Raw genomic sequence first — 144,179 nt, 5'->3', positions numbered from 1 at the left:
ACTTTTGTGAGCCTTTTCCTCCACGTGTGTCACTAACCTTGTGAAATCCTTTCTGACGTTCTGCATGTCCTGATAGCTCAATATTATCCCTGTGTGCAAGCTCGAGTTCAAGTGCGATATCACAGGCTTTCTTGAAAGTCAGGTCCTTCTCTGACAGAAGCCTTCTGTGATATGCTTCACTTGTGAGACCACATAGAAACTTGTCTCGGGGAGCGTCATCAAGAAATTGTGCAAACTCACATGTACTTGCCAGTCTTTTCAAAGCAAGGATGTAGTCAGCCACGGTTTCCCCTTGACTCTGGTGACGTTGGTAGAATCTGAAACGTTCTGCAATGAGAATTGGCTTAGGCTTGAAATGCCTTGAAAGAGTTTCAGTCAGTTCTGCATAGGTCAACTCCACTGCTTTTTTGGTTCAATGAGGCCTTTCGGCAATCCATACTCAGTTGGACCCAAAACACTGAGAAATACATCTGCTTTCTTTTCATCATAAGATTTAATTTGAGACAATGCTCAAAACTCTCTAAATAGGAATCAAAATCCTCTTTTGTAGCCTCAAACTCTGGTACTCGACCAATGGTTGCCATTTTCACAGTTAATTTTTCAGTTTCCTCATTCCTTGTATTGCTTCATTTTCAAAAATGTTCATCTAATTCTTCACTTTCTCCATTTCAGAGTTTCTGCAATTTCTTTATTATCTGCACGTTTCTTCTTTTTTTATATATATTTTTACAATATTTCTCAAATGAGATGCCTATTTTCGATGGGTTCAACGTCAGTTCTTAATTTAACCACCAGAGGGCAGTGTCGCTGTTCTCAACTCCAATAGGCTACTTGGCAGCTCCCGAACACCGTACCTGTTGCAGTGCTTAGAATAAACCGTTTTCTACTGGCGGAAAAGAAGCTTAATCACCTTATCTCCACTGCAATATTTGTGTTGTGGAGAAAAGTACCAGGCAGGATACGGGAGTACAGTTAGTGTAGTTTAGTAAGAACATCTCGTGTCCTACAGCCCAATAGTGCGCATGTGCACTGTCTATTAGGTGTCGTAACATAACACTGCCGTAATACATTACTGCTTAGTAACAGCATAGTAACTAATATAGCGGATATAGATCACGATACTACATTAGGTAAGGTTGGTTCAGACAGAACACAGAAAAGTAACACTGACAGAGCAAGTGTGCAAAGTGTATAAACCATCCAGACATTTGTGTTGGCCTAAAAAGTATTTGTGTATTCAAGAGTAGGCCTTTCCTGCGCTATAGGTTTTACATTGTTTTTCATAGTCTACGCGTCAAATTCCAGCACGCTAGGTGGCGGTAATGCTGCCAGCTTCTATGCCGCACAAAAACTTCCAGTTGGATGTTAAGATTACTTTCTTGTTCTTGGCAGCAACACTAACTGAATCACTGAGGTATAATAAGAACTGGGGACTGTGTCCAAGATTGTTGTTTTCAAGGTAATCTACTCACGTTCACATACAACGCTTCATGGACTGTCTGTTACGGTTGCATCCTGTTTATATGGACCAACCACAGGAGTTTTGTGGCACCTTAATTGGGGAGGATGGGAGGGGGGGCTCGTGGTAATGGCTGAAGCAGAATTGGTGGAATGGTGTCATTCCATTCACACCGTTCCAGACATTATTATGTCCATGTAACGCTTTGCAGGTTAGCAGTAAAACCTTGAAATCAGCCCTAGTCTTAACAGGAAGCCAGTGTAGAGAGGCTAGCACTGGAGCAATATGTTAAAATGTTGGGTTCTGGTCAAGATTCTAGCAGCCGTATTTAGCACTAACTGAAGTTTATTTAGTGCTTTATCTGGGTAGCCGGAGAGTAGAGCATTGCAGCAGTCTAATCTAGAAGTGACAAAAGCATGGATTAGCTTCTCTGTATAATTTTTGGACAAACGTTTCTGATTTTTGCAATGTTACAAATATGGAAAAAAGCTGCCCTTGAAATATTCTTGATATGTTTGTCGAAAGAGAGTTTAGGTCCAGAGTAACGCAGAGGTCCTTCACAGTTTTATTTGAGATGATTGTACAACCATCAAGATTAATTGTCAGATCAAACAGCGTATATCTTTGTTTCTTGGGACCTAGAACTAGCATCTCTATTTTATCCAAGTTTAAAAGTAAACCATTTGCCGCCAACCACTTCCTTAAGTTTGAAACACAGACTTCCAGGGTAGGCAATTAAATGTACAGCTGTGTGTGGTCCGCATAGCATTGAAAGTTGACATTGTGTTTCCGAATGACATCACCAAGAGGTCAAATATATAGTGAAAACAATAGTGGTCCTAAAACGGAACCTCGAAGAACACAGAAACGTACAATTGATTTGTCAGAGAAAAACCATCCACAGAGAAAAACTGATATCTTTCTGACAGATATGATCTAAACCAGGCAAGAACTTGTCCATGTAGACCAATTAGGGTTTCCAATCTCTCCAAAAGAATGTGGTGATCGATGGTGTCAAAAGCGGCACCAAGGTCTAGGAGCACAAGAACAGATGCAGAGCCTTGGTCTGACGCCATTCAAAAGTAATTTACACCTTCACAAGTGCAGTTTCAGTACAATGATGGGGTCTAAAAACCAGACTGGAGCGTTTCCTGTACATGATTTGTCTTTTGACCTCACCCTTTCCCAGTCCCCTGCCACTCACAAAGCAGGCAATACGCTTGACCTCATCTTTATGGGAGGCTGTTCACCTACTAATCTCACTGCAAACCCCTCCAGGTCTATACTTTGTTCCCTTTTCTGTCTCCCTTTCCTCCAATTCTAGGAGGCTCTGCACTGCCAAAGCTGAATCTCTCTCCTCTGTTCTCATCCTCCTAGATCATTGGTTCCCAAACTTTTTATAGTACCGTACCCTTTCAAACATTCAACCTCCAGCTGCGTACCCCCTCTAGTACCAGGGTCACCGCACTCTCAAATGTTTTTTTGCCATCATTGTAAGCCTGCCACACACACACACACTATACGATACATTTATTAAACATAAGAATGTGTGTGAGTTTTTGTCACAACCCGGTTCGTGGGAAGTGACAAAGAGCTCTTATAAGATCAGGGCACAAATAATAATATTAGAATAATCAATCATTTTGCTCTTTATTTAACCATCTTACATATAAAACCTTATTTGTTAATTGAAAATTGTGAATAACTCAACACAGGTTAATGAGAAGGGTGTGCTTGAAAGGATGCACATATCTCTGCAATTTTGGGTTGTATTGGAGAGATTCTCAATCATTTTCCTAACACAGTCTGTGCCTGTATTTAGTTTTCATGCTAGTGAGGGCCGAGAATCCACTCTCACATAGGTACGTGGTTGCAAAGGGCATCAGTGTCTTAACAGCGTGATTTGCCAAGGCAGTATACTCATTAAATTCAATTTTCACAGAACTGCTTGTTGCAATTTCGATGAGGCTCTCTTGTTCAGATATCGGTAAGTGGACTGGAGGCAAGGCATGAAAGCGATAACATATCCAGTTGTTTGTGTCATACGTTTCGGGAAAGTACCTGAGAAATTGCGCACCCAACTCACTCAGATGCCTCGCTATATCACATTTGACATTGTCCGTAAGCTTGAGTTCATTTGCACACAACAAATCATACAATGATGGAAATACCTGTGTGTTGTCCTTGTTAATGCAGACAGAGAAGAGCTCCAACTTCTTAATCATAGCCTCAATTTTGTCCCTGAATATAGTTGCGGAGTGTCCCTGTAATCCTAGATTCAGATCATTTAGGCAAGAAAAAACATCACCCAGATAGGCCAGTCGTGTGAGAAACTCGTCATCATGCAAGCAGTCAGACAAGTGAAAATGATGGTCAGTAAAGAAAACCTGAAGCTCGTCTCTCAATTTAAAAAAACGTGTCAATACTTTGCCCCTTGATAACCAGTGCACTTCTGTATGTTGTAAAAGCGTTACATGGTCGCTGCACATATCATTGCATAGTGCAGAAAATACACGAGAGTTCAGGGGCCTTGCTTTAACAAAGTTAACCGAACTGAGAACTGGGCATCTCAGGCTCTGTACACTCTTGGATTCCATCCTACCTGGCAGGCCGCTCCTACCAGGTGACATGCAGACGATCTTTGTCTGCACCACATACTCTCACTACCGATGTCCACCAGGGCTTGGTTCTGGGCCGTCTTCTATCTATACACCAAGTCACTCGGCTCTGTCATATCCTTACATGGTCTCTCATTTCATTGCTATGCGGATGACACTCAACTACCTTTCTCCTCCACCCCTTCTGACACCCAGGTGGCGACACGCATCTGCCCCTCCCTACCTTCAGGCTATGCTCAAACCCTACACCCCAACCCGAGCACTCCATTCTGCCACTTCTGGTCTCTTTGCCCATCCACCCCTACGGGAGAGCAGCTCCCTCACTGTATTCTGCCACTTCTGGTCTCTTTGCCCATCCACCCCTACGGGAGAGCAGCTCCCTCACAGCTCCCTCACCCCCCCCTCACTGTATGCTGTTAGATTTTGTTGTTTATTATCTATACATACATTTGATAACAACTTTTCCATCATGGACAAACGAGTCAAAGCTACTGTCAGTACGGGTAGGGCAGGGGTTGTTTCTAAACTGTCTATTAACCCTGGCTAACGTTAATGTTAGCTAGAGTAGCTTAAATTCAACTTACAGGCAGCCCTAAGTGAACTGTAAAGTAATTTACTTGTATAGTTAACTACATTCATTTCATGTTAATGTCATGTTGGCTTCCTTTCTAAATGTAGCTATCTATTGCTGCTAAATATAGTAAAGCCAAAGATTATAACGCCCATCTGTGGTATAGTCTTATCATAATATTTTGTATAGGCTTGATGTTGTAGACAAAAAAAATTTTTGGGTTCTCTCTTCTTTCCATAGGTCCCCCTCTTCCTCTCTCCTCTTTGCGACTCTTGATTTCTCCCTTGCGGCTGATGTATTCATTTGTGTGGCATGTGGTGAATCAACGCAATGTGATGCACTATGGGAAGGTCGGGGAGTTTGTAACTGTGGTGACTGAAGCCGTTCCAAAGTTGCTGAGTTACAAACAGAGGGCTCAACTCATCCTGGGCCTGAGAGCAAGGGTGAGTGACATGTTGTGTGGTCATGGGAGGGGTGGTTTATTATGCTTTGATTGACACATTTGTATCAATGCCAGTAGACACTAGATGTGTGTAAGGTGGGCGGGGAAGATGCAAGTTTACTCAATATCGCCATGATTCCCATTATTTAGATGATCTTGGAGATGTTCCGCAAGGATTGTGTCCACCTAACCCTCAGGCCATCCAACGTCTCCTGGGAAAGATGAACATCAGTGCATCCTCAGGGGTAAGTACATTTTTCTCTCTCCTGCATACATTCAAAGGGTGTAACAGCTACTCATTTTACTAGCTTAATTCAGATAACCAGAAAAGTTATACTTGTATCAAATTATTCACATTCTGTGTTACAGCAGCAAGATGCAGAAGTGGAGGAGTCGCAGGCTAACTTCGTGGCGCTGGTCCAAACCCTGCTGAAAAACCCTTATGAGAGGAAGCACTTCTTCCAGGTTTGACATACTTTCTCTCTCTTCATTTCTTCTGACTTGCATTTAGCGGCTCGTCATTCAGGTAGGTTCTCTCATAGACACTGTCACTCTTTCCTTCCCTGTAGGAGGAGTTCCATACACAGTATGGCTCCAAGTATGACACAGCACTGCAGGCCCTTGTGGGAGGCTTGGTCCTCAGACTGGAACAACTGCTATCTGTGCCAGATCTCTCCCAGGTATTGAACTGGTAAATGACAAGTCTATAACTAGCAGTTCACTGATCATACCAACATTTTGTCATTATTAGATAACAATTTATGTCAACACATGCCATATTATTGTCTTTACCTCACATGCTAAGCCACCTCCCTTTTGCTGATCTTTGGTTCTTCCTCTCCTTCTCAGATAGCATCTATGATCAGTGCTGCCCCCTCTGACCTGGAGGAGTGTGGACAGTCTGTGTCTGACCCTGAGCAGCTGAAGATCCTCCTCCAGCACCAGAAATTGCTAAATAAAACCCAGTTCAACAAAAATGGTAGGCTTGAAAACAGTCCATAGGAAGCTTTGGAGTCTCTACTTCAATCATTATCTGTTATCCTCCCTGTTTATGTACAGTAGATTTATAAACAGCTAAACAAAGAACATTACAAGTTTACAAAACCTTAAATAAAAAGATGCAAAAGCTAAACTTAAGGACGGAAGGCATAGAAATAGCACGCATAGAACCGATATACCACTTTTCAGACTTGCTTACAATGAGAAAGACAGATCTATAACTGACATTTCTATGTACATTTGGTTGGGTCGCGCACAAAGCTACATACGGGACCTTTCACTTCATTATGAACCATTTAATGATTTTTTTAACAGGAATATATATAAAAAGCCTAGTCTTTTTAATTTGCACAATATCCTTAAATGTAATGTACTTAAATATTTTTCATATTGAATTTTTTCTCAGTACCTCTCACTTCTTCTGTGGGTGACTGTGTGCTGTCCTCGCTGTCCTTCCGCCTCGCCTGTGGAATGCCATCAATGGAGCCAGATTTTGACGAGCCATCAAAATCATTAGAAGCCGCTCTAAGTGTCATGAACCCTGCCTCCTTCAGTGACCTGGAGGATCTGGGAATGATGTCAGATGACTCGCCCCATGCTGGAGAAGATAGTACTGTGGAGAGAGAAGAGGGTGCCAGGGATAACGGAAGTGGGGCGAAAAATGCAGTGTGTGACAGTGAAGAAGATAATGCACTGCCAGAGAGCGCGTCTAGTCCTCAAGGTGTTAGCGGACTAGTGGGAGGGTCACCATCAAAAGGGGCACCAACAGTAAGGAGTATGCTGCCAACAGAGAGACACCAACCGCTTGTATCACTGATGAGTAGTTCCTTCACCAAATCCTCTCCTTCACAGATAGTCAAATTAGTCATCCTTGCCACGGTCACCATTGGGAACCAACCGGGTAACCCACCGGTCAAAGTAGCGAGTTTCCACCAGTGGGTCTCCCACATTGCAAGTAACACTATCTCGCTCCCTTCCTTGCCACCCCTTCCAGAAAACAATGATGTAGACAAGGAGATCCGGTCAGGTGACACGTGTCTTGGAAGCAGTGTGGTAATTGGGGGTCAGGAAACAGAAGCCAATCTCTTTGAGAGGGCTGTTATCCGAAGGAGACGGCCGCCCAAGCCACAAAGAATAACTGTACCCTCGAAGAGGAAAATCCCTGAGGCAACCATAATTTGCCAGGAGTGTGGGAAGAGTTTTGTCTATCCGTCTCAGCTGGAAAATCACCTACGCATTCACACAGGAGAGAAACCTTTCAAGTGCACGGAGTGTGGCAGGGCCTTCAGGTCCTTAGGATACATGACCACTCATATGAAAAATCACTCTGAAGCGCGGCCATTTAAGTGTGATGAGTGTGACAAGGGCTTTCGGAAAAAGGCTGACCTGAAGAAGCATCAGCTCATCCACATGGGTGCAAAACCACACAAATGCACCATCTGCGGAAAGGGCTTCAGCCAAGCATTTTATTGCAGAATACACATCCAGTCTCATGCAAGTGAAAATAACTTTCCCTGCACTCATTGTCAGAAGAGATTCCCAACTCAATACAAGCTGTCTGTCCACGAGCGCTGGCACACCATGGAGCGCCCGTTCATCTGTGAGCAGTGTGGGATGCGCTTCTTTCATCCCAGTGGGCTGAAGAGGCACATGGGCTATCACATTGGGAACTGCCCATTCCTCTGTGCCCAGTGTGGAAAGACTTTTGTTTATGAGTTTGACCTGAAGAAACACCAAAGGGACCATGGCAACAAACCCAAGATCCCATGCCCTGTCTGCCAGAAGGTGTTTGGCAGCAACGGACTCATTAAGGCCCACATGTTTACGCACACCTCTGTAAAACCTTACAGATGTGACATATGTGACAAGACCTTTAAACAGAGCAGCAGCTTGAGTAGTCACAAACGTCTGCACACGGGCGAACGCCCTTACCACTGCGACATGTGTGGGAAGACGTACAAGCTGAATCAGCACCTGAAGGAGCACATAATTATCCACCACACAGCGGAGAGGCACCCCTGTGACCAGTGTGGAAAGGTCTTCAAGTTACCACATCTTCTGAAGCCGCATGAGCGGTTGCACTCAGGAGAGCGATCTGAGCAGACAAGGAAATACAGTCACACCAGCTGTCGCAGGAGACATTCCTCCAAAATGAGTTGATTTTCTGCAGTGGCTATCCTCCACACACACAATGACTGGAATGCTAGTTTTATTGTTCTGACACAAGTTTAACTTTGTCAAAAAATCCAGTGCCATTGGCTGTAATTATGTCCAGATTTTTTTCGTAAATTTGACCATTTTGGACCATAATCCAGGATTCCCTCGACTGAACATTGACAAATAGTAGAATGTCTGGCTTAATTCACACAGAAACAAACATATGTCCTGTTAGATAACAATTAATGATTGCGTCATTAAAACATATTTGTTTGTGATGCTTTTTTTTTTGGATAGGTTATTGAAATTCCAATGACATAAGATGTACATTGACAGCCACTCACGTATTTCTCTTTTTGAGAGTAGTCAATGGTTGCCGGAAGCCTTTACAAAAAATATGCACAACATTTGGTGTTGGATGAAGGCAAAATTGTGTACCACTACTCAATTGTTTTGCTGTTTTAGTTGAAAACATTCACAGCAAGGGAAACCTAGTATTTGCTAGAATGGTCCTGTGCGATTACTTTTTATAATACATTTAAAGTGTATTAAGCCACAAAAGTTAATTAATAAAGATTCATATTTATCCAGATATATATGATGAAATTCATGTTTTTACCTAAAAATGTAATTTCAAGAAACGAGAAGATTCAGTTGCGGCTCTTATTCCAGCACGGTAGGTGGCGGTAATGTTGTTATGCTGCCAATCTTGGTTTTAATTGGTCAAAACTTTGTTCTGGCTTTGGTTCCGTTTCCCGTTGTCGCCAATTTCACCCAAAAAAATCGTCAGTGACTTGGTGATAGCTGTCCAGTATGCTAGTTACCTTTACTGTTAGATTTCTGCCTATCGTACATATTTGGTAACATTCCGGCATGGACAAACGAGTCAAGAAGAGTACAGCCAGTACGGGTAGGATACATTATACGACACTTGCTAACCATGTATTGGCAATCTATTCAATTTTACAAATGTGAACCTGGCTATAGACCCGATTTTTATCTTCAATGGATAGCTTAGTGTAAAACTAATGTCTATTTTGGCATCCCTTCTAAATTTAAGTTTGCTAGGTAGTTAGCCATGTTGCTGGAGGTATTTGTTGCTAAAAAGCCTAGAGGATGAAGCCACACACCCTAACATGTTGTTCTATCGTCTTGCTATAGCTCCCCCACTTCCTCTCTCCTCTTTGCGACTATTGGTTTCCCCGCTGCGGCTGATGTATTCATTTGTATGGCATGTGGTGAATCAACGCAATGTGATGCACTATGGGAAGGTCGAGGAGTTTGTAACTGTGGTGACTGAAGCAGTTCCAAAGTTGCTGAGTTACAAACAGAGGGCTCAACTCATCCTGGGCCTGAGAGCAAGGGTGAGTGACATGATATGTGGTCATGGGAGGGGTGGTTTTGACACATTGTGTATTAGAAAAATCATATACAATTTTGTCCCATTATTTTAGATGATCTTGGAGTTGTTCCGCAAGGACCCACCCAACCTTCAGGACATCCAACGTCTCCTGGAAAAGATGAACATCTTGGGGGTAAGAATATTTCTCTCTCCTGTGTGACAGTGTGGAAATTCTGACCCATACCAGTGAACAACTCACACCTGTAAAACAACATATTCAAGAATGACTGTCAATATCATTAACCCACAAAAACCAAGGCTGGAGCGACATACACTTAAAAGAGGGTAAAATATGCGCTGTACTCTGGTTTGAAAATAGCCTTTAGCTCTGCAGTGTATAGATCTGAGGGGACTGCATAAGTTTAAACGACATACAAGTGTTAACACCTTCCAGTGGGGTTGCAGGAGCTTTCTGCCATCTGTCTTGCTTTGCTGTCACTCATCTGATTCTTTAGATCTGCAAAGTGAAAACACGGATGGGGTAAGAGATAAAAGTTGTTTTCAGGCTAGACTTATGACTTCTACAAGCCCTGTCACCCATACTCAATACCCCTCTTTTTAAGTAACACATGTAATTCTGATGACCGAAGTGGCTGTACTTTGTATCAAATGATTCCCAATTTGTGTTACAGCAGCCAGATGCAGAAGTGGAGGAGTCACAGGCTAACTTCGTGGCGCTGGTCCAAACCCTGCTGAAAAACCCTTATGAGAGGAAGCACTTCTTCCAGGTTCGGCACACTTTCTCCCTTTCCTCTCACACTGTCCACTTTGTCATTTCAAAGACACTGACCTAAATTATTTTCTTTCCTTCCCTGTAGGAGGAGTTCCATACACAGTATGGCTCCAAGTATGACACAGCACTGCAGGCCCTTGTGGGAGGCTTGGTCCTCAGACTGGAACGACTGCTATCTGTGCCAGATCTCTCCCAGGTAATGAACTGTTACACAACAAGTCTATAACTAACACTTCACCAATCATATCTAATGTTGACATTGTTAGACGACTATATACACTACTGTTCAAAAGTTTGGGGTCACTTAGAAATGTCTTTGTTTTCCATGAAAACATACATGAAATTAGTTGCAAAATGAATAGGAAATATAGTTAAGACGTTGACAAGGTTATAAATAATGATTTTTAATTGAAATAATAATTGTGTCCTTCAAACTTTGCTTTCTTCAAAGAATCCTCCATTTGCAGCAATTACAGCCTTGCAGACCTTTGGCATTCTAGTTGTCAATTTGTTGAGGTAATCTGAAGAGATTTCACCCCATGCTTCCTGAAGCACCTCCCTCAAGTTGGATTGGCTTGATGGTCACTTCTTACGTACCCTACGGTCAAACTGCTCCCACAACAGCTCAATAGGGTTGAGATCCGGTGACTGTGCTGGCCACTCCATTATAGACAGACTACCAGCTGACTGCTTCTTCCCTATATAGTTCTTGCATAGTTTGGAGCTGTGCTTTGGGTCGTTGTCCTGTTGTAGGAGGAAATTGGCTCCAATTAAGCCACAGGGTATGGTATGGCGTTGCAAAATGGAGTGATGGCCTTCCTTCTTCAAGATTGCTTTTACCCTGTAAAAAGCTCCCACTTTACCACCACCAAAGCACCCCCAGACCATCACATTTCCTCCACCATGCTTGACAGATGGCGTCAAGCACTCCTCCAGCATCTTTTCATTTTTTCCTTCTTCCATGAATGTTCGTCTTTGTGAACGGAACACCTCAAACTTAGATTCGTCTGTCCATAACACTTCTTTCCAATCTTCCTCTGTCCAGTGTCTGTGTTCTTTTACCCATCTTATCTTTCATTTTTATTGGCCAGTCTGAGATATGTCTTTTTCTTTGCAACTCTGCCTAGAAGGCCAGCATCCCGGAGTCACCTCTTCACTGTTGACGTTGAGACTGGTGTTTTGCGGGTACTATTTAATGAAGCTGCCAGTTGAGGACTTGTGAGGCATCTGTTTCTCAAACTAGACACTCCAATGTACTTGTCCTCTCGCTCAGTTGTGCACCAGGGCCTCCCACTCCTCTTTCTATTCTGGTTAGAGACAGTTTGCGCTGTTCTGTGAAGGGAGTAGTACACAGCGTTGTACGAGATCTTCAGTTTCTTGGCAATTTCTCGCATGGAATAGCCTTCAGTTCTCAGAACAAGAATAGACTGACGAGTTTCAGAAGAAAGTTATTTGTTTCTGGCCATTTTGAGCCTGTAATCGAACCCACAAATTCTGACGCTCCAGATACTCAACTAGTCTAAAGAAGGCCTGTTTTATTGCTTCTTTAATCAGCACCACAGTTTTCAGCTGTGCTAACATAATTGCAAAATGGTTTTCTAATGATCAATTAGCCTTTTAAAATGATCAACTTGGATTAGCTAACACAACATGCCATTGGAACACAGGAGTGATGGTTGCTGATAATGGGCCTCTGTACATCTATGTATATATTCAGTTTCCAGCTTCCAGCTATATCAGTTTCCAGCTACAATAGTCATTTACAACATTAACAATGTCTACACTGTATTTCTGATTAATTTGATGTAATTTTAATGGACAACAAATGTGCTTTTCTTTCAAAAACAAGGGCATTTCTAAGTGACCACAAACTTTTGAACAGTAGTGTACGTGTCAACACATGCCATAATATTGTTTATCCTGCGCATTCTAAGAAACCCCCTGGTTGCTGATCTTAGCTTCTAACTCTTCTCAGATAGCGTCCATTATCAGTGCTGCCCCCTCTGACCTGGAGGAGTGTGGAAAGTCTGTGTCTGACCCTGAGCACCTGAAGATTCTCCTCCAGCACCAGAACCTGCTAAATAAGATTCAGTTTGGTAGGCTTACTTCAATCATATCTTCTCCTTCCTGTTAATGTTAAGTAGAATTATCAACAGATAAACAAAGAACAATGTAGTTTTCCCTTTTTGTCAAACTGCCATGGTTCACTCTATTGATAACTTTGAACCAGCTGTATTTACAGGAATTTGAATTACTTTGAAATGGTATTAATCTAAACATGCCCAATACTTTCAAGTTCAAACAAACAGAATGTGGTGTAATATATTTTTTTAAATCTGTATTTGTCCCTTTTTCTCAGTACCTGTCACGTCCTCTGTAGGGGACTGTGTGCTGTCCTCGCTGTCCTTCCGCTTAACCTGTGGAATGCAGTCCATGCAGACAGATTTTGACGAGCCAGCGGAATCATTAGAAGCCGCTCTAAGCATCATGAACCCTGCCTCTTTCAGGGACTTGGAGGATCTGGGAATGATGTCAGATGAATCGGACCACACTGGAGCAGTAACTACTGTGGAGAGAGAAGAGCAGAATGCCAGAGATAACGCATGTGGGGCGAAGAATGCAGTACTCCACAGTGAAGAAGACAATGCACTGTCAAAGAACGACATAGTCTCACCTACTCCTGAAAGTATAAGCAGGCCAGTGGGGGGGGCACCAACAGTAGAGAGCATGCTGCCGACAGAGGGCGACAAACAGCTTGTAACACTGATGAATACTTTCATCACCGAAGACTCTCCTTCACATATTGTCATCCCTGAAACGGTCACCAATGGGAACCAACCAGATAACCAGCTAGTCAAGCTAGCGAGTGTCCACCAGTGGGTCTCCCACATTGCAAGTAACACTATCTCGCTCCCTTCCTTGCCACCCCTTCCACAAAACGATGAAGACAAGGAGATCCGGTCAGGTGACACGTGTCTTGGAAGCAGTGTGGAAATTGGGGGTCAGGAAACAGAAGCCAATCTCTTCGAGAGGGCTGTTATCCGAAGGAGACGGCCGCCCAAGCCACAAAGAATAACTGTACCCTCGAAGAGGAAAATCCCTGAGGCAACCATAATTTGCCAGGAGTGTGGGAAGAGTTTTGTCTATCCGTCTCAGCTGGAAAATCACCTACGCATTCACACAGGAGAGAAACCTTTCAAGTGCACGGAGTGTGGCAGGGCCTTCAGGTCCTTAGGATACATGACCACTCATATGAAAAATCACTCTGAAGCGCGGCCATTTAAGTGTGATGAGTGTGACAAGGGCTTTCGGAAAAAGGCTGACCTGAAGAAGCATCAGCTCATCCACATGGGTGCAAAACCACACAAATGCACCATCTGCGGAAAGGGCTTCAGCCAAGCATTTTATTGCAGAATACACATCCAGTCTCATGCAAGTGAAAATAACTTTCCCTGCACTCATTGTCAGAAGAGATTCCCAACCCAATACAAGCTGTCTGTCCACGAGCGCTGGCACACCATGGAGCGCCCGTTCATCTGTGAGCAGTGTGGGATGCGCTTCTTTCATCCCAGTGGGCTGAAGAGGCACATGGGCTATCACATTGGGAACCGCCCGTTCCTCTGTGCCCAGTGTGGAAAGACTTTTGTTTATGAGTTTGACCTGAAGAAACACCAAAGGGACCATGGCCCCAAGCCCAAGATCCCATGCCCTGTCTGCCAGAAGGTGTTTGGCAGCAACGGACTCATTAAGGCCCACATGTTTACGCACACCTCTATAAAACCTTACAGATGTGACATATGCGACAAGACCTTTAAACAGAGCAGCAGCTTGAGCAGTCACAAACGTCTGCACACGGGCGAACGCCCTTACCACTGCGACATGTGTGGGAAGACGTACAAGCTGAATCAGCACCTGAAGGAGCACATAATTATCCACCACACGGCGGAGGGGCACCCTTGTGACCAGTGTGGAAAGGTCTTCAAGTTACCACGTCTTCTGAAGGCGCATGAACGGTTGCACTCAGGAGAGCGATCTGAGCAGACAAGGAAATACAGTCACACCAGCCGTCGCAGGAGAAATTCCTCCAAAATGAGTTGATTTACTGCACAGTGGCTGCCTTCCACACTGTCGGGGATGCTATTTTTAATGTCCTGACAAATTGCCAATAGCTGTAATAATATTTCTCATTTTTTGTTGTAGACTTTAGATTTTTGATCATTTTGGACCATAATTCAGGATTCCCTAAATAGACTGAACACTGAAAAATAATATAATGTCTGGCTTAATTAATGCAGCAACAAACATATCTCCTGTTAGATAACAATGAATGATTGTGTCATTAAAACATATTTGTTTGTGATGATTATTTTTTGGATAGGTTGAAATTCCAATGACATAAGATGTACATTGACAGCCACTCACGTATTTCTCTTTTTGAGAGTAGTCAATGATTGCCGGAAGCCTTTGCAAAAAATATGCACATTTGGTGTTGGATAAAGGCAAATAAAGTCACAATTGTGTGCCACTACTCACTTGTTTTGCTATTTTATTCACAGCAAAGGTAACCAAATGTATGCTAGAACGGTACTGTGTGATGACTTTTTATAATACATTTAAGGTGTTTATTAAGCCACAAAATAAAGATTCATACTCAACCAAATATATACAGAAAAATTATGAAATTCGTGTTTTAACCTAAAAATGTAATTTCAAGAAAAGAGAGCAGTAGGATTCAATTGCGGCTCTTATTCCAGCACGATAGGTGGCAGTAATGATGTTATGCTGCCAATCTTATTGTTAATAGTCTGGTCAAAACTCTGTTCTGGTTTTGGTTCCGTTTCCCGTTGTCGCCAATTTCACCCAAAAAAATCGTCAGTGACTTGGTGATAGCTGTCCAGTATGCTAGTTACCTTTACTGTTAGATTTCTGCCTATCGTACATATTTGGTAACATTCCGGCATGGACAAACGAGTCAAGAAGAGTACAGCCAGTACGGGTAGGATACATTATACGACACTTGCTAACCATGTATTGGCAATCTATTCAATTTTACAAATGTGAACCTGGCTATAGACCCGATTTTTATCTTCAATGGATAGCTTAGTGTAAAACTAATGTCTATTTTGGCATCCCTTCTAAATTTAAGTTTGCTAGGTAGTTAGCCATGTTGCTGGAGGTATTTGTTGCTAAAAAGCCTAGAGGATGAAGCCACACACCCTAACATGTTGTTCTATCGTCTTGCTATAGCTCCCCCACTTCCTCTCTCCTCTTTGCGACTATTGGTTTCCCCGCTGCGGCTGATGTATTCATTTGTATGGCATGTGGTGAATCAACGCAATGTGATGCACTATGGGAAGGTCGAGGAGTTTGTAACTGTGGTGACTGAAGCAGTTCCAAAGTTGCTGAGTTACAAACAGAGGGCTCAACTCATCCTGGGCCTGAGAGCAAGGGTGAGTGACATGATATGTGGTCATGGGAGGGGTGGTTTTGACACATTGTGTATTAGAAAAATCATATACAATTTTGTCCCATTATTTTAGATGATCTTGGAGTTGTTCCGCAAGGACCCACCCAACCTTCAGGACATCCAACGTCTCCTGGAAAAGATGAACATCTTGGGGGTAAGAATATTTCTCTCTCCTGTGTGACAGTGTGGAAATTCTGACCCATACCAGTGAACAACTCACACCTGTAAAACAACATATTCAAGAATGACTGTCAATATCATTAACCCACAAAAACCAAGGCTGGAGCGACATACACTTAAAAGAGGGTAAAATATGCGCTGTACTCTGGTTTGAAAATAGCCTTTAGCTCTGCAGTGTATAGATCTGAGGGGACTGCATAAGTTTAAACGACATACAAGTGTTAACACCTTCCAGTGGGGTTGCAGGAGCTTTCTGCCATCTGTCTTGCTTTGCTGTCACTCATCTGATTCTTTAGATCTGCAAAGTGAAAACACGGATGGGGTAAGAGATAAAAGTTGTTTTCAGGCTAGACTTATGACTTCTACAAGCCCTGTCACCCATACTCAATACCCCTCTTTTTAAGTAACACATGTAATTCTGATGACCGAAGTGGCTGTACTTTGTATCAAATGATTCCCAATTTGTGTTACAGCAGCCAGATGCAGAAGTGGAGGAGTCACAGGCTAACTTCGTGGCGCTGGTCCAAACCCTGCTGAAAAACCCTTATGAGAGGAAGCACTTCTTCCAGGTTCGGCACACTTTCTCCCTTTCCTCTCACACTGTCCACTTTGTCATTTCAAAGACACTGACCTAAATTATTTTCTTTCCTTCCCTGTAGGAGGAGTTTCATACACAGTATGGCTCCAAGTATGACACAGCACTGCAGGCCCTTGTGGGAGGCTTGGTCCTCAGACTGGAACGACTGCTATCTGTGCCAGATCTCTCCCAGGTAATGAACTGTTACACAACAAGTCTATAACTAACAATTCGCCAATCATATCTAATGTTGACATTGTTAGACAGCTGTATACTTGCCAACACAAGCCATAATGTTGTTTATCCTGCGCATTCTAAGAAACCCCCTGGTTGCTGATCTTAGCTTCTAACTCTTCTCAGATAGCGTCCATTATCAGTGCTGCCCCCTCTGACCTGGAGGAGTGTGGAAAGTCTGTGTCTGACCCTGAGCACCTGAAGATTCTCCTCCAGCACCAGAACCTGCTAAATAAGATTCAGTTTGGTAGGCTTACTTTAATCATATCTTCTCCTTCCTGTTAATGTTAAGTAGAATTATCAACAGATAAACAAAGAACAATGTAGTTTTCCCCAAACTGTCATGGATCACTTTGAACTAGCTGTATTTACAGGAATGTGAAATAGTTTTTCAATGGTATTAATGTCAACATGCTTATTCCTAGGCTTTCACATTCAACCAATCAGAATGTCATTTTTCTATATTTGTCCCTTTCTCTCAGTACCTGTCACTTCTTCTGTGGGTGACTGTGTGCTGTCCTCGCTGTCCTTCCGCCTCGCGTGTGGAATGCCATCAATGGAGCCAGATTTTGACGAGCCATCAGAATCATTAGATGCCGCTCTAAGCGTCATGAACCCTGCCTCCTTCAGTAACTTGGAGGATCTGGGAATGATGTCAGAAGACTCTGACCATGCTGGAGAAGATAGTACTGTGGAGAGAGAAGACGATGTACTGCCAGAGAGCGCCGTGGTCTGTTCTAGTCCTCAAGGTGTTAGCGGGCTGGTGGGAGGGGCACCATCAAAAGGGGCACCAACAGTAAGGAGTATGTTGCAAACAATGAGACAGCAACAGCTTGTATCACTAATGAGTACTTCCAACACTGAAGCCTCTCCTTCACAGATAGTCCTCCCTGCCACGGATAACCAGCCGGTCGAGCTAACGAGTGTCGACCAGTGGGTCTCCCATATAGCCAGTTACACTTTATCACTCCATTCCTTGCCACCCCTTCCACAAAACGATCATTTGGACAAGGAGATGGAGTCGGCCGACACAGGTCTCGGAAGCAGTGTGGTGATCGGGGGTCAGGAAACAGAGGTCGATCTCTTTGAGAGTTCCATTATCCAAAGGAAGAGGGTGCAAAAGCCACTACGAGTAGCGTGCTCGAAAAAGAGAAACCCTGCAACCAACTCCTGCCAAGAGTGTGGGAAGCGTTTTCTGTCTCGGGGACGGCTGGAGGATCACCTCCGCATACACACCGGGGAGAAACCTTTCAAGTGCAGCGATTGTAGCAGGTTCTTCAGGACGTTGGCACTCCTGACCAACCATATGAAAATTCACTCTGACGTGCGGCCCTTTAGCTGCGACGAGTGCGGCAAGTGCTTTCGGAGAAAGGTTGGCCTTCAGAATCACCATCGTGTCCACACGGATGCTAGACCATACAAATGCACCATATGTGGCAAGGGTTTCACGCAGGTACAGTACTGCAAACGACACATGGATTGTCATACAAGTGAGAATACCTATTTCTGCACTCATTGTCCGAAGAGTTTCCCAACCCAATTCCAGCTGTCTGCCCACCAGCGCTGGCACACCATGGACCGCCCGTACGCCTGTGAGCAGTGTGGGTTGCGTTTCTTTATGCCAAGCTTGTTAAAGAGACACATGGGCTACCACATTGGGAACCGCCAGTTCCTGTGTGCCCAGTGCGGAAGGACCTTTGTTTATGAGTTTGACCTAAAGAGACACCAAAAAGACCATGACCCCAGTCCCAAGCTCCCCTGCCCCGTCTGCCAGAAGATGTTTGGCAACAACAGCCTACTCCAGGCCCACATACGCAGGCACTCTTCAGAGAAACCTTACAGATGCGACATATGCGACAAGACCTTTAAAGACAGCGGGGGCCTCCGCATACACAAGCGGGGGCTGCACTCGAACGAACGCCCTTACAGCTGCGACGAGTGTGGGAAGACCTACAAACTACACACGCACCTGAGGGAGCACAAGTTTAAACACACAGGCGAGGGCCACAGCTGTGGCCAGTGTGGAAAAGCCTTCAGATACCTGCGTCTCCTGAAGGCGCACGAGCGGTCGCACTCCGAGCCATCTGAGCTCACGCGACGAAACAGTCACACCAGCCGTCGCAGAAGACATTCCTCCAAAAGGAGTTGATTTTCTCACATTTTCACACCTTTCACTGTGGCTACAGTAATATACAACAGTATTCAACTTTGTCACAATTCCATGTCATTGGCTGTACGGTCGTTATGTAGGGCAGCACAGGGTTCCTCTGTGTTGTCTGAAGAATGCTGCATTATCCCACCATTCTGTCATATCTCTGTGGTGCAGAGGGGCGACATGATGGGGGATGGTGAGATAATTGACTTGAACGGAGAAGAGGGTCTCTGCTGTTCAGGACTGCTGCTCACTGAGTTTACCTTCCTCCCTCTATGATCCTCCCTTCCTCTGATCAGACATACTGGGACTATACAAACACTTATTACATGATACACAGCATATCAAGTACAGGGTCTAAAGTCTTTTCAAATCATGGAATGTCATACATGGTCTATTTTGGGAGGTACCAGCATTGCAGTCCTAACAGCCATGCATACAAGCCGGTTGTGTGACTGAAGGCTCCCAGAAAATCTGTGGACCGGAAATTCATAAAGTGAATCTGTGGAACTATGTTCAGTGAGGTGTGTTAGGTAAACCAGTGAAACATCCTCCACTGTCAGGTACAGTATGCTCTCAAGAGAACATGGTTTTAATCTGTTGACTTGGATCAGGATTGGGGGTCAATTACTTTTTAATTCAGGATCTTCCTAATAGAAAATAATTTCAGTTACTCCAACCCTGATTTGGATAGTCTCATGGCTTCTCCCGCAGTATAATCACCAGAGTGATTCAGTATTTAATAGTCACATGTACAGGGTTGCAGGTATAATTGCGGATACAGTGAAAATCTTAGGGTCCAAACTCCAACAGTGTAGTTCTTCAATTTGTGCTTCTTGTTCTATCGCAATGTTCTTGTTGAATTAAAAAGCTTATAGGCTACATTAATTTGTGTTGTTTATTTTGGACTTAAAACGGTCTCTGAAGAAGTATGTGCCACACATTTCCTGTTCTGCAACATTTATTTCCTGTAGCTGCCTTTTAAACCTTACATTTTTTCCCAGATGCAGCATTACCCTTCTTGGAGGCACATCAGAAATTTGTGAACATAGGTGTTATGTCTATGCTGGAGTTGTCATTGATATATTTTTTTAATGAATCATGGCATTTTATCAGGTGAATGTCAGTTTGCCTCATCAGTCTTTTGATATCAACAACATTTTGTGGTAAGCAATACACTAAGTTAATATTGTTTTAATAATAATAGCTAACAAGATTGCAACAGATGTCACATTTTTCTGTGTGAAATGTTGGATCACTCCAAATGATGAACTACTGACATCTGTTTTTGAATGTATTTCACACATTTCTCTGGCAAACAAAAGTCAACAAAACTACACTTGCAGTCAACAAAACTAAGAACCTGTGCACACACAAATGTGTTATTCTGGAAACTGTAAGCATCTACCTGTGAGGGAAATCTAATAGGCTAGGTCATACATTCTTTAGTTGTGCATGGCGAAAAAGAGCTACAGTACCCTACTGTTCTGCAATGCAGGTCCGACTGAATTCCAGCCGTCTTTTGTGTCATTCCTCATGCCTTGTGGTCCTAAGAGGAAGAGCAGTGAGTCTGATAGTCATTTATTTTGAAATCATAAAAAAGTATGAATTAGTAATAAATAACACTTACACGTGACTTAAATGGTTATAACAACTATGAATGCATTCCTCATACGAACAAAAGGTCAGGATAGAAATTAAATCGACAGTAGGCTTAAGCCATGTTCGCCAACAAACGCACAGCCTTTCTTTGCTTTTATTTAGGCTGTGTCAGAGTTGGAAGAGCTGGCGTAGGTGAGCGGCTGCTCTTGTGGTCATTGTCAGTAAACCACACCTGCGCTTATCCCACCAATGTTAGACTTTCTCAACAAGAAAGTGAAGGCTATATAAAAAAGAATGACACTCAAATTTAAAATCTATATTTTAAATGATAGGGATTTATATCAACTTAATCAAGGTGTATATTGTGCCCAACATCACACATTCCAGTGATTAAGCCAAGTTTAGATCTGTAACCTATTGTAAACTAGTTTTTTTCTTCATTTGTTTGTTTACTCTTACGGCTGACAAAACAGAAGTCCTCAAGACCAGGTTGAACTTCATTCCACAAAGGCACCTCAAACATGTACCAGACCATGTCCCAGTTCTAAAAAAAAAAAAAAAAAAAAAAAAAAAAAAAAACATATCAGCCTTGAAAATACAGTATTAATTAAAAAGTAAATCAGAAACTGTATGTGAAAAATATGTTTGTCATGTTAACTGTGGTTCATATCGATCTCAGAGCTCCATTCTATAATAGTCTCAGAGTCTGGTGATCGACCACAGTTTGAGCAGACAACTGGGTTTGATGGAGTCGTCATATCGCGCGGTGACAGTGTGACTAGGAAGGAAAAGCTCAGACAGAACTGGGTCAATCAGAGCCCACAATGGAGGTAGAGGACCTTCGATTGTTCAGAGCCACACAGAACATGAAGTGGTTCTCTGGCAGATACGTCATATGATCAGCAATAGTACAGTTGGTGAGTACTCTCTGTCTTTGTGTGGATGATCTTGTATGCAGTATTTACAATTATTGCATATTTAATATCAAAATGGGTTTAAGCATGAGGGTAGTCAGCAATTATATGCTCACTGAAAACAATTTTCGGTGATATTGTAAGATGATCAAAAATGGAAACGAACTTGATGAGCAACACTTTTTTTTTTTGCAAAATACAACCTTGTGTTCAAAGTGTATTCAGTTCATTCCTGAAATATCTGATATCCAGTTTAGTTACGTTTCATATTACATGTATGTTTGTTTTTAAGCATCTTTGAGATTATGTGTATAATTAAAGGCACTATATAAAATATGATTATTATACTCACAAAACAATGTTTACTGAGTGAAACAAAAATGTAACTGTTGTTCAGCAGTTATCAAGCTGTTTTGGGATTTTCATATAACCTGAAATCCGGATTTGATTGAACAAGTCCAGTCAACTCAGTCTTTCTTACACCATCTTTTCTAGATGTTCTTCAGTGGCGGCGTGGCTGCACTTACATCACGAATGAATCTTCCACTGGGTTTGACCAATGGGGTCTCAATGGTGAGAACTTCCTGACCTTTGACCCTACCTCTCATACATGGATGTCAGAGTCTCCACAGGCAAACCCCATAGAACCGAGTTGGAACTCAAACAAAGTGAGGAGTCACGTGTTTAAGGAGTTTCTCCAGCATGACTGTTGCTCTTCACTCACCAATATCATGAAGACGAGAGGGAGCTGGCGCAGTAGAACAGAAGACGGGTGAGATGAACAGATACAGTCGAGCGACTATGCAATAACAAAGACCTGCGAATGAATGTGCACAATAACAGGATTTGGGGTTGTGAAGTTAAGAGTGCATGTGAATCAATTTGCCTTCCCTGTTTGTTACAACTGTGGTATTTACATCAGTCAACATTGTTTAATTCTATGATTTTCATATTTGCCAAGCCCATACCTCACAAAGAGGATGTGTCCTTAAGATGTCATGGGACAAGCACTGACCTATCAGGACTTAAGGTCCACTTGACCCGAGATAGGGTTGTGATGACAGATCGGGTCAGAGTCATTGGGCCTCTACCCAATGTTGACGGATCAGTCCTGCTGAGACTGTGTTGAGATCCCCACGGGCCACACGAAAACATAGCGTTACCGCTGTAAAGTACAAACAAGCACAAGCAACACCACTGCTTTGTGGAGTGAGACATTTTCAGATAGATAGCTAAATTAATTTATGCATGTGGTTTGGATGAAAAAAAGTATTCATACTCCTTGGAATTTGTCACATTTTATTCTGTGACAAAGTGGGATTAAAATGGATTTAATTGCAATTGTCAACAATCTACACAAAACACTGTAATGTCAACGTGGAAGAGCATTTTAATAAAAATATTAAATATTAAAGAAATTAAATAACTAAAATATAGTTGTTGCATAAGTATTCAGCTCCCTGAGTCAACACATGTCAGAATCACCGTTGGCAGCGATTACAGCTGCCAAAGGTCTTCTTGGGTAAGTCTATAAGAGCACCTGGATTGTCAAATAATTAGCCCATTATTCTTTTCATAATTCTTCAAGCTCTTTCAAGATGGTTGGGTTGATAACTATTTTCAAGACTTGCCATAGATTTTCAAGCAGATTTAAATCAAAACTGGGACTTGGCCACTAAGGAACATTTACTGTCTTTTTGGTAAGCAAATCCAGTGTAGATATCATCACCATGTTTGAAAATAAGGAGGCAGTTACTCAGCTTTGCATTTAGACCAAAAAATGTATTCCTTTGCCATGTTTTTCTTTTGCAGTATTACTTTAGTGCCATGTTGCATAAAATAGGCATGTTTTGGAATGTTTTTACTCTGTATTTTATTCTTCTTTTCACTCATCTGGGTCATTATTGTAGTCACTACAATGTTGTTAATCCATCCTCAGTTTCTCCCATCACAGCCATTAAACTCTGTATTATAATCACCAATGGCATCATGGGAACATCCCTGAGCACTTTCCTTTCTGTCCTGCAGCTCAGTTCAGAAGGATGACTGTACCTTTGATGTTTCTGGGTGGTTTAATACATAATCAACAGCATAATTATGAACCTGACCATGCTTAAAGAGATACTCAATGTCTGATTTGATATTGTTACCCATCTACCAATCACTGCCCTTCTATGAGGCTTTCAAAAAGCTCCCTAGTCTTTGAAGTTTAATTTGTGCTTGAAATCCAACGCTTGACTGAGGGACCTAGATATTGTATGCATGGGGGACAGACATTAAAAAAAAACATGTCCATTTTTATTTTTTCACACAGTGATTCCATTTAATTTATGTGATTTGTTAAGCCAAATTTTACTTCTGAACTAATTTAGGCTTGCCTGAACAAAGGGGCTTCATACATATGCAGCGACTGTATTTTAGTTATATAACTTGTATTGATCTTTAATGTTTAGAATGTGGCATTACAGAGTATTTTGAGTAGATTGTTGACAAAAAAATGACAATTAAATATATATTTTTTGTACCTTTGTAACAATAAAATGTGAAGAAATCCAAGGGGTATGAATACTTTTGGAAGGTATTGAAGATGTTTAACTGATTAAATTCTTGATTGCTGTTTCTCATGTAGCTCTTTTTACAGATGGCTTCACAGTTGATGGAAAGGACATACACTCATCAACAAATACATTGTGGCAGAACCCTTCAAAATATTCAACATTGATGATCCCTTTTGTTATTTTGGGGAGTTTAGTTACCATAACATTTGATGACTATAATGAATGTAAGATTTTAAATACGTTTTTAACTCAATCAAAACGTCTATAGAAAAAAAATTCTAGAGTATTTTGAGCAAGCATGACTTAATTAAAAAAAAAAAATTTAAATCACCAGAGGTTTGAACTTACTCGAAAACAAATCAGAGCAAAGCAATCCTAGCTAAAATAAATCAGAGCTTAGATCAAAATGCTTTATTGTGGAGTTGTTACCATGAAAATAGCTATACCGTACCTATCTAAAAATGCAGACCTTACAGACCAGAAAAAGCCAAAACATGCAGTTGTGGATCCCAAAGTAAAAGGCTGTTTTTTTCAAGTCATTAAGGAAACAATGCATCCTGTTTTGAGGATCGTTCTTTGAACCATGGCATTTGGTACAGACTTTCCAGAGGACTACAGAAACATCTGTGAGGAGTGGGTGGAGGCCGGGACAAGGACATTGGATGATGAGTATGACATGGATTACTGTGTCCCATCTGGGAAATATGCAAAGTTAAAGATTCTAGTGTAGATGACACATACTATTGAGACATCATTTTTACTAACGTGGTTTAAAGGGATAATTCAAGATTTTGGCTACTAAACCCTTTAAAAGTTAAAAGTTGAAGGTAGCGCGCTACCTGCTCCCTGTAGACTTTCAGTAATTGCGCTAACGCTAGTTAGCAATGGCTCCAGAAACTAATGGACTTTTAACTTCCTTCAAACTGCACACAGATGTAAAAATTGTATCCATGAGTTCCCCTGACTCTGGGTAAGTAGACAAAAGGGCTTAAATGCAACAATCCAAAACTATCCCTTTAAAAGTTATGCAAGTCTTTGAGCTACAATACAGACACGATCGGTTGCTCATGCCAGAACCAACAGGTGGACTGTCTTGATATCTAGGCCTTCTGCCTAGAAGGCCAGCATCCCGGAGTCGCCTCTTCACTGTTGACGTTGAGACTGGTGTTTTGCGGGTACTATTTAATAAAGCTGCCAGTTGAGGACTTGAGGCATCTGTTTCTCAAACTATGTACTTGTCCTCTTGTTCAGTTGTTCACCGGGGCCTCCCACTCCTCATTCTATTCTGGTTAGAGCCAGTTTGCGCTGTTCTGTGAAGGGAGTAGTACACAGAGTTGTATGAGATCTTCAGTTTCTTGGCAATTTCATGCATGGAATAGCCTTCGTTTCTCAGAACAAGAATAGACTGACGAGTTTCAGAAGAAAGGTCTTTGTTTCTGGCCATTTTGAGCCTGTAATCGAACCCACAAATGCTGATGCTCCAGATACTCAACTAGTCTAAAGAAGGCCAGTTTTATGCTTCTTTAATCAGAATCACAGTTTTCAGCTGTGCTAGCATAATTGCAAAAGAGTTTTCTAATGATCAATTAGCCTTTTAAAATGATCAACTTGGATTAGCTAACACAACGTGCCTTTGGAACACAGGAGTGATGGTTGCTAATAATGGGCCTATGTTGATATTCCATAAAAAATCAGCCGTTTCCCACTTGTCATTTACAACCTTAATAACAATGTCTACACTGTATTTCTGATCAATTTTATGTTATTTGAATGGGCAAAAAAAATAGCTTTTCTTTCAAAAACAAGGACATTTCTAAGTGACCCCAAACTTTTGAACAGTAGTGTACGTTGCTGCTTTTAGGCTTAATCTCATTTGCCTTTCTGTTTCTCACAAAATGCCCTCTAAACTTTTCTATTCTATGGGATGCATTACATTTTCCAATTTGAAAAAAATAATTATTTTCAGGCAATTGCTGATTTGTCCATGTGCATGTTGAGCTTCATTTATTTGTATTGCTCCAGTTGCAATGCAAGGTTTGTGGCAATTGAGTTTGCGATTTGGATTATGGAAGAGTGGTCATCACAGACAGAAAGTGTGTCTATGACTGGAATGTACTGCTGCGGTCTTCTATACGTACGCGTCAAGTTTCAACATTGTGCAGACATTGTATTAGCCTACTGTAATGTTTATTTTTTCAGTGTGTCTGTCCTTAGTTCCCCGTAACCCATTTGATGACAGTGCAAAGAGAGCAGTCCAATTCATTGTGGGAGAAATCAGGTCAGAACTCCACAGACACCAGGGGAAATTAGCTGCTTCCAAAAGTGAGTTGATGAAAGGCAGTCGTGCGTCCCAGACAGAGGCGTGTGAAGGGAGTCCTTATTATCCAATGTCCTGCATCAATGCTTCGTTGAGAAACATTATTATACATCTCCCTTTGCCTGGCCACTAGATTATGTCTTAAACACTTTTTAAATACTCTATTTTCATAGAATTAGGAAGTAGCCCTTTACCAACTAGGTAGCCCCCCACCCACACATACGTATAAACACACACTGCTGCGTAGTACCAGTGAGAAAAGCCCAGAAAGAAAATCTGAAGGAGTAATGTTGCATAAGGAAATGACTCTTAGTCATTGAACAGAGATGTTAATGTGTAATGAAAAACAGCCACAACATCTATTTATTTGGGATGTTGACGCACATACCTTGTTGATCTGATACAGGGCATCCTGTCAAATCTGAGCAATACAGATGAGGCACACTAAACGTTGACGCACAAGTCAAAATAAACAAAGAGAAAGACAACTTGCTTGGGTTAGAACAGTGTAAATCTTTTTGAACCATGGTCGTATCAGTGTCTATTTTTCAAATGCACTGATAACGTCAAGTCTCAAACGATAAAATGATTCACCTCATCCACTGCTCTAAAGCTCTGCTCAACAGCATCCTCAGGTGGAATATAAAGGTAAAAACACAATTAAGCAGCGACGTCAACGTTCAGACTGACAATTGACAAAGATGAAAATGATCAACCAATTAGCATCTAAAATCGTACTTTTATAATGAGAGAAAAACACCTCTAAATCGCAAACTCAGTGCAGTTACACAAAGTGATGTGTTCCCAAGCAGCTGTTGCAAGCAGGTGAATTTGGCCTGAAGGTCAGTGGCGTGTCTTTGGCATCATTAAAAGTGAAGACTGTTATTTTATCAAATCAATTCTCTGTAATTATTATTACGTGATTAAACTAATCATGTAAATGCAAATAACTAGGAAGTCGGGGCACCAAGGAAAATCTTCAGATTACAAAGTTATAATTTTCCAAATATAACTCTTCAGATATTTTAATATCTGATCAATTAGTCTTCTTATTAATGAATTATTTACCTCACGTCAGTCTCATTCCAAACATCGTAAATTGTTGGTTATCTACACGAACCCAGCCTTTACTATGACTCATCCATACACCAATTGGCTTAATCATTTATTTACCAATTAACTAAATAATCGAAGAAATGCAAGAACAAGCAAACAGTAGATATGGTTACAAGGAAATTATAGTGGAGGTTCCCTAGTGGGCTAAGCCGATATGACTGCTTGGTGGACAAAGGGAAGTGGGTGTGGACTGAGAACAGGCGGGAATTATAAAAGAGTCACTACACAGTTGATAATTATATTAATTGAAATTCTAATCCTTTGCACATGAACGCTCACTCATTCAGGAATAATTGCAATTAATAGATATTTACGCCCAGTGTGTCGTCGGGATCTCAGTTGGACTTGTCAGTCCGTCTGTTGGAAAGTTCACCCGAGTCTCTCTCTCTGCTTCCCTGAAGATCAAAGTCTTTCGTGGTTAGAATGTATACTTCAGAGTACCATTCAGAAATGTTCTCATAGAATAGATGTTTTGGTGGTGGTTGGTATTCACAATCCCAGGTTTACATAATTTCTAGCTGCAGACTAGTAATTAGTATCTAAGATTTGTTCTTATTCTTTAGGGATCGATAGTCTCAGAGTTGAACCATTTCCAGCTGTGTAGCCAATGCTCCACGTGGTATGGTTAGGAATTCAATAACTATTCGTAATCCCAGCTCACACTGTGGGTTTGCTTAGTCTAAACTCAAACCTGTGCCCCCTCAGTCTCCACCAAGGTACGCGTGGTCTGACGAGGATTTCCTCAGGAGGGTTTTTTATTCGAAACAATAGAAAAGGTGGTTCTATGATGCCAGATTATGTCTGTGCTCACGGGGGCAGGCCAATGACTTAGTTAAACTTTAAAGGGAAACCTTACATCATTTCACAAATAGTTTCATCTTTACTCATTAATGTTATACAAGAATTATATGCAAACCTCATAATTGAGAAATGTACACATTCAGAGATATAGTTATGTGTTTCCTGTCCTCTCTGAGGTCACCAAATGAAACACACTCGTCATACCCATCCCTTAAGTGTCCACGGACCATTCCCACCTTCTCACAAGTGGACATTTTGTTTCAAATTCCCATTTTGGGTATTTAGGAGTTTGTCACGTGAAATCCTTTGTTCTCTCTGTGTCTCTCTTTCTGCATGGCCAGGGGGAGAGAGTCTCTGCCAGGAATTTACGACCTGAGATAACAGAACCTGGGTGTAGGAGAGAGTGGGAAGCTATAGTCTAGTCTATACCCAGAAAGGGCCACGTCATGACATCAGTGCTGACCACAGAGAGCCACATGACTCAGTGGTGCCGAGGATCTTTGGGCCTGGGGTCTGATGGGAATGGGCCAGCTGTTCACATGGGATAGAGGAAGTGGGGAGCCTCTTTGACATCAAGCATCCGACCGTCCGACCTGCAGTGTATTGGTTGAGTCTGTGGTTGTTTGCTTTCCCATGATTTATCGTGGCATTGTAGTTGACAGAGCAGCATGTCAATGGAAATAAACAGTCAGAGTGGTTTTATAGGATTTGTTCATCTGTGTTCTCTGCTACTGACACCAGAAGCATTTATTGTGTGAAGACTCACAGCCTGCGTTTACACAGGCAGCCCAATAAATAAAAACAAACCCCAATAATTGATCTGTTGACTAATCACATCAGCTCTGAAAAAAATATCTGATATGATTGGTCAAATGACCAATTAGTGGAAAAAGATATCAGAAATGGGCTGCCCAGGGCCTCCCGGGTGGCGCAGTGGTCTAGGGCACTGCATCGCAGTGCTAGCTGCGCCACCAGAGTCTCTGGGTTTGCGCCCAGGCTCTGTCGCAGCCGGCCGCGACCGGGAGGTCCGTGGGGCGACGCACAATTGGCATAGCGTCGTCCGGGTTAGGGAGGGTTTGGCCGGTAGGGATATCCTTGTCTCATCGCGCTCCAGCGACTCCTGTGGCGGGCCGGGCGCAGTGCGCGCTAACCAAGGGGGGCGGGTACACGGTGTTTCCTCCGACACATTGGTGCGGCTGGCTTCCGGGTTGGAGGCGCGCTGTGTTAAAGAAGCAGTGCGGCTTGGTTGGGTTGTGCTTCGGAGGACGCATGGCTTTCGACCTTCGTCTCTCCCGAGCCCGTACGGGAGTTGTAGCGATGAGACAAGATAGTAATTACTAGCGATTGGATACCACGAAAAAAAAAAATTTGGGGAGAAAATGGGATAAAAATAATAATAATAATAATAAAAAAAGAAATGGGCTGCCCGTGTAAACGCAGTGACTTTGGGCCTGGGCACTTTGTTTACCACGCTGTTGTATGCATTAGAACAGAGCACATGACAAGGCAGAATGGAAGGTTACAATACACAGAGCAGTGGAACAGCCTATATGAATGACAACTCTGTCTGTCTGGAACCAGAGAGAAGAGAGGAAAGTAGAGTCTGCGTCTTGTCATACTCTTACCCTTAAAGGAGGGAAGCGGTCAGGCCATACCCGGGGCAGGGGAGGGCTGAAGATAAATAGCATCTTGGGAATCTGTATACAGTGGCATGAGTCATGCGAGCACCGTGCAGCGCCTATCTATGCCTGACATTTACAGCAGGGAGAGTGGTGTTTACAATGCCGGGCGCGGGTGAACAGGCACCTGGCTTCTTTTATTGTCAGGGAGAAGTCCCACTTCTCCGCTCCAATGACCCAGTGCAGTGTGGATGTGTAGTGATGGTAATGATGGTCTCTGATGTTCCCCTCACTTCTCCTAGACTGACCTCCACTTCGGGTCCTCTTCAACCTGGCTTTGGCTACCCTACTGAAAATTTTACACAAGATGAATAAATTATATTTGTTAATATATTTGTAATATACAGTGGGGAGAACAAGTATTTGATACACTGCCGATTTTGCAGGTTTTCCTACTTACAAAGCATGTAGAGGTCTGTAATGTTTATCATAGGTACACTTCAACTGTGAGAGACGGAATCTAAAACAAAAATCCAGAAAATCACATTGTATGATTTTTAAGTAATTAATTTGCATTTTATTGCATGACATAAGTATTTGATCACCTACCAACCAGTAAGAATTCCGGCTCTCACAGACCTGTTAGTTTTTCTTTAAGAAGCCCTCCTGTTCTCCACTCATTACCTGTATTAACTGCACCTGTTTGAACTCATTACCTGTATAAAAGACACCTGTCCACACACTCAATCAAACAGACTTCAACCTCTCCACAATGGCCAAGACCAGAGAGCTGTGTAAGGACATCAGGGGTAAAATTGTAGACCTGCACAAGGCTAGGATGGGCTACAGAACAATAGGCAAGCAGCTTGGTGAGAAGGCAACAACTGTTGGCGCAATTATTAGAAAATGGAAGAGGTTAAAGATGACAGTCAATCACCCTTGGTCTGGGGCTCCACGCAAGATCTCACCTCGTGGGGCATCAATGATCATGAGGAAGGTGAGGGATCAGCCCAGAACTACACGGCAGGACCTGGTCAATGACCTGAAGAGAGCTGGGACCACAGTCTCAAAGAAAACCATTAGTAACACACTACGCCGTCATGGATTAAAATCCTGCAGCGCACGCAAGGTCCCCCTGCTCAAGCCAGCGCATGTCCAGGCCCGTCTGAAGTTTGCCAATGACCATCTGGATGATCCAGAGGAGGAATGGGAGAAGGTCATGTGGTCTGATGAGACAAAAATAGAGCTTTTTGGTCTAAACTCCACTCGCCGTGTTTGGAGGAAGAAGAAGGATGAGTACAACCCCAAGAACACCATCCCAACTGTGAAGCATGGAGGTGGAAACATCATTCTTTGGGGATGCTTTTCTGCAAAGGGGACAGGACGACTGCACCGTATTGAGGGGAGGATGGATGGGGCCATGTATCGCGAGATCTTGGCCAACAACCTCCTTCCCTCAGTAAGAGCATTGAAGATGGGTCGTGGCTGGGTCTTCCAGCATGACAACGACCCGAAACACACAGCCAGGGCAACTAAGGAGTAGCTCCGTAAGAAGCATGTCAAGGTCTTGGAGTGGCTTAGCCAGTCTCCAGACCTGAACCCAATAGAAAATCTTTGGAGGGAGCTGAAAGTCCGTATTGCCCAGCGACAGCCCCGAAACCTGAAGGATCTGGAGAAGGTCTGTATGGAGGAGTAGGCCAAAATCCCTGCTGCAGTGTGTGCAAACCTGGTCAAGAACTACAGGAAACGTATGATCTCTGTAATTGCAAACAAAGGTTTCTGTACCAAATATTAAGTTCTGCTTTTCTGATGTATCAAATACTTATGTCATGCAATAAAATGCAAATTAATTACTTAAAAATCATACAATGTGATTTTCTGGATTTTTGTTTTAGATTCCGTCTCTCACAGTTGAAGTGTACCTATGATCAAAATTACAGACCTCTACATGCTTTGTAAGTAGGAAAACCTGCAGAATCGGCAGTGTATCAAATACTTGTTCTCCCCACTGTATGTGGTGAAAAACATACAAACTAAAAATGCATTTCAAACCATATTTGTTTGTGTTTGCTTACAATAAATACATTTTCAACACATTTCGATGGGTACATTTCCTGTAGGGTTGGCATAGCTGTGCCAGGCATGCCAGCCAATGCCCTCACCAGTTTCCAGTCTAATCATAGCACCACCACCACCCTCCCATTCAGGCACACAGGCCAAGGGGGCACATATGCAGACATTTTGAAATGGCGTTTTTTTTCTCCTCTGAGTTGGGATACGGTCCACTTTTAAATCCAGGGGCCTGCTATTCTCATGCAGTGTGTTGGAGTTGGATGAGAGGATTGAAAAGAGGCCCTCTGTGTTTTAGAGTGACAGTTAAAGGGAATGAGGACGTACAGTATGTGTTTGACTTCTGGGTTATTATGTGATGGACTCAGTTTCACAGTCAACACTGTATGTGGTATGTGAGATGTCTTAAGCAGGTAGGTCTGATTCAGAACCCCGCTCACTGCGGCTCACTGTGCTCTTTCCATCAGGGCTGCAGCCATGGTTCATGCGTGACAAACCCATAGAGTAATCAGCCTACAGATAACTCGGAGGGATGTTCCTCCACCATGTAAGCGTGCCAATGTCTACACCCCAGTGTCAGACAGAGGAAATGCTGTGCGAGGGGAGGACCCAGGCTGGACATCAAGCAGGACAGATAGACCTGTGTGGTCATGTTGAGGGTTGCTGGGGCCCCCCTCGCGGTCTGCATAGGAAACACGTTAGGGCCACAGAATCGTCCTCGATTTCCTGCTTCGCTCAGCGGCCCGCTAAAGCCCACAATCCCTTTGTGTTCACAACTGTCAAGTTCTCCTTACATTGTCCAGGCCACTCCGCGATCTCAAGTTAAACGCTCTCAGATTACTGCTTTGGGTATGGTATTTCAAGCACAGTATTTGTAGGGTACCGGGGGCCTGCACAATCACCTCAGCACTGCTTCATAACAGGTTAAAGAATGGCATTTTTCATACGTAAAGAGTGTTGGAGTTGGTTAACTAAAACCTGCATTGTTAAAAGAGTTAGCTGAGTCTCTACTGTACTGTGTCAGAACAGAAGTGCAGGACTCTGGGAGAGAAGAGTCTGTAGCCAGTCACCCAGTAAAGCCAGGGAACAGGCATTAAATGAAGACAATACCATATATGTGCATTCCCTCTCCACAGCCTTATGGAAACACATCACCTGGAGGCGCGACCCCGTGACCTTATCTTGTCACAGCACCCCGAGCATGAGACAATGGCTCGCAGATTTACAGCAAAGGAGCAGGGTTTTCGGGTCGATGTTATACTCTCATTTGACCATAATAGGTTGAGGCGAGGTAGAAAAAGTGTTTCTGGCAATTGAAGTTTCCCTGAGCAGAGGGAGAGAGGGCTGCCAAGCCCTGGGGGCGGGGGGTGAGGGGGCGAGAGGGATGCTTTGGAGTTTTGTGAGGAATACAGTAGTACGGTTGCCATGGAGACATGGAAGCACTCTTCAGGGCTTGCTTATGAAGAAGAAAAGCGACGTCGCAGCGAGGGCAGTGAATACAGCGCCTGCCTGCCTGCCTGTCTGCCTGCCTGCCTGTCTGCCAAGGGAAATAACGATTAGAGCCACAGGTCTTACCTTTCATATCTCTGTCTGTGGGTCCATGAATAGGCCCTGTCGTTCCCACTCTTCACCCTACATCCTGCTCTTTAAAGAAGTCACAGGCATCAACTTTCCCAGTTTCATCATAATGACTTGATCCACTGCGTAAGGGCAGGCCATCCAAGGTTAGGTTGTGGTTAGTCAGACAAAAGAGGATAATGACATTTGATGTATTAGCGACATGACCAGGCCACCCTCCTCTAGCTGTGGGCATGTTGGCTTGTTTAGTTGACGCACACAGCTATCCAAACCATATATATACCCATAATGCCTAACCTTAAAACTTTACTCCAATGCCCTTAACCCCGTTAGGTCTAAGCCCTTAGAGCACAATACCTACTAAGCTAATATATGGAATTGTTTTAAGGACCCCTGTAGGTATAAACAAAATATACCTCTATTTGATAAAACATTGAATTTGGCCTTTACTGCTATAGCCCATAGAAACGCATTGAATAACACATTTGTACTTGGCAAAATAGACAGTGTCTGTCCTATTTTTGAGAAATATAAGAACTTTGTGAGTCTCCCCTTTCTATATTGGTGACATATTATTTTGTAGCTCCAATGGTTCAGTCTGGACAATTGGTTCTGTGAGAAGATCTCTTCGAAAAGAGGATGTCCGCGACAGAGAGTTCAGATGTAAAGCTTGTGGATGTGTTATTTTTCGATGGTGGTGACATTCATTTGTAACTCAAACGGTTCGGGTTTTGCACATGATTTTGTGATGAGTTTCTTGTCTGAATTCTCTCATGCATAGATAAAGACCGCTTTCACAAACCCATGTTATAGAATAGGCTCAAACTCTATATCGGTGGAAAGAAGGGATTGAGCTGCAGCCACAACAAGAGTAAGTCTTTAGCATAAACACACAGGGAGCAATTCAATATTCAAAATGACATCACTGTGTGAAGCACAGGTGTGTCAATGTAGTTAATGTAGTTACAATGTAGTCAATAGTAGTTACTTATAGGCTACTGTATGCATCCACATTTTTTAAGTGGAATCATATTGCTACATAATCTAAACATTTTTCCTGCTTGTCCATATGTAACAGTACAGCTTCCGTCCCTCTCCTCGCCCCAACCTGGGCTCGAACCAGGGACCCTCTGCACACATCAACCACAGTCACTCACGAAGCATCGTTACCCATCGCGCCACAAAAGCCACGGCCCTTGCAGAGCAAGGGGAACAACTACTTCTAGGTCTCAGAGCGAGTGACGTCACCGATTGAAACACTATTAGCGCGCACCACCGCTAACTAGCTAGCCATTTCACATCGGCCACACTCACCCCCCTTTTGACCTCCTCCTTTTCCGCAGCAACCAGTGATCCGGGTCAACACCATCAATGTAACAGTATAGCTTCCGTCCCTCTCCTCGCCCCAAACTGGGCTCGAACCAGGGATCCTCTGCCCACATCAACAACTGCCTCCCACGAAGCATCGTTACCCATCGCTCCACAAAAGCCACGGCCCTTGCAGAGCAAGGGGAACAACTACTTCAAGGCCTCAGAGCGAGTGATGTCACCGATTGAAACACTATTAACGCGCACCACCGCTAACTAGTTAGCCATTTCACATCGGTTACTCATAGAAACATTGTTTGAGCTTCTCAGTGTCAGTTGTGTACATGCTGATAGGCTATCACATGTTACACAACATCCCAGGGACTAACACATCTCTGAATGTCAGTTATTTACAGTATGTTTGGCAGCCTCCAGCCTCTTTCTTAGAAGCACCAGCCCCAGGGGTGCATAGCGGTGGGCCGTTGAAGGGGGGATTTCCTCAGCCTTTACCACAGCATAAAGGTACCCTGGAGGGCCACCAAAATGGCCACCACTCCATCTCCACCTCTTACCGTTGTGCCATGGCAGCGGTAAATATTGATGTCTGCTGCTGTGTGTGACAGCTCAGAACGGTAAAATCTGTCCTGGTATTAAACCCTCATTTGGACTTGAGCCTCTTCCATTAATTTGGCTATTTTAGCAGGCATCGGCTGCATAGTGGCGGGCCTTGCAGACAGCTGTCCTCTGGCCCACTGGGGTGGGAGGCATTGTCCCCTGGCCTGTACACGGGACCTGATGCTCATCATTAGACACAGCATTAGGTTCCAGGAAGAGGCAGAGACTCACACACACTGCTTTCACACACTGCTTTTTAAGCAGAGAGAGAGAGTGTGTATGTGTGTGTATGCGTGGTTAATGTCACCACTGTCGTTCACTGCCTGTGAATCGGATGGGCTTTTTAGCTTTCTAATTTCTGGAAATTGCATCCGAGACCAAAAACTTAAAGAGGATGTTATGGTTATTTAACAGAGTAATGTTTAACTGCCATTTGTCAACATCTAGATGTTTGAGAAAAGGCACGTAGGGGAGAGTGGGGTAAGTTGTGCCAAAGAGGTAAGTTGAGACACACTTGTTTCTAGGAAACCATACACAAAATGAATAATTTGACCAAATAGTTAGGAAGTCATCATTCCATGGAGTCTGTGAAGGAAGAAACCACAAGGAAAAAGTGGCAAGCAAGTTATGTAAAAAAAAAACGTCAAACAAATGTATTGTGTTAGAGGTTTCATGATGCTTGTATCTAAACCAAAGTAGATACTTTGAAGATTGTTCTATACATCAGTTGAAGTCTCTATAAGCTTCAATATGAGGTCCTAAACCTAGCATGAAAGTACATCCTTGTAGCTCTGTGGGCTAATATAGTCAAAATGTTTGCCTTGGGGTAAGGTGAGACAATGGCCACCATACCCCATACAAATGTTTAATTTATTTTTAATTTCACCTTTATTTAACCAGGTAGGCTTGTTGAGAACAAGTTCTCATTTACAACTGCGACCTGGCCAAGATAAAGCAAAGCAGTGCGACACAAACAACAACACATGGAATAAACAAACATACAGTCAATAATACAGTAGAAAAAGTCTATATACAGTGTGTGCAAATGAGGTAGGATAAGGGAGGTAAGGTAATAAATAGGCCATAGTGGCGAAATAATTACAGTATAGCAATTAAACACTGGAGTGATAGATATGCAGAAGATGAGTGTGGAAGTAGAGATACTGGGGTGCAAAGGAGCAAAATAAATAACAGTCTGGGGATGAGGTAGTTGGATGGGCTATTTACAGATGGGCTATGTACAGGTGCAGTGATCTGTGAGCTGCTCTGACAGCTGGTGCTTAAAGTTAGTGAGGGAGATATGAGTCTCCAGCTTCAGTGATTTTTGCAGTTATTATACCATTTTGTCAGTTTAATGCATAATATGCATAAAATTTTGCAATGTGTCATGCATATGAACTCAAGATAGTACATTTTCATTGTTGAGCAAATTGAAACGTTTTCTTCCCAGGCGTAATATAAGGCATTATCGCTGTAATATGAGATAACAACGTGGTCTGTAATATTGAGTTAAAAGCTAGCGAGATGTAACGGCCATGACATTAAGGTGATATCCAATGTGTTCTGTTCACATAAACTACATTTCTTTATCACACTTTCTCGTAAAGCGTCATTATGTATTTTAGAGTGGGTTATTGTTTATAGAGTGGCTGAATCATTCAAAGGTTCTGTCTAAAGCTATACTTGAAACATTGAGAACATTGAGTTGACCTGGCAATAGAGCAAAGCATGATGGGAAAGTAACTAAACTTGCCAACGCAGTAGTCATTCCCTCACTGTCTCCCTCACATTCACACTCTTTCTCCTCCTCTCTCTCAGCCTTTCACTTTCTTTTTTCCATCTCTCTCTCTCTCTCTCTCTCTCTCTCTCTCTCTCTCTCTCTCTCTCTCTCTCTCTCTCTCTCTCTCTCTCTCTCTCTCTCTCTCTCTCTCTCTCTCTCTCTCTCTCTCTCTCTCTCTCTCTCTGTCAAATATTCACACATACACTTCTCCTCCCACACTCTCTCTCTCTCCCTCGCTCTCTCTCTCTCCCTCCCACTCCTTTGTCCTCCTTTTGTGGTTCTGGTATGGGTTCATGCAAGAGGCAGAGTGTGGAGGGTGAGTGGGGGCCATGCAGGGTCTGGCTGACATCAGCAGCGCTCGGTTCAGGGCAGGGAGGGCCACCACAGCACAGTCCCTCTCCAGTCCGTCTCTGTCTATCTGATGGGCTCTGGGACAGTGGCTGCAGCCTGGACAACATCTGCTGGGCCTGGGAGGAAATACAATGATGAATACTGCTGCCAGAACTATGGAGGTTCTTTCCCCCACCACCACCACACTCTGAACATGGCCTTGCTGATGAACACCAGTTTGCCAGACTCTGAATCACACAGTGATAGCGGTAGTGTTATTGCTCTACCTCAGTTACATAATGGACCACCATTATAAATCAATTATTGAATGAGATGTGTTTTGATTGAATAGATGCATGGAAATACATTTTGGTCTATGTCAAATTTTTTGGGGTCTTTGAGTTTTTCTGTTAGTGTCTGTCTGTGTAGTATGGCTGCATGTATATGCACAGTGTGATTTACTTGTGTTTATAGTGAGGTGCATGTCTGCGTGTCTATAGGATAGGTGACTGATCCACGAGGCCTGCAATGTATGCCATTTTCTGTCCTCACCATAGCTAATCAATGACATCAATGACATCATCAACGATATAGTTCCCAAACCAAAAAGAACTCCAGCAGGACTGAGGCCCTTTAGGACTGGGGTTGTACACCCCTGACATAAGCAGCCTGACGGAGTGCCTCTGTGTAACCATACAGCATGTCTTTGTATCGTCACTGTGTGTGTCTGTGTCTCAGTATAGTCAGTGGCTGTGCTCCTGGCTCCCCAGGAGAAGAGAGGACGGGGCTGGGAAGCTGTGTGCTGCTGCTGCTGGGAAAGTGGGCCAGCACAGCGCTCACAAGGCCTCCGCAGGAGCACTCCTTAAAAGGCCAGGATGAATGATGTCGTCGTGGACTCTCTTCTTTTCATTTTTTTTCTTTCCTTCTTAAAGAGGAGAGAAGCCTAGCAGCAGGCTTTGTGGCTTTGTGAAACTCGTCGTGCACATCAGATACACACAACATCGATGACTTCAGAGGCCTCATGTCCATCAGATTCTGACTGGTGCACACAGAGGCCATGGGTTTATTGGACAGATTGCTGCAGCATGTGTAGTCGTTCAATGGGGCAATGATTATATTTGTCTCTATTAGATATTGGAAAAGTAGAATAAATTCCTGAACAGTATAAAACTGTTAATTCCAGCAATGCAATCTAATTGTCTCCTCCTTTTCCTCACAGTCAAAGTTACGTGGTTCTCCATGATAGGGCTTGTTTAAAGGAGAGAGTGAAGAAGAGAGAGGAAGAGAGGGCTGTCCACTTTGATAGAATGTGACATGACCATGGTTGACAACACGATGCGCCGAGGCAGGGTTCTCAAGCGTTCCGGACCATTTACAGTCTGCTGAAGCCTCTGGAGAAGGGTGTCATTAATTAAACTGTCATCTGTGTGACACCCCTGTTAATGTGCGTGGTTCAGTCTTGAGGCCACTGAAGATGGAGAGAAAAACAAGATCATGGAGTGCGCCAATAAATATATGGGAACCATAGCTGGTTCCCCTTCTACGAAACTACCATTTATGTGTTCATCTAGGTCTACAATACAAATATCAGCAAGATGTATCAAGTGATAATTTCCATGCTATGAAATTCTCATGCAGTTACCAGGAAGGCTTTTTAGCTACATCTTGACCCTAACAACTAATTTAAAAACACAGAGCATGTTCAGTAGCGGATGTCTTCTTCAGACAACAGCTGTTGGCCTCTCAGTTTCAGGGAGTCCAACTTTTTCCACCAGGACCTCACTGATAGGGGTCAAGGACTTCTTCATGTACACAATGCTACAGCATGGCCGAACCCAGTGTCCCTCTTAAACCCCTGTTTGCCTCCACACAGGACAATTTGGGAGCCCCGTCTCCACTCTTTGCTTTCTCCGCGGTGAACCGCCGCACCAAAGGGCCTGCGATGCCTTGTTTGAAGCGTGTGTGGGCTGTTCGTCCTCTTACCGCGACGCCCAAATCTGTGAGCCATCTGCTGTTATCTGAAGAATGTGCTGCACACTTTATGGACATATATGTACCAGCGCTTTGACGTCTTCCCTATTTTTAGACACCGGCCCCGCTGCTGGAGGTTGTTATTATGATGTCACACAGGCTCTGAAAATTAATCAGTTTGTTTGTCTTAGGTTGCACCTCCCGCCTGCTTTCCATGTCAAGTCTGTTTGTATTTACATGTCCGTTAAACTGCATTTTTTGATGGCTACCATGCAGGCTGGTCACAGTTCCAAGGACATTTCCTTGAACGATTTCCAAATGCGGAGTTGATCGGAGGATAATGTGGTGTGTGGATTGGAACCATTTTCAGAGCTGAGAACCTGAAAATGGTTCCTTTTGCTGTGTCTTTTCCAATGAAAATGTGGAAGTCTAGCTCCAGGATAGCGTAGATCTCGATTGGAGTCAGCTGATATTCAGTTCCCTGGAGGTGATGCATGAAATTCATATGTAAAACTGTAACCAGAAAATATGCCAAGCATTAATGGGCTGGATGATTTCCATGTCATATGAATTGGATGATAATTACTTCCCTGCTTTAGTTTAATTGTCACTTTCTCCATCGGTAGATATGTCATATTATTGTACCCCTATTTTGAATAGATAACAAGTCCATTATTTAATGATCACATCCTGAAAACAGCATGCCATGAGAGATGTATATGCTCTCCTGTGAGTGAGTGTGAGATTACATGCACACGTGTGTGTGTGTGTGTGTGTGTGTGTGTGTGTGTGTGTGTGTGTGTGTGTGTGTGTGTGTGTGTGTGTGTGTGTGTGTGTGTGTGTGTGTGTGTGTGTGTGTGTGTGTGTGTGTGTGTGTGTGTGTGTGTGTGTGTGTGGAGAGGCATCGAACCTTGCAGGGTGAGTTGATCTGGGGTGACAGGTAAATGTGTTTGACTAAGTCTGATTTAGGGAAGCTCTGACATGAGGAACCCCCAGGGGTGTCTGGGAGGTACACAGACTGGCTACACAAGCTGCATGTCACCCCTCCCTCTCCCTCTCCGACACATACACACAAACATACCTTATATCCTCCACCCTCCATCCTCCACCACACCCTTAGTAAGGGTGGAGAGGAAGAGGTGAAGCGAGAGATTTTACTCTGCCCAAAATCTGTCCACGAAAATAATCCCACAACGTGAGGAATTTTAGCATGGAGGTCAATGAGAGACTGTCGAATAGCTTATTTGCTATGTGAGGTTTATTTGATTGAATAGAAGTTTCGTAATAGTTAGGTTGTTACGAATGCACTGATGTAAGTGAACGCACGTGGTACTTCGGCAACTTTATATCGAAGCTGTGCCTGTTGTCATAGAGATAGATAAAGGACGCATCATGGATTTAACCCGTTTTAGCATGGACATTGCCATTGAGAGCTTCCACCACCTTAAAGTAGTCAACTGGGTGGGATTCCTATGAGTTAGGAGATATCAGCCAATGAAGAAAAAGAAAATGGACTATGTTAAAATGGAGATAGCCTCAAAGGCGTTGCCCATGCTGTCACAGATGCTATAATGGCACAGATACAAAGATGAGTCATCTTTCTATCTCTATCACCTGTCTTCCACCTAAGTATCTGCCCTCTTATGGGCTAGAATGGTCTAACATAATCTCGCCTCCTCCCGCCTGCCTTCCATCTTTGAGGACATGTATTACCATTGTTAGAGCGGTCACTTGACTATCTTGTCAATATATTAGACAGTCTTTGGTACATGTAATGCATGAGCACGGATCAGGACTTGTCACGGGGCTGTTGTCAATTTCCACGTGATGAACAGTGTCAGTCGTCGGCTTGTCTTCTCTGACACTGCACACCTCGCCGTCCGGCCCAATAGCTCAGATATAACACTGACATTACCTTATCATCAGGTGAGAATACCCATTCAGACTGGCTTGTTTTATTCTACACTATACAACTCAACACTTTGTAATGTATACCTGCAAAATACGCTATACCTTTTCCATTTTACCTCAACAGATTGTATATTGGCAGCCATTTTGTTTTTATCTCGATCTATCTATCTCTGGGCCTAGGATGGAGATGGTGGGCTGCAGTGGGACCAGGGTTGGAGGCTGTTATTGTGACTTTGGACAGTCAGTCGACCTTGACCTAATTTGTTACTCTAAATTTAAAGCGCATCCCAGAAAGCTGTAGTGGTAGCTCGCCGCTCGGTGACATAACCACCATAGTCTAGTTCCATGGTCAAAATCATTGGCCATTAGCAGCTATGCTGAAACGGTTACTGTGGGGTGTAGATTGGCCTTGGAGTCTGTCAGAGGGCAGACGTACGACACAGTTGTCTGGTCATGAAGGGCAAGGCAAGAGAGGGACACTGGCTGTGTTTGGAATAGGATTACAACGAGCTTGATGAGCTATTTCACTTGTTTAATGAGAGAACGTCTGTCTGTGATAAGTCAACACAGCTGAGTCATTCTACTCCTGTTAGAAATGCAGGTCTCAGCAAAGATTCCCTGGATGCTGAATATTCATATTCACACCTGTGACACCACGCCCTCATCTCACTGAAGCAGAATCACGGTCATTGTATTATTATTGCATTTGATGATAATACTGTAATGCATTAATCCTGCTATGTTAATGCATATGCCATCTCCTTCTACGTGTGTATATTGTATACTTCAGGTCACCTCTGTTAACTGATAAACCAACTGTATTGTGTGCTAAAATAATAATTTTGATTCAGCTCAGGAGCATGATTCTTACCTCCTCCACTGGTCTTCTGATTCGGGTGAGAGGAGAGCTACAACATAAACGCTAATAATGAGTGTCTCCAGTGTAAAGAGAGGGGGAAGAGCTGAATCTAAGTAAGCAGAAGAACATAGCTCTATTTATAACTCTGGTTGGAAGGTCTGTTCTGTTTGCTTCATCTTGCAGACACTCACCACTGCTGCTCCAGGGCTTCCTGTGTAAAATGGAGGGTCTCTCACTGTACATGTGCAAACTCTCCACAGTGGCAACGATGGTGGACTAGGTTTAAGGAAGATTATGTCTACCTCATTTTTGGACAGGGCTCTTATTCACTCTGTAGTTTGTCAACTAACACTGGCTACAATGTTGTGGATGGATAATACTAATTTCCTGTAACTAGTTGTTTTGCTCTGGAACTCTGGGGTCATGGGAGATATGAGGCTGATGGGAAACAAGATATATGACACCTGTTAATTGAAACGTGAACCTGTCTGCATGCGGATTTGACTGCCTTGAAGTTCTGTCCATGACAAATGGGCTGGTCTGGTGAACTTTGAACCCTGAGAGAGAGATGTCTCCACTGGGCTCCGATCCACTGATCATCAAAAGGTTGGGGTTCAGTTCCAACTGAGGGTTGAAGACCCGACAGCCCTCAGGTTGAGTGATCGATCACGTGGCTGCCCTTTTTATCACATGGTTGTCATGAAGGTAGGCTAAATGGAAACAGTCTGGATAGGAAATATAACCAATAGTAACTCTAAAGGGGAAAGCCCCAGTGGCTTTGTCCCAGAGATATATTTAACTCTTTGAAGTCAAGAGGTTTTCTGATATATTCTCCATTATCAGCCACTCATTAATGTTAACCACTGATATGTCTACTGTCATGGAGAAATGGAGGAAATTAGAGACAGACAGACAGACAGACAGACAGACAGACAGACAGACAGACAGACAGACAGACAGACAGACAGACAGACAGACAGACAATGAGGAAGTGACAAGAAAAATAAGGAACAGCAAATCCTCCCGTTGCCGATAAGCCAATAGACACAAATGGAGAGTAGACAGCTGAGAGTGCCTCTCATCCACTGGGCTCTTGATGAAGCTGCCAGTGCCAACATTGCCATGGTAATAATTAGGAGCCCATAGGAGTGGACAGGTCAGCTGTTTGGTAGAGAGACGAAACACACTCCATCACCTTAATGCACTGCCTCACCAATGGCATGTATGTTGTTAACCTTTTATGACAATAAACGATGGATAGGCAGGCGTCTTTTTCCATGGTTTGCTCTGTCGGAGTGACTCATTTGAGCTTTTAGCTCTAACCCATTACCGGTTGCTGCACAGCTCCAGATTCATACTATTATTAGACTCTTGATATGAAACAAGGTCAGTCCAATAGCCTTGTCTTATTAGGCTGTCACTACTAATTTTGCCTTAAAGAGACATGTATCCCTGCACCAGTAGAGTAATGTGCATAGTATACATCCATTCATTACAGTAAACCATAGCCATACCATAGGAAGTATAACCCCACACTGAGGGGTATCTTAATAGTTGAACGTTCCTTTGATGGACTACAGTATCTGTGAATGTGAAGCCTTTAGACTCATAGAGAGAATGGAGTGACGCTACAGTAGTAAGAGCTGCTAAGTGAGGGACCTGCCCTGTATCTGGCTGAGGCAGGAGCTCAGCTGTTGTCCATGAGAAGATCAGCTCATAATCACTCCTCCTCGGGGGTGGATTTTGGCGAGGGACGCTATCGCTGAGATATATCACGTGTTGAACACAGGGGCGCACCAGCAATATTTGCCAGGTGGCATGCATTTGACAGACTGGCTGGTATTCTCAAAGAACTGCCTGCCTGCTTACAATGGAGCAATACTGCTCCTTAAGTCGAAGAAGCCACATGCTCAGTGGTGTAAATATCCTAAGAGTGTGAATTCAAAGTGACAAGCTCCCCGAGACTACAGAGAAAAGCTTTTCCAGACACCCCCCATAAGGAGGCTCAGAGCAGCACAGTGAAAAAGGGGGCCCTGGGACAGCTGCGAGGAGGGGGGGGGGGGGGGGGCAGCTCCATCACAGATCTGTCTGACCTCTGACCCCTGGCTGCAAGAGTCAAATCCCTGAGTCTCTCTACCTCAGTGTCTCTGCTATGCTGCTGTTTGCTGGGCGCCACAATTATACCGTGCACTGAGAGTTTAGCCACAGCTTGTTCTTTCCTCTATTGCATTTCTGCTATCTATTTAGAGAAGATGTGTTACCATAGTTAGGTTGTTGATTGTTTTGGGTCTTCTGTGAACCTCAAATTGATTGGACTCATCAACATCTGACATGGGCAATGAACTTCACTTCAACACTTGAGAAGCTTTTCTCACAGAAGCATGAAGTGTGTCACCCGCAATGACAAACCTAAAACCACAGTCTTACATACCATTCCTGCCAACAAGACCTGACAGGCTGTGTGCGCATACAGTCATTTTATTCATTTACTTGGGGAAACTGCTCAACTGATTTCTATAGAAATTATACAAACATGTGTACAGATATGCACACACCCACGCCCACACACACACATACACACATACACACATACACACATACACACAACAACATCAACAGACTTCACAGCATGTGACTGGCTGCTGCGGAGATCAGCTTGCTACTATTACTCTACTCAATGAGGAGGGTTTGACAGAATCTAACCACTCTGCCTCAGCCAACTCAGCTCAACTCATGGTGGTTCAAAGTTCCACACGTATCATACTTTGAATATATAGAGGCGTAGACCTATTTGTCAATGACAGGCGTGGATGAGCACAGATGTATAGGAAGGGTTGCATTGGCCCTGCTGCCCATTTAAGCGTCACGCTGTGCATATGTGATGATATGTACTTTGCCCATTGCAAAACAGCAGGCCCGAGAGCGACACTGTCTGCAGACCTGCTAACTCTCACCTGATACCAGGGGCTGGAGGAGAGCTTTAAAATCTGACATTGACTAATTGAAGAGGCTAAGGTCTGAGCCGGCACTATCTATGCATTTCTTGCCATCGCCTTTTGCATCGCAGATAACATCAAAGCAGGACTATTTCTATCAGTGTGATGATAGCACTGCAGTCTGGGGTTTCTGCTCTGGGAGGAGTTGAGTGTATGTCACAGGCGCCAACGTCGCCGCGGCAGCAGGCAGTGGGCGACAGGAAGTGGGCGTCTGGCTTCACTCAGATGGTGCTCACTCGTCAACACTCACGAGTCACCCAGCTCTGAGTGGCTGCTGCCTCAGTTACCTTCAGGGACATGTTACTGTAGTTAGTGAATATGTCTGAAGAGACCGTTTTACTGTCAATGGTAGTCAGTTATTTATTGGAAGGATTCTAACTAAACGGTATTTCATCTTCAGTGCAATATCTGATCATTTAACCCTGTCCAATATATTAACAGTAGCAATCATCCCACTCACAACAGTCCACAATATTGTATAGTCCTCCACCCTGGGCCTCAGTCAGCTGTCTCTTCTGCATGCTCTTAGACTGCACACCTCATCTGGTTTTATAAACCACATCAGGGAACAGTTGCTTCAGAAAACACTAAATTACAATAGTAAACACCAGCTTCCCCTGAGGAATCAGTCATAGGTGTAACCGTTCTGACACGAGATCACACAGCAGCACACACACAAGACAAGCCCCTGGGATAAGTCTTTATGACTTGTTTTTAATAAGCCTCAGTCACTAACATGTCAATGGACAATGCCAAAAAGAGAGTGTTGGTGGTTTGTGGTATTGATACACTTAATTTGTCTTCCTCCCAAACTTTTGTTTGATCTCTGCGAGGAACAGGAACAACAGCAAACAGTCCTCTGGCATCAAAGTTAAAGGTAATGAGGGACAGAGTTCGTCTGGATTACCTTCCCTCCCGGTGACACATGATGACTGGACTGGCCTGCATGCAGATGAGGCAGCCACTAATGGCACACGTGAGCATTGTGGTAAACACAACTGTTTAATGTGTAAGGAAAAGACACCTAAACATTTACTATACCTTCAAGAGGTAGGTTAGTCCACATGGGAAAAGCCAAACAGAGCGCACACAGTCATATGACTGATGTGGTTGGATGATGGATCACATGGTTGCCCCAGGGAGCGAATGACCACTGTTAGACAAGCAGAGGGGTTGTGGTGGTTGTGGCGACTGACTACAGACAGGACTTGGGAGGTTGGGAAGTATAGGCCAGAAGGAGGGGCGGTGGCGAGTGGATTTTTATTCACCTTGGGGGCCGTTTGATCTACTGTTTCTCTGCTGAGGCGTCCAATCAGAAGCCTGTAACAAATTAGCACCCTGATGTCTCAGAAGGCCTTGGCTGTAAGATAGACAGAGCTTGGCACTGCATTTCATCCACAGATGGTTTCTTGGTGGTACTCCTGCCTCGTGGAGAGACAATTCACTGCCATGCTTGGCTCTGCCTGTATCACAGATTTTGTATTCTATATTCCGCTCAAGCTACCAATGATCCCTGCAAAACAAGCAAATGGATTTACAAAACAAGCAAAAAAAACAAGCAAATGGATTTACTGTGTTTGATGTGACATCATCCTTGCATAATGAATGGTTGGTTCTTTATAATCTAACCCGTGGGAAAGGTGTAGCTGTTCAGTCTCACATACAGTATGGTGCTGTATGTTATGTATAGTAAGCATAAACTGATGACGGTAAGGTGTTTAGGTAGGAGAGGGGCCCTGCTTTAAGGTTAATATACAATTTCTCTACTATTGGCTTGACAATCTACGTTTGAAAGCAGAAGCAGGAACTTTTAAAGGTGATTTTAACACACATTTGACACATTTTCTTGTGTGTGTTTATTCGGTAGGATGATTTCATTGAGTTGAGCACCACCACGAACACATTGAGAAGAACAATACGCAGACGCTGACCGATTGTCAGTGTTCCAATACAAACACTACAGATATCAACGCCGTCCAACACATGTACCTTGAGCTCACTCACACTGTCTATCACATCACTGGGAGGCCTGTTCCTTGCCCTGCCCAGCAGCAGCTTACACATCACTTTCCACTACTAGCTCTCCTGATATCAGCACATAAAACTATTTTAGCCATCATCCTGACACCACAGACCTCCCTCCAGGATCTCCTGACGGCCGTTCGCACCGTAGACTTTGGTTCGAGGGGTGGCCAGTAAATCAAGATGAACTGGGCCTGATCCTTCTCTGTATATCTTGGCCTCCCACCGGTTCTCCTGGCCTGGAGATCCTCCACGCCTCAGCGTCGGTCCTGCCAGGAGGCTGATTCATGTGCCGAGTCTGCAGAAATCAATTACTGTTAAGTCTGTCCTCATTATTATTAAAAAAGACACAGATGGCAAATATAAATATCTAATCTATCTAAAAAACTGGAGGCCTCTTACACTTCAATAGCAGCTGCCTCTGAGAGAGTTTTGAATTGTCAAGAGGAGTAAAACAAGGTTGTCCGCTGTCACCATATCTATTCGTTATGGCCATTGAAATGCTAGCTTTTAAAATCCGATTAAATAACTATGTTAGAGGATTTGAAATCCAAGGCTTAAAAACAAAGGTATCCATGTATGCCGATAACTTACGTTTTATATCAAGTCCGCAAGCTAGATCCCTGCATTGTCTCATTGAAGATCTAGATAACTTTTCTGGACTCTCTGGACTTAAACCTAATTATATGTACAATATTACGTATTTACATTACCCTGCAGTTTACCTATAAAATGGGCTGACAGTGAAGTAGACATACTTGATATTCACATCACAAATTATATAAATTATCTTTCCACAATGAATTTTCGATAGAAAACTAGTAAAAATAGACAAGATCCTGCAACCATGGAGACGTAAATACTTGTCTATTTATGGGAAAATTGCACTGATTAACTCCTTAGTCATATCTCAATTTACTCACTTACTTATGGCGCTGCTTTCTCCTGATGATTCATTTTTTAAATCATATGAGCAAGAAATATTTTGCTAAACCAGACAAGATAAAGCGTGCCTATCTATATAATGAATATGAACTGGGTGGATTGAGATTATTAAATATAAAAGCACTAAACCTCTCTCTAAAAGCTTCACTTATACAAAAGTTTTACTTGAACCCTAAATGGTTCTCCAGTAGATTACTAAGAAAAGCTTTTCCATTGTTTAAAAATGGCCTTTTTGCCTTTGTGCAGATTGCCATGTCTCATTTTCAATTAATTGAAAATTAAACCTTTTTCAAAGTATCTATCTTTTTCAAACAAGCATGGAATTATTGTTCTTTTTTTCCCGTCGGGGGGCGGGGGGACTGTGTGGGGGGGGTCTCGGGTGGTTGAGGGGCAGCTCTCGGGGAACTGTGTGTGTGGGGGGGGGGGGGGGGCTTGGCAGGCTGGTGGCCTGGTGGTTGGGAGCTTGGGCCGGTGGCTGATTTGGGTCCCCGTTTTTAACTTTGTGGGAGATCAGTCGATGTGCCCTTGAGCAGGGCATTGACCCTGATTGCTTCTGTGGGTCGCTCTGGATGGAGTCTGTTAGATGATTGAATGCAATGTAATTGTTGAGCGGCTTCACTGCAAGTAGATTGTATGTTTTAATATTCAATTTAAAAAACGAACAAAAATTTAATTTAATTAAAAAGTCTGTCCTCGACAGTGTACTTAAGTAAAAATACTTTAAAGTACTACTTAAGTAGTTTTTGGGGGGTTCTTTACTTTACTATTTATATTTTTGACAACTTTTACTTTTATTTCACTACATTCCTAAAGAAAATTTTGTATTTTTTACTCCATACATTTTCACAGACAACCCAAAGTACTCATTACATTTTGAATGCTTAGCAGGACAGGAAAATTGGGAAAATCACCGACTTATCAAGAGAAGACGTGGTCATCCCTACTGCCTATGGTCTGGCGAACTCACTAAACACAAATGTATCTTTTGTAAATAATGTCTGAGTGTTGGAGTGTCCCCCTGGCTATCTATACATTTTAAAAACAAGAAAATGGTGCCGTCGGCTTAATAAATTATAAGGAATTTGAAATGATTTATACTTTTACTTCTATTTTTGATGCTAGTATATTTTAGTAATTACATTTACTTTTGATACGTAAGTATATTTAAAACCAAAAACTTTTATACTTTTACTCAAGTAGTATTTTATTGTGTGACTTTCACTTTTACTTGAGTAACTTTCTATTAAGGTATCTATACTTTTACTCATTAAGGTATCTATACTTTTACTCATTAAGGTATGTATACTTTTACTCATTAAGGTATCTATACTTTTACTCATTAAGGTATCTATACTTTTACTCATTAAGGTATCTATACTTTTACTGACAATTGTGTACTTTTTCCACCACTGGTCCTCGCTGGACGTCCACTGGGTCTGATGGAAGGACCAGGGTAGGGAAAAGAAGTGGCAGCCGATTGGATCTACAGAGGAGATCTCTCTCTCTCTCTCTCTTGTCACCCCCTCTGTCCTCACAGTGGTCGGTCTGTCTTGAGGTTTAACTCATGTGGGTGGAGCTGTGTAAATGTTTTGGATCATTTCTTTGCTTGAATGGCTTTTTGGCTCAGGTTGTCAGATTTTGTCACATTGTCCAAAGTCAGGCGGTTAATCGCACAACAACATTTCTGGTGCTGCTGACAGATACTAGAGGGTTCCATTCACGAATGAAGCCGTGTCAAGCAACGTTACAGAAGATTAACTAAAGCAGCCTATAATGGGCAACCAACTTAAGAAACATGTATCTGTATCACTATTATCCCCACTTGTTTTATACACAGGGATGTTCTCGATTTCATGTAGGAAATAAACTATTTTGAGATCCAGGAGCCGTTCCCACCAGAATTAGCAGGACAATTAGACCAACAATTATTGTACTCAAACCCATAAACACTATCATTATGAACATGACAGTAAACGGCACTTCCATTTAAATAGTGTTGTGGCATGCTCCATGACGACTGCCTAGGAACTGGCCTCTGGAAACAACTCCACAACCAGCATACAAGGAAGCAAAACCACACCCCTGCGGCGTACACATGGGCGTCTGCCAATAATAACGCTCGGTGGTGCCAAAATAAAAACCACTCTTCGCCGGTCCACCTTGCATTCAGTCAGGGCTAAGTCTGGACCACCCCAGAGGCTGAGTCCACTAGACATTCCTTTCACTTCAAGTGCTCCCATCAAATCATTGCAGGTACTGGTTTGTGGTAAAGGTGCTTTATATTGCTCTTTGGTGTGCATTGTGTCTGTTATGAAAAGGAACACAAATGGGACACAAATACACAGACTATGTCTACCACAGGTGGCTGGTGGCATCTTAACTGGGGAGGATGGGCTCATAGTAATGGCTGGAAAGGAATCAATGGAATGGTATCAAACACATGTGTTTGATACCATTCCATTCACTCCATTCCAGCCATTGTTATGAGCTGTCTTCCCTTCAACAGCCTCCTGTTATGTCTACAGTAATTAGCCACGTATGTCCTTATGGGTGACATGTTGGAGGGGCAAAAAAACAGGCAAAAAAATGCAGATTGAATATTTGTGTTTGAGTCCTGCCACAAAGCTTATCCATAGCCACTTGAGACAGTTATGTTTGTCTTATCAGAGCCACATTTGCTATGCAAGGTGCTTCGAGGGCCCTAAACATACTTTGCTTCAGTAATATTGTGGCAATGGTGAGAATCACCATCTGTTTATACCACAGGAGGTTCGTGACACCTTAATTGGGGAGGACATGCTCGTGGTAATGGCTAGAGTGCAATCAGTGAAATGGTATTAAATACATCAAATGCCATTCCATTTAACCCTCAGAAGCCTCCACTGGTTTATACCTGATATAACCATCCAACACAAAAAATAAAGTGGATTTCTCTTGTAAAGGTATTTTCCCCCGACAAAACACACACACAAACACTACTGAGAGACAAAGCAGTCCATACCATGGCTTACACCCTTGGGTTTCCAATCCAATTTGAGGCCAAGGAGGAAGTCAATAGTTTCCTCTAGATAAGTTGTTGTTGCACACTGGTCACTAAACGTTTTCCTATTGACCCAAAGTGCTTCAAAGCACCTATGGAAAAATAATTATACTTGTCTCTCTCATATCTAATGTAATTATCTCCATGGACCAGCCAGCTAATGTTTCATGGACAATAATTTCCATAATGGCTCCTCTGAAGGAGTGGCACAGCTGACACAGATGGGCACAAACAAAGTAAACATACTAATATCCTGCTACTACAGTGATATTTAAGTAGAAAATAGAGACATATTTGTTCAACTAGTGGTAGTTTTGTAAACAAGCTATTGAAAATTGAAAGTCTGATGAAGTGACCACGGTCACATTTCATTTAAAGGCCCAGTTGAAAATGATTTGGGATGTCATTTGATCTGGCATTTTAATCAATGGTGATATGATTTTGAGTTTTTTTAGGGCCTCACGAATAACTCTAAATATAAAAACAATGTAATAGCACCTCATCCTTGATGAATAAAAGGCTCCAAAAATCATTCCGATGAGACATGCATTTAACTGGTCTGTGTTGTACAGTATGTGGCCTGCCTGTCGGCTGATATTGGCTCTGCAACATCGATTTCAAGTTCAAGCTTTTGGGGATTGTGTACTTTTACACCATTTTACCACTGTTGGTAAAATATAAACCCCCTTGCTATTTCTATTGCCAATGTTCTTTAATTTTTATTGTCTTCCTCTGGTAATTTCATATGGATAGGGATTATGTTCTTTGAATATTATTAATAAACAGCTGAAAAAAAAGAATGAAAGAGCTATGTTTATCAATTGCCTATCTCTGGTCTAAGAAATAAAATACATATTTTCTCAAATGTTTTGACTTAGTTTGACCAGTCATCATAAAAACCGAATGAATAAAATCGACATTGAATATAATCGACATTATGCTGGTCTCAGTGTTCTTATTTATCATAATAAATGATAACACTCTTAACTCTGTCAAGGAATGTACAACCTCCTCCTTTTCCTTTCATCTGCTGATGATGACGTTATACTGCAGATCCTGAGGTGACGTTACTTTGTCTCGCGAGCTTATGGAAAACAATCCAGACGCTCTCTCAGGCCCCCCTTCCCACGCCCAGTGCGCTGTGGGATAGTGGCACTATAAAGTATATCCTCTCTCGGAGAAAGATAAGAAGCCCGAGACGGGAGGGGATGAAGATGGCGGACGCCAAGCAAAAAAGGAACGAACAGTTGAAACGGTGGTTAGGGTCGGAGACAGACATCGAGCCTCCTATTCTGAAAAAGAAGAAGACGAAGGTGAAGTTCGACGATGGCGCCGTGTTTTTGGCTGCCTGCTCAAGCGGCGATACTGAGGAGGTGCTCCGGATGATTGACCGGGGTGCTGACATCAACTACGCCAATGTAGACGGTCTGACTGCCCTCCACCAGGTTTGTCATTTACAGCTATAAGCCTAGACACTGCTCATACAATAGCACGACAACCATATGTCTTGCCAAAGATCGTAGCTAACGTTACCTCCTGCCACAGTAATGGAGAATGGAGTAATTCCTGCTGAAGCTCAGTCTGTTTACCTAGCACGCCCGTCTTTTTTAGACGAGACAGGGCCATTTCATTTGTTGGGCTGTTGATTGAATTGGATCAGAAGCGAAGGGGTGGATAAACTAAAAATACCTGATTGGTAGCTATCCTGTTTGAGCTAGTTAGGTATGTTAAATGTATTCGTAGGTTAGTTAATGTTGAACATATGGATAGTTAGTTATTTGGTATTTGTTTATCAGCAACTGATTCAAACATCCAATAGTCAGGAAGAATGCCGTTGACTGGCTTGCTAACATCTAACCAGCCACTTGGGTGGTGCAGTTAGCATAGCTAGTTAACGTCAGCCAGTTACTGTAGCTAGCTAGGCAAACCATTATTGGAACTGATATGTCGTCCTGCTCTGGCTAACCTGTGTAAGCTATGAAATATAGTTTAACTCAATATTGTTGGTTTGCTGTTTAACAAATACTCAATTATTACAGTCGTTGGCGAAGTTAACTGCTGCCGATTGTGTTTTATATCGAAGTTAATAGGAAGTACAGAAAATGTACTTGTTTGTTGATGGCTAGCTAGTTTGCTACAAGTGGCTAGCTAACGTTAGCTAACCTGTGCAAATGGTGGAAAGAACGTTTAGCTATCCAGTGGCACTGTTCGTTACCAAGCATAATCTTGACTGCAGTCGGACGGCAGTAAAACACCAAATTAAATGAATCAGATGTCAGCTTGGATCACGTCGAAGCTATAACATGCAACAATATTTTACAATATGTTTAGCTACAGTAGCTATGCCGCAGTCTCTAGGCTGAAGGGCAGGACGACTGTACTGAAACTAGCTACAGTCATGACACTTATATTTTCAAGAAATATTATCTGTGGTTAACAGCATATGTAACTATCTTAGGCTAGCTAAATGATCATACAACAGCACACTAACGTGTTACTAGCAAACGTTAGCCTCAGGAGCAACGTCTTTTGACATTCTGTAGGAAACATCACTCCTATAATTTCGATTATACTATTGTAGCAGATAACGATACAATTTGTACCCACATTTTGTAATTGCAATTTGAGGCTTCCTTGAATTCAAATCAGTTTTTTGTAGTGTAATCTGTAGTTTAATATATATCACATCACACATTACATGTATCACAATGCATTTGGCCTTTTTCTGTTTGCTGCTCTGGTAAGGTGTACACAGCCCAGTTATTTTGATATAAACACAGGATATAACTATGCATAGATCTGTGCAATTGTATTATAAGCTATCTGCATGGATTGGCAAACATTAAAGCTTGTGGTGTTTCAAAGTAGTTATGATAGCTAGGCTATTTGAAAAGTATACTAACTAACATTCTTAGCATAACACTAAGTAAATGCTCAGAATTAGAATCATAAACTCATTTTTATAAAGGTTGTTACACTTTGGAATTGGCTATTGGCTCTAAATTAGGCTAGCTTGCCTATATCCTGCCGGTGTGTTCGGATTGCAATGTTGCATTACTGACGTGTTTTGCTGCACAGTAGACTGCAATCGGATAACAGCTGACACATTCTCTCTGGGAGGTGTGAGGTTTACATGTCAATACCTGTCGCTTTCAGCTGTGTGAAAGAAGCCAATCCTAGGTTTCTGGGCTGTTAATGTTATTAGTCAACACTTTAGCTTACGTTATGGCAGGTGGAGCACCAGCCTGTTACCTTGAATACTGACAACCAAAACAGAGTGCCCGTGGAAGCCACAACTTCTCTAATTCAGTTGAAAGTTTTGTTCTTCAAACGGATACTGCACATAAACATTTTAAGTCATGCTATTGTTTTGTCATTGTAGCCATAGAATAACGTGTTAACTGTTCATCAAAGGTTTTCACACAGGTGTAAATGCAAAATTGAGAAAGTGTGGGCCTGCCTGTCTCCTCAAATGCATTTTTAGTAAAGTCAGAATGAAACATTGTTTATTGAAGTCTTGCATGTTCAAACTGTCTTGCACCTTACATCTACAATGATCTCATCACTCAGATGTCCTGTTTGCTAAGTGATGCATCACCCACTCTTTCTCTTAAGTAGTGTGATGTGTGCACCTTTCAAAAACTGTTATTGCCGGGCAAGGCTATATCCCCGAAGGCCGATCTCAGGGTGTAGAAGTGGTGCCTTGTCTCTAGAATAGATGCTGCTGTATCTCTAGTTGATTTTTTTTGGGGGGGATGAGGAATTCACACAAATTACTTTGTCTTATCTGACATTAGATATGCACTACTAGTCAGGAACTGTTTCTTAATCAGCCTTTCTTTAGGGTTACTGAGTTTGTCTTCCTTTCAACTGGAATTAGTCAGCCTCCTGCACTGCGCAGGCTCACTGGGTGAAAATATAGCCTTTTTTTGGGACCGGAGTCCACTCCAGGGACAAGCAGAGGTGAGGAAAGCATTTGCGACGCAGTGCTTGAGACCTAACCATGTCTGGAGAGACTTGGAGCAGCTTTGTTTGTGTTCCAGCATGTGATCCCTGGCTTCAGGGTCTTGGAAAAGAGTTGAAGGCGATATAGGGATTGGCGTTTAGCTTGCTAATCCTAGGATTTCAGGAAGGTCTGGCTGATGTTGGTTTGCTCAAACCAACAGAGATTTTGTTTAGGGATGTGCACGTTTATTTGAATATCTGAACGGGCGTTAGTATTCAAATTCTTTTGAGTATTAATTTTAGCATCCAGGCATTTTCTAAATTTAAAATATCCATGTTACATGCAAGAATATACCATGACATTTCAAATTATACATTTAATAAAAACAAACCTTTCATTGTAGTTTTTATAACGTTCTCCCCATAAAAAAAGACTGGTAGCGTTGGCCAATCAACGTGGCTCAATGGATAGTGAGCGCAAAATGTGGCCTCAATTAGCCTAGCTAGCTATAGTTGGCTAGCTTAGCTTCTCTGGGCTACTCCAGTCAAGATTGGCACTGTTATATGGGATGATAAATAACGTTGTGGCTTCTACAAGCTAGGTAGTCTTGGCTGTAGACGAGTAGCGTCACTATCTGCCTTAGTCTGCTCATTCCAATCTCACCGGCCCCTCCACAGCTCCCTCGTGCAGCAGTGCTCAAGTTAAAAACGTATCCGGATATCTGACAATTCAAATTATATTGGACACATGCACCGACTACAACTTTCTCAACAACGCAGAAAAAAAAAGTATAAACATATTTGCTATTAAAAATATCTTGATACTATTTTAATAGTGACCTTTTTGCTAACCCCCATCAAATGTGGCTCAGTCTGGGTTGCCACGTTAATTGTCCCTGATGGCTTTGCTAATCATTATCCATGTTGGAAATCTCTGCCTTCAAGGAGTAGGGCCAGTTGGCTTAGAGAATCAAAGTTGTCAGAATGAATGGTTAATGACTCTCCCAAAGTGGGATGGACTCCCCTCCTATTAGCAGGAGGCCAGTAGTGGTAATGCACCCTAGTCCTGGTCTTGAATGGAACTAAACCAAACAGTCTAGTAAGGATTAGTAGTCGTCTGCCTGCGTTTGACTAGCCTTTTTATTTGAGTCAAACATGGTGCCACGATTCACCACTACTGTAATAATTGGCTTAGTAGTGAGACTACGGTGGCTTTAACATGACTCTAATGCTGCTACCACGCAGGTACCTGAGTGACAACTGACCAGCCAGGCAGTGTAGGCTTATTGACATGGTACAGTGGCAAGTCTCCTTTCAGTTGCAGCTGTAGATCTGTTATTTTATCTGCAACAATTGTTTATGGGGGTTGTCGTGTGCTGATGACATGCCCTGAACCATTTCCCTTCCTGGTGACAAGGCAGTGACCTCTCGCTTTGGTTGTAACAATGCTCTGTTTTTACACGGAGGGTAACTCACTCCTCCTTGGGTGCAGTGACTGCACTGCACTCCTGCCACTGAGTGCCATGTTATAAATACCACCTGCACCAGTTCTTCTCAGTATAGCTTGGTTTGAGGAGATTATTCTAAGTTTGGGTATGAGTCATTGCCACACTCTGGACTGCTTAGCTTTGTACTGGAGGCCTGGCATGCATTGGAGTTTGTGGACAGTCTGGCTTGAAAGGGTTTGTCTATGTGAAACAGAGTTTACCTACGAGTCACTGAACAATGGCCTCTGATGTTCACCTTTGTTGTGAATGACCACCACTGTTAACTATGGACCTGGAGGACATTTGTCCCAGCCTTTCACAAAAAACTAGGCCTATTTGACTGATTTGAGACGTTGTTAATCTGAATCGGGAGTGTTAAGGCTTCTGCGTGCTTCCAGTTCGGAAGAGTTTGTGCATGTATTATCCCAACATTTTGTGATGTTTTGGACTTCAGTGAGTTTTTTTTGGGCTGGTTGGGCACACTTATTTTTTTCTGGAGGCAAGTCTACGCCTTTTCGTCGCTGATTGGTCAACAGTAGGGATTCTTCAATAAATTCTTTGTCATTCAATGGGAGACGACTTGTTTTTTTAATGCACATTTTTCCCCCCTTGAGAAATACTGAATCAAACATCTTAGATGTAAAATTGTGCGACTAAGATCACCTTGGCAAAAACAGCAATTTTATGACCGATTTCTTGAGTTTTCTTAGAATAATTCTGACTGACTATGGCGTCTTCCTGGACAAACGGTAATATCGCATAAAAAAAAAAAGGTCTTTAAGGGAGTATGCGAGCACACTCGTTCAGCTACCTGAGTTTGACGAGGCACCAGCCGAACTGAAGCATGCTGACATCTTTACTGCTGGGGCACAAGCCTTCACACCCTGCAGCCCTCTAGGACCACTGAGGAAATGTGGGAAGGAAAGAGCTATAATGGTGCTACTGTAAACCAGAATTGTAAAGCTTTCCACACAGTTGTGTGGTGAGGGGTGAAGAGGAGGTACAGGGAGTTGTGAATGAGGGAGCAGGACTGGAGAGAGATGTTTGTAGATATGTGCTGGATGGGTAGCATTCCGTCCCTGTCCTCCTGGCCCGTGCATTCCTCACATGACAGTCGGTGGAAACCATGGCAAAGGGAGAGCAGAGCAAGCATTCCTCAGCTGTCACCTAACCCCCCCACCCCCCACACACAGTCTTACCCTCTTTCTGGCCTGCCAGCCTCTCCCCAGGCAATGCCAGGACCCAGCTGACTGCCACCTACTGTGCCGTATCAAGGCAGGGCCTGCACAGTGAAACAACAGGCGTATTCACCCATATCTGGCCTTTCTCTTGAGTCATCCATATTGTCTATCATTGGTAATGTACTTAGACATATATATATATATGTCTATGTCTAGCTGGTACAGGTATTGTAAAAATATTACATTTTTACTGGCTCGTCAAAGTTGCTTTTTGTAAGTTGTGGTTTTAACGTCATGGTGAAGGTTTTACGACATCATTGGGATAGGCTCGATAAAATGCCAACTGTTCACTTTTTTTTTTTTTTTTAACCTTAGCAACAGTTTACGTTCCACACCCTCACTATCAGTGTGTGAATGTCAAGTTGCTAGTGGCTTGTCTGCCGATTTGTGTACATACAGAGTTATATAACCACTGACTGAGCAGAGTAGCCAGCAGCAGTTTAGAATCACATGGGCTGCATGAATCTTGAAATGGAACCTATGCAGACAGCAGTGCATGGGGCCCTCACTGCAGTTCCATCCAAAACAGCACCAGTTACATTAATATATTACATAATTGCTCCAACCCCAACCCTGAGATTCTCAGCTGTGACAGAGACTCCCAGTTGGCCAATGAGAGCCGTGGGGGGGGCTGTCTCATGGTAGGAAGCACAGATTCTGACTTTCAGTAGAGGTGTTGAGATTTTTGTTGTTGCTTGAATTAAACCTCTTGATTCAATTTGTAAAATGTACTTGTTGACCTGATATTTTGAAGGTCTGGCCTTGTAAAGTGTTTTCTTCACACAGATCCTATTGCTGAACTATTATGTTCTGGAACATTGCTTCCACCAGTCATGCGGCGTTCTGATTTTTATTTTTTTTGTTCTTAAGGCTGTAAACTCACTTACCCTGGAGGGAAGCAGAGAGCGTTTTGGGTTACCACGGATCACCTGATCCGTAGTGAGTTGGTGTGTGTCAGGACCTGAAAGCTCTGCCCAATTAGGGCTAGATTAAGTTGAAACGAGCTGTGTGACTTTTGATGACGGGAGCACCATGTTCCTCTCATTACTAGGGACATTTGTCGTTGCTCACCTTGGAAGATAATCAAAGGAACACAAAACAAGACTGAATACTATCAGTCAGTTCTTTTCCCCATACCAAGGCCCAGAAGATAAAGAAACTGCATTTTGTATTTTTCTTTTAGACATCATTCTCTACCTGATACCTTTTCCTGTAGATGTCACTCAAACAATGCCACTCTGAGCCGGTTTGCTCATTGAGGGTGTCTATTCCTAGCCCTTAATCAAAGTTGGAGGTGGCCTGTTTGGCAGTGGACTGGGTATGGAGGTGCAGTGTGAACATGGCACTGTTTGGTTTGTGGAGGAGGGGACTCTTACAGTGACATGCCCCACTTCCTTTGAAACCATTCTGCGGAATGGTCTGAAACTGAATATTTGGTCGTTTTTGGGTGTCTTTTTAAGATCCACATTTCATTGGTGGTTGAGGGGACTTTAGCCGTTACTATGTAAAGCCCTTGGAGTACCTCTCTTAGAAAGGCATTATAGAAATCTATAAGAAAAATATTTGAACCACCCCTTTTGTTGTAGCTTAAATTTAGCCTTTCTAATTTACCTGCCCAAAGGCAGCGATTCATGCGTTTAATAATGCACATAGCAGCATGACAATTGAGAATACATTCAAATGTTCCGCAGATATTTATAGTATGGAATTAAGGCAATCTGAATCGTGTTACTCTTTGTCTATGCGTTCAGTCTGTCTTGTAGAAAGCTTAATGGCTAATATGGTTTGATGTTTTCATAACCGTAGCAGTCGATTGCTTGTCAGTTTTTATGGACACGAGTGCATTAATAACATATTATTATAATTCAAGCGTTACGGGTCACCCAACCCAATGTTGATTCAACGTTGCCTCTGAATCATCAGCGTAACCATCACGGGCCTCTAGCCTGTGACAACTGTAATATTAGAAAAGCTCACGGAACTTGCACATTCTACCTGTTTATAATTGGTAGGTCTTGCTCTGTCAGGCGGGCCCCGTCTAAGGTTTCATTGAAGTGTTTCCACAACCTATAATCAAGTGCAGGAAGTCCTTGTGTCGTTGCTCTCGACTGCTTCACAACATGTCAGGTAGTCTGCTGATCATGACACGTCGGCATGGCTTCCTTACGCAATGTGTCGCACACACCTTCCATGCCTGTTCAACTCCAGATTTTCTTGGGTATTTTTTTCCAATGTTACCTCAAATAAAACATATATTAAAAAAAAAAAATGCATAAACACTCACATTTTCTTGAGACTTATTGATACCCAATTTCTTGACGCTTTAATTATGAAAGGGCTCGAGTGGTAGGAACTGCCTGAAGTATTTAAGACAAGCGTCACCGCAGGTTGAAACTGGTTCACCTGGGGTTGAAGGTAGAATTCCTCAGCAGGGGTGTAAACTCGACCTTCTTTTGCCACGTATGTGATCAGACAGACATGACAGCCAAGCAGGCTGTGGAGATGGACTTGACCTGTCACACACTAGCAACCGATAGGCTAGGTGCTCCGCGGATATCGGCCATGATCAAAACGAGACAATAAAGCTGGTGACTCGGCTATCAATTTCATTTTTGAAACCACAAGCTGCCATTCATCCACACCTGTGTGCCACCTTCTCACACAAGTACATTTGATGTCACTGTGCTTTCCTGTACATGCAAACTATTTATCACCCGAGCGAGAAGCTATAGATCTCTCACTATGTCGTCAGGGCTCCTCGGGTCGCTGAGAAATAGTCCCGGCACATAGACCCGTTGACAACATCTGTGTAAGGTAAACTGGGATGAGAAGCTGCCGAGCTCTCTTTCTCTCCTCGCCCGCCGCCCCACATCTCCTGCCACACTTGGGCTTTAGCATAGTATTGAGCTGCTACAAAATTTGAGTGGGATGACTTCAGCAGCGTGTCTGTTTTTATTCACCCTGTGACAGTCTCCTCTGCTCTAGATTGGTCTTTAAACCATCCCAGGGTTCTTTGCGTTCCAGCAGTCATATGCCTTACTGAGTGTGTGCTTATAAGGTGTTTTTGAACCGAAAACACCTGGAAGCTGAAGACTGAGTTCCTCTGTCTTATGCAGCGATGAGGACAATTAAGCCCAGTCTATTTTGTTGTTGTCCTGGGAGGGAGAAGTTACATTCTTTCAATTCATCTCAAAATGGCCTCATCTTTCCAGCCAGTGAAATTGGTGCACCAGAAACTGTACTGACAGGTACAGGTGTCACATTAAAACAGAATTCTGCGTTTTTCATGCAAAAAAGAACGTATATGAAATACATTGCTGCATTTTGTAAACCCATATCTAAAATGCTTATTATTGTAATTTCAGCCTGGATTCAGACTAATTTAGTGCTTCAGTTGCACTTCTCCACTCAAATGCCTGTTTCTGAGTTCTCAGCAATCAGCAGACAGATCTCTGATGTGTAGATACTTTTCTCTGGAAAAATGCAAGATTAAATTCCAGAAAATCATTAGGAAATGTAACTGGCTACGTTCTTTCTATGATAAACATTAGAAATATGATGTTTTTTTATATTGTAAGCAACATAAAACGCAAGTGTAATTGTTTCAAATCAGGTTCTTTGATGGTCTGTATTTGGAAAATGCAAACATCTGAACTCGAACGCGATCCCTGAGGTAAAGCCCTAATTACAGCCTAGGTGAAGGACCATAAGATGTAGGCCTAGACCACCCTAGAGTATGAGTGAAGGACCTACAGCCTACTAGACATGACGGGCATCACACCCTTATGTGGTTACGAAGTGGGCTACTTGCCATGCCTATAGTCAACCCAGTACACAACAAAGTCTTTAGCAACCTTTGTACAGGCTAACCAGTCTGCCTCTTCCCCTCAGCCTGTGATGGATCTAGTTTTGTACTGAGCCACCACCAGCCTTGTGACTGTGCCAGTGAAACTGCTGCGTGCTGTTGTGCAGACAGGGGCTTTTTAATTATAGTCTGTGGTGTGTGTGTGTTGTGCATGTGTATTTGACTGCAGAGTAGAAGCCGTGTCAGTGAATCGAGCTGGGTGTCAGTGTGTTTGGCTTGTGAGTTTTGATGGCTGTAGGAATTGGACATCATTCAATACCACTGATTTATTTAGTATCTCCAGGTACAGTAATTTAGTGGTGCCATTAACACCGCTGAACAGACCAGAGTAGGACACTATTCAGAGCAGGAATATACTAGAAGGTAAATGTACTTTTATTTTCACCCTTGTGCCTTTAAAAAAAAAAAATAGGAGTGGACATTTTGCGTCAATGTCGTCGTTTGCATATTTTTCACTGTTCGTTTCCTAATATTGTAGACTTGATTGACATTTTGTAGATCGTGAATATTGTCTGGTCGTTAAGTCTAATTGAGCTCCTATCCCAGATGTTAGCCTGCCAAATGAATAATTAACTGAACCAAAAATAAGCAGAATGCCCTACTGTACATGTTCCTGTCTGGGGGAAAGAGGCTACAGTTGGAAGCACAGCAACGTCAATCAAGAAGTACAACCTTTTCAACCCAAATAAGTGAACTCTTTCTTTCACGAGCAATGAGCCGTTTAGCATACATTTACAAAATAAATAAAGCTTTTGGGGTACCAGTAATTTTGGTCCAATTTAGTCTCCTCGGACCACACTGGAGATTCATGTGAGCCTTCCAATGTAGTTGACATTTTCTGAGGCTCAGGGAGATTAGGTGTGCCTTCGGAAATCCCAACGCCCTAGTCTCCACCAGAGCTTTTGTCTCTGCTCAGGACTCCTCATGTGGATTTTCATTGGCTAATTAAAGGTGTGCCCTGCTGTCGTTGTCTGTTTTGAGAGGGCAGGAGGACTGACAGGAATGTTTATCCTCTTCCTAAATGAGGGGAATAGGATGTAGTGGGGGATGGGGGTGTTGGGGAGATTTTCAGGCAGAGGAACAGGAAGTATTTGTTTATTTTTCTCATTTCCTCGTTGAGGCTCCACAAGTGAGCACGGCTTCATCTACCAACTCCTACTTCATCTAACCCCCCCCCCCCCCCCCCCCCCCATTACCCAGCAATCGCCCCACCATCACAGAACACAAAGCCCAGTCTGCCCTATATGCCCCTCTTACATTGGCGAGCCAAGACAACCCTCCTAAGTGTGTAAACTGTTTCCTCATCGAGTACTGTGTGGCTTAGCTCTTGAAGGAAATCACACTCTGATGCTTATCTGTGTCTTGACTTGTTTCTTCCCAAGAGTAGCCTTTTGGTAATGAACGAAAGAGATCATGTCTTGTGAGCTAGGCCTAAGAAAGACAATATAATGTGCACGGTCCTATTTGAGACATTGAGTTCCGATCACGTGTGGAGGTGTTGACGGTGGCACAGGGCAGGGGACAACGGCTGGAGCCTTTACTCCAACGGCTATGGAGGTAATCCATATTTTTCAACCGTAATGGCTATGGATTGTTTGAATGCCTGGCGGGCAGACACAAGCATACACACTGTCCCTTTAACCTCTGGAGTCCAGGCAGTGCTTGCCTGGAGAATGACATGAACAACAGGCTTCATCAGCATTTTCTGCTCATGGCTGTAGGTTAACCCACATAATGCACGGTATTAAGGGAGATTGTGCTACACACACACTCGTGTTACTGTGGCCGTCTGACCTCGTTGTCCCCTCATGCCCCTCTCCTTGGACCACTGACACTAACAGCTCATGGAAACAATCTTGGCTCTCAAGCAGGGCTATTGTTTTGGCTGCAGAGCGTAAACCGGAATGTATAGTTACAATCTCCCTGGACTTTTTCCCCTTCTGCTTCAATCCTGGCCTTTTTCCATGGGAATCCCAGAGCCATATATGGTCGTCCTCAGCAGCAGTGGAGGCAGAGTTCTCTGTGCAGACGGGTTACGGCTCCCAACAGGGCTCATCTAGTGGAGGAACCCAGCTGGCCGCCTCGCAGCGCTTTCCCCCCCTGGCCTCTGCAGTAGCTTTGTGCTTTTAAACCACACACATTCGCTCACTTGCTCCCTCTTTTCCATCTCTCTCTCTCTCTCACTCACTCACTCACTCACTCACTCACTCACTCACTCACTCACTCACTCACTCACTCACTCACTCACTCACTCACTCACTCACTCACAGTAAGAAGGAATTCCTTTTGTGGAAGTGGCTGCGTGCCTCTGAGCCGGTGACATAGCCCAGTAGGTGTGGCCAGAGCGTCACTCCTTGAAGCCCTGAGCCCCGGAGTATTACTTATCTGGGAAGTTCTCCACTGCTATGCTAGACTGTGGCTTGGCTGCAGCTATGCTAGGTGGCTGCGGAAAGGAAGCAAGGTTGCGAGGGAGAGAAAGGGGCCAGTGTTGGTCTCCAGGAGAAGCTGCTTTGTCTCCATACTGTTGCTTTATAAGGGAGTAAATGGGTCTTTTCCAAAAAGAAAACAAGAGCTCCACAGTGGAGCTCTATCTCCTGTTAATCCATTTAGTTGCTGACTCAAAAAGCCAGCAGGCATATTTAGGTTGTACATGTGATATTTTAAAGCCAGGCCCTTGGATGTTTTGCTTTTTCTGACAGATACTCAAATGTTGCACTGCCTTCCTCTCTCTCGGCTCTGAAATTAGATTACCAGTTTTGTTTTCTCAAAAGGCCAGTGAGGCTTATCTGAAACACATGAGCAGACGGTTGACAAAATGATAGAATGGTGATAGTTGCTACAGAAAAAGTACAACAGTAATACTTTTTTATGGTGTTGATATTGTGACCAATAATGCTGTCATTTAGATTTTATGAATTCATGTTTTCAAAGAGCTCCAAGTTCTTGGTGGCTGTGCTGGTGCTTTGATCCCACTGGAGAGTGACTCAGGCATCTCTCAGTTGTTATTGGTTTAAACAGCTGCTCAGTGACCACACTGTTCTCCACTCATGGCACACAGTGTTTTTGTTTATGATTGTCATCTGTTCAGAGCTGGTTCCTGTGCTAAAACAAAAGTTTCTAAAGCCAGCACTGGCTGTGCCATATTTGAACACCATTACCTAGGGCCCTGGATGTTTCCTGATCAGGAGCCCACAATATAACCTACAGCTAGGGCCCAGATATGATCCTGGTAATGTTACATTTGCTTTGTAGTCATTTAGCAGATGCTCTTATCCGTAGTGAGTGCATACATTTTTGTACTAGTGAACCCACAACCCTGTCGTTGCAAGTGCAATGCTCTACCAACTGACCCACACTGGTTCAAATCATGTTGGGAATTACCCAGGGTCCTAGCCATGGCTACTAGTGGTTGGAATGACCTGTTGGAGACCCGTCTGCCTGGTGGGTTTGAGACCAGGGTTTCCGTTAGCTGGGAATAGCCGGCCATTGTCCGATTTTATTGAAAAAAAACTTGAAAAGCCGACGTTAAATACAATTTTTGCCGGCAATTGTCTGTGCGAAGGAGTCCCACTGCAAAATAATCACTTTTAGCCTATTCATTGATGGAAATACCAGTCTATGTAAATACATTTTGACTGGTCATGCTTGCCGGTCTGTAGGTTAATTTTGCATTATTTAGTGGAATTATCACATGCGTTCAGCATACAAAGCCTTTGAGTGGAAAATCTGTCAGACCAGCAGCATCTTTTGGGCTTTCAAGACAACTGGGAACTCTGGAAAAATGAGGTCAAATCATGTCAGTGATCTTCAGGTGGGAGAGTCGGAGCGCTACAAAGAGGCCTGCGATTCCGAGTTGGATATCCGATCAAAAATATTTCTCCCAGTCGCAGCTATCTTATAACCCCCCCCCCCCCCCCCCAGTTGTCTTGAACGCACTGAAGTCAGATTTCATAGTTCCCAGTTGTTTTGAACGCTTCATCAGAACGTCACACACCACTTTGCAGTGAGCTGGTGGCCATATGCATTTTGAAAACCTATACTAAATTGTTTTAAAACTGAATGTTTTAATATATGAGGCAACTTGCTTCAAAGTAACCAATTTAGATCTCCTCTTTCTAAATTTTACGGATATTTTCATCTGTCACATGAATCCGCTCGCATGCGCAGTGCCCTTTTGACAAGTGTTTTCCAACTAATTGCAATATGGAATGAACATTCGCACGTGGCCTACTGAATTGTGTACATTGCTGCGCCTATAATGTAAAGAAATAAGTTAATCAACATTTTGAATCTAAACGTTCAGATCTGTTGCATCAGACTCGTTGCTTTAACTTTATTTTATTTTTTATCTAGTCTAGGCCTACTGGTTGTGTTAATTTGGGATTTGTCTTACAACTGTTCCAGAGTAGGTTTGGAACAGGCTATTTCTTTTAGTTGCCCATCAGAGGAAGTGGTGGGAGGGGTCCTCAAGTGTCTTCTCCTTGATGTGGAGTGCTGCTAAAGTTAGCATGGAGCGCTCTGCACAATGACCCCCAACTGTAGCAGTAGGAAGTACAGTGCCTTTTAAAGTATGGAAAAAGCCCTCTGTCCTTTTTCTGAACTGTACTGTGGGTGGGAGATAGGGTTTGGAAGCTGTCACAGGTTCATTATGTTGCATGAAACGGTGTTGTATTGTGTGACTTCATTGTAATAGATAGGAGAACCTGTATACACGGGCTAGGATACTTTGTGTACAGGCATGATCTTTTTGGGTAAATACTCTTGGTTGGCGCATAATGGCTAATCACATTTTAATCAGGTGGAAGTCTTTTGATGTTCCCTTTGACTTGACAGTAAAAGCCTATCTAAAATGGATTGTGGTCATACAGCAAAGTCTTCTGACTAATGCAACGTCTGCCTCAAGTCTGGCTATATGGATGACATTAGCAAGAAGTTGTATTTTTTGAGGGGGGGGTGGTTTGTGTTTTTCCACAGAAATGGCTACAAGGATAGCCACCCTGAAGTTTGGGTTCTCTTAATGTAGGCTGTCACCATTCTATTTGTTGTATCCATTTAAGCTAACCTATTATGGTTAATGGTGACCTATGCTTTCAACCTGTCCAATAATATACTCTGCGTTTCTGGAGATGAGCACTGGTACCTTGCTGAGAGGTCTAGCAACAGAGAACGGTGTTTCTATCCTTTGACCATAACCGGTCATGAGAACAGCGGTGGGGTGACCAAAAACTTGGAACGTCCAAAAAGAGAAGGAACCCTTCTCTCCCCCTGTTCTCAAGATTAGCTTTTGATCTTGTACTTGCGAGGTCTGCTCCGTGCGCTGCCTTGGGGGGGCTCTGAGCAACCCCAGTGTGCTTTAAATTAACTATTTTCTCTCTTTATTTATGTTTCTTACAAAGGCCCGACAAGACTGAACTCTCGTCCTCTTTTGGGCTTGGTTGCCATGGCAACGGCCCGGGCTCTCTTGGGGCGGGGAGGACGTCATTGGTGCATTTTTGGTTGTGCTCTGAGAACGACTTTGCCCGTCTCCGCCTGCTAGCCAGGGCTCTTGAAATCCTCTGTATTATTTTAGCATTAGGCTGGCGCGTATGGACACTGTATTCTTTCTGCTCATAATGTTTCCATATTTATCCCTGCTGCTCGTGGTGGGTTGATTTTAAGTTAATCTATAGATAGCGCCCTGTAATCAGCCCCATATGGGTGCCCTAAATTGAAGAGAATGTGTGAGGCGCAAAGGGCACTGCTTCATTGCCTTGCGGTTGGAGAAAGTCTCGACTGCTGGGGGACAGTCGCTCCTTGTAGCCTGAGCTTGTGAACACAGTCAGCATGGAGGCTACTTCCAAGCGTCTCTTCCAGCAGATGAGGTTGGTTCTGTCATGTGTATCATACATTCTACTGGTTGGTTCCCTCTTCACTTCCAACTGTCTTCTCCATTAAACCACGATTGACAAGGCCAGGACAGATGCCCGCTGATTTGATTTCCTGCAGTCAGCACATGGACGGCTAGCTAGCAGGACCATGATGTGGAGGCATTTGGCTGTGCTAACATTGGTTTACAGTGTGAACCCAGTGTGTTTTCTATGGGTCAGGTTTCACTGGGGTGCTTGGCTCTGCTCTCAGACTACAGGAGACAGACTCTACCTCCCACCCTCGGTGCTCTTTTGTGAAGTGTGCACTCATAGCCACAGTCACTTCCTGGCACATGCCAGCTGACGCTCCACTGATGGGAATGGATAATCGCATGTGTACACACACACACACACACCCAATAAACACGCGCAGGTTTGATTTAGGAGTACTTTTCAGTGTTTGAAAAGAGCATCAGTTACAACAGTCCAGTGTTGTAGTGTTAGCATCTTATTTTCACTGGAGGGAACTTTAAACACTAAGTGTTCTGTCACTTAGCAGCACTGCGATTGAGGTTTAACTAGCCTGCACTGAGGTAAATTCCCAGAGTTTCTCTAATCACAAGCAGGCCTGGTAAGAGTTGATCCACTATTATAAACTATTCCAGTAGCTGCTGCCTTAACTTTTTATTCAAATGTAGAGATTCATAAGAACGTTAAAGCTGTGTATCTTATAGAAATGCAAAAAATATTGCAACTGGTAAGGATGACTACATCTTGATTTACTTAATTAAACAAACCGCCAGGATCACTTGCTAGTTGTTCAGTAAGGCAGAAAGAGCATCATTACCTGACCGAGTGCTTCAAGCAGACCACCATAGTCCCTGTGCCCAAGAACACAAAGGCAACCTGCCTAAATGACTACAGACCCGTAGCACTCACGTCCGTAGCAAAGAAGTGCTTTGAATTTGCATACCACCCAAACAGATCCACAGATGATGCAATCTCTATTGCACTCCACAATGCCCTTTCCCACCTGGACAAAAGGAACACCTATGTGAGAATGCTGTTAATTGACTACAGCTCAGCGTTTAACACCATAGTACCCTCAAAGCTCATCACCAAGCTAAGGAACCTGGGACTAAACACCTTCTGCAACTGGATCCTGGACTTCCTGACGGGCCGCCCCCAGGTGGTGAGGGTAGGTAGCAACACATCTGCCACGCTGATCCTCAACACTGGAGCTCCCCAGGGGTGCGTTCTCAGTCCCCTACTGTACTCCCTATTCACCCACGACTGCATGGCTAGGCACGACTCCAATACCATCAAGTTTGCTGACGACACAACAGTGGTAGGCCTGATCACCGACAACGACGAGACAGCCTATAGGGAGGTCAGAGACCTGGTCGGGTGGTGCCAGAATAACAACCTATCCCTCAACGTAACCAAGACAAAGGAGATTGTGGACTACAGGAAAAGGAGCACAGAGCATGTCCCCACGTTCTCATCGACTGGGCTGTAGTGGAGCAGGTTGAGAGCTTCAAATTCCTTGGTGTCCACATAAACAACAAACTAGATTGGTCCAAACACACCAAGACAAAAAAGGGCACGACAAAGCCTATTCCCCCTCAGGAAACTGAAAAGATTTGGCGTGGGTCCTGAGATCCTCAAAAGGTTCTACAGCTGCAACATCGAGAGCATCCTGACCGGTTGCATCACTGCCTGGTACGGCAATTGCTCTGCCTCCGACCGCAAGGACCTCTACACCAGGCGGTGTCAGAGGAAGGCCCTAAAAATTGTCCAAGACCCCAGCCATGCCCGTCATAGACTGTTCTCTCTACTACCACATGGCAAGCGGTACCGGAGTGCCAAGTCTAGGACAAAAAGGCTTCTCAACAGTTTTTACCCCCAAGCCATAAGACTCCTGAACAGGTAACCAAATGGTTACCCGGACTATTTGCATTGTGTGCCCCCCCCAACCCCTCTTTTACGCTGCTGCTACTCTGTTTATCTTATATGCATAGTCACTTTAACTATACATTCATGTACATACTACCTAAATTGGCCCGACCAACCAGTGCTCCCGCACATTGGCTATCTGCATTGTGACCCGCCAACCCCTCTTTCTGCTTCTGCTACTCTCTGTTCATCATATATGCATAGTCACTTTAACGATACCTACATGTACATACTACCTCAATAAGCCTGACTAACAGGTGTCTGTATATAGCCTTGCTACTCTTTTTTTCAGATGTCTTTTTACTGTTTTATTTCTTTACTTACCTAACACACTCACCTTTTTTCCCCAGCACCATTGGTTAGAGCTTGTAAGTAAGCATTTCACTGTCTACACCTGTTGTATTCGGCGCACGTGACAAATAAACTTTGATTTGAGTGGTGGTTGTCTTGAGATGACAACTACTTTGCTATTCTCCATGGTTGAACCATTTTAATGGATAAACAGACTGTTTTCAGAGGGAGAGGCACGTACATTTAAAGCTGCGATATGTAACCTTTGGGCAAACTGACCAAATTCACAGAAATGTGGGTTATAGATCTGTCATTCTCATTTGAATGCAAGTCAAAGAAGCAGTAGATCTGTTTTGTGCTATTTCTATGCTTCAAACAGCTGGAAATAAAATATTTTGTTGGGGGTTATGGAAAATATATTTCACAGCGGTCGACCGATTTATGATTTTTCAACGCCGATACCGATTATTGGAGGACCAAAAAAGCCGATTTCAATTTGGTTTAAATAATGCAAAAACAAAGTGTTGGAGAAGAAAGTAAAAGTGCAATATGTGTCATGTAAGAAAGCCAACGTTTAAGTTCCTTGCTCAGAACATGAGAACATATGAAAGCTTGTGGTTCCTTTTAACATGTTTGAATGAATGCTTACGAGCCTGCTGGTGCCTACCACCGCTCAGTCAGACTGCTCTATCAAATCATAGACTTAATTATAACATAATAACACACAGAAATACGAGCCTTAGGTCATTAATATGGTCGAATCCGGAAACTAGAATCTCGAAAACAAAACGTTTATTCTTTCAGTGAAATACGGAACCGTTACGTATTTTACCTAACGGGTGGCATCCCTAAGTCTAAATATTGCTGTTACATTGCACAACCTTCAATGTTATGTCATAATTACGTAACATTCTGGCAAATTAGTTCGCAATGAGCCAGGCGGCACAAACTGTTGCATATACCCTGACTCTGCGTGCAATGAACGCAAGAGAAGTGACTCAATTTCACCTTGTTAATATTGCCTGCTAACCTGGATTTCTTTTAGCTAAATATGCAGGTTTAAAAATATATACTTCTGTGTATTGATTTTAAGAAAGGCATTGATGTTTATGGTTAGGTACACGTTGGAGCAACGGCAGTCCTTTTTCGCGAATGCGCACTGCGTCGATTTATATGCAACGCAGGACACGCTAGATAAACTAGTAATATCATCAACCATGTGTAGTTATAACTAGTGATTATGATTGATTAAGTTTAATGCTAGCTAGCAACTTACCGTGGCTTCTTACTGCATTCGCGTAACAGGCGGGCTCCTGGTGAGGCAGGTGGTTAGAGCATTGGACTAGTTAACCGTAAGGTTGCAAGATTGAATCCCTGAGCTGACAAGGTAAAAATTTGTTCTGCCCCTGAACAAGGCAGTTAACCCACCGTTCCGAGGCCGTCACTGAAAATAAGAATATGTTTTTAACTGACTTGCCTAGTTAAATAAAGGTGTAAAAAGAAATCCGCGTCCAAAATTACCGATTTCCGATTGTTATGAAAACTTAATCGGCCCTAATCAATCTGCCATTCCGATTAATCGGTCGACCTCTAGTTTTAGATGGTTCAAAGAGCATCTTTAACTCTATTGACCAATGAAGTGGGGAATCCTGTCCTACTGTGAGTCATTGATTAATTTACTAAAGCTCTGTCAGTGTTTACTTCCCAGAACCCATCTCTTTCTCCATTAGAGAAGGGCATTCCTAGAAAGGCCACCTTGCCTGCAGGCTAAAGCACCTGCTATGGTGGGGGGGCAGCAGCGGCTGTGTCCCCCACTCTTCTCTCTCTCGTGTGTGTGTGTGTGTGGGAGACATTTCACCTGGGCCGGAGGGGGATGTGCCAAGGTGCAGTTTGCCGAGATGGGATGGCATTTTACCCGGCGCGTGCTGCTTGCCAGGCCTTGCCCTGACTTTGGAGTTCTCATCTGCAGTGATGGCTGGGGGAGGGAGGCAGCCCTGGTTTCAGGCCTAGGGGTGATCCATCACTTATAGTTAGCCTCACAATGTAAAACAATTTGACACAACCGGTGCGTTCATCAGTTTTATTGACATGTAAAAAAAGGAAAATAAAGTTGCCACAGCAAATCCGAGAAATTATTTTTATATGAATGCTGTAAGTACAGAAATAGTTTGCTCAGTAGGAAATGAATGTCCAACTATGTGAGCTAAAGACACTGTCCTGGGATTTCCTATGATCTATGTAGAAGAACCCCTTCAATAGCTTGTGAGCGTCATGGAGCAGAACATGTTACGTGCGTGTTTGATATAGTTTGTAGCGCAAACCATTCAGACGCTTCAGACTTAAAGACCTGGTCTCCAGGCCCTTTGGGGATCGGCTCTTGTCTCATAACATCGTTAATCACACAGACTAATGGTTGGTGTCTTCGGATTCAGAATAAATAGATGAATCTGATGGTACAGCCCAGGAATATTTTAAAAGGGGTTTGAAGTCCAAAACGCGCCGGCCTTAGTGGGGCTCATTGGTTTAAAAACATCTTGGCAGGGAAATGGAGAAGTAGCCTCCGCTGATATACTCCGCTGCTGTCTTCATGTTATGTCCGTGTTAATAATACTGAAGAGGGTTGTGCTATCGACGACCGAGCTCTGTGTGGTTGAGGAACACTGGACTTGAACTGCGAGTCATGATGGCTTTCGGTCAAACATTACGATGATGCTACATTTATTGTGCGATTTCGAGACACAGCATTGCCCTCTCCTTCCTGCCTCTCTCCCCTCTCTCTCCCTGTCTGCTGTGTTATGCAGACTGCTACATGTGACAAGGCCTACTCTCTAGCTAGAACACTGGTCAAACAGGTTTGCATGGCGACATGTATGTTTCCTATGGAGTGTCAGTATACATGTCTGCAGTGTTTCCCCTATATTCTACTCTTGACATCACTGCTGAAAAGGTTTCCCCTAGTATTGTCTTTGTGAGTGCAGAACAGGCCTGTCTGGTCAGCTGGGTGTGAGGTGGGCTTTACTCACAACGTCTCCTGTTATTACCTACATTAATAGTCAGATTAGCTCCCTCTCTCTGCCCATAGTGTGTTTAGCCATCAAATAGAGGAGGCTTTGTCTGCCTTGTTCGCTTTAACCACCGAATCGCTGCTGAAATCCCCATCAGTAAAAAGCTGGTTCAACCCATTCCCGGTATTGCTCCCGTTGCATTTCTCAGCGGCTCCTCTTGGTCAAGGAATGCCCCCCACACACACTTCAAACAGTGGTAGTGTCCCTCCTGCGTCAGTGGGTGTCTCTCGCAGGCCACTGAGCGATGCCTGGCTGCCCCACTCTGTCTCTGAGCGGTGACAGTGGGGCAGACAGGTATGCCAGTTTCCCCACAGCTCTGCCAAAGGATGACACTCACCATCTTTTTTTCTTCTGTGTTCTTCCTCATCCTGTCCCCCTGGCTGTCCTCGTCCTGTCCCCCTGGCTGCCATGCTGCTGCCATGCTACTCGTCCCTGCTATGTTGGCAGTAACTCTGGCACCTGTCAGCTACAAACAATTACAGCCATTAAGGGATTACATTGTTGGGCTCCTGCAGCCGGTGGGCTGGACCTCCTGTAGGGGATGAAGCGGAGGAGAGGGGAGCAGCAGGAACCGGCAGTGAGTTCTCCTTAAGGGGTATGGGAGCAGTCAGAGACACGACAGAGGGGGAAATGGTGGAGAGTTGTACACAAATCAACTGACCTAAATCGTTACTACCTTAGATGCCTATTATCAGTCACCTGCAGGTATGAATCTTCAGACAGTGCAGAATACCGGTCTAGCTGTTTGTATACCATCTACATTTAGCTACATTATTTTGTTTTCAGCATTTAGCAGTCACTCTCTTATCAAGAATGACTACAATGTGTGTGTATCTAAGGGATGTTGACAGAGGGGTGACTGAACTCTTGACAGATGGACATAACGTCATCTTGTCACTCAGCCAGAGTGTGGTTGTGAGCAGCTGTGTGGATTGCGCTCAGTGGAGCGCCGTCTGTCTCTCTGTCCGCCCTGCAGCCAAGTTAGATGTGCCCAGCCAGCCAGTGAGTGAAAGGTGGATACACACCTGGATACACTCTTCTTAGCAGCTGCCTGAACAGCTTCTATCCTACGGCCATGTCTTACACACACGTGGGAAACGTCCCTATGAGGGAGACTTTTGAGGATTTCAGGTACCCATGAGGATAGTAATACACACGCCCACGCAGACTCTTCTCCAGCTCTGGCCATGTACGATGCTGTAAACGGCCCAAATTTGGACAAGGATTCCAGCCAGATAGCTGTGACCCAAACGTGAGTCCGGTGTGTTAAATAAAACTTAATTTTTTATTTTCCCTCACCGCTTTTGCCGTCATAGCAGCCTGAGAGAGTGCGAAACATTACAGGCAGCTTTTAGGAAGGGGGAAGCCTCAAGGTCTGAAAGTTATCAAGAGATCAAGGTTATTGAATACAAAGCAGGGATTTCAACTCCAAGTACTGGGTCCGAAAAGGGATCCCAGAGTAACGTTTAGCAGTAGTACTCTCATTCAGTTTAAATGAGAGTAGGGGGGCCTTTCGGGCATTCCTGATTTGTGAAATCCACTTACTGATATCTGAAACTGTTGCCGTCAGAAGTGAAATGTTATTTAACTCATTTTGTCCAGTTTTAATCCTGTCATTCCTGTGTACAATGTTTTGCCCAGCCTGGCTTTGTTTCTTTGACAGTCACCTTGTTATCTGGCTGGCTTTGAAGCGAGTGACATTTTAACCCCTAGGTCGTCACTCTGGAGCTGGCCCAGCAGCCCCTAGTCCTCTGAACACAGTCTGAGCTCCCTACAGTGCTCTCACTCTACTTTCTCTCTGTCTCTCTACTACAGATAGTTGGCCTTTGTCATCCCTTTTGCCTCTAGGCAGGGAACGCCCCAGCTAGTATATGCACACAGTTGCTGGCTCACTCCCACATGTCATTTATTGTGCTGTTATGGTTTGTCTTTGGATGCAACCTAAAATTAGCAGATTAGTCTTTACAGCCATTTTGTAGTGTCGTCGCTTAGGTCTAATGTTTTTCCCTTCTCAGGTTTGTGCTCCTTGCCTCTATCAAGTCCTGGCATGCGTATTTGAAGGAAAAGAAAGCTCCTTTTGAATTTCTGACTTACCGGTTTCTTGTTCCTAGAATGCAACGGATTAGCCTATTCCCGAGGACTAAATACTACTGAGTCGAGGGTATAATGGCCAGTTTGTTTTGGGTAACTCAATGGTCTTTTCTGTCTAACCACATTTGACTGGAGTGAAATATCGGTCATGCAGAAGAGGGAGTGAAAATTCAACGAATTTGCATATGAGCTGTCAGAGAACACCCAATTTCCCCCATCCCAACAGCAATAGTACGCACTGAGGTATTCCAAACACCTCGGCTATGTCCTGGCATTTTGGCCATGTTACCCCCGCCAACATTCCCCAACAATTTTCTGGAGAAATGATGCGCCTCTTTTTAAAACGGGACGTGAGCCAGCTCCTACTGACACCACCCACTACTTGTCGGCGGGGTCAACTGGGTGTACACACACACACACACACACACACACACACACACACACACAGGTGCTGCTAGCTGGCTCCTGACAATCTGAGGAAGGTATCACACACGAACATAAGCCTACCTGCATGTCTCTGAAAGCTCGTGATTTTTCTCCTTTCGGGGGTCGTTGCACTGAAGTTTCTTAGTGTTAAATGTTGTACTTTTCTAACGTACTTACTATTTCTCTCTCCCTCCCTCCTTCAGGCGTGCATAGATGACAACGTGGACATGGTGACGTTCCTGGTGGAGCATGGGGCTGCCATCAACCAGCCCGACAATGAGGGCTGGATCCCCCTCCACGCCGCAGCCTCCTGTGGATACATGGACATAGCAGAGTAAGTACAGCTGCTGGGCCAGAGAGCTGTCATGGTTGACGTGGCGAGGGTCCAGCTGGAGGCTGTTATGGACCTCTAGGGCAATGCCTGGTCTCTAGCCCCCCTCACCCACACACACACATTACTGCATTGGGATAACCCCATTATGTACCAGCCCTTTCACATTGCCTGACGACTCACCCTGAATTAAATTCTGCTGCTCTGATCGCTACATACATGATCGTATACATTCATTGTGGAGAAGAAACGTCAGTTTGGCCGCAGCGACGTTGAGCAAACCCGTTTTTTGCAATGGATGCAATGACTCACAGGCACATCAAGAATCAATGGTCAGTTTTTGTTTTTTATTTAACAAGTGTTTATTTTGCATCGCCAAGTGTTACCAGGCTATTCCCTGAGGTTTATGGCTGGCTGAACACGTAATTGTGCGAATGCCTTTACGTTTGGAGAACATCCATTACCCCATCCTGTATAGATCATTTTGGTTATCAATTAACCCTTTCTGTTCAGTTATCTTAGACTGAAATGCAATGCTAATCAATTCATTCCTAATAGCTACTTTTTATGGAGCAGACCAGCCTAAACTTGTCAGGGGTCACCGTTTTTTCAATGGTCTGTTTCTCCAAGGTGCATGATTACATGTTGATGGGGGCAACCGCCTGTCAGATGGCCCCCCCCAACAACCTCGCACAAGTTCCTTGTGATGTAATCAATATAGAGAAATCGGGGGGGTAACCACCGGCATCGGTCATTACTCCAGTTGCTTCCAGTCTTTCCTTTTCATTGTCCTTTTGAGTTAAGAAGGCTGTTTAAAGGGACAGAAACCGGGCCGGCAAGGAGGGAAATATTATCAGAAGACATTTTAGGCTGAGAGCTGAAAGAGCTCACTTGCACTCATTGTGCTGTGACCGGTTTTATTTCTCTGTATTATGTTACAGGAGCCTGGCATGAGCGTTATCACACCCTGTGCAGTCCTGCTGCCCAAGTTAGAGTAGAAGTATCCTACTATACTACCGAGGTTATTAATTGACAGAAATGTTGCCTTTTATGGTGTTTCATCAGCTGCAATTGGTTATTGTAATTCCAAGAGCTGCCTTGTAGATGTCCTTTAGACTTCCCAAATTAGTTATTAAAAATAAGTTAAAGCGGTCAAATGTTAAGTTTAATCATTTTCATAGTGGGGAGTAACTTATTGTCCCTCTCCTGATCCTGTAGAGGTTAAAGTAATGGACTGTCGTTTCATTTTGATCATTTGAACTGTTCTTGCCATAATATGGAGTTGGTATTTTACCAAATAGGGCTATTTTCTGTATACCACCCCGACCTTGTCACAACACAACTGGTTGGAAATTCCACAAATTAACTTAACAAGGCACACCTGTTAATTGAAATTCATTCCAGGTGACTACCTCATGAATCTTGTTGAGAGAATGCCAAGAGTGTGCAAAGCTGTCATCAAGGCAAAGGGTGGCTACTTTGAAGAATCTAAAAAAATATATGTTTTAGATTTTGTTTGGCTACTACTGTACATGATTCCATATGTTATTTCATAGTTTTGATGTCGCTATTCTACAATGTAAAAATAAATAACCTCTGGAAATGAGTAGGTGTCTCCAAACTTTTGACTGGTACTTTACTGATATGCTATTTTGACCATATCTCTGACCTAATAAGCTGTGCAGTCACCACCATCTTGGGACTTTTAATTGTATTATTCTGTTACAGCATTCAACCCCCATAATGCATAGTGCATTTAATGGCAAAATAATCTTTCAAAGTCAAAAACTGTGATTTATTTTTGTCAAACCCAACTGACCTAAAAAAGCACAAATCGCCCAGCACTAGATGGGCAAGGTGAACTCCTAACCACAAGGCCAAACCACAACTTGTAAAACCCAGCTAAAATGGGTCGAAAGTGAATTCAAAGACAATGTGGAACTCTAAAATGTATCGGCGGTCGCTGAATCTCCATTACGAGGGAAGTTACCGGAATGCGCCTGTTTTCAAGCGGTGTGTTCTAATGAGAAGGGTCTGCGTCTTTCCACGGCTGTAATTGGTAGCAGCAGGAGTCAAGATATCCTGCTTTTCCAAGAGCCTCTTGAATCAGCCAGCGTAGGGTGCAAAATGGGTGAGGAAAGATAATTGGAGAATGATTAATCAAAAAAGGGTGAATCACTAGGCTAAATATGCAGTGAATGTGTGAACTAGTTGTCTGATTAGCGGCAGGGTACTAGAATGACAGCATGAACCCTCTCGGGTGGTTAGGTCAGTGGAGAGGTACACCAGGAAATCCCTCAGGTGAATATGGTGTAATGGCAGACTGCAATTCATAGTGTTTCTTGATATGGGTGTTCTGATATCAGCAAACTCCAATTGATACCTGCCATTGGTCAGTTCCGGTGTTATGAGACTGATGGTTTCTCGATACAGATTTGTTTACCCAGCAGGTTAGGATAACTAACATGGCAGGTTAGGTGAGTTAGCGTGGCAGGTTAGGAAAAGGGTTAGGCTTAGCTACAATGCTACAGTTGTTAACCAATCAATTTTTTTTGTCACATGCGCTGAATACAACAGGTGTAGACTTTACTGTGAAATACTGACTTACAAGCCCATAACCAACAGTGCCGTTCAAGAAACAGAGTTAAGAAAATATTCACTAAATAACTAAAGTAAAATAAAACAATGACTTGGCTATATACAGGTGTTACCAAGTTAGTGTGGTGGTACAGGTTAGTTGAGGTAATTTGTACATGTATGTAGGGGTAAAGTGACTATGCATAGATAATAAACATTGAGTAGCAGCAGTGTATAAACAAAGTGGGGGGGGGGGGGCAGCAGCAATGTAAATAGTCCAGGTGGGCATTTGATTAATTGTTCAGCAGTCTTATGCCTTGGCGGTTGGGTAGAAGCTTTAAAGGAGCCTTTTGGACCTAGACTTGGTGCTCTGGTACCGCTTGCCGTGTGGTAGCAGAGAGAACAGTCTATGACTTGGTTGACTGGAGTCTTTGACACTTTTTTGGGGCCTTCCTCTGACACCGCCTAATGTATATGTCCTGGATGGCAGGAAGCGTGGCCCCAGTGATGTACTGGGCCGTACGCACTACCCTCTAACGCCTTACGGTCGGATGCCGAGCAGTTGCCATACCAGGCAGTGATGCAACTGGTCAGGATGAACTGGGGACCCATGCCAAACCTTTTCAGTCTCCTGATTGGAAAAGGTCTTGTCGTGCCCTCTTCACGAATGTCTTGGTGTGTTTGGACCGTGGTAGTTTGTTGGTGATGTGGACACCAAGGAACTTGACACTCCCGACCAGCTCCACTACAGCCCCGTCAATGTGAACCACTGGTCCTGAACGAGGAAAAACGGCCACGCATCAATGGGGGTAACTTGATATCAAGAAATGCCTATATCAGAAAACACCCTTAATTGCGCTCTAGAATTTCACCTTTCTCCCTTAGGTGGAAAGGTCAGCGGAGGGATGCAGCATGAAACCCATAGAGTGGATCAGTACAGCATTAAACTCAGGTGGTTAGGTTAGTGGAGGGATATGTACCTAGCCTTCCCCAAGGTCTGGGATTTCTGCTACCAGTGGGTTGTGACCAGGGTTTCCATTGGTCGGTAATAGCTGGCTTTCGGACAATTTTAAAATGCAAGTAATTAAATGAATAAGCCGATGAATAAAATTGCGAAATAATGCTTTTTTGCCTTCATTGATGGAAAATCTGTCAGGCAGCGCAAGATCAGCTGCTACAGCATCTCAAACAGCAAATGCATAGGCAACAGAAGGCAAGCTTCATCAGCGTGTCACACCACTTTGCAACGATCTGGAGGCAGTATGCATTTTGAAAACATATACGTAATTGTTTGAAACCTGAACATTTTACTTCAAAGGAGCCTAGCCAAACTCAGACCATATCCGTGGAGGCAGTTATTTAATGAACTTTCTCTTGTCAAGTAGCCAAAGGAACAGTCCTAGTCATATTAGCAACCCATGCTAGTTGTTGCATATTAACTCTCCCCTGGTGTACAAGACACCGGTCTGATTTGCACCTGTCTGAGTTGACTGATCCATTGTGGAAGCCTTGGATGGCGCAGTCCATCAGACTATGATGTGCTACTGAAATTGTATATGGTTACAGCTTAATACACAATGATGTTCTGTGGTGGTCGTTGCAGCAGGCACGACGAGCCAGGCTCGGCACAATCAAATCAATTGCGGTCCGACTCCCTCTAGTCATTTGTCCTAATTATTTAATCAAGCTTAACACATCAGACAAGATCAGTGCATATAGTTGATTTTATTAAAACACTATGGAAAAATACACTTAACATTTTGACATCAATTGGTCAAAAGAACAGACGACTCTCGGACAGACACATTTTTTTTGTCGGGCAGCCCTATTCACTTTAAACCGCTAGCATGTGCGGTGCGCTTTTGACTGGTGTTCACGATAATTGTATTATGTAACGAATATTTGCTTATAGCCCAATGCGTTGTGCGTGTGGCTGTGCTTTATAATGTGAAGAAATAAGTTTATCAACATTTTTAAGCTAAACGTTCTGATCTGTTGCATCACTCTATGCTTTGTAACGTCATTTAAAAAAATGTAGCCTAGACCTACTGGTTGTATGAAGGTGTGATCTATCAACCCAGTCTGTTTGGAATAAGCTATTTCTTTCTCGACAAGCTGACCAATAGAATAGGTCTTTTTTTTCTACTATGGGGGAATAGTAGATTGTCAAAGGTTAGGGATTTTTGCTGTTCGTCACTCGTCTTGTTGGCTGAGAAAGTAAATGTGGATTATTATTCGAAGTGCATTGTTGGACCACACATTGTTGGTCCTCGACTTGTATGTTCTGTTAATATGAATTTCCATCATCTACATGGGATTTCTGTCATTTTGGCACCGTCCGGTAAATTTAAACTCTGCTGGTCAAATGTCCGACACCACATTTTCCTAATGGAATTCCTGGTTATGACGTACAGGTTTTCATAATACAGTATATTCACTTGACTGTTTCCCTGCAATCCTCATAAATGTGACTTGCTAGAATTTGGACCATTTTTTGTTTTCAAACTTTTTATAGGCCTACAGCAGTAGCTTATATAGGCCTAATACATTGGAATACATAGAATGAGATGGACATGATTTCCTAGGCATTTTGATTGAACCTGTATTCACCTGGGTTAAATAAGAGACTTGATCCATACATATTGATTCAGTGAAAAATTTAATTTACTACTACTGAATGTTACTAATACTACTTGGACTACTACTTACCTGTCCTAAGTAAGTGTGTGTGTGTTTGTGCAGGTATCTGATTGGCCAGGGAGCCAGTGTGGGGGTGGTGAACAGTGAGGGGGAGACACCACTGGACATCGCTGAGGAGGAGGCCATGGAGGAGCTCCTGAAGAATGAGATCAACCGACAAGGTACAGACAGACCGCAGCACTGACTCACTGTCTGCCCCGCACTGACCTGCTAGTCAACAACAACTTTCACTTCTGCTTTCAGTTGAACCATTGCCAGTCAAACATTGTTCACCAAGCATATCATTAATGGGGATTTTTACATCGATATGTAATTGGAAGTGCCTAAAACGACATAATGGGAATGTTTTTCATTAAGTTTTCAAAATGGATGACTTTTTAATTTTTTTTATTTAAATTTGATCCCCTTTTCTCCCCAATTTTCGTGGTATCCAATCGCTAGTAATTACTATCTTGTCTCATCGCTACAACTCCCGTACGGGCTCGGGAGAGACGAAGGTCGAAAGCCATGCGTCCTCCGAAGCACAACCCAACCAAGCCGCACTGCTTCTTAACACAGCGCGCCTCCAACCCGGAAGCCAGCCGCACCAATGTGTCGGAGGAAACACCGTGCACCTGGCCCCCTTGGTTAGCGCGCACTGCGCCCGGCCCGCCACAGGAGTCACTGGAGCGCGATGAGACAAGGATATCCCTACCGGCCAAACCCTCCCTAACCCGGACGACGCTAGGCCAATTGTGCGTCGCCCCACGGACCTCCCGGTCGCGGCCGGCTGCGACAGAGCCTGGGCGCGAACAGTGCGATGCAGTGCCCTAGACCACTGCGCCACCCGGGAGGCCCCCCTAGATTACTTTTTAATGACAAATGAGTGCTGCTACTTTGATAGCATCATTGTGTTTGCTATAGACTAGGCAGTTATGCACTGCCTCTCCAAATAGACAGTTAAGGGAGGAGAGTTGGTGTGTGTGCAATGGATCGTGGCACATGCATCTAGGCAGCTGTGGCCTCCGGTCATATCAGGCAGGTCTTGGCAGGCCTCCAGTGGCGTGCACTCAGCTTGGTTCAATAGCACTGCAGCCTCCACGGCCAACAAGCTCACTGTTCTGGTCTAACTCCCCCTTCACTACTTCACCCAGTACCATGTTTACGTACATGATGTCCAGGTATAACATGCGTGTACTGTGTCAAGGAATTTATGAAATAAAGTGAGAGCCAGTCCCGGCAGCTGCTCAACTTCTGCTCGCTTTGTCTCGGAGAAGTTGCATAATGGAGATTAATGCGATCCACTTAAACTCTGGGTTTCTCTTTGTGATGATTCTAAATGGGATGGAAGGGGTTTTCTATTTTTGACCCTGGGTGTTCTTGATATGATGACGTGTACCCGTCCCCTCTTGTGGGAGGCCTTGTTCAGACATGCTAATGGCCCCGGGGACGAACCGCTCTTCTGCTCATGATGCCGCTACGTTGTCGGCAGATTGTGGCGCTCTCCTTCACCTAGTAGCCATTCCAAATGCAGCTCTCATCAAATCCACTAAGTGTGGCTGGACACCTTTGCACTGTTTACATTGTTAGCCACCAGCCATAATTAGAAGTTAGGTAGCAGCTTAGCTTGTCAGACACCCCCTCTGTTATTTGCACCCTTGTCTGCTTAGGTTGCTCCTCCCCTGATGTGTAGATGAGTAGAACTAGGGCTGGGCGATATGCCAAAATATCACATCACTGTCATTTTTTTTATGTTGACGTTATGTTTTTGAATTAAAGTTCTACATTTGCTTTATGGGTAGTGTGTGACCCTACAGTGGCAACACATACATTCTAAGTGATTTCAATGGGTCTTTCTCCATTCTGTTTTATACTGTTCTACAACCTAAAAAAAATCCTACACTTACACCAATTTCTGCATTTCCTGCTCTCATTTGAGAATTTCCCCACTGCCACGTAAGGGCTGCATGATATGGGCAAAAAAACTAGGCCTTATTTTTGTGATCAAATGTTGCAACTGCGATTTGACTTGCGATTTAGATCAAAACACTTCGGTAAACTGTTGGAATCATGGAAATATAATAATTATTCTAATTCTATAGTTAGAATATAAATAATAGGGGGCATTTTGAAGTGTGTTTGACATGACAATGAATGGCGTTGACAGGGTAGGAACCAAAGTGATGGTCAGTGTTTCCTAGGGGACCCTATAATCTTTGGCTACATTAAATGTTCATGTAACCAACATTCATGCCTCGCCTATACTTCTGATTTAGAAGATACTGTTGCACAAACAACATGCTGATTTAGGCCTACACCAGCACTGATATCAGGCTGTATTAACTAGCTATGTTTGCTCTGACCCAGTACATTTTATTAGCAAGCTAGCTAACTAGTGATTAGCATTAGCGGTAAACATGCTTTAGCTAAAATGTGAGAAGACAAACTAGCTGTTTGCAAATGTATGAAACACAAACTAATTATTTAACGCTTGTGGATTTATATTAAAAAGCGAAGTAGAAACATCGTTGCCGTCAACATTTTTGCATGTGCTGCATTGACCATGCAGACTTAACTTTAAGGGTGTGTTTGTAAATTCACTCGAGTGCTCAGTGCGCTCTGGGCGTTCGTAAATTCCCAGCGTTGTCAGGTTTGTCCATTTCGTAAATTCAGAGCGTTTCGAGCGCACACTGGATGCTCTGGCCGAGGAGTAGGGTTGATCTGAGCTTTCTTACCTCCCAACAGCTTAGGTGCTTGACTGCCAACTGGCTAAAGTTAGCTAGCTTGCTAGTTAATTCCAGACATGAGAGAACACCTCACTCATCCATTTTACATGCCCTAGTAGAGCTGGTTAAGCTGTTTTCATGTTATCCAGAGTGTTGGTGACTAACAATTTAATTACGCTTTTTTCCGATGTTTACTGACGCCGGACATATTCAACGGGTATTGAGCGTTCGTAAATTAATCAGTTATTCTGAACTTTGGCACATCGGAGTAGATGGGGCGGGTTCGTAAAGTCACTCTGGCTATGTGTCTCATGGTCAAGCAACAATAAAGTGCTCCTTGAGTGACCGTGGGCTGGGCTACGTCTGTGTGGAAAGTGGCATGGAGAGAGAAGAGGGGGATGACTCAAGTAGCGTATAAACTATAAAAATGTCAGGTACACACAGCATATCACATTTTAACAAACCAAACATTCAAATACCCTTATAGTAGGTAAAGTACAAACCCAAACCGGTCCTATTCTGCAATAATGGCATATAGTAAAATATGCTATACAGCCCCGCCTTAAGTAGAACCAGACTAGCACCAGTAACATGATCCAGGTCTGGGTATGAGGTGAAGGCAGCAGTGGAGGGACCTGGAGCAGGGCTTGGCTGAGGTGGTCAGAGCCCTATCCTTTTAACACTCCAGTCCTAAGGGCTGAATGTGCAGAATTCATTCAGCAGTTATGACCTCTCCTGCTGTCTGTTAGCATCCTACGCTACTTAAGAGTATTATATAACGGAGGCGGCGGCTTATCCCACGGGAGCCCCGCGCGTCACGGCCAACTGCAGCTTTCAGCCTTCGTTTTCCGGGCTTGATGGATACGCAGTCTGCGGCTTTGAAGCGGGGCGTCAGTACGCCAGCTCCCAAGATCCCTTACTGACAGACACACAAACCCCTGCCTGCAGAACCACAATGTTGCACACCACTGCATTTACCATCAGTCATATGACAGACATCAGACCACCGGGCCTTTTTTAATATGCAAAGCGTTTCTCCCTCCTGGCTGTATCTGATCAGTGATGCCACATTTTTTGGGTCGATGGGCAGTTACACTGGCAATTAGTTTGCAGCGGAGTTGCAGCATGAGTGGAATGCTCAGGCTGTTAGATGTAACCCCACGTAGGGAATGAATTCATGCGCATTGTTCTTGACCTTACCACAATAATGGCTAGAGCAGCTCTCCGTTCTCCGTGTTCACTAAGGTACAGTTATGTAACCGTGTTGTGCAGCTCCCTCTGTATGTTTAATGTGATTTTTCTCCTCCTGTCTCATGGTCTCCTCTCTCTAAAGAGATATCTTAGTCATGGGGTTAAACTCGTTAAGGAGCCACCACCATTCCCCCGCAGCTGGCTCCACCTTCAGATCCCCTCTCTGCCTCCCAGACATTAGGTGACTGGGCCCCCACCCACTACCTCTATAACTGCCCATAAGGGCTGTCTCTGATGCTGCCGCCCCCCCCCCCCCCACACACACACAGTTTCCCTGCTCAATTTCTTGGGGTAATTTAGTTTTGGCTAGTCAGCAGGTTTTCCCTCCGCTGAATTTAGTCCTGTGTTATCTCATCCTCAGAGGTCCAGGCGACTTTCCTCAGAGGATTCTCATGTTTGCGCCAGGTCAGATTCTTTGGGATATTTTCCATTTTGGCTTTACCAGACCATATGTAGGCCTAGCTTTGAGAGAGGGGGAGGGAGAGTGATTCCGTCCTCATCCAGTCAGTTTTCTGGTCTACTGTCTTTTCTCTATTTATTTTCTCAGCGTCCCGGTCGAAGGTGCAATTTTCTCTTGAAAAAGCAGCTTTGAATGTGTCCAGTTCCTCCACCAGGCTGCTGTTTTGTAGTCCTACTTAGGATCTATTAGTCTCCCTGCCTTTTTATAGAACCAGTACAGGCTACTCCTTAAATTCCCTGCTCTCTAGTAAGCGATGGGCCCTATTATAACAGATGCAATAAACAGTTATACAGGCCAATTACTGCAGGGCTAGTAATGTTGATAATGCCTTGACTAATAGAGTTCCCCTGCCTTGCTGGTGCATTTGTAAAACATGCATCTGTGAGGTTGTGGACATCTCACCTTTTGTACCACAGTCCACCCGTTCCACAGGCTGTATGCGCGGCAGCCCAGCAGAATAAAGGACTAATTGAGATCCATTATGACAGCAGTGCATTGTGTATTACACTGTAATGGAATCACATGGACTGGACTAAAGGGCAAAGCATTACTGAACACTGCAGCCATGGTGCCATCTGCCCCCAAGACCAGCCTGAACCCATTGATTCACTTCTGAATTGGAAAAATCTGTTTCCTTGGACCATTCATTTGTGCAGTGAGTCAGGAATTTGACTCGTGGAGCCACACCCATCCTCCTTTCAAATGGAGCTTGTTTATTCCATGCAGCCAGACGTCATTGTGACCCAAGGTATCGGTGATGAAAGGGATGGGGAAACTCAATGCAAAAAGGCTTATAGTTTAGCTTGAAGTATTTTTGTCATAACCATTAACTCTTACTGCACAAGGTGAAAGTAAAACCAAACTAGATGGACTGTGCAGCAGGATTGGTTCTTGGGCAGCCAGGAGTCAGTTTCAGACCTTCTCTGAGTCGTCTTAATTTCTTCCCACGATTGAAACGCAGCATGCAGACAAGCGGCGCTCTGTCAGTGAATTTGTGCAGGAATTTTTGCCAAGGTCCCCTAGCTGACAGATCTACGTCCCTTGTTCTCCTCCGCTGGCGCCAGGCCAGAACTTCTGGCTGGAGTAAACTGCTCCCTGTCCATCCAGCCTAACACACTGTCAGACAGTTGGAATCTTCTTTTGTCCTTTTAATTAGTCACGCTTCAACTTGGTAATCTCATCAACAATGACAGGTAGTGTTAACAAGGCACTTAACCAGCGCTGATTTAACTAATGTCGATCTGTTTCTGAATAAAATCAACTATTCCTAGACCTTCTATTCGATCTTAGTCAATCTTTATTTTTTAATGCTGCTTGACTTTCCTTGGCCTTCTCATGAATGGAAAAATAAAGTAATTTCATGAATGGATTGAAAAAGATAGTCCAGCCGTTTTTGCAGGAGCTGAGGGATGATGGTGCATCATACGAGAAACCCAAAACCTATAGGATCAGCTGAAGTGTTGTTGGCTTCCACCCCAGAGCACTTAGTGCTCAACTACATAAACAATGAGCATATCAACTCACAGCTGAGTAGTCAGACACGCCTTCACCAGTCGCTCCAAATTTCAGCCGTCTCATGTTTCAGTCGAGTGTCAGCAAGATAGTACACGCCTGTTCCTGCAACAGCCTGTATCCTGTATAATGCCGGCCTATACCTTAGACATACTGACCCACATGGAAAACGTACTCTGTGTTTGCTCTCAGTCCCAGAGCAGTGATAACATGGACAAAATATTGAAATAAGCAATTTGTCAGAGGCCTCTAGTCTATGGAAAAGAGTGCTAGCTTTGCTCCCACTCACTTTGCACAACCACAAGTGGATTATTTGCTTAAACTACATGCCTACATGGCTTGGATTTTGACACCTCGCCATACAAACTGTCAAATGTCCATAGCTCGCTTACAACACTGTGTAAACCATAGGGACATTTAGCCTGTTGTGTAATATTCCAGGTCAGATTTCTGCTGTGTAAAGGGTATCAGACTCATTGACTTTTCATCCATTGTTAGTTTCAAATGAAACTCTGGACTGTAGTTCCCCATTTGAGTGTGAGCCTTCAACTCATTCACTTAAGGCCATGTGTGGCAAGCATGTGTATGTGGTGTGTCCATTTTCAGCTAATTTCATGGTTCCATTTTTGTCTTTGAATCACTTCTGTAATATTGTGATGATAGTTCCCTGGGGTTGAATGGCAGACAGGCAGCATTTATTTCCTGACAGTTTCTGCCTTCTACTGCTCTTTTGTAGCCTAGATAATCTCCAGTGTTTATAGGGACGTGCCTCTTAAGTAGCCGTTAATCCACTGAGGCCAGACTAACAGTGGTCACCGTTACACTCCGCCCTCACCAGGCGTGGACATCGAGGCGGCCAGGAAGGAGGAGGAGCGGATCATGCTGAGGGACGCCCGGCAGTGGCTCAACAGCGGAACCATAAACGACGTCCGACACGCCAAGTCCGGGGGGACTGCCCTCCACGTCGCCGCCGCCAAGGGATACGCTGAGGTTTTAAAGTAAGTCCAGACTCCTTACTTCACCTTTTACCTCTAACAAACTGTAGCCCATCTTTGGATTCCTTTTTATTATAGACTTATCGCCTTTATTAATGCTGATTTTAAAAGAGATTTCCACGTACATGTTATCGTTAGGTATTTGTTGTTAGGTGGATTCTGCTTATAGCTATGTCCCTTGTGGGATTTTACTTCATTACTGTGTCAGTGGTTATCAAGAGCCAATCTCTGGCCTGTCAGTACAGACACTGCCTAAGGGAGGGACTGCAGCACCCTGTCCATCTGCTCCTGGGAATGCAGCCAACGAAGTCTCCCACACACTCCACTGCCATAGTTGGCTAACACTAACATCTACCATGTTGAGTACCAGATACTCAGAGGTCAACATTTTTCCTGGCCTGCAAGACGTTTATTGACTGATATAGGGTTCTTAAACATTTGCACTAATGTATTTGCACTTATGCAAATAGTTGATGGAATACTTTTTGGTTTATTTGTGTCTTTGGGTTCTGTTTTTGCGTAACTAATACGAAATACAGCCATAATGCTGGCACAGTAACAAAAGCCTGGACACTGGCAATGACTGATAAGATTAGGTTGCAGCACCAAATCCAAAAGAACAAGATTAGCTAAATCTCATAAACACTATTTTTGTTCCCCCCCCCTGCGCCCCCCAGGCTTTTAATCCAAGCAGGGTATGATGTAAATATTAAAGACTTTGACGGCTGGACCCCGCTCCACGCTGCTTCACATTGGGGCAAAGAGGAGGCCTGCAAGATACTGGTGGAGAACCTGTGTGACATGGACCTTATCAATAAAGTGGTGAGTAGTACTTCTATGGCATCTCCATCCTCTATCCATACCCTCGAAGGTTCAGTTGTATATGGAGCATGTAATGTTACCTACTGTACTGCACATATGTGCTCTTCTCATAACACTAGTTCTGAGAATTGTGTGTTTCCTCCTCAGGGTCAGACGGCTTTTGATGTTGCAGATGAAGATGTCCTTGGCTACTTAGAGGAATTACAGAAAAAGCAGAATCTGGTAAGCCAGTGTGGCTAATGCTTACATAAGAGCTTTCATTTGAGCCTGGATGAACTGCATAACCTGCTATTGAAGCTTTCAAAAAGGGAAACAGTCACTGGTATATGCCTTGCAGGTGTAAGCGTAGCAGAGGCCCTTGATCATATCAGACTTTTTTTTCTCTTTATTTTTTTTAAGACTGAAAGTTAGGGTGCCAACTGCCTTCAATCATTGAATGTTTTTCTCCCGTTGCAGCTCAATAGTGAAAAGAAGGATGTTAAGAAGTCTCCCTTGATAGAAACGACGACCACTGGGGACAACAATCAAAATCTAAAATCCATTAAGAGGTAAATGTCCTGGTTGGGGGGGGAAATGGGGTGACATTAGGTAGTCACTCCGTGAAATACAGTCATGTAATGGATTGTCTGTCTTTTATGCATTAACCCCAGGGTAGGTCGCCCACCCCCTCTTTTACACTGCTGCTACACTCTGTTATCTATGCGTAGTCACTTTAATAACTCTACCTACATGTACATATTACCTCGACTAACCGGTGCCCACTGCACATCGACTCTGTACCGGTACCCCCGGTATATAGAGTTAAGTTCATGTTTTAAGTATTCAGTACATTGAAAGTATCTCGAAGTCATTGAGGCACCCTGATAATATGGAGGTTTATGGGTGTTCCTCTGAAAGGGTGCACACGTGTCTTTGTAGTCTGATAATAATGAATCCATGCAGACTGAAAGTACCAAACATTGTGTGTTCCAGCAAAGAGACCCTCCTCTTGGAGCCTGAGAAGCCCGCCCCGCGCATCGAGACCCTGGAACCGGAGAAGGTGGACGAGGAAGAGGAGGGCAAGAAGGACCAGGAGTCCAGCTGCTCCAGCGAGGAGGAAGAGGAGGAAGACTCGGAGTCTGAGACTGAAGCCGGTACGTTCAACCTACTGTAATGGTACAATGGCAGGCAGGGTGTTTCTAAACCTTGACCTGATTTCTGAAGAAGACCCTGTCTACATTAGTTGAACTGATTTGTAAATGTTGTAGTGTGTCGTAGATGTACTCTTTTGAACACTGTCTGTACATACTTGTTGCAACGACATTATAAACACTGTTGTCTGTGACATCACCTATGGTCGGGCATCTTTATGAAAAAGTATAAACACAAAAATGACAGTCTGCATGACAACAAAATATAAAAAGCATACCTGCTCTATTTTAACACCAACAAACCCATCCATTAAAAAATTATTTTAGTACTAAAAAGACATGTCTAAAGGGGGGTTTGGTGCTAGCATTTTAGCTAGCTAATCAGACCATATCTTACAAACAACAGTTGCAATGACGGTCTGCAGACAGTCTACCGGAGTATCGTTTTTATTTAATTTTTGCCAAGAAACGCTTGATGCATTTTAATGGTCTACAGACATGTGGTTAGATGAAGTATAAACCAGTTTTTATGCATCAGTAACTCATACTAGCCCCTCTCTTCCTCCCCTCCAGACAAGAGCAAGACGCCTGTCCCTGTGAGCAACAGTAACGGCACTACTGTGGTGCCAACGCCGACCAGCGTTACGGTGTCCACCTCCCCAACCAGCCCCACTAACCAGGTGACTCTCACCTCGCCTGTCAAGAAGGTACGACCTGGTGGATAGGTCCACTGAAGTCCTCCACTAGTCCTCGTCAGCCTCTTCTGCAGAGAGTTTATCACGCCTTTACAGCTCCCACTACTGAAGAACTCTTTCTGGAGTCACATGACTGACCAAGTGGTTCCGTGTCCCAGAAGTTTGTTAGTTATAGAACCTAAAAGGAAGGTTTAACCTCTGATGCGTTAGGAAGTAACCTGTAAACCGGGATACATAGCGACACCTGAGCTCAGTTTATGAATGCTGCTTTCACGCGAGGCCCTGAAGTGAGCCATCTCAACGCCTCACCGGTATACAGATCAATATAATTCAATGTCTGTTTAGTTAAAGCTTTAACACAAACCCGTGCTTCACGCTTGGCTCAAGTTACACGGGGTTTATATAAAGGGGGTTACCTGGGATTTGTTGCCGGTCACATGAATAGTACAACACTTGGGTAGGTGTTGTCGCCGCCTGCGGTACACTGTGAACAGAAACAAATGTCAGCGGCCCAGGGAGCGTGAGTTACGATTAGTTGAAGAACAGGAGCTTTGGTCTTCAAATCAAACTTTATTTGCCACATGCGCCGAATACGACGAGTGTAGACATTACCGTGACGAGTGTAGACTTTACCGTGACGAGTGTAGACTTTACCGTGACGAGTGTAGACTTTACCGTGACGAGTGTAGACTTTACCGTGACGAGTGTAGACTTTACCGTGACGAGTGTAGACTTTACCGTGACGAGTGTAGACTTTACCGTGACGAGTGTAGACTTTACCGAGGGGGTGGCGATTTTTATGAATTGTTCAGCAGTCTAATGGCTTGAGGGTAGAAGCTGTTGAGGAGCCTTTTGGTACTAGACTTTGCGCTCCGGTACCGCTTGCCGTGCGGTAGAGAAAACAGTTTATAACTTGGGTGACTGGAGTGTCTGACAATTTTATGGTCTTTCCTCTGGTACCGCTTATTATAAAGGTTCTGGATGGCAGGAAGCTTGGCCCCAGTGATGTACAGGGCTGTTTGCACTACCCTCTGTAGCGCCTTATGGTCAGATGCTGAGCAGTTTCCATACCAGGCAGGATGCTCTCCATGGTGCAGCTGTAGAACTTTTTGAGGATCTGAGGACCCATGCCAAATCTTTTCAGTCTCCTGAGGGGAAAATGTTTTGTCGTGCCCTCTTTATGACTGTGTTGGTATGTTTGGACCATGATAGTTTGTTGGTGATGTGGACACCAAGGAACTTGAAACTCTCGACCCGCTCCACTACAGCCCCGTCGATGTTAATGGGGGCCCTTTTCCTGTGGTCCACGATCAGCTCCTTTGTCTTGCTCACATTGACGGAGAGGTTGTTGTTCTGGCACCACACTGCCAGTTCTCTGACCTCTCTGACCTATAGGCCGTCTCGTCGGTGATCAGGCCTACCACTTGTGTCGTCAGCAAACTTAATGAAAGTGTTGGAGTTGTTTGGCCATGGAGTCGTGGGTGAACAGGGAATACAGGAGGGTACTAAGTACCCCTGAGGGGCCCCAGTGTTAAGGATCAGTGTGGCAGACGTGTTGTTGCCTACTCCTACCACCTGGGGGTGGCCCGTCAGGAAGTCCAGGATCCAGTTGCAGAGGGAGGTGTTTAGTCCCAGGGTCCTTAACTTAGTGATGAGCTTCGTGGGCACTATGGTGTTGAATGCTGAGCTGTAGTCGATGAACAGCATTCTCACATAGGTGTTCCTTTTTTCCAGGTGAGGAAGGGTGGTGTGGAGTGCGATTTGAGTTTGCGTCATCTGTGGATCTGTTGGGGCGGTATGCGAATTGGAGTGGGTCTAGGTTGTCTGGGAGGATGCTGTTGATGTGAGCCATGACCAACCTTTCAAAGCACTTCATGGCTACCAACGTGAGTGCCACGGGGCGATTATCATTTAGGCAGGTTACCTTCGCTTCCTTGGGCACAGGGACTATGGTGGTCTGCTTGAAACGTGTAGGTATTACAGACTTGGTCAGGGAGAGGTTGAAAATGTCAGTGAAGACACGCATGCTTTGAGTACACGTCCGGGTAATCTGTCTGGCCCAGCGGCTTTGTGAATGTTGACCTGTTTTTGTTCACATCGGCTACCGAGAGCGTTATCACACAGTCATCCAGAACAGCTGGTGCTCTCGGGCATGCTTCAGTGTTGCTTGCCTCGACTCGAGCACAAAAGGCATTTAGGTCTTCTGGTATGCTCACGTCACTGGGCAGCTCACATCTGGGTTTCCCTTTGTAGTCTGTAATAGTTTTCAAGCCCTGCCACATCCGATGAGCATCAGAGCCGGTGTAGTAGGATTCAATCTTAATCCTGTATTAACACTTTGCTTGTTTGATGGGTTGTCTGAGGGCATAGCAGTGGTTGTACATGGGGGTGGGTAGCCTTGCTCGACATTGTAATGGTACACTGTTGACCCCTGGAAGGATACAGGTAAGGTCATCAGTCAAATATTTTAGCAGTGTTGATTATTACAAGACACCATGAGGATGGGAATTTATCGTTCAAAAATGGCCCCCAGTTTCCCTTTGTCTGCTGCCCTCTGCAGTGCAGATGTGGCGTTGCAGCTGACAATGTACTCAGTGACCTCCGTCCATATACTGTCTCTCAGTGCAGGCCTGTTACTCTTTAGAGGGCACTTCTGCTTTATTCCCTCATAAGAACTGAGGCAATGGACTTACGCAACATTATCCTAATGATACTACAAATTACTATTACTTTACTATTACTTTAAATGTACTATCTTTCCTTCAACACTACTGGTTCAGTATCATTAAACTAGAAAAATTCCTGCTACAAACAATACCCGGTCTATACTACTTCTGTTTTTACGTTTCGTTGAAGTACAATATTTTGAAACGGTCACGTTTTGCCTTTAAGTTGATGTTAGGTGCCCAAGGAAATTTCTCCCGTTGGATGTATCCTCCCATCTGATTGCATTTTCTTTGTGGACTCTGCATTCAAGCTGAAGTCCAGACTATGAAATATACCCATCACTATCCCAGTTATCCATATTTCCTCTTATCTCTGTTGTAGAAATGCTCTTATTCCCCTCCTACTTTAATGCCTAGCACACACACAACACAATGTCTTCTGTCTAACAAGAGTGACCAAAACAATTAACAATGTCCGCTTTGAGACTAGCATTGTCTTGTCTTTTCAAAATGCCTCTCGTGTCCTGCGAGAGCTGTCACTCACTCAACCAATAGAAACGATTGACCCCCTTGTCAGACATTGTTTGGTGTGATCAGGCCTTAAAATATATCTTTGTCTCTCTGTGCTAGGAACTGTCTATCTTTGCTGCTTCTCTCTCTACTCTGTTTCTCTCTCTCCCACTCCATTTGTCTCTTTCTCTCTGTCCGCACCTCTCTCATCATGGCTCTTGTCTTGGTTGGCTTTAGTCTGATTATATTACTGCCCTCATGCCTGTGGCGGAGCCAAGCTGTCCTGCATTGTGGCGTCAAGGCTTGCGCAAAACTGGCATTTCTCTTGTGCCCAAAAAACCCATGGTGAGGCATTGGTGTGTTCCAGAGTTATTAGTTACCCTGCCCTTGTTACCGCCGCACCAAACGACAACTTGCCTAATCACCTGACTTCAATAGCCCATCCAGTCAACACTCTTGCTAACCTAGTGACAGCCCCCCCCCCCCCCCCCCTCCCCGCCAAAACATTTATTTTCTGCATGGGTCTTCAAACACACTGTCCTATAATGCTTTCTCTGTGTGTCTGTGGCTCATGTGCGCCAACTATTGTGGTCTATTTGATGTTTCTGTAGCCATTATGTGTGCAGTGTAACCGTGTGCCCAAGGCTTGTGTGAGGATTTTATCACTAACTGGAGTTTCAGTGAACAGTGTTTGTTCTCTTTAGTGTCTGATTGTAGGCCTGCCACTGCTGCTAAGAGTAAGGAGTTGGTACTCTCTCTGTCAAAAGTCTAGTACCAGAGTTTATTTATTCATTTTACCTTTATTTTAGCAGTGAGTCCCATTGAGACCAAAGTCTCTTTTTCAAGGGAGCCGTCGACCTAGATGTGGTTATATTATTTATAGGGTGCAAGTCACTTGTCTCGAGCATGTCTAAAGAACTCCGGTTCCCCTCCCAACATGCGCCCCTACTCAAACATCCCCCTTAAATTTGTTGTCAATCCATGACACGTTATCAAGCGCTGCCAGAGATCAGACAGTAGCCTCTGCAGATTCATTCCACACCAAAACTCCTTTGCTTTTTGACCTCTTGATTAACCTCTGGACTGCTCTGTGTTCTTCACCCCAGAAAACTAAACCCCGGACTGCTGCCTTCGTCTGCTCTCTGTATAAACGTGTCTTTGCTAACGGCTAACCACTAACCTCTCTCCTCTCTCTCTCCCCCAGGTCGCCCAGCAGGTGTCCTCTGCCGGTAAGGTCTCCCCTAAAGAGGTCTCCCCTAAAGAGGTCTCCCCTAAAGAGGTCTCCCCTAAAGAGGTCTCCCCTAAAGAGGTCTCCCCTAAAGATAAACAGGAGGATGACAAGTCTAAAAAATCGGACGAGTCCCCGGCGTCATGGCGCCTGGGCCTGAGGAAGACGGGCAGCTACGGGGCGCTGGCGGAGATCACTGCCACTAAGGAGGCTCAGAAGGAGAAGGACACGGCCGGGGTGATGCGCTCGGCCTCCAGCCCCCGCCTTTCCTCCTCCCTGGACAACAAGGACAAAGAGAAGGTCAGTAGCTAACTAACACCACGCTGTCTGACCCAGGCATCATTGGCTGTCTGACCCAGGCATCAGTGCCATCATAATGTGTTCCGATCTGAGCTTGTCAATAGTGCTGACCCTATGTCATATACTTACTGTATGTCCCTATAGGACCCCACTCAGTGCCCCTACAATAACAATGTGTCCCTGTCTAGCCTAGTCAATAGTGCTGATATTTGATGACATCTGTTTCAAATCATGTTATATGTCCAGCTGCTTTGAACACATTGAAGTGTGTGTATATTAAGATGAAGTTGATGGTTCACCGTTCCAGACTGTCTTGAAAAGTTGCGTTGCTGGATTGAAGTTGAAATCCACCGTCGACGGAGACGGGTTTGTTGGCTGGGGGACAATGTATGAAGAATGTTAGTAGATGTAGCATGTGTTTGTGTTTTGAGCCATTTGCTTGAGATCCTAATGTTTCATGTGCAGGAAAAAGACAAAGGAGCCAGACTTGCCTACGTTGCCCCCACCATCCCCAGGAGACTGGCCAGTACATCAGACATTGACGAGAAGGAGAACAGGTGAAGCGCCAGCGTGGTCCCTCTGAAGGGAAAAGTGCATTGACAGGAGCACCACCTGCTGTTCACTGCTGTGTGTTACAGGCCCAAAAGCAGCACTGCATGTTGTCTTTATGTAGCTGTTCTGCTGCCTCTGAGTACTTCAGTTTACAATGAAAAATCTATAGATTTAAAAAGTGGCCTCATACATATTTCTATGACGTGTAGGAATTAGGTACTGGAAAATAATATTCTCACTGTTCACATTTGACCAGCATCAATCAGATTGACTATCTCAAATATGTTACAAATATCGGTCATTGATACTTTGTTAGTCATTACTGATTTTACATTTAGACACATTTTAGGATTTATCCAGTATTGACCTGTTGTAGCACAAGGCTGCTGGTCTTTGTCTGTATATTGTGGAGCCCTGGGTGATATTGTAGTGTGTGTGGTTCCAATCCCAGGGACTCTGCTGCTAGTCTGGTACGTAGTGGCTCCTACACCAGGAGACGCTGGGACGATGAGCTGAAGAACAGTGAAGGAAGCGCTTCCACCAACCGAACAACACCCAGCTATCAGCGCAGGTTTGCCACGCTTCACTATATGCTACCCCTCAGTCCTCACCCTGACCGACTCACTACACCAGATCAGCGCATCCATTCATTCAGTTCTAGTTATGGACTTACTAATAATGTCGTGGACATATCCAGTTACACTTTTTAGTTGACTCATTGCTAATGTCGATTATGATTTCGGAGTCCCATTTGAAAGCAGTGCATGTACATGCACACATCTGCTGAGAAAAGCTGTGCAAGTCAGTCCAACGCCTCTGTCACAAACGCCACAGTCTCCTGCATGACCGTACTAGTCCGGTCAGGTTTCTGTGCCTTTAGTTTCTCTATACTACACATCAGGTTATACATTACAATCTGCCATTGTCACGCTCTTACAGCCGGCAAGGTTCCAAAACTACATTATCCAGAATCCATCACTATGGCTCAAGAAACCAAGACATGGACCAAGTGTATCAGAGCTTAGTTTTTATACGTTATGTGTGTGTATGTTATATAAATGTGTGTGGTGTGCCCCCTTGCTAACATGCCTATATTCGCTCCCCCCACCTCCACACACTGCCAGCACGTCCCACACGCTAACGCTAGGGCGGAGCGGCAGCACGCGGGACGTGCCAGCCAAGTCCTCGTCTGCCTCCAGCTTGGACCCTATCACCTGTAACACTAAACCCTGGCAGTCACCCACCTCCCACTACCAGTCTTGCAGCATTTACCGCAGGTATACCACCAGCCCCCACTGAACAACAACCTCTATCCACCTCCACTGTCTGTCTGTCACCTGTCTGTCCGTTTGTCTCGGCTACATAAGTGTTGTGTAGTTCCATGTGACTATGGTGTTCTCTTGACCCTCCCATTAACTAAAGAGATCAACCCCATTTTGGAATACTGGGTAACTGCTAATCGGAGAGGAATTCATCTTCAAAGGCCACAGTGTTAACTGTTTTGGATCGCCTAGTTTTCATAACGTGTCATTCCTGGTATGGGTAATGGGTCCTCTCCTTTCCAGCCTATCTTTCACTCTCCTTCCCTCTTTCCTGTTCTCTCGTTCCTTCTGACTGTTGTTCCACTGATATCCACAGTGGTTCCTTTGGCAGGAGGCACGAGGACCTGGGTTCGACCACCTCTTCCTCCACTAGCACTACCACCACCACCTCGTCTGTTACCTCGCCCACCGGCCACCGTGACCGCAGCCTGATCTCCAGCCTGGGCTCCTCCACCCGCACCGGATCCTCCAGCCTCACCAGCAGGTACGCGCACACGTAACACATGCATGTGACACACAGGGATCTCCCCCAATTAATGTAAGAGGAGCACTGCACCACTATGTAAAATAAGTACATTTTATTTGTTATCATATAAGGCTTTTTTTAATCTAGATTGCCGGGAATGGCAGTTACAGGTGTTAAAAAATCCTGGGAGGACCCTACACACATGAATGTAAAAAATGTTTGTCCTATTTTGAAGTCCTGTGTGTGTACAATTGTGTGGATCAGGTACTGGGCAGAGGAGAGTGCGGAGAGGGAAAAGGAGCGGGAGAAGGAGTCTGCGGCAGTCATCCCTACGATTAACACTGGTTCTACCACCACCACCACGTCCACTACTGGCACTATCATTGGCTCTGACGGCAGGGAGAGACGCAGGTCCGACACGCGCACGTACGCGCACCCCCTGTCTACACACACACACACACACACACTCTGAAATGGAAACACATGGATGCCCACACGTGCACCCACAGGGGAAAAACAAGGATGTCACTGATGCACACCGTGTCTTATTTTACACACAGCTCATGTTTCTTCACTTCTTTATGCAACTACAAACAATGTAATAACTGCCGTCTCTCAAAGTGGAATATCTTGTAGCTAGCAGGATCCTGTGCTGTTTGAGATTGCATTGCCTCTATTTGAGAATTGGGTGTGATCTCCTACAATGTGTACACACTGGAGGAGGAGCGGGAGTCTGTTAAAATGAATGGGGTTAAGAGCACGTCTTCCTGTGAAGTCACTGCTGCTGAAAGAAGCCACCTGTTCTGGGAGGGGTCTAGAACTCCGACTGCTTCCGAAAGTTCTCCTTATAAGGATGAAGGGTTTCTCAAGGCCTAGCCAAGGCTCACAAGTGATTGAGTTCATATTTTTGAATGTGGTGAAGGAACACATTCCCTCTTCAAAGAAAGCATTACAATTACCTGTCTTGTTGTCCCCTCAGTATTTGCAATATTTTGAGACTAACGCTAAATTAAAGGTGAAGGGAGATAGTACAATACAAATATGGAGGTGAGCAGAAAAAACACTGTTAGATTTGCCATTTTAGATTAGGCTATTTACCTGAACAGTTGTCAGTCTCATAACTACCATGTCTATCATCCTCATCCTGACATGGCTTTAGCTTGTTTTTGTTCAAGGTCGTACCTCATGCCTGTCCCTGTTTGTGTTGCAGATCGTACCTCACGCCTGTCCGGGATGAAGAGTCGGAGTCCCAGAGGAAAGCCCGCTCCAGACATGCTAGACAGTCCAGACGGTCTACCCAGGTTAGTGAAGACGTCTGTCCTAACTCTGCTTCTGAACTGGCCATAAATGGCCAACCAAATACTTGTCGATAAATGCAGTGTCAACTGAGTCACTTCTTATTGGACTTTGTAATGGTTGGTTAGTCCATTTCTCTACTATAAAAGTCATAAGAAAAAGTAATATACATGTTATCAAGTATTCTGCCATAATGTGGCTTGGGGTAATATAGCTGAACTGATTGTTGTTTAAAAAAAAAAAATAATAATTATTGCCACTTTTTATTGCGGAAACATAAACATTGTGTAAAGTGGCACATATTTCTAAGCATGGCGAGTTTTAATGATATTGTTTACAAGCTGTAGGAAACTGGGCTGGTCCTTCTCCACGCTGTCACTAATACTATCTGAAATAACTGAATATGGTTCAGCTTAAAATGCCAGAGTAAATTGTCTACTTTCTATAACCACAATGTTCACAGTGCAGTAAGTGAATGCCTGAGATTAGTTGTACAGTTTCATCTTCCAAAATGCAGATTACTGCCATCTTGTAGTTTTTCCCTCCATGAGGAAATCAAAATAGCCAAATAACAAACATTTGCTCCTGTAACCCTTTTCGGCAGAGAATCATTAAATTCTCTCCATTTCCTCTCAGGGTGTGACTCTGACTGACCTCCAAGAGGCAGAGAAGACAATCGGCAGGAGCCGCCCCACACGGACCCGGGAGGAGGAGAAGGAAGAGAAGGAGAAACAAGACAAGGAGAAGCAAGAGGAGAAGGAGACTGGTGAGACCAAGGAGGACGACTACCGGTCGAGGTACCGCAGCTTCGAAGAGGTATGTGATGGCTTCTCCAAGAGTTATTTACAATGCTCTAGTATCCATCTGGAAATACAACACATGAGTTTACTGTTGATGTGTAAACTGACAAAATCACTTTTGAGGTTTCAAAATAAATTGGATACATTTTTTGGCAGTTTTCCTCAAGCCCTGGTTGTTTGATCTGATGACGGTAACCATTCCAGACTTCCAATTTTTTCTCCTCCAGACTTACCAGCGCTTCCGTCCCTCCACCACCTCGACCACCTCCACCCTGAGCACGGCCTCCACCCCGTCCTCCACCACCTCCAGCTCCCTCAACAGGCCCAACAGCCTGAGCGGCATCACTTCCTCCTCCAGCTCCCTCAACAGGCCCAACAGCCCGACGGGCATCACCTCTTCCTACAGCCGCTCCTCCAGGGACACTGAGAAAGGTCAGCCATGAGAGCAGAGCTACGGGTTCAGATCTCTAAATGCTATGGATTGTAATTGTATTAAACCTCATATGTTGCTGCCATTCGGTGTATCAGTATGATAAATCTATGTACTCTCATATCAAACTGTGAGCATTCTGGACACTGTCAGCAGTGCGTTGATTGTGACTGAGTAGACGCACATGCACGCACAAATATTATACTGAGATACTCCTGCTTTCAACAGCAGACCTATCCGTTGAAAAAAAGAAGCTTGAGTTCTACTGATGTAGAATATATTCCCATATTGAGGTATGGCTGGAGTATGTAACATAATTAGATATACAGTGCCTTCAGAAAGTATTAATTCTTGACTTATTTTACATTTTGTTGTTACAGCCTGAATTCAAAATGGGTTAAATAGATTCTCACCCATCTACACACAATATCCCATAATTACAGTGAAAACATGTTTCAGAGATTTTTGCAATTTATTGAAGATGAAATACAGATCATTTATACTGAACAAAAATATGAACAACATGCAACAATTACAATGATTTTACTGAGTTACAGTTCATATAAGGAAATCAGTCAATTGAAATAAATTCATTAGGCCCAATCAGAATGAGTTTTTCCCACAAAAGGGCTTTATTATTGACAGAAATACTCCTCAGTTTAATCAGCTATCTGGGAGGCTGGTCTCAAATTATCTCGCAGGCGAAGAAGCCGGATGTGGAAGTTCTGGGCTGGTGTGGTTAAGTGGTCTGCGCTTGTGAGACCGGTTGGACGTACTGCCAAATTCTCTAAAATTACGTTTGAGGTGGCTTATTGTAGAGAAATTAAAATGTATTTCTCTGGGCAACCGCTCTGGTGGTTATTCCTGCAGTCAGCATGCCAAATTGCAAGCTCCATCAAAACTTTAGAAATCTGTGGCGTTGTGTGACAACACAATTTAGTATTTTTATTGTCTGCAGCACAAGGTGCACCTGTGTAATGGCCATGCTGTTTAATCAGCTTCTTGATATGCCACACCTGTCAGGTAGATGGATTATCTTTGCAAAGGAATGCTCACTAACAGGGATGGTAACAAATTTGTGCACCAACATTTTATAGAAATAAGCTTTTTGTGGGTATGGACATTTCTGGGATCTTTTATTTCCGCTTATGAAACGTGGGACCAACACTTTACATGTTCCGTTTTATATTTTCTGTTCAGTGTGTATATAAGTATTCACATCCCTTTGCTATGACACTCAAATAGTGCTCAGTTGCATGTAATTTCCTTTGATCATCCTTGATGTTACTACAGCTTGATTGGAGTCCAGCTGTGGCCAATTCAATTGTTTGGACATTCTTTTTTTTAGAAAGAAACATGTCTATATAAGGTCCCACAGTGCATGTGAGCTGTCATTGTAAATAAGAATTTGTTCATAACTGACTTGCCTAGTTAAGTCAAATAAATGTCAGAGCAGAAACTATACCATGAAGTCCAAGGAACTGTCGGTAGTGCTCCAAGATAATTATGATGAGGCATGTATCTGGGGAAGGGTTTAAAACAATTTCTAGAGTTTTGAAAGTTTCCAAGCGCACAGTGGTCTTCATTGGGAAATAAATAAATAAAATAATATGGAACTCTGCCTAGAGCTGGCCAGCCGACCAAACTGAGCAACCGGGCAAGAAGGACCTTGGTCAGGGAGGTGACCAAGAAGCCAATGACCACTGACAGAACTACGTAGTTCCTTGGCTGAGATGGGAGAACCTGCCAGAAGGACAATAGCCTGGCCACTCTCCCACAAAGCCCAGATTGGTAAAGTGCTGTAGAGCCTGAGGCCACTCCTGAGAAAAATGCACATGACAGCATGCCTGGAGTTTGCAAAAAAGGCACGTGAAAAACATAAAAGCATATAAGGCAAAAGATTGTGGTCTGATGAGACAAAAATGTAAGTCTTTGGCCTGAATACAAAGGGCTGTGTCTGGAGAGAACCAGGCACAGCTCATCACCCGTATAACACCATTAATACCGTGAAGCGTGGTGGCAGCAGCATGCTATGGGGATGCTTTTCAGCAGCAGGGACTGGGAGACTGGTAAGGATAGAGGGACCAATGAATGGAGACATGCAGGCAATTTCTTGATGAGAACCTGCTTCAGAGCGCAAAGGACCTTAGACTGAGGGCGAAGATTTACATTCCAACAGCAGAATGACCCCAAGCATACAGCCAAAGCAATGCTGAAATGGCTTCAGAAAAAGAATGTAAAAGTACTTAATCTGTGGAAAGACTTGAAGATTGCTGTTCACTGCCACTCCCCATTTTAATTTAAGAGCTTGAGAAAATCTGCAAGGAAGAATGGGAGAATCTTAAAATCCAGAGGTTCAAAGCTGTATCGCTGCCAAGGTGCTTCTGCAAAGAATTGACTCAGGGGAATACTTATGTAAATTAGATTTCTTTATTACGTTTTCAATAAATCTAAAAACATGTTTTCACTGTCATTATGGGATCATTTGTGTAGATGGGTTAACAAATTATCAATTTAATCCATTTTGAATTCAGGCTGTAACAGAACAAAATGTAGAACAAGTCAAGGTGTATGAATACTTTCTGAAGGCACTGTATCTAATAGCCATGTGAGCACAGACTGGTTAACCTGAATTCCACCCAGGCAGGGAGAGGATTGGGTTGCCTTAAATGAAATGCCTTAAATGAAACATGACCCTGCCAAGCCACACTGCTTCTTGACTCACTGCTTGCTTAACCCGGAAGGCAGCCGCACCAATGTGTCGGAGGAAACACCGTCCAACTGACGACCGAAGTCAGCTTGCAGTCTGCTGGCCCGCCACAAGTAGTCGCTAGAGCACGATGAGACAAGGAAATCCCAGCCGGCCAAACCCTCCCCTATCCCGGATGACGCTGGGCCAATTGTGCCCCGCCCCATGGTTCTCCCGGTCACGTCCGGCTGTGACACAGCCTGGGATCGAACCCAAGGCTGTAGTAGCGCCTCAGCACTGCGATGCTGTGCCTTAGACCTCTGCGCCACTTGGGAGGCGCAAACTAAAGATTTAACTTAAGGTTTACCGAACTACGCTTTGATGGAATAAAACTTTGATGTCGGCACACACTGACTATAATGAACACTATTGATGAAGGACATGCTCATTTATTGGGTGACTAATAGTTTGTCACCAGTTAGGCTCCTCAGTAAAGTCAAATGCATTTCCAAAATTAGATTTTGATTTGACAATGTAAACCTGAAGAATTTGAATTGACCCCAAATGTACTAGGTCCAGTGCATGTGGCTCACTCAATCTCTCTGTAATTGACAGAATCAGACAAGAAGCAGGAGGAGGAGGAGAAGGAGGGAGAGGATAAGTCCCAGCCCCGCTCCATACGGGATCGCCGGCGGCCCCGTGAGAAGAGACGCTCCACCGGGGTGTCTTTCTGGACCCAAGATGGGGTTTGTGACATACACACACTGACACTTTTTAATGTGGATATGCCTCAAGTGTAATGATCAGAGCCCACTTGACCCACCCTTAACCTCTCTGGGATATGTTGGACGGTAGCGTCCAAACTGGCCAACATCCAGTGAAAATGCAGAGCGCCAAATTCAAATAAATTACTATAAAAATTAAACTTTCATAAAATCACACATTCAATATACCAAATTAAAGCTACACTTGTTGTGAATCCAGCCAACTAGTCAGATTTCAAATATGCTTTACGGCGAAAGCAAACAATGCTATTATCTGAGGATAGCAACCAAGCAAACAAACACAGACTATCATATTTCAACCCTCACTGCGCGACACAAAACGCAGAAATAAAGATATAATTCATGCCTTACCTTTGACAAGCTTCTTCTGTTGGCACTCCAATATGTCCCATAAACATCACAAATGGTTATTTTGTTCGATTACTTCCGTCGATTATATATCCAAAATGTCCATTTATTTGGCGAGTTTGATCCAGAAAAACACCGGTTCCAACTTGCACAACGTGACTACAAAATATCTCAAATATTACCTGTAAGCTTTGTCCAAACTTTTCAAACTACTTTTGTAATACAACTTTAGGTATTTTAACGTAAATAATCGATATAATTGAAGACTGGATGATCTGTGTTCAATACCGGAGGAAAACAATGTGTAGCATGCTTTCTGGTCACACGCCTCTAACAAACAGTACACTTCACTGGAGCCTCATTCTGAACATGGCTACTTCTTCATTCTCAAAGGAAAAACCTCAACTAATTTCTAAAGACTGTTGACATCCAGTGGAAGCGATAGGAACTGCAGGAAGGTCCCTTAGAAATCTGGATTCCCAATGAAAACACATTGAAAAGAGTGACCTAAAAGAAATCTGAATGGTTTGTCCTCGGGGTTTTGCCTGCCAAATAAGTTCTGTTATAGTCACAGACATGATTCAAACAGTTTTAGAAACTTCAGAGTGTTTTCTATCCAATAATAATATGCATATATTAACATCTGGGACTGAGTAGGAGGCAGTTTACTCTGGGCACGCTTTTCATCCAAACGTGAAAATGCTGCCCCCTATCCACAAGAAGTGAAGGTAATAAGGATACATGTCAGTTTGAGGTAAAAAGCAATTTTATAGATTTAGCAGTACAACTACTCTCGAGGTACAACACTGAAGTGCACTTCATGAAACATCTGGATGTAGCTGATTGGGGTTTTTCAGCCAGACTTTGGGTTTATTCTGAGAATAACTGTCCCGGGGCTGTTCCTGACCTCCTGTCCCTCCTTGCATTCCAGAGTGATGACAATGACCCAGACCAATCGGCGGACTCGGAGGAAGGCAGCATCAAGGGTGAACCTCAGGTAACCTCAGTCCACACAACCATGCAGAAATAAACCCGCAATAGATGCAGTAAAGAGGTCATTGGAACGCAGGATGCTGTGACGCCCTCATTTGCGCAAATTCAACAAATCTGATCGAATTAAGTGGATATTTGTGAAATCCGTAATGATTTTTGTATTAATTTGAAACGTGTTAAAGGTGGTTACTAAAGTCCGATTTGGGTATTTTGGGCTGTTTTCACTGCATAATGTTTTAAAGTTGTCCCCTTTTCACGCTTTGAAGAAGTGACTGCTAAATGCTAACTCAAGTTTGTATGAGATGGTAGCATAGCTAGCATACAGAGATTGGTTATGGAAGGCAGTCGTTTTTAACTGAAAGGCATGTCCACATTAAAGTTTCAGTGTGTGTGTCACGAACCCCATTGATTGGTGACTATGACATGAACATGTAACTTGACATGTATTGGGGTTGACATCCATACAAGCGTTATGCTCAGATTTATACCTCAACATATTGTGAAATATCCGTAATGAACAATAGCCTATAGGCTGTTTGTTTTTGCTAGGGGGCATTGAGGAAACGAGGGGGCACTCGTTTCCATGGCATTTCCATTGTTTTGATTGAGTTCCTTTGACCTCTTTACCGCAACTGTCTGTGGTCCAACCTCCAGCCTGAGACCCAAACTAAAGGATAGACTGTTTTGATTAAACACTTTTAGAGTGGCCATTTTTGGGGGGAAGTTCAACCACCCCAATCAACTTTTTTTGCTCTTTTGTCTATAGTCACGGCCAAGCAAGTGCCTCTGCTTTTCCTTTATTTGGCCTATTTTGGCCAGCTTTGGTACTGTAAAGACTCCCTCTTCTGCTTACTTTGGATTTCATGGTTCCTCCTTTCCTGTGATTGTCCTGTCGCTAAGGTGACCTCAAACGCAAAGCACTCTCCACCATAGTTCAGTAAGTTCCAAAACAAGCCACCACAAAGAAAATTCTTGTTCATGTCGAAGGTTGAACGTACAGGCAGTTTTCACTATTAGGAAAATGTAAATGGAAGGAATTAAAACATTCTGGGCTAGTTACTTTTTTGGACTAGATATTGACAATTTACTTTTTTAAAGATTTAAATTTTTTTCACATGCCGTGAAAAATGTCCAGCATTCTGCAATCCAAGAGGACTTATTTTTAGTGGACACGACATCCACCCTGTAATCATAGCTAAAGAACCCCCAACGGAGTTCCTTTTGTACCTTTGGGAGGGCGATGAGAAGGTCGGTATGACTAACAAAAAATGGGTCGGGCCTCAGGATGTAAAGAGAGAGCAGAATTCTGTTTATCTACAAAGGACTCATTAAGAAACTTCCTATCTCTATTGTATCATTAATTCAATTTAGAGTTACAAATGACCAAACACAGTCTCAGGCTTGGATACTACTGGAGGCCCCTTTGGTCTCCACAGTTGGGTTGGGATTTTTTTTTTTTGCGACCTTCATGTGGAACAACTTCCAGAGCTCTCTGAAATTAGATCTTCTCGTCTTCTTTGGTCAGTTCAGAGTAATGATCAGTGACCTCTCTTGATATATCTGTTTTAATACTTTTTGTTATGTTGTATATTGTATCTGTTTGTATTTATGCAGAGCTCATCTGTAAGAGACCCTAGTCTTGTTATGACTTCCCTGTCAAATAAAGGTTAAATAAGATGGAGTCTCCCTGGCTAAGTCTTCCTGTTTTGGAAGGGGTGTGTCCTATGCAGTGCTGCGGAGCGGACAGTGATGTGGCCAGGCGCTTGGCTGCAGATCAGACGCACACAGTGGGAGGAGGAGGGCTGGTGGACGGCGCAACCAGCCAGAAAGCCAGCATATCTCTTTGTTGTTGAAGGCTGCACGTTGGGGCGGGGCCTTAACGGAACACCAAATAGGAAATGGTTTATTATCTCTGCATGGATAGGAAAGCATTCAGGGAGAGCTGCTCCCTCCTGCCAGAGTTGATTTGGGTTTCTCCCTGGGCTTGGAATTGCCAGGGACCTCACGATACAATGTTAGGATACTTAGGGGCCGATACAAGATGTGTATTGCGATTTGATGTTTCAAACTATTGATCACTACATGTCTGCTACAGAGAGACGAGAGCGCATGAGAAAATGACTTTTGATCAGTCATGGAAATAAAAGGGCTGAAAACATGTTGGCTCACTATTTAAGAAGATGGAGAACAAGCTATATGATGAACAATACAGGAGTTTTGTTGCAGGTACAGTCAACTAACGTTACCTGGCAATTAGGGTTGAATAGTTTCCTGGTATTTTACAAATGTTCCATCCTGAAAATAAGTCACTTTTCTCCCGTGTAACCCGGTACTTCCCATCAAAACCGGAAGTGTTATTCAAAAGCATTATAAAGCATATAAATAGGCCTATGTCTGGATCTGATTAGAGCTTTGTTTGAAAATTCAAGCCTGATGCAACCTGAGCCTGATTAAATACATATTATGAGCCCTACATTAATGACAATGCGTCGAAGGCCAAATGATGGGGACGTTATCCAATACATAGGCTATATGATATATAAGCTACTGCACATTATGCACGGCAGAAAAACATAAAAGCGCATAGCTACATCTATGGGTAAGTAAATGAAACAAGTGGCAGTAGTCTTTTGAGTGTGAACTGCATTATATGGACTGGAATTACACACCTTGTTCAGACCATGATAAAGCAGGTGCAGCACATGCGGCCTGCGAAGTTACAAATATAGGCTAGCAAATTTGATGGACATTTTTCGAGATATTTCCTGTTATTAGCCTACCTCCTTCCTCTCTCTAGTGTTGCTCCATTCCTTCCTCGCTTTCAACAGTTAAATTAAATAAGTTGTTTGTCCATCATTCTAATGACATGCTTGAATAATGTAAGACTAGAATGAGATGTGGAAGGTGTTCACTTCTCCATGAGGATTGAATGGTTAATGGGTCTGAATAAATGACTACTATAGTCTAGCGCATTCGCTCTTTCAAACTACCTGTGAGTTCTATTGGCTGTTGCGTTTAACATTCGGACGCACAACTCTTGTTTGCTCTCTTCAAATAGTCTATTGGTATAAGAAATGCAAAGAAAATGTCCAGCAAGGTTTTCTAGTCTAGCTTTTCCTGCATGGGACTCCAAGAGCTAAGGAGCCTTTTTTAGAGGCCAGCGAGCGGAGCACAGGTGTGCGTATTGTGCAAGAGACGGAGGCAATAAATTACTACCTTATTATGCATAATCCCTCCAATCTTGAAAAGGATTGTCTATTTTGGATGCAAATGTAATTGATGGCAAGCGAGAGTGATCGCCCGTGCATTGATTTAAAGCAATGATATAGGATTTTTAAAACGCTGCAATAAAAAAAATAAAAAAAATCATCTGTACAATTGGAGAAAAAAAATGTGACCCCCGAAAGCCAGCTGGAGATGTGTAAATTTGACTGCAAGTATCGATTTGTACTGAATGCACGTCTAAGTATCAATATAGTATTGTGATATGTAACTAGTTTCACCCCTCCAGTTCTGCACACTTGATTTTAGGTGGTAAACATAGCTGGCCTTTGGTGGTGAAAGTCAAGGATAACTGGAGTTAATGAAGAATGTCCCTGCATTTATCAATTACTTGCAGTGTGAAGTGAAGCATGTTTTTTTCCTGACTTGAGGGAGATTTGAATTTGTCAAGATCTTCAAAATATATCACAACCTGAGCGAAGTAGGTTAAAACATGCTTTGGTGTTTTTGTTAAGCAGTATATTTTTCTGACACCTGTAGTACAACTGGTTGTACATGTCAGTTTTCTTCCCCTTCACCACTTTAATCTCTGTAGCTAAGGTCTTAAAGATATGCTGACACACAAGTGCTTTTCCTGGCGATCGAGCTCCTTCAGCTTCAGGAAGCCAACAGCAATTTGAACACTGCTGTAGGCTTGGCCCTCTGACCCACATCCCGCCTGCTCTGAGGCACTCTGCTGGAGCAGCGGGAGCTAGGAGAGACTGGGATCAGAGGCAGGCCTTTAAGGCACTGGCAGGCTTGGCAGCCATTCAGGAATGTGTGTGTGTGGGGGGGGCTGTTGCAGTGCAGAGGGGTCAGGTGCTATGAGAAGGGAGAGAGGCTCAGAGCTGAGAGGGGCTGGACACTAATTTGTCCAACATCTAGCTTTGTCAACTCTTTGCAAGTCAATGAGGCAGACCTTTTGAAGCCAAGGAAATGAATAACCTAGCAGTATATCTAATTCCGTATTTACAAAAAGATGTGCTAGGAGAATAGAATGCACCTTAAAGATCCTGTGTTCATTGTGATGCTCCGAAAATTCCCCAGCAGAACAACAAAACCCTCAAATGCACTCTAATTGATCATCTACATTCCAGACACTGCGCTCGTCTAGACAACAGGAAAACTGCTTTGAATCGGTCATGTGAATTTGCTTGTATTAACATCGGGTAAAGACATTAAATCACTGCTGTTTTTCTTTTCACAGAGCGACCGACTGTCCAGGTACGTGCCAAATTCAGTATATTCTTCAGGTCTGTCCAAATGGCACATTATTCCCTATATAGTGCACAACTTTTGACCAGGGCCCATAGGGCACCCATAGTGCACTACTTTTGACCAGAGCCCTATGTAGAGAATAGGGTGCCATTTGGGAATGCATCCTTCCTGTCTTTTTACCCTTCACTTGGGAGGGTTTGTGCCACTTTGGACCAAATAAACCGTTGACAACCTGGTATATGGCTGTGTTAATATTAGACATGGTCAATAAGATACTGTAGAGCTAAGTGTCCATGTTTTTATTCTCCTCTTCAGGAATGAGAGCAGCACTTCCTCTTCTGACCGCTATGACCATCTGGGTGGCTACGGCGAGGGTCGCAGGTCATTCTCAAGCAGGCTGGACCGAGACGATAGCACTGACTACAAGAAGGTACTGGAGCTCCCAGACACTCACCTTCTACCTTAGTTAAAATCACACCAGACTCAATAACAACACCATAGAAATAGTAATTCTTCCCTGTGAAGTTACTTTTTCCTGACTGTTGTTTCTCCTCTCTCAGCTTTATGAGCAGATCCTAGCTGAGAATGAGAAGCTGAAGTCCCAGTTACGTGACACAGACCTGCAGCTGAATGACTTGAAGCTACAGCTGGAGAAGGCCACACAGGTGAGGCACTGGGGCCAGGCTGCACTGTACAGTTGGGAAATTAGTATGTATCATGTAGCATTAGGATCACTCATTGTGAATAAATAGGACTTCCTCGCTAACTGTGGGTTATCGACGTTGCTTGTATTACAGAGGCAGGAGCGCTTTGCTGACCGGTCGCAGCTTGAGATGGAGAAAAGGGTAATGATTTTTTTAGTGTTTTAATGTTTTTAACTTAATCATTTTACCCAACAAATGAATGAACTTCCAAAAATGAGATGTATGAATGAAAGGCACTTACAAATACAATTATTATTATTATTATTATTGGTTTGAACTGAATTGGTAATGGTAGTGGTTAACAGCGTGGTAATCAATGCCAACTGGTTTATGTCTGAAGGTTACAAGCAGGCCCCAATTTCAGCTGGGTGGTATGGTCTTATAAACCTGACTACTTTCTCCAGTCTACTGCCTCTCCTGCTGGCTGGCTCACCATGCCCGTATAGTTGGCTGGGGGGTGTGCAACCCCACCCAAGCACGAGCTACCTACCTTCTCTCACGTGTTTTTGTACATTTTTAGCCAGTGTGTGGTCACTTTTTCTCCAGGGTTGTTCTTTTTGCCTAGTGTGTGATAGCGAGTATACGTGATGGATTGTTTCAATGTGAATGTGTTATCTTACGCATGTGCTTTTTGCCATTCTTTTTGGAAAGTGTTCACTCATCACCTTCACAACTGACACATGTTATGGGGTCAATTTCACGCCATATGTATTGAATTCAAATTAAAATAAATCATGAACATGAAAAATAAAGTTGAAAATGTAAACAGATTTGAGGATGGGTGAAATAATGGATGTTGAAATCAAAAACCAAACAATTGAAGGCAAAATATATATATATATATATATAGTCGTGGGCAAAAGTTTTCAGAATGACACATGAATTTCCTCAAGTTTGCTGCTTCACTGTCTTTAGATAATTTTGTCAGATGTTACTATGAAATACTGAAGTATAATTACAAGCGTTTCATAAGTGTCAAAGGCTTTTATTGACAATTACATGAAGTTGATGCAAAGAGTCAGTATTTGCAGTGTTGACCCTTCTTTTTCAAGACCTATGAAATCCGCCCTGGCATGCTGTCAATTAACTTCTGGGCCACATCCTGACTGATGTCAGCCCGTTCTTGCATAATCAATGCTTGGAGTTTGTCAGAATTTATGGGTTTTCCGCCTCTTGAGGATTGACCACAAGTTCTCAATGGGATTAAGGTCTGGGGAGTTTCCTGGCCATGGACCCAAAATATCGATGTTTTGTTCCCCGAGCCACTTAGTTATCACTTTTGCCTTATGGCAAGGTGCACCATCATGCTGGAAAAGGCATTGTTCATCACCAAACTGTTCCTGGATGGTTGGGAGAGGTTGCTCTCGGAGGATGTGTTAGAACACAGCCATGAATAAAGAATGGTACTTAGGCAAAATTGTGAGTGAGCCCACTCCCTTGGCTGAGAAGTAACCCCACACATGAATGGTCTCAGGATGCTTTACTGTTGGCATAACACAGGACTGATGGTAGCGCTCACCTTGTCTTCTCCGGACAAGCTTTTTTCCGGATGCCCCAAACAATCGGAAAGGGGATTCATCGGAGAAAATGACTTTACCCCAGTCCTCAGCAGTCCAATCCCTGTACCTTTTGCAGAATATCAGTCTGTCCCTGATGTTTTTCCTGGAGAGAAGTGGCTTCTTTGCTGCCCTTCTTGACACCAGGCCACCCTCCAAAAGTCTTTGCCTCACTGTGCGTGCAGATGCACTCACACCTGCCTGCTGCCATTCCTGAGCAAGCTCTGTACTGGTGGTGCCCCAATCCCGCAGGTGAATCAACTTTAGGAGACGGTCCTGGCGCTTGCTGGACTTTCTTGGGCGCCCTGAAGCCTTCTTCACCAACAATTGAACCGCTCTCCTTGAAGTTCTTGATGATCCGATAAATGGTTGATTTAGGTGCAATCTTACTGGCAGCAATATCCTTGCCTGTGAAGCCCTTTTTGTGCAAAGCAATAATGACAGCACATGTTTCCTTACAGGTAACCATGATTTGACAGAGGAAGAAAAATGATTCCTAGCACCACCCTCCTTTTGAAGCTTCCAGTCTGTTCAAACTCAATCAGCATGACAAAGTGATCTCCAGCCTTGTCCTTGTCAACACTCACACCTGTGTTAACGAGAGAATCACTGACATGAAGTCAGCTGGTCCTTTTTTGGCAGGGCTGAAATGCAGTGGAAATGTTTTTGGGGGATTCAGTTAATTTGCATGGCAAAGAGGGACTTTGTTATTCATCTGAACACTCTTTATAACATTCTGGAGTATTTGCAAATTGCCATCATACAAACTGAGGCAGCAGACTTTGTGAAAATTAATATTTGTGTCATTCTCAAAACTTTTGGCCACGACTGTAGAATTGTAAACAAAAATAATACATCAAAAGCAAAAACCCCAAAACTTGTAAGAAAATAATTTTTAAACCCGAGAGCAAAAAATATTTTATCTCAGTACTTAGGTAAACATACGAATGACCTGTTGCACAATGTTCGGCACAAACACCTGCACTGAACTTTGTGTGACAGATGGTTTGCCATTAAATGTATTAGATAGACATGCTTCTAATATCCGTACATTATTGACCCGTGACTGACAGTTTGATGTACGTTGGCTAAAACCCTAAAACGAGGACATCAGACTGTACTTAAGTAGGTAATAGGGGAAAAAGCCTGTATCATGTTCATTGATTGGGTTAAGACGAACCGTCACTCCAAAACTAGCGGACCAATGGAGACTTCTCTACGCCTCCCTCTAAACCCCGCCTTGCACGGAAAAGTAATGCGTGACTCGCATTCGAAAAGACTGGCAGTGAAAGCAAAGAAACACACATCGAAAGCAAAGATACGAGTAGCGTAACCAAAGGGGCTGTACATGCAGGCAAGACCGTAGGCAAAATCTATTCAATACGATTGGTTGCCGGGAAAGTTTAACCGAAAACGATTTTTGCATTCGTTTGCAAATATTTTTTTGAATCATTTGTCAAAGTTTTGCTCTCGCTTTTAAATGATTTGCTTACAAGTTTTGGGGTTTTGCTTTTGATTTCTTTTTGTTTACAATTCTATTTATTTATTGTTTGGTTTTTTATTTCAACATCCATTATTTCACCCGTCCTCAAACATGTTTACATTCTCAACTATTTTTCATGTTCATGATTTATTTGATTTTGAATTCAATACATATGGTGTGAAATTGACCCCATAGAAACATCACCTTAACGACTGACACAAACATCACCTTAACGACAACAGGCACATGTAGTTCGCATGGTGGCCAAGAAAAAAAGTTTCTCCTGAACTCCAAACATCTTCCATGAATGATTTACTCATACCCTATTCTATTGCTTTAGTCTGCATATTAAAGTCCACGTTGTCACCGGATTTTAGATGACCTTCCCTTGATCTCCTTCCCCTGGCGTTCCCTAAAGTCCGCATACCTTCACAGCTTGGGTGTGCCTTTGTAAACGAAGCCAACTGCTTCTTTTATTTTAGCTGCATTGGCCCTGCCAGTATGGCTGACATTACCCATGAGTCATTTCATTAACTTGTCATTTTTAGATAACCACATCAGGAGAAGATGGGACATGCAGCACTAAACATGTTAGGTCTTTTTTAGATAAGTCTCCATGGTTCTGGCTTTGACATGCTTCACAGTCATGCGTGTGTACCTCACCCACTCTCCTCTCGCCTTTCTCTCTCTTCATGAAGCTCCTCAACCTGCATCTGTTATCTGACGTTCACACCATCTCCACAGTCACTTTATTGGGTATAACTGCAGCTACGTTTTACTATCAGACAGTGTCAATTTAGATTTAGTCTTTGTTTTAGTCATAAAATACCTTTTTTAGGCTTAGTCACATTTTAGCCACATAATTCGGTGCATTTTCTTCTATTAAATAATGAATATGTAGGCTACCTCTAACATTAAATGTGGCAGATTGTAACTAATGCCAGGCATAATTAACCATATAGGCTATAAAGCCTTTGCTACAGGTTAAGCAATTTACGAGTCTGATTTTCTCCCCATCATAACTGTAAAGGGGGGTAAATAAGCGGTTTCTTGAAAAGGGGATAATTTAAGCTTTCCAGAAATGTCAGAAGTATTACCATACTCCTAATATTCAACAAATAGCATTGGTCTTTCCCATAGGAAAACATCAACCACTTGCATTTGCGCGTCGCTGCAACACAGATGAATAATAGCGCAAAGAGGAAAATAGAGGTTCTGATGTGATCAAAGCAAAAATAGCCAACATGAAAGTGAGTAAACATGACTCGTAACTAAGCTCAACTAGAACAGTAAAGTGTCCTGGCACCTGGCTTCACATCAGTTCAAAAGATTGACTTGTGATTTGAAGTGACCTGGGTAGCTGTGTGGGAGGAGAGCTGGGTAGATCAGCTCAATCAGACCGTGCAACTGAGAGATGTCAATTCTACAAACATGTCCAGTCCTAAACATGTATGCTTGCAGAATATTTAATGCAGTCCTCTCATTGGCAGACTTTGCATCCTTCATGTTCCGTGGTCTGCAGCTGATTTGAGCTGATCTGCCCAGCTCTCCCACACAGCGCCAGGCGGTCACTTCAGTCACTCGTCAATCTTTTGAACTGATGCGAAGCCAGGTGACACTTGACTGCCGAATGTTGCGGATTTAGCGCCGTGGTCCGCATGTCAAGCCAAATTTAAATGTCCATTAATGTCACATTTTCGTTGACTAAAATGAAAGTAATTGGTGATAGTTATCATCCCCCCCCCCCCCCCCCCCATGGAATCTCGTCTCGTTATCATAGTTTTAGTCAGGAAAAATATTGTTGATGAAATGAACACTGCTATCAGAGCCAGAGTCACTCAAGGCTGTAACAGCTGAGCTGCGGAGCCCAGGTATGGCCTTCGTTTTGGCCACGAGGTGTGAGGTAACATAACTGAAGCAGTTTGTGGGAGCCTTGTGGTTGTCTTGTGTGGTGTTTTCTATACTCGTCTCCCTCTTCTTTAAACCCGGGGTTAACATCTGTTTGTCCCCCTCCCCGCAGGAAAGAAGAGCTCTAGAAAGGAAGATCTCTGAGATGGAGGAGGAACTCAAGGTACTGTCTTATGTGACTGGGCCCTCGATGTATGTTGTTGGGTGTAAGGCCCTATTTGTGTGTAGGGCACCAGAAGGTTTTGAGTGACATAATAGCATATTGCCCCTTTTAAGATCAGGAACAGCAGTCAATATTCCAATGTTAAACATACTGTATACTATAGCTGGACCACTAGTGTACTATATTAGTATGCCCTGTTGAAATGTATTGCTGAGCAAAGTTACTTTACAGGATAGCATTTTTGCACAGACTGCTATTTTTCTCTCTGCCACAGGACCAATGTGAGGAGGGCCGGAGTCAATTCAATATCCCATTTGATAAACTCTCTGGTGCTGTGAATTATAGCATTGTAGATGTAAAACGTAACATTCCTAACTGACAGTCAGCATAGTGCTGTTGTCACTGTACACTCCCCAGTGTTTGATTTGAGCCCCCAGTGTATCCTATCTGTGGTGTGTATTCTGTGTGTGTGTGCGCGCGTGTTCAGTATTGCCACATTTTGGGATGCTCTATATAATCTATGTTGACGTAACGCGTAAACCCTTCTAACTAAGGAGATTGGATGTTCTTAGAAACGTGGCAACAAAATAAGCAAGTGTTTTCCTTCTTCCCAGCACTGCCATAATGTAGTGATTATTTCTAGGTCATAGGCAGCCCAGCGATCATATCTGTCTTCCTCTCTCTCTCTATTCTACTCTGCTACTGTAGATTGCCGTCTCTACTACATGCCAGCCTGCTTGGAAAGCACTTGTCATTCCTCCAGTTCCAAACTCTGTTCCATTTTCCTAACAATCTCCTTTTTCTGTTTTTGTCTTCTTTGCCCCCTCTTCTTATCCTCTCTCTAATTTGTATTGGCCCCCCTTGTCTTCCATTCTTTCTCTCCTTTCTGGTACACTCTCCCATCTCCCCCTTTGCTCTGCCCTCTGCTGGTTTGACTCTTTCGCTCTCCCTCCTCTCTCGCTCTCCCTCCTCTCTCGCTCTCCCTCCTCTCTCGCTCTCCCCCTCTCTCTCCCTGTGTTGTGGTTTTCCTGCAGAACCTCCCAGAGGTAAAGCAGGTTCAGGCCCTGCGTCAGGTCAAGGAGCGGCTGCAGGCAGAGAACAGGGCCCTGGCCCGCGTGGTGGTTAAGCTCTCCCAGTCAGCCTGCAGCCAGCTGCCCCCCTCCGTGGACCTGTAGCCCTGCCCAACCGCTCCTCCTCACCCCCTCACCCTCCCTTCTCATGCTCCATTCGTGCTCCGACCTCACCCATAGACAGGCAGGTCCCCAGCCGCCCAACTACAAGGTTATCTCCTCCCCCCCTGAGACTGACTCCCCTACCTCCCCTGTCCTCTCTGGTTTTCATATTGGGGAGTGTGTTTTGACTGGGCACTTTCCATTTACAGTACCTATAGTTCGCAGTATAGTTAAATGTTATTTTCAGTCAGGTAAGTGTCAATTCAGGTGTTCATTTTCATATAAGCAAATGTACTACTTTAGTGTTAGTGCAGCACCTGAAGTATAAATATTGGACTACATGATTAGGTCTTTATTCAATTGATTTTACTAGATAATTTGATATACTGTAAAGGAGAGTGCCCCATTTTGTTATTTTCCTCCCCAGTGTGCAGTCTTGAAGTCTTTATCAGGGAGTGCCGTTGTTTCGTTTCTGGCTTTGCATGACGTGGCTTCCTTTTAGCGTCAAATGGCGGACATATTTTTTTATGGAGGACGGACACATTTCCTTTCCCCTCAGTGTCTTTCTCCAGTCCTACCCCCGTTTCAATTGAGTCTTTATAGATGACATCAACCCAGCTTTGAGACCGGGTCACCCCAATATGGCAGGTTTAGACTTGGTCTTATTTAATTTCCCTGTGACCTAGACAGACATAGTAATTTGGCTCTTGCTCATGATTTCAATTTCCATTACATACCATAAGAAGCTCAGGTTGGTTGATTGTCATCTGTAATAAAATGCCTTATAGTTTTGCGGTGGACAGTTATGTTTTGCTCTTGATCTCCCTGGATGTTCAGTTGTTCCCTATGTGAGTGCTGGAGTGTTTCAAGAGGGACTGGGAAATCCGCCATGGTTGCTCTGCCCCAGGCAATGCTGGACTGCATGGCTTCATGAATCTGCTTAGCCCAGTATGGTTTTAGTTGATATTGAGGGAATTATATTTGGGAATGAAAATCTGTGACTCATTGTGATTAGTTATATTTTCATTTGTCAAACAAACTGGGTAGTATTTCGTAGTTCTCTCGTAATATTACCCACTTAATCCACAACACTTTGGCACCACACTGATGACTAGTTAAAGGTTCTATTTCAGACTAAACTCACAAACTGTGACCAAGATCACAGGCAGTGGTGTAGTGATGTTAGTGAATAACGTAACTACTGTCATTGTATTAAGGCAGAGATGTAGTAATGCCATTTTTCATATAGCAGTTAGTTTGGAAATTTGGTTCAGGGCAGAAATGGGTATTGGGTGGGTACTGACTGCGAGATGGCGTTGGCTTTACACGTGATAAGTCTACCTCACAAAGACAAATAGAAAAACTGAACGATTGCAGAGGCATTATTTGATGCTGCAACAGTTTGAGTTGTCGCTCATGCATTTTTTAGCCCTGTATGCTTCAAACAAAGGAGCACTGTTTGTGCTGCCAGGATTTGTGCTGTGTAATTGAAGAGTGTGTTTTATTCCTGGCTGCCAGTGGAGCCGCCTCTCCTGTTCTGCATGGCTATTTAGCAGAGACTTTGGACCGGGGTGTGCTTGCTCCATTCTCAACGAAGAAAATAAAGACAAGGGGGAAAAATGGTTGAGACTGGCTTGTCAAAGATGCTGATGACACACTGCAATTAACAGTTTCTAGAACTGGGCTGACTGGTAAACTTCAACGTGTCTCTATGGTGACATGTCTCTAAACCCGTTTCCCTCTCTCTTTTTTTTGTTCTCTTCCAGACGCTACCAGACTTGAAAGCAGACAACCAGAGACTAAAGGACGAGAACGGAGCTCTTATTCGAGTCATTAGCAAGCTTTCCAAGTAGAACAGCCCGCCCTCCTGCGCCCGCCCACTCCTCCATGGCAGTGACTAATGGAATTGCAACTTTTAGGTATTAATTGCAAGAGACATCCGCAACAAGACTCCTTCTCAGCTCTCCTCTCCCACCACCACAGTGTCCTCCATGTCCTCCTCCTCAGCTCTCCTCTCCCACCACCACAGTGTCCTCCATGTCCTCCTTCTCAGCTCTCCTCTCCCACCACCACAGTGTCCTCCATGTCCTCCTTCTCAGCTCTCCTCTCCCACCACCACAGTGTCCTCCATGTCCTCCTTCTCAGCTCTCCTCTCCCACCACCACAGTGTCCTCCATGTCCTCCCTCTCCCCTCAGCTCTTCTATCCCTCTCTCCTCTCCCACCACCACAGTGTCCTCCATGTCCTCCCTCTCCCCTCAGCTCTTCTATCCCTCTCTCCTCTCCCACCACCACAGTGTCCTCCATGTCCTCCCTCTCCCCTCAGCTCTTCTATCCCTCTCTCCTCTCCCACCACCACAGTGTCCTCCATGTCCTCCCTCTCCCCTCAGCTCTTCTATCCCTCTCTCCTCTCCCACCACCACAGTGTCCTCCATGTCCTCCCTCTCCCCTCAGCTCTTCTATCCCTCTCTCCTCTCCCACCACCACAGTGTCCTCCATGTCCTCCCTCTCCCCTCAGCTCTTCTATCCCTCTCTCCTCTCCCACCACCACAGTGTCCTCCATGTCCTCCCTCTCCCCTCAGCTCTTCTATCCCTCTCTCCTCTCCCACCACCACAGTGTCCTCCATGTCCTCCTTCTCAGCTCTCCTCTCCCACCACCACAGTGTCCTCCATGTCCTCCTTCTCAGCTCTCCTCTCCCACCACCACAGCGTCCTCCATGTCCTCCCTCTCCCCTCAGCTCTTCTATCCCTCTCTCCTCTCCCACCACCACAGTGTCCTCCATGTCCTCCCTCTCCCCTCAGCTCTTCTATCCCTCTCTCCTCTCCCACCACCACAGTGTCCTCCATGTCCTCCCTCTCCCCTCAGCTCTTCTATCCCTCTCTCCTCTCCCACCACCACAGTGTCCTCCATGTCCTCCCTCTCCCCTCAGCTCTTCTATCCCTCTCTCCTCTCCCACCACCACAGTGTCCTCCATGTCCTCCCTCTCCCCTCAGCTCTTCTATCCCTCTCTCCTCTCCCACCACCACAGTGTCCTCCATGTCCTCCTTCTCAGCTCTCCTCTCCCACCACCACAGTGTCCTCCATGTCCTCCTTCTCAGCTCTCCTCTCCCACCACCACAGTGTCCTCCATGTCCTCCTTCTCAGCTCTCCTCTCCCACCACCACAGCGTCCTCCATGTCCTCCCTCTCCCCTCAGCTCTTCTATCCCTCTCTCCTCTCCCACCACCACAGTGTCCTCCATGTCCTCCCTCTCCCCTCAGCTCTTCTATCCCTCTCTCCTCTCCCACCACCACAGTGTCCTCCATGTCCTCCCTCTCCCCTCAGCTCTCCTCTCCCACCACCACAGCGTCCTCCATGTCCTCCCTCTCCCCTCAGCTCTTCTATCCCTCTCTCCTCTCCCACCACCACAGTGTCCTCCATGTCCTCCCTCTCCCCTCAGCTCTTCTATCCCTCTCTCCTCTCCCACCACCACAGCGTCCTCCATGTCCTCCCTCTCCCCTCAGCTCTTCTATCCCTCTCTCCTCTCCCACCACCACAGTGTCCTCCATGTCCTCCTTCTCTCCATTAGGTTATTCTCCACTTCAACCTGTGGCTGCTCTCCAGATAGAACCACTGAGTTTACATTAGCAGAGGATAGGGTTGTGAACGGCATGTAAAAGCGTTTGCGGGCGGGGAAGCCTCAACTATTTAACCAATAAGCCTTAGTTGTACATAAAACACTTGTATCGATCTCTCGGCTGTCACAGAAGGACAGTTATTTCACACCTGATTTTATTTGTGCCACAAACTCTTATTTGGTCTTTTTGTTTTCATTTCCTGTTTGTTCCTCGACCTACATACAAGGGTTGTGCGATGTGTAGTTGTCCTATTCTTTCTGACCCCCTCTCCCCCCAGAAGAAGTCCTCCCCGTTTTTGGAGGCTCTGCCTCACAGCAGAAGACTTCTCAGTCGTACCCCGTCTTAGTGCACGCAACCCCCCCCCCATCCCGACACACACCACACAAGCACACACACACACCTCTATCCACGCCACTCACCCCCTTTCCATTTCTGTACCTTTGTGTGTCTCCCTCAGAGGTAAATGGAATTATCGCTTTACAGAACAGGTGGACTTGGTGGAATGTAAGCTTTCACTGTATGTGCAATATGCATTTATTTCTAATAAAAATGCTTTAATGATGAGTCCATCACTAGTAGGATTTTCACTCCTCTTCCATCTTTCCATCGCTCACCCCTTTCACCGACCCCCCCCCCCCCCCCCCCTCTTTTCTTTAAGGTTGTAGTGTAGTTTCTACTCTGTATTTCTCACTTCGTTTTAGCAGGTACTGAGTGATGCTGTATATACCTGTATGTATCGTTTGAGACCAGCACATGGCATGCATTTATGGTTCCCGTCTGTTACTATTAAAAATATACAAACTCCAGAGGACAAAAAAAGTGTGTTTTTAACTATTTTCTTCATTTATAGTCTAAAGACATTGGATTACAATAGGGCCTCTCTCTTAAAGGGAATGGCTGGCAGTGTTCCGTGCTTTTTCTTTCCAGTTTTAAGTGTTCACGGTAATTGTGAGATACAAATAATATAATTGCTTCACTACATTTCACACGTTGTATTCAGTATCTTTGGATGAGTGCTGTTCATTTTCTTTTCAGTTGTTTTTTTAGCCGTAGTATTAGCCAAGGTGTTGTCACTAAAAGATCCTAGGTATTGCTAACCCAGTCCTTTTTACAATGTCTACATGCACTGTCAATGCCATGTGAGGAGTATTTGATGTCAGCCACCATCAAATAAAGTCCATGCATCAAACACATTTTATGCATTTCAGTGGCCTTTTTAAGGATACTGTAGTAAAGAAACCGTTTCTGTAGTTGGACTGTTGGCCATCTCCTCTTTTGGTTTACATTTTTGCTGTTTTTCCTTTTTAAATTTTCCATCTTGTAAAATAGGCGTTTGGCTTCATACATGCGAGCTGTGCTGTGACTACCAACCACTGAAGAGTTCATTAAAAATAAACTTGTACATTGTAAAGCCCTTGTGTTGGCCATTTTATTCTTGTCATTCATTAAATTGTACACTTGAAGGTGACTTTATAGCCCTTGAGGGATGCTAACCTGTTTGTCTTGACCTCTTTCTGCAGCGATACCGCCATAGAACAGCAGAAACATGTTACGAGAATGGTTTCTTGCGTTGTCTCTGCTGTGTTATGGACGTCCCCAACTCCAACAACTGGCTAAAGCTGTGGAGGACCTTCAAAGATGTTGTCTGTCAACTACCTGTATTTTATTTAGGACAAACGAGTGTACATGTTTTTAGAAAAGACAAGGTCTACTTATTCCTATTCATGTTTCCCAATAAAATGTTCAAGTTTATTTTAACCCACATAGAATGGAAACACCAAGCTCAGCTGGGGAGAGTCCATCAACCATGCTCCTCTAGGCCTACATCCACCACCACCTCAGGTCAGTTTGTTTCAACTGCAATAATAGGGATGTGATTTAAACCCATGTCAACCATGGATTAGTTTCTCCTGGCCCATAGATTACTTTCAGGGTGAGGAACCATCTAACCTCGTCCCCAGGGCTATTGCGCATATAATCCTGGGATATCAACGATTCAAAGTTGGACTTGGTGAGCGTGACTATACTGAGTGAAGTATTTCATTGAATGTTTGCGAATTACACGATTGTGAGGTTAGTGGTATGATTTGTCGCCACAGCAGATTAGGATATTAACACAGCAGTTTAGGTGAATTAACATAGCAGGTTAGGAGAAGGGTTAGGGTTAAGCTAATGCTATAGTTGTCAACTGTTGTCCCCGACGCGACCGCTAGATGGAGCTGTAAGTCTACTTCAACTCCCTCTAAGCCTCAACAGTAGAAACGTAAACAAACCATCTGTGGCCACAAAACATGTCTGCTTTAGGATACTCCATTATTGCAATAGACCCGCTCATACAGAGTAATTGCTAACTTTGTCGAATCACCTTATATTGTATGCTACCTTCTATAAGACAATTACAATTTTTATGTCCGGGTGATTTAGACCAATTGTAGAGGAGCGGGAATACCTTGAAGAAAATGATCCCAGTAATCTTGAGCTTGGTGTTACCTTGTCACTGGTGTTGGATCTACAAATGTTTGTCACTCCTGTGTTTGTGTTACTGTAATGAGCCCTCATCTGTCCTGGAGTGTTGTAACTGGTTGAGGAGCTTAATGTTGAGCGCTAGAACTGCAACGTGGGATATGTAATTTATAAACACCTTGCGGACCACCAGCCTAAATTGGGACCTGTCACCGGGAAACATCCAGTGGTGTGCAGATATTTCACCAGAGGACAACTTGGCATTTGACCAGGAAATGCAGCTGATGAGCCAGACAGACACTTCCTGGCCCACAACGGTTGGGTGATGTCAGATGACCCCATGAGGAACTTTGCAGAGCCAGGTCAGCTGATAGTTCAGTTGTATTAGGTTACAGGTCAGCTGATAGTTCAGTGGTATTAGGTTACAGGTCAGCTGATAGTTCAGTGGTATTAGGTTACAGGTCAGCTGATAGTTCAGTGGTATTAGGTTACAGGTCAGCTGATAGTTCAGTGGTATTAGGTTACAGGTCAGCTGATAGTTCAGTGGTATTAGGTTCCAGGTCAGCTGATAGTTCAGTGGTATTAGGTTCCAGGTCAGCTGATAGTTCAGTGGTATTAGGTTCCAGGTCAGCTGATAGTTCAGTAGTATTAGGTTACAGGTCAGCTGATAGTTCAGTGGTATTAGGTTCCAGGTCAGCTGATAGTTCAGTGGTATTAGGTTACAGGTCAGCTGATAGTTCAGTAGTATTAGGTTCCAGGTCAGCTGATAGTTCAGTGGTATTAGGTTCCAGGTCAGCTGATAGTTCAGTGGTATTAGGTTCCAGGTCAGCTGATAGTTCAGTAGTATTAGGTTCCAGGTCAGCTGATAGTTCAGTGGTATTAGGTTACAGGTCAGCTGATAGTTCAGTGGTATTAGGTTACAGGTCAGCTGATAGTTCAGTGGTATTAGGTTACAGGTCAGCTGATAGTTCGGTAGTATTAGGTTACAGTTCAGCTGATAGTTCGGTAGTATTAGGTTACAGGTCAGCTGATAGTTCGGTAGTATTAGGTTACAGGTCAGCTGATAGTTCGGTAGTATTAGGTTACAGGTCAGCTGATAGTTCGGTAGTATTAGGTTACAGGTCAGCTCATAGTTCAGTGGTATTAGGTTACAGGTCAGCTCATAGTTCGGTAGTATTAGGTTACAGGTCAGCTGATAGTTCGGTAGTATTAGGTTACAGGTCAGCTGATAGTTCAGTGGTATTAGGTTCCAGGTCAGCTCATAGTTCGGTAGTATTAGGTTACAGGTCAGCTGATAGTTCAGTGGTATTAGGTTCCAGGTCAGCTCATAGTTCGGTAGTATTAGGTTACAGGTCAGCTGATAGTTCAGTGGTTTTAGGTTCCAGGTCAGCTGCTAGTGCTGTTGTAACTGTGGCCTAGTTTCGTCCTATAATTGCCATATCCAGTCTATACCAAAAGGGGGTGGTAAAGATTGACCTTTTCCTGAGAAATGTGACTCTTTTTCGTTTTAGATATCATTGATATTTCTAACTCTTCTGTTTCATCCCTGTCTGTCTCTACCTTGTACCTGAGGGGAGAGCTGATCTGCTGGGAAGACAGCCTGAAGCTGTGCTGCTGAGGGGAGAGCTGATCTGCTGGGGAGACAGCCTGAAGCTGTGCTGCTGAGGGGAGAGCTGATCTGCTGGGGAGACACCCTGAAGCAGTGTTGCTTAGGGGAGAGCTGATCTGCTGGGGAGACACCCTGAAGCAGTGTTGCTTAGGGGAGAGCTGATCTGCTGGGGAGACAGCCTGAAGCTGTGCTGCTTAGGGGAGAGCTGATCTGCTGGGGAGACAGCCTGAAGCTGTGCTGCTTAGGGGAGAGCTGATCTGCTGGGGAGACATGAAGTAGTACACAGAGATCACGACCAAACAATTTACAGGCGTACGCCTGGACAACTGTCGCTTCGCTACACTTGCATGACCGAGATACAGCATGCTGATCTGACTGTAGATCCACACATTCATATCTGCATATCCTGGTGAATATTTTCCATGATACTCTTAAATTGAATGTACTGAGTATTACAGGTGTTACTAGGCCAACATTATCCTCTATTGCTAGGGGGAAAACGCTGAAGTCTTTCTAGAAAAGGGAACCCCTAGTCTTCCTGCCATCTTGTGTGAATGTGGAACATCTAGAGCGTTATGAAAAATTACCAATGCTGTCAAATAAATCTAAGTACATACAGTGCCGTGAAAGGGGGCAAATACTTTATCACAGCACAGTAGTGTTTAAGAACAAATTGTAGCCCCAGAAAGGCTTTACTGTGATGTGGTGGTCTCTGTAGGCGATGCTGGCACCAGCCAAGGCGGTCAGACCTAACCTGTATGTGATAGTCTGGTCAGAGGCCATGCTACTGCCATATCGTGGTGTAGGACTGTACGGGAACTGGACTAATGCATTGTCCTGACTGAGCATGATGCTAAATCTGTCTGTCTCTCCTGCTCTCTTTCTATTGGTCATCTTATTCCACTGCTTACTTTAAATCTCACATCTTTTGTAAAAAATCATTAATATACACGGAGTATACCAAACATTAGGAACACATCCCTAATATTGAGTTGTGCGGCCAATGCTGACTGATGCTTCCCACAGTTGTCAAGATGGCAGGAAGTCCTTTGGGAGGTAGAGCATTCTTTATACACACTGGAAACGGTTGAGTGTGAAAAATCCAGCAGCGATGCAGTTCTTGACACAAATCACTGTGCCTGGCACCTACTACCATACCCTGTTCAAAGGCACTTAAAACAGGTGTTCTTAAAACTTCTTGTCGAATTGGGGGCGCTGTTTTCACTTTGTAAAAATTCGTTCCCAAATTAAACTGCCTCGTTCTCAATTCTTGCTCGTACAATATGCATATTATTATTATTACTATTGGATAGAAAACACTCTCTAGTTTCTAAAACCGTTTGAATTATATCTGTGAGTAAAACAGAACTCAAGTTGCAGCTAACTTCCTGTCAGGAAGTGAGAAATCTGAAATCGGGCACTCTGTTCCAGGGTCAGTTTATTAATTTGCATGTCATCTATGAGTCGACATGCACTGCATACGATTTCCCCTAGATGTCAGTAAGCAGTGAGAATTGGAATGGTGTTGCTAGGCAGATCTGAGGCCGTATAAAGGGTCTTGGAACGTGGGGTGCACTCTTTTCAACGTTCATCATGGCGCAAGACAGACCTCAGGATGGCATTCTGAAAAGCTCTCGTTATAGGCCTTAGATATATCCGGCTCTGATTTTATTCGATATAGGTGTTAAAGACATCATAATGTAGTTATTTTAAACCGAGTTATATCAGTTTATATCAGTATATTGCGATTTTCGGATATTTCTTTGTGCTGCGTTATGAAGAGTTGGACACGTCTGGGCCACATAGCTAATGTTTGCTGCTAATTCCTAAGTTGAAGACGTCAATCTACAACCGAGCAACGATGATTCTGGACAAAGGAACACTTGCACAAGATTCTGATGGAAGCTCATCAAAAAGTAAGAACTATTTATGATGTTAATTCGTTGTTCTGTTGAAAAATGTAAAACTACTATTCCGCCATTAATTTCGGTGTGGTCTCGCTTTAACGCACGCTGTATGTCGTAGTAACGTTAATTTTAAAAATCTAACACGGCGGTTGCATTAAGAACTAATGTATCTTTCATTTGCTGTCCAACCTGTATTTTTTAGTCAAGTTTATGATTAGTTATTGATTAGATTAGGTGCCTCTCCCAAGATTTCTCCCGACATTTTGTTGGCAGCTTGGCTACTATTCTCATTGTATAACCACGATTTGTGCCGCTAAATATGCACATTTTGGAACAAACAATATACTGTATGTATTGTGTAATATGATGTTATAGGACTGTCATCTGATGAAGTTTTGAGAAGGTTAGTGAAAAATATAATATCTTTTGCTGGTTTATTCGCTATCGCTAACATGCATGAATCAATGCTGCTGTGTGGTTGGCTATTGTAGTAAGCTAATATAATGCTAAATTGTGTTTTCGCTGTAAAACACTTAAAGAATCTGAAATATTGGCTGGATTCACAAGATATTTGTCTTTCATTTGCTGTACGCTGTGTATTTTTCATAAATGTTTTATGATGAGTATTTAGGTAATTCACGTTGCTCTCTGTAGTTATTCTAGTTGCTTTGGTGAGAGTTGTGATGGTGGCTGCAATGTAAAACTATGATTTATACCTGAAATATGCACATTTTTTGAACAAAACATATGCTATACAATAAATATGTTATCAGACTGTCATCTGATGAAGTTGTTTCTTGGTTAGTGACTATTTATATCTTTATTTGGTCGAATTTGTGATAGCTACCTATGCAGGAAAAAAATTGTGGGAAAAGAAAGTTGTGTCTTTTGCTATGGTGGTTAGCTAATAGAAATACATATTGTGTCTTCCCTGTAAAACATTTTAAAATCAGAAATGATGGATGGCTGGATTCACAAGATGTGTATCTTTCATTTGGTGTCTTGGACTTGTGATTTCATGAACATTTTATTATATGATATCCCTGTGGCTTTAGGCTAGGCTATGCTAGTCAGCTTTTTTGATGGGGGGGATCCCGGATCCGGGTTTGTGACTCGGTATAACTATATTTTCCATTATCACCGGACTACCTTTGCACATTCACTTAAACATAAATTGATTTTGTTACTACATTTCCCAACATCCCTTTAACCGGGCTAATTCCCACCATTAACTTGTTTGTTGCCTGGTAATTGACATGTCCCCCTCCCCTCTGTGTGTCGTTTTCATATTTACTTTATTTCTTGCCAAAGCCTGTACCCCTTCACTTTCCCTTTCCCATCTCTCGCCCTCTCCTCCTCTCTTGTCTCATATCTATCTCTTTCTATATCCTCTTCCCATCTCTCTTCCTCTTCCCATCTCTCTTCCTCTTCTTCTCTATCTCCAATCTCACTCTTTCTCCCTTCCCCAACATTGCCTGTGTTGCATTGTGTGCCCTGGTCTGTGTGTATGTGGTGTGGCTGTGCTGTATGTAGTCCATGCTGGAGAGAGCTCGCAAGCTGAAGCCGGACCTGTATATGGTGGCTGAGCTGTTCACGGGCAGCGAGGAGCTGGACAATGTCTTTGTCACTAGACTGGCCATTACCTCCCTCATCAGAGGTAAGAGCCTGGGAAATGCACAAATGGCACGTAATCTATAGCCTGACTGCCAGTCTATTTGTGAAATCATGCCAACTCCTTGACAATTAGGAAATGAGTTGAGCATTGGAGTGGACCAGAGCACATACAGATCTGGGACCAGGCTACATAATCTGGTAGAAATGGAAAAATAAGTGTTCACTGTTTCTGTTTTGCTTCAACAGTTGGCTATTGCCTTTGTTCATGGTATATTGATACACATGAAATTAAATACATCTGCAATTGATTGTCTCTTGGCTAAAAAGGACCGTTGGGGGTAATATTAGAATATTGGCTATAACCATTTGCCTGTTTTATCTAGTTGCTACAATAACAATCTCTATCTCTCTGTCTGTCTCTGTTCCTCAGAGGCCATGAGTGCAGGAGAGAGTCACGAGGAGGGCAGGCTGGTCTACACATTTGGTGGAGAGCCTGTGGGCTCGTTCGTTCAGCCCAGCCTCAGACGTCTAGTGCCCTCTATCGCCCATGCCATGTTCCTCGACGTTACCCATGACAACGATATGGTGCAATTCACAAAACTATCAACATAACTCCTTGTAACCCCTACTGCCTCTGATCTGGCAGAATCACTGTATTTGTGAATGTTGGAGTGTGCCCCTGTCTGTAAATTAAAAAAGCAAATTAAAATGGTGTTTGGTTTGCTTAATGTGAGGAATTTGATGTATAGCTTTTACTTTTACTCAAGTATAACAAATGTAGTATTTTTTTCCACCACTGTACAAAATCTTTCAAAAAGAGATGGTGGTTATGGAGGCCAGGACTGTGGAGAGGATCGGATCGCTGGGTCAAACCCGAAAGACAGGAACGGCATCAACAGTCTGCCTAAGCACACTGTAGACATCAGAGAACACATCCAGGTAACATGAAAACAGCACCATAGAATTACAACTTTACCTCCCAGCTAGGGTTACAGGCATGTCTCTATATGCCTGGCATGTGATTCTACACAATGGACAATTTTAGTTTATAAGACATGAGAACCTGGGGATTATTGTGTGATAATTAAGGGCTGTTCTTAGACCTGATGTTTTGTGCTTGGGTCACTTCAGTCTATACACATGTACATGAGTTATATTCCTTTTGTAAGGCACTGCTAGTACCATTATTTCTACTGGAACTGTCCAGCAACATGACAGCAAGATTGTGAAGCATGCTGACGTCACTGGTAAGGGCCGCAGTGAATTTGTTAAGCAGACTAAATTTGAACAGCTCACCCTGGTAGTGTGATATTGTTCAGGTAAGAATACACTGTCCTATTGAGATTGTCCCAGGTGCCCTATGTATCAAGTGTCAGAGTAGGAGTGTCCCGTGTGTCCATGTAATATGATCTAAATCAGCACGCCTACTCTGAGACAAATGATACACATGGCCTGTGGGTGACAAGTCATGGCTCATCCTATATAACTACTGCTGTACACTCCGTTTCTATTCATATACTGTCTATTCACATTACACACCATACATACACTGAGTATACCAAACATGATATATGTATATACACACACATATATACAGTACCAGTCAAAAGTTTGGACACCTACTCATTCAAGAGCTTCTTTATTTTTACTGTTTTCTACAATGTAGAATAATATTGAAGACATCCGTATTCATTCAGAATGCCGTATTCATTGACCTGGCCAAGGCTTTCGACTCTGTCAATCACCACATCCTCATCGGCAGACTCAACAGCCTTGGTTTCTCAAATGATTGCCTCGCCTGGTTCACCAACTACTTCTCAGACAGAGTTCAGTGTGTCAAATCTGAGGGCCTGTTATCCGGGCCTCTGGCAGTCTCTATGGGGGTGCCACAGGGTTCAATTCTTGGGTCGACTCTCTTCTCTGTATACATCAATGATGTCGCTCTTGCTGCTGGTGAGTCTCTGATCCACCTCTACACAGACGATACCGCCTCTCCTTCCAGCTCTCTGCTGCCATTGACTGGAACGAACTACAAAAATCTCTGAAACTGGAAACACTTATCTCCCTCACTAGCTTTAAGCACCAGCTGTCAGAGCAGCTCACTGCACCTGTACATAGCCCATCTATAAATAGCCCAAACAACTACCTCTTCCCCTAATGTATTTATTTATTTTTGCTCCTTTGCACGCCAGTATTTCTACTTTGCACACTCATCTACTGTCAAATCTACCATTCCAGTGTTTTAATTGATATATTGTATTTACTTCGCCACCATGGCCTATTTATTGCCTTTACCTCCCTTATCTCACCTCATTTGCTCACATTGTATATAGACTTATTTTTCTACAGTATTATTGACTGTATGTTTGTTTTACTCCATGTGTTGTTATGTGTCGAACTGCTTTGCTTTATCTTGGCCAGGTCGCAGTTGTAAATGAGAACCTGTTCTCAACTTGCCTACCTGGTTAAATAAAGGTGAAATATATATTTATTTTACATCAAAACTATGAAATAACATATGGAATCATGTAGTAACCAAAAAAGTGTTAAACAAATCAAAAAGTTTATTTTATATTTGAGATTCTTCAAAGTATCCTCCCTTTACCTTGACAGCTTTACACACTGCATTCTCTCCAACAGCTTCATGAGGTAATCACCTGGATGCATTTGTGGAATTTCTTTCCTTAATGCATTTGAGCCAATCAGTTGTGTTGTGACAAGGTAGGTTTGATATACAGAAGATAGCCCTATTTGGTAAAAGACCAAGTCCATATTATGGCAAGAACAGCTCAAATAAGCAAAGAGAAACGACAGTCCATCATTACTTTAATTAAGACATGGTCAGTCAATCCAGAACATTTCAAGAACTTTGAAAGTTTCTTGAAGTGCAGTCGCAAAAACCATCAAGCTTTATGACCCAGAGTTACCTCTGCTGCAGAATATACGTTCATTAGAGTTACCAGCCTCAGAAATTGCAGCCCAAATAAATGCGTCAGAGTTCAAGTAACAGACATCTCAACATCAACTTTTCAGAGGAGACCTCGTGAATCTACTACTAAAGGACACCAATAAGAAGCCAAGAAACATGAGAAATGGACATTAGTCCGGTGGAAATCTGTCCTTTGTGGTGAGTAGGTGAACGGATGATCTCACGTGTAGTTCCCACCGGGAAGCATGGAAGAGGAGGTGAAATGGTGTAGGGGTGCTTTGCTGGTGACACGGTCAGTGATTTATTTAGCGTTCAAGGCACACTTAACCAGCATGGCTACCACAGTATTCTGCAGCGATACGCCATCCCATCTGGTTTACGCTTAGTGGGACTATCATTTGTTTTTCAACAGGACAATGAACCAACACACCTCCAGGCTGTGTAAGGGCTATTTGACCAAGAAGGAGAGTGATGGAGTGCTGCATCAGATGACCTGGCCTCCGCAATCACCCGACCTCAACCCAATTGAGATGGTTTGGGATGAGTTGGACCGCAGAGTGAAGGAAAAGCAGCCAACCAGTGCTCAGCATGTGAGAACTCCTTCAAAACTGTTGGAAAAGCATTCCAGGTGAAGCTGGTTGAGAGAATGCCAAGATTGTTCAAAGCTGTCATCAAGGCAAAGGGTGGCTACTTTGAAGAATCGAAAATCGAAAAATATATTTTGATTTAACACTTTTTTGGTTACTACATGATTCCACGTGTGTTATTTCATAGTTTTGATGTCTTCACTGTTATTCTACAATGTAGAAAATAGTAAAAATAAATAAAAACCCTTGAATGAGTAGGTGTGTCCAAACTTTTGACTGGTACTGTATATAAATTCCGGAGACTGATATTACTCGTTCTGATATTTCTTAATTTCTTATTTCTTTAAAAACGTTTGGTATTATGTTTGTATAAGCATTTTGCTGCACCTGCGATAACATCTGCAAATTTGTGTACGCGACCAATAAATTTTTATCTAATTTGAAGTACAACTTACAGACTCTAGTAGTCTGTAACCCATGTTGTCCTCCCAGGACCCCAAGTTCCAGGAGTAGGTGGGGGTTCTGAGGAGACATCTCGTCCACTTCTGTAATCACTACAAGACAGGTAGTGTGCTTGACGCCAACTCTCCAGCCGTACTCACTACTCCACTGGCAGTACAGTTACTCAACATGATTCTTTTACTTGGTTGTTTTTGTGATGAATCTCAGCCCATACAATATCTGACATATGCATTGCAGACATAGGGCCTATTCATTCACAAAAGTAACTACCATAAGACTATGCTGTCTTCTACTGGTAAATGGTAATCTACCTCTTGAGCAAGCAGTAGACTTACAAACCTAACAAAACAAACCACATCACACACAATCTCTGCAGCTGTGTTGTATTGCATTGATTATGTACTGTTTACACTTGGTGTACAAAACATTAAGAACACCTGCTCTTTCCATGACAGACTGACCAGGTGAATCCAGGTGAAAGCTATGATCCTTTATTGATGTCACTTGTTAAATCCACTTTAGTCAGTGTAGATAAAGGGGAGGGGATAGTTTCAAAATATATTTTTTTAAGCCTTGAGACAATTGAGACATGGATTGTGTATAGTATCTGTGACATTCAGAGGGTGAATGGGCAGGACAAAAGATTGAAGTGCCTTTGAACGGGGTGTGGTAGTAGGTATCAGGCACACTGGTTTGAATGTGTCAAAAACTACAACGTTGTTGGATTTTTCACCCTCAACAGTTTCCTGTGTATCAAGAATGGTCCACCATAGAAAGGACATCCAGCCAACTTGACGCAATTTGAGTCAACATGTGCCAGCATCCCTTTGGAACGCTTTCGACACCTTGTAGAGTCCATGTCCTGATGAACTGAGGCTGTTCTGAGGTCAAAAGGGTGCAACTCAATATTAGGAAGGTGTTCGTTCAGTGTTTTTTTTTAGACTGGTGGTGACTATAAACAAATACTGTTCTGCAGTTAAATGATTTGTCTCGTGTTGTCCCTCCATGTGGGCAAGTGGTTCCAGGCTATGTTCACATATCCCTTGTACATCACTCGTTACCTGGTGCTATGCTACTTTGACTCCATCATTGTTGGGGTCTATACAACCATCAATCAAATGTAAAACTGGCTTTAATAACAACTTGCTATTCCTATTCATAAATAAAATAGAAAAATCTGTATTTGTCAACAAGACTAGTCATGACCAGAGTAAAGAAAATACTGCTGTTATGAATTAACTTGAAAATGTTCCACAAACCTCTAAGTTCATGGACAGTCCTTCAGTTTATAATATTTGTGTGTTAAGCTTTATCCAGACTGGTTCCACCCTGGTGAAGCAGTTAGCTCTGGGCTCAGTACAGATGTGTGGTGTGGGCCTGCACCTGGCCCTGTCCCTGCCTCCCTCGCACCCACGCTGCACGACGTGCCCTACCGTCTCAACGATATATCCAATGATAAAGAGCAGTGATGTGTTTCCCTGGCTGCAGGTAAGGCTTTCAATTCAGTCAAGTTCAATTTAAATCCAATTCATTACAACTTTATTTTTGCCCTTCTGGGTATGGAAAATCCCTCTGACTGTACTGTTACAGATACAGATACATCCACATAATGTTGCTCCCTTTCTTTCTCTTTCAGTTACTGGGTGGCCGATATTAATGTTTGTCTTTCTGGCACATTCAGGTTTCCCTCATTTTGCAGCTGGGATCTTCCGTTGCTGGAGCCGGGACAACTTCATCGTGCTGCGAGGTCTGATGCTGGTGACAGGAAGACATCTGGAGGCCAGTTATGTCTCAGCTCTCACCTATAAAGTTTCCATGTGCATGGAGAATAAAACTATCCATAAAAAGTAAGAAACTCCAGTGCACCTGTGATTTTGGATGCTGCTAAACAATTGAATGCATCTCACATAAACGTTTTGGTCAACAGACCTTTATCAGGGTTATACAGATGATTGCTTGAATTTATCTAATTGCTTATATCTGTCACTTTTTTCCACATAAACTTCATCCTGGTGTTCGCGGCAGCCTGAGGTGTGGCCTGAACCCCAACCTGCAGTGTCACAGGACTGGCACTCGCTATAACTGCCGTGACGCAGTGTGGTGGTGGCTGCAGTGTGTTCATGACTACTGCAACATGGTGCCTGACAGTGTCGACGTCCTCATGTTCCCTGTGGCCAGGATGTACCCCACAAACATGTCCAAGCCACAGCCTGCCGGAGCCTGGGTACACACACACACTTTTGTAGACAGTGTTCAATTTTACTTGTCTTTATTGACTGTACATATCAAAGTGGATTTGCAATGTCATTTCTGCAGATCCAGCCCCTGTATGATGTCATCCATGAAGCGATGACGCATCACATGCAAGGGGTGGAGTTCAGGGAGAGGAACGCTGGACCACAGATAGACCGCAACATGACAGATGATGGCACACAGGGCAGTAGCTACATATGCGGACACCGAGGTCTGGACTAAAAATGTTATAAAAAAATATATATTTTGGACTCAACCTACTGTTGAGAGTTAGAATGGTAGAATACACAAGGTGCAGTTTTGAAACTTGATTGTGCATCAGCAATTTCCCTCTTGTTATATGTGACTCATTGACAGGCATTCAATTAGCCCATGTCAGTTAACATTTTTGTTAAATTGGTCTAGTTAGTCTAGCCAGCTATCTAAATTTGTAGTAATCATGGCCGAATTACCGACCGGGAACACTGTGCACGTGCCCAGGGGCCCTGACCTCCAGGGGGCCCCCATTGATTTTCTTAGTCACTCTCATTCAGGTATCATGTTAACATGGCATAAGCCATGTCAACATATGTAGAATTACTGGAAAATAGCTTTTAAAACTGCAAAAATTTCTCCCCAACCCATGGCAAAATGTGTAGAATTTCAGGAAATTGGCTCCAAAACAGTAACAACAAAAAGTTATGTAAAGCAAACATATGGGTGTACCTTTTGTTAATAAAATACTTTTGTTGCAAACAGATCCCTCTGTGCGTATTAAATTATAGTTTTTAATCCCAGTACTGAGTTAATATGTAGCGGCTAATCATTTAGTTCTGAACAGAACCACTATTTTTTCATTCCGTACCACTGTTCCGACCAGCAAAAAAAAAGTTCTAAACCGATTCAACCCCTAGTTGAACACACTGGCCTAGTTAAATAAAGGTAAAACATTAAAAAATAATTGATTTATATCTTTCCTTTCTGTTCCTTTTTTAACCTGTGAATTTTTATTTTTTACATTTAGCTCATTAAATTACTTCACCCATCAGTGCTGATAAAGCAGGCATGCAAGTTATTTACATACGTGATGGACAAACAAGTGTAGCCTATGACGCAAGATGCGACTGAAATTTTACGGGTGGTGAGAGAGTTGAGGAGGAGGCTTGAAGCGCCGAGCATCTTGTTATGACATGCATTATTTAATTGGGTCCACAGTATTATAACTAGGAGGAGCGGCTTCTATGAAAGAACTTTGAATGTCCTTTGAGCTAGCTAGCTCACAGGCGTGTGTAAAAAGCGGCACCAGAATTTATAAACGCATCTTACGTTTTTGTAGTTAGAAGTCCAATGTGAAAGGTGATAACTAGGCCGATTGTATCCTTAACTACCATTGAAAAAAGTGAATCCATTCTCTAGCTAATTAAAAATCTCTCCTATCTTCTGAACCACGCATGTAACGTCAGTACAGTAGCCTATGGTAACGGCAGTACAGTAGCCTATGCGTCGGAGGGGGGAGGGGCAGGTAGCCTAAACACGCAAACACTGGCAAAGATTTTCAGCTTGCAGGCAGATACTGGAATACATTTCTGAGTGACAGAGTGAGGGCTTTGCAGATGCACTTTGTTACATATTTTGTGGGACTTGTTGATAAAACATGTTTACTGGAGAACTGAGACGAAGTAGAGACTCTGGACAGGGTGGATGAGGTTTAATTAAATGCAATTTATTCAGAGGTAAAGATATCTGAAATAGCGTGCACGGACCCTTTTCATCAAGCTCAAATGGAACTATCCGAAAGAAGCCCAGATAACAGAGTGCATATACATTTTATACAGTACAGAAAGTAGGTTGAGTCTGGAAGTTCTGGTCCTCTGGTTGGTTCTGATGAGTTGGGCGAGGTCTCCTTCAGGCCAGTATCACTGTCCCATTGGCTCTGAGTAGAGTTCTTTGTCTTCAGAAATGTTCAGCTAAAACAGGAGATTAGGTGTGTGCGTAGATGTTCCTATTTTGACATTTCTGTTGTGTCTCTGTAAAATGTTCAGACTGAACATGAGTTTTTGTGTGTGCGTAGATGTTCCTGTCTTATCTGTGTTTATGAAAGGTTTACGTCAGCCCTCTGTCCTTGGGTATGTGTGTGTCTCAGTTTCTCGTGATATGCAGTACCCGGCACCACTTTTCTTATCAGTCTTTATGAAAAAGGCCTGTGTCAGCCATCTGTCTCTGGGTGTGTGTGGGTTTCCGTATCTGCTATGAGTTTGTGAGTAACCCTGTTTGGAAAGAGTTTAGTTATAACAATGTATTAGCAAATATGCTTGTGTTATAATAAATGATATTTATTACAGACTAGGAACCTAAAAGAACGTGATTAACCGGTTCCTATGTTTAAAAAAATAATGGTTATATTCCCGGAACAGTATGGACTACTTCGTTTCCATTTATGTTCCTTGAAAATGTTTGTTATTTTACAGTTTGCTGTTCCCTGAACCGGTTCCAACCCCTGATTGTTTAGCTAATAGGCTATGTGTTTTTAGATCGACTGAGGTGAATGAAGCTACAGCAACCAATGTGATAATGGTTGGGCTAATTTCTGCTTATTTTTTCTGTTCTCCAAATAGCATTTTAGAGTTTTTCAATTGTATAGAAATGCTGTAAATGAGCTTCAATTTTCTTAAAGTTCTTAAACACACACACACGTTTTGTTTTTCTATCCTCGTGAGGACCTAAAATGTATTTCCAGTCAAAATCCTATTTTCCCTAACCTTAACCCTAGCCCAAACCCTAAACCTAACTCCTAAACCTAACAACTAACGCAGTACACTAACTCTAATTCTAACCCTAACCCTAATTGTAACCCTAATCTTAAACCTAACCCCAAAACTCAAAATAGCCTTTGTCCTCATGGGGACATAGGAAAGGATTTTCCTTGTTTTACTATCCTTGTGGGGACTTTGGGAGATTTTAGGTCCCCACAAGGATAGAAGAACGAACACACACACGCATACACATACATTGCATCGCAGTGCTAGCTGTGCTACTAGAGATTCTGAGTTCGAGTCCAGAATCTGTCGCAGCCGTCCGCGACCGGGAGACCCATGGGGTGGCGCACAATTGGCCTAGCGTCGTCCCGGTTAGGGGAGGGTTTGGCCAGCAGGAATGTCCTTGTCCCATCGTGCACTAGCGACTCCTGTGGCAGGCCAGGTGCAGTGCACGCTGACACGGTTGCCAGGTGCACTGTGTTTCCTCTGACACATTGGTGCGGCTGGCTTCCAGGTTAAGTGGGCATTGTGTCTAGAAACAGTGCGGCTCTCGACCTTCGCCTCTTCTGAGTCCTTACGGGAGTTGCAGCGATGGGACAAGACTGTAACTACCAATTAGATACCAAAAGATTGTGGACAAAACAGAGTAAAAATGAATTAATAAATAAACACATACAGTGCCTTCAGAAAGTATTCAGACCCCTTGATTTTTTCCCCACATTTTGTTACATTACAGCCTTATTCTAAAATGGATTAAAACATAATACTCCTCAGTAATCTACTACACACAATACCCCATTATGACAAAGTGAAAACAGGTTTTAGAAATTTTGGCAAATTTATTAAAAATAAAAATCAGAAATACCTTATTTACATAATTATTCAGACCCTTTGCTATGAGTCGAAATTGAGCTCATGTGCTTACTGTTTTCATTGATCATCTTTGAGATGTTTCTACAACTTGATTGGAGTCCACCTGTGGTACATTCAATTGATTGTATATGATTTGGAACCTGTCTATGTAATGTCCCACTGTTGACAGTGCATGTCAGAGCAAAAATCAAGCCATGAGGTCGAAGGAATCCGTAGATGTCCGAGACAGGATTGTGTCGAGGCACAGATCTGGAGAAGGGTACAAACAATGTCTGCAGCATTGAAGGTCCCCAAGAACACAGTGGCCTCCATAATTCTTAAATGGAAGAAGTTTGGAACCACCAAGACTATTCCGAGAGCTGGCCACCCGGCCAAACTGAGCAGTCGGGGGAGAGGGGCCATGGTCAGGGAGGTGACCAAGAACCCAATGGTCACTCTGACAGAGCTCTATAGTTCCTCTGTGGAGATGGGAGAACCTTCCAGAAGGACAACCATCTCTGCAGCACTCCACCAATCAGGCCTTTATGGTAGGGTAGCCAGACGGAAGCCACTCCTCAGTAAAAGGCACGTGACAGCCCACTTGGAGTTTGCCAGAAGGAACCTAAATACTCTCAGACCATGAGAAACAAGATTATCTGGTCTGATGAAACCAAGATTGAACTCTTTGGCCTGAATGCCAAGCGTCACGTCCGGAGGAAACCTGGCACCATCCTTTCGGGGAAGCATGGTTGTGGCAGCATCATGCTGTGGTGATGTTTTTCAGTGGCAGGGACTGGGAGACCAGTCAGGATTGAGAGAAAGATGAACACAAAGTACAGAGAGATCCTTGATGAAAACCTGCTCCAGAGCGCTCAGGACCTCAGACTGGGCAAAGGTTCACCTTCCAACAGGATAACGACCCTCACAGCCAAGACAACGCAGGAGTGGCTTTGGGACAAATCTCTGAATGTCCTTGAGTGGCCCAGCCAGAGCCCGGACTTGAACCCGAGCGAACATCTCAGGAGAGACCTGAAAAAAGCTGTGCGGCAACGCTCCCCATCCAACCTGACAGAGCTTGAGAGGATCTGCAGAGAAGAATGGGAAGAACTCCCCAAATAAAGATGTGCCACGCTTGTAGGGTCATATCCAAGAAGACTTGAGGCTGTCATCACTGTCAAAGGTGCTTCAACAAAGTACTGAGTAAAGGGTCTGAATACTTATAATATATTTCTATATACGCTGCTCAAAAAAATAAAGGGAACACTAAAATAACACATCCTAGATCTGAATGAATGAAATATTCTTATTAAATACTTTTTCTTCACATAGTTGAATGTGCTGACAACAAAATCACACAAACATTATCAATGGAAATCAAATTTATCAACCCATGGAGGTCTGGATTTGGAGTCACACTCAAAAGTAAAGTGGAAAACCACACTACAGGCTGATCCAACTTTGATGTAATGTCCTTAAAACAAGTCAAAATGAGGCTCAGTAGTGTGTGTGGCCTCCACGTGCCTGTATGACCTCCCTATAATTCCTGGGCATGCTCCTGATGAGGTGGCGGGAGGGATCTCCTCCCAGACCTGGACTAAAGCATCCGCCAACTCCTGGACAGTCTGTGGTGCAACGTGGCGTTGGTGGATGGAGCGAGACATGATGTCCCAGATGTGCTCAATTGCATTCAGGTCTGGGGAACGGGCGGGCCAGTCCATAGCATCAATGCCTTCCTCTTGCAGGAACTGCTGACACACTCCAGCCACATGAGGTCTAGCATTGTCTTGCATTAGGAGGAACCCAGGGCCAACCGCACCAGCATATGGTCTCACAAGGGGTCTGAGGATCTCATCTCGGTACCTAATGGCAGTCAGGCTACCTCTGGCGAAAGAAATGCCACCCCACACCATGACTGACCCACCGCCAAACCGGTCATGCTGGAGGATGTTGCAGGCAGCAGAACGTTCTCCACGGCGTCTCCAGACTGTCACGTCTGTCACATGTGTTCAGTGTGAACCTGCTTTCATCTGTGAAGAGCACAGGGCGCCAGTGGCGAATTTGCCAATCTTGATGTTCTCTGGCAAATGCCAAACGTCCTGCACGGTGTTGGGCTGTAAGCACAACCCCCACCTGTGGACGTCGGGCCCTCATCCCACCCTCATGGAGTCTGTTTCTGACCGTTTGAGCAGACACATGCACATTTGTGGCCTGCTGGAGGTCATTTTGCAGGGCTCTGGCAGTGCTCCTCCTTGCACAAAGGCGGAGGTAGTGGTCCTGCTGCTGGGTTGTTGCCCTCCTACGGCCTCCTCCACGTCTCCTGATGTACTGGCCTGTCTCCTGGTAGCGCCTCCATGCTCTGGACACTACGCAGGCAGACACAGCAAACCTTCTTGCCACAGCTCGCATTGATGTGCCATCCTGGATGAGCTGCACTACCTGAGCCACTTGTGTGGGTTGTAGACTCCGTCTCATGCTACCACTAGAGTGAAAGCCCCGCCAGCATTCAAAAGTGACCAAAACATCAGCCAGGAAGCATAGGAACTGAGAAGTGGTCTGTGGTCACCACCTGCAGAACCACTCCTTTATTGGGGGTGCCTTGCTAATTGCCTATAATCTCCACCTGTTGTCTATTCCATTTGCACAACAGCATGTGAAATGTATTGTCAATCAGTGTTGCTTCCTAAGTGGACAGTTTGATTTCACAGAAGTGTGATTGACTTGGAGTTACATTGTGTTTAAGTGTTCCCTTTATTTTTTTGAGCAGTGTATATTTTCAAATAAATGAGCAAAAATGTCTAAACCTGTTTTTGCTTCTTAATTGGTTATTGTGTGTAGATTGATGAGAGAGAAAATGGTGTATGTTTTCCTATCGTTAAGTTAGACATACACTACCGTTCAACAGTTTGGGGTCACTTAGAAATGTCCTTGTTTTTGAAAGAAAAGCACATTTTTTGTCCATTGTATGCTTATGTAGATATTCCATTAGAAAATCAGCATTTTCCAGCTACAATAGTCATTTACAACATTAACAATGTCTACACTGTATTTCTGATCAATTTGATGTTATTTTAATGGACAAAAAATTTGCTTTTCTTTCAAAAACAAGGACATTTCTAAGTGACCCCAAACTTTTGAACGGTAGTGTATCTGTTTTGTTCTTAGTCATAATATCTCTTTGCCCTATGAAGAGTGGAACAGGAGGATCCAGCAGAACTTTGAGATGTTCTATCCCACTGGGCACACACTGTTTGAATCAACGTCATCCACCAAAGTGGAATTATACGTTGAATCGACTTCTGTGCCCAGTGGGATGTGTCTCACAACCTTCAGGATCCCAATGAGAAACATCCAGACCTGGTGCACAAGAGAGGCATCTACAAGAACTGCCACCCGTCCCTGGTGTGACTAGCAGCTAAGGCCTAACTTTGCTATCGCCATTGTGCTGGTAAGCGCTGTTCCTTTTTACTGCCTCAGCCTTGTAGCTAACGTCCTAGTGTCCTGTCCAGGGAAAATACTTATACATCAAACTGCCTCATGCTAAAGAAACAAGAAGATAGGCCCCTACCCAATGGGCCACTCTGGCTCTGTTAAGGCATACTTAGCTACGTCATTAGTATTGTAAAGGCTAGTCAGTACTCTGGATAACCCTAACACTATAAAGGGGGTTTTATGTTTCCATTGCACCAACATTTTTCTGAATAAGAGGTCACCATTTGGCACAAAATCAGACCCTGCATTAGTCAGCACAGGCTTTAGAAATTGGAAGAAGTTTTCAGCTCATGCTAAAAGTCACTCCCATTGCCACTCGGGTACAGTGAATGCACAAGAATCACAATTCTTAAAAATTCACCGTAAATAACAATTTCACAGCTATTTTTTTTTAAATCACCAGAACCTATTGACCCTGACCCTCCCAATATGCAACACAAAGTTACGCCCTTGCATCAACATCACACCAAACATACACAGAACATGGTTGCCATGTATCATGGTGCCGGAGAAGATGGCTGACGTTTTACGTGCTCCTAACCAAATGTGTTTAATTTTCTTTGTTTTTTTGCGTTGTTTGTAACTTATTTTTTAACTTATTCTGTACATAATGTTGCTGCTACCAACGAACCATCAAACAGGCAAAGCGTCAGTACAAGGACAAAGATTGAATTGTACTACACCGGCTCTGAAGCTCGTCGGATGTGGCAGGGCTTGCAAACCATTACAGACTACAAAGGGAAGCACAGCCGAGAGCTGCCCAGTGACACGAGCCTACCAGACAAGCTTAACTACTTCTATGCTCGCTTCGAGGCAAATAACACTGAAACATGCATGAGAGCCCCAACTGTTCCGGATGACTGTGTGATCACGGTCTCCGCAGCCGATGTAAGTAAGACCTTTAAACAGTTCAACATTCACAAGGCCGCAGGGCCAGACGGATTACCAGGACGTGTACTGCAAGCATACACTGACCAACTGGCAAGTGTCTTCACTGACATTTTCAACCTCTCCCTCTCCGAGTCTGTAATACCAACATGTTTTAAACAGACCACCATACTCCCTGTACCCAAGAACACTAAGGTAACTTGCCTAAATGACTACCGACCCGTAGCACTCATGTCTGTAGCCATGAAGTGCTTTGAAAGGCTGGTCATGGCTCACATCAACGCCATTATCCCAGAAACACTAGACCCACTCCAATTTGCATACCACCCTAACAGATCCACAGATGATGCAATCTCTATTGCACTCAACACTGCCCTTTGCCACCTGGACAGAAGGAACACCTATGTGAGAATACTATTCATTGACTACAGCTCAGCGTTCAACACCATAGTGCCCTCAAAGCTCATCAATAAGCTCAGGACCCTGAGACTAAACACCTCCCTCTGCAACTGGATCCTGGATTTCCTGACGGGCCGCCCCCAGGTGGTAAGAGTAGGTAACAACACATCCGACATGCTGATCCTCAACACAGGGGATCCTCAGGGGTGCGTGCTCAGTCCCCTCCTGTAATTCCTGTTCACTCATGACTGCACGGCCAGGCACGACTCCAACACCATCATTAAGTTTGAGGATGACACAACAGTGGTAGGGCTGATCAACGACGAGACAGCCTATATGGAGGAGGTCAGAGACCTGGCCGTGTGGTGCCAGGACTACAACCTCTCCCTCAACGTGATCAAGACAAAGGAGATGATTGTGGACTACAGGAAAAGTAGGACCAAGCACGCCCCCATTCTCATCGACGGGACTGTAGTGGAGCAGTTTGAGAGCTTCAAGTTCCGTGGTATCCACATCACCAACAAACTAATATGGTCCAAACACACCAAGACAGTCGTGAAGAGGACACGACAAAACCTATTCCCCCTCAGGTGACTGAAAAGATTTGGCATGGGTTCCTCAGATCCTCAAAAGGTTCTACAGCTGCACTATGGAGAGCATCCTGAGTGGTTGCATCACTGTCTGGTATGGCAACTGCATCGGCCTCCGAGCTTAAGGCACTACAGAGGGTAGTGCGTACGACCTAGTACATCACTGGGGCCAGGCTTCCTGCCATCCAGAACCTTTATACAAGGCGTTGTTAGAGGAAGGCCCTAAAAATTGTCAAAGACTCCAGCCACCCTAGTCATAGACTGTTCTCCGCACGTCAAGCGGTATCGGAGCGCCAAGTCTAGGTCCAAGCGGCTTCTAAATAGCTTCTACCCCCAAGCCATAAGACTCCTGAACATCTAATCAAATGGCTACCCAGACTATTTGCGTTGCCCCCTCTCTGTTACGCCGCTGCTACTCTCTGTTATTATCTATGCATAGTCACTTTAATAACTCTACCTAAATGTACATATTACCTCAATTACTCCATCTAACTGGTGCCCCGCACATTAACTCTGTACCGGTACCCCCTGTATATAGTCTCGCTATTGTTATTTTACTGTTGCTCTTTAATTACTTGTTCCTGTTATTTCTTATTTGTATTTTTTAAACTGCATTGTTGGTTAGGGGCTTGTAAGTAAGCATTGCACTGTAAGGTGTTGTATTCGGCGCATGTGACTAATAACATTTGATTTGATGTTCTCAGAATCAAATCAAATTTTATTGGTCACATACACATATTTAGCTGATGTTTTTGCTGGTGTAGTGAAATGCTTGTGTTCCTTGCTCCAACAGTGCAGTATTATTTAACAATTCACAACAATACACACATCTAAAACGATGGAATTGAGAAATATATAAATATTTGGACGAGCAATGTCCGAGTGGCATTGACTAAAATACGATAGAATACAGTATATACATATGAAATGAGTAAAACAGTATTTAAACATTATTAAAGTGACTAGTGTTCCATTATTAAAGTGACCAGTGATTCCATGTCTATGTATATAGGGCAGCAACCTCTAAGGTGCAGGGTTGAGTAATCGGGTGGTAGTCGGCTAGTGATAGCTATTTAACAGTCTGGCCTTGAGATAGAAGCTGTTTTTCAGTCTCTCGGTCCCAGCTTTGATGCAAATTTCATCAACGTCACACCAGACATGTTTCATGGGAACGTGTCCAATGACATTTAAAACACAGGACAT

The 144,179-nt window shown here is 43.7% G+C and overlaps 4 protein-coding genes across 16 annotated transcripts in view; all 4 read left to right on the top strand.

Annotated features, from left to right (window-relative positions):
* LOC139533987 (zinc finger protein ZFP2-like) overlaps positions 1-8,838 on the top strand; it is a 12,654-nt gene extending 3,816 nt beyond the window's left edge. The window contains exons 1-7 of one of the 3 annotated variants that reach the window (XM_071332560.1): positions 1,317-1,459; positions 4,889-5,091; positions 5,241-5,335; positions 5,460-5,555; positions 5,660-5,770; positions 5,940-6,069; positions 6,496-8,838. In XM_071332560.1, coding sequence (XP_071188661.1) covers positions 5,312-5,335; positions 5,460-5,555; positions 5,660-5,770; positions 5,940-6,069; positions 6,496-8,249 — 2,115 coding nt within the window. In that variant the 5' untranslated portion in view covers positions 1,317-1,459; positions 4,889-5,091; positions 5,241-5,311 and the 3' untranslated portion in view covers positions 8,250-8,838. Of the gene's footprint in view, positions 1-1,316; positions 1,460-4,888; positions 5,092-5,240; positions 5,336-5,459; positions 5,556-5,659; positions 5,782-5,939; positions 6,070-6,495 lie in introns of those variants that run through there. The other 2 variants (XM_071332561.1, XM_071332562.1) reach the window with 2 other exon arrangements.
* A 141-nt stretch (positions 8,839-8,979) lies between these two features.
* On the top strand, positions 8,980-14,909 carry LOC139533985 (uncharacterized). The gene is made up of 7 exons (XM_071332558.1): positions 8,980-9,156; positions 9,408-9,610; positions 9,701-9,781; positions 10,281-10,376; positions 10,467-10,577; positions 12,357-12,477; positions 12,741-14,909. Exons 1-7 carry the CDS (start codon positions 9,120-9,122, stop codon positions 14,477-14,479), a joined length of 2,388 nt encoding a protein of 795 aa, XP_071188659.1. The 5' UTR covers positions 8,980-9,119; the 3' UTR covers positions 14,480-14,909.
* Positions 14,910-15,203: 294 nt separating this feature from the next.
* On the top strand, positions 15,204-19,873 carry LOC139533986 (uncharacterized). Its single transcript, XM_071332559.1, has 7 exons — positions 15,204-15,377; positions 15,629-15,831; positions 15,922-16,002; positions 16,502-16,597; positions 16,688-16,798; positions 16,966-17,086; positions 17,322-19,873. The coding sequence occupies exons 1-7, from the start codon at positions 15,341-15,343 to the stop codon at positions 18,986-18,988; spliced, it is 2,316 nt and encodes a 771-aa protein (XP_071188660.1). The 5' UTR covers positions 15,204-15,340; the 3' UTR covers positions 18,989-19,873.
* A 32,574-nt stretch (positions 19,874-52,447) lies between these two features.
* On the top strand, positions 52,448-121,610 carry LOC139533945 (protein phosphatase 1 regulatory subunit 12A-like). 11 transcript variants are annotated; one of them, XM_071332484.1, is made up of 27 exons: positions 52,449-52,788; positions 75,760-75,890; positions 81,207-81,325; positions 87,931-88,090; positions 88,765-88,909; positions 89,057-89,131; positions 89,366-89,457; positions 89,882-90,042; positions 90,613-90,746; positions 94,148-94,255; positions 95,115-95,438; positions 95,904-95,995; positions 96,442-96,561; positions 97,115-97,267; positions 97,629-97,796; positions 98,043-98,204; positions 98,989-99,079; positions 99,711-99,890; positions 100,102-100,306; positions 103,609-103,739; positions 105,058-105,123; positions 109,588-109,604; positions 109,914-110,028; positions 110,159-110,263; positions 110,396-110,443; positions 115,362-115,412; positions 118,351-121,610. In XM_071332484.1, the coding sequence occupies exons 1-27, from the start codon at positions 52,552-52,554 to the stop codon at positions 118,435-118,437; spliced, it is 3,477 nt and encodes a 1,158-aa protein (XP_071188585.1). In that variant the 5' UTR covers positions 52,449-52,551; the 3' UTR covers positions 118,438-121,610. The 11 variants fall into 11 exon arrangements, 10 of the variants coding, with proteins under 10 accessions (XP_071188585.1, XP_071188586.1, XP_071188581.1 ...); XM_071332485.1 differs by lacking the exon at positions 118,351-121,610 and adding an exon at positions 116,447-118,344 and having other exon boundaries at positions 98,043-98,189; XM_071332480.1 differs by lacking the exon at positions 94,148-94,255 and adding an exon at positions 110,643-110,673 and having other exon boundaries at positions 52,450-52,788.
* The last annotated feature ends 22,569 nt before the right edge of the window (positions 121,611-144,179 follow it).

The sequence above is a fragment of the Salvelinus alpinus genome, chromosome 11 (assembly GCF_045679555.1).
Source record: "Salvelinus alpinus chromosome 11, SLU_Salpinus.1, whole genome shotgun sequence".
Taxonomy (NCBI): Eukaryota; Metazoa; Chordata; class Actinopteri; order Salmoniformes; family Salmonidae; genus Salvelinus; species Salvelinus alpinus.
The sequence above is the reverse complement of the archived record's forward strand: the minus strand, read 5'-3'. Positions and strand labels throughout refer to the sequence as shown.

Coding starts and splice junctions, on each gene's coding strand:
- LOC139533985 (XM_071332558.1), top strand. CDS start 9,120: ATGGACAAACGAGTCAAGAAGAGTACAGCCAGTACGG. Junction 9,157..9,407: donor GAAGAGTACAGCCAGTACGG/GTAGGATACATT, acceptor GTCTTGCTATAG/CTCCCCCACTTCCTCTCTCC. Junction 9,611..9,700: donor TCCTGGGCCTGAGAGCAAGG/GTGAGTGACATG, acceptor CCATTATTTTAG/ATGATCTTGGAGTTGTTCCG.
- LOC139533945 (XM_071332485.1), top strand. CDS start 52,552: ATGAAGATGGCGGACGCCAAGCAAAAAAGGAACGAACAGTTGAAACGG. Junction 90,747..94,147: donor TCACCTCGCCTGTCAAGAAG/GTACGACCTGGT, acceptor GGTTGGCTTTAG/TCTGATTATATTACTGCCCT. Junction 95,439..95,903: donor ACAACAAGGACAAAGAGAAG/GTCAGTAGCTAA, acceptor TTTCATGTGCAG/GAAAAAGACAAAGGAGCCAG.
- LOC139533986 (XM_071332559.1), top strand. CDS start 15,341: ATGGACAAACGAGTCAAGAAGAGTACAGCCAGTACGG. Junction 16,598..16,687: donor AGAGGAAGCACTTCTTCCAG/GTTCGGCACACT, acceptor CCTTCCCTGTAG/GAGGAGTTTCATACACAGTA. Junction 17,087..17,321: donor GCTAAATAAGATTCAGTTTG/GTAGGCTTACTT, acceptor CCTTTCTCTCAG/TACCTGTCACTTCTTCTGTG.